We start from the raw sequence: 111,286 nt of genomic DNA, 5'->3' as shown, positions 1-111,286 counted from the left end.
AAAATTAGGTCATGGTTTTTACACCTATTAAATACAATTGCATTATTCAAAAGGATACTTCACTTTCCACTGCACTCCTCTCTGTATTTCGGAGTTGTCTTATCCGGCTATTGAATTCCATCAGGCTAAACATCCCCATATGCACACGTCCTGAGGCTGTGGCACATTCCTATGTCCAAGCCATTCTCGTCCTTTCTTTATATATATATTAGCACTTACTCACTTTCTCTATCTCCTTTATGATTTTAATGGCAAAATTAGAAACTGAAGTTTTCTTCCCTCTCCTACAGCATCAATATTGCTCATGTGTACACACGCGTGCACGCGCGCACACACACACACACACACACACACTCTTCTCCGTTTCACACAGAGACATTCTCCAGGCACTATTTTTGCAACTATCACAAAATGATTAAATCTAAGTTTGAACAGCAGTCCAACTGATTATTTTATCATCAAAATTTCTACTTGCTCATGGGCATTCATATAATCTATATAGACATTTTAGATAAAAGATTCCTAATATAATTGGTATTAAATTCCCTAATGGTATTCTTTCCATTGTTCAAAAATTTATACTTTCTGCTGTGGCAATTTGATAGCAAAAAAAGGGGGGCATCCTTAAGAACAGAATCACAATTCAGAACTCATTCACAAGTGATATAACAATACTATGTGTCATTCTAGGAAAAGGCTGTCAACAGAAATTGTCACAACATTCTTTTCTGTCCATGAAATCTGCATAATGCATGACCCAGAAACCTATCGGGCTAAGGGCTAATGTTTGGCAGTGTGCTAAGGCAGAAATTTAGTATCTAAAATATTTAAAGATGAACTAAAAGGAAAGTTTTTTTTAACTTTAATGAACATACATTGTGTGCTCACTCTGTGACAGGCATCGTGGTCGATTTGGGGTATTTAATCCTCAGAAATTGTCACAACAATCTCCTGTGGTGGGGGCTATTAATTAAGAGGAGCCAACTGAGGCTTAGAAAGAGCAAGTGTAGTAGTTTGCTCAGTGTTAGGCATTTAATAAAATGGCTAAATAATGAAATAAGAGAGAAGAAAAGACCTCTCCTGAAACAGAAAGAGAAATACAAAGTCCAACAAATAATATATTCAAATCAATTTTATATTATGTCTATTAATAGGCCATTTAAAATCAAGGTAACAAAAAGTTGGCCCAGCTAAATCCAAAGTGGTGGCTTATTTTATGAAGTACTCTAAACTGCAGAACTAATCTATTTTAAAGTAATAAAATTTCATACTAGGATATTGAACTAGAATTGCTGAAAATCTTGTTTAATTAAATATGAATCTAGTGTATTTTGTAAAGTTATATTTGAGATCTTAAAAATAAATGTAAACACCAAAAAGCTTTTGTAATGATCTATTGATATCTTTTTTTTTCCCCCTTTGCTTTTCTAGGCTTAGCTTGATTGAATGTTGAGCTGTCTGAAATAGTAAAAGGGTAGGATTTCTGTACTACCACCACTGCTGGGACAGTAAGGAACCCGAGCAAAGGGACTGTCAGCTGCGCTTCCCTAAAAGATACCAGGAGATGTTCCTGTCAATGCATTTGGCCACCTGCCCTCACTTCCACAGAGTCTAAGAGTTCCCCTAGCCCTTGGCACTTATTATTATAGACCAAATGGCTTTCTGGATTACAATTTCCCCTCAGTATAAGGTCATCTTCTTTTCTTGGAAATTTGCATGTGATGTGTGAAAATCACAGGAGTTTGGAGTCCCTGAGCCCTCTCAAGATTAAGACCAGGTTCCAGTGAGTAAGAGAACATCAGAGAGGCCTAAGTGGTACCAGCATGTTGCGGGCCCCCCTCAGTCAGCTCCTGCAGAAGCTGGCAAGGAAAAATCTGCTTGACTGGTGAGAGAGGGGCCTACCTGATAAGTTGGCAAAGCCAACAGAGAATCCATTTGACTGTGGCACCGCCCGGCCGTATTGCAAAGAAAAATTAATTCAAAGTCTATTTGCAGCTGGACTAGAAGTTTCCTTTCTTACCTAGAGAGCTGAAAGCAAGCAGTCAGTCTCATGCAACAACCATATATGGATACAGCAGGGCAAAATACACGAGTAAGAAGAATCAACAGAGAGAGCAGCCGGAAGGATGAAAAGGCCACAAAAGATTCATTTGGACAAAATTGTCTTTCATCATCTATATGGTGAAATATTTTCAGACATTAGCAAGACTGTGGTTATCTGAAATTTTATCCTAAAAGTTGTTAACTTTCACACATGCATGCATCAATAAGAAAAGTCCCTCATTATAAACCTGCCATTCCTGGACAATACTCTTCTTCTCTGCCACCTGTAGTTATGACATAGACTTCACTCCATTAACAAAATGAAATGAGTCATGGTTCCAAGCAATCATTCCAAGGCAAAAGGAGGGAAGGGAAAATTGTAAGCTTGAAATACAAACTATGTTCAGTTTGAGGAAAGTGCATTTTCACTGAAGATGGAAGTTCAGAAAATAAGTCCTACGTCCACATGTAGGGACATGGCTATTAAGGGATACTTGTGAAAAAAGGTTTGTTTACAGTAGATATTGCTTCCATGCAGATAGACTGCCTGTGACTCTGTCATTTTTATTCCTAAGAGTAGCTTATCAGTGAATGATGCAAGTAGTCCAGAAGACTTTTATGATGCCTGTGGTTGGTCTGACTCTCAGCTGAAACAAGATCACCCGGGGCTAGAGACTGACTGTTTTCAGTGTGGGCTGAAGCTGATGTCACAGTAGTTAGTACACACCCTGATATTAAGCTTCCCAAAGCACAGCCATCATCTTGATTCATTTTTCCTTTTTTAGCTACACCAGTTCATTAGTGGAAAAGAAGCAACACATCTGTCGACAGAACAAAATCATAAAAAATCTTAACTATAAAAATATGTATATATTTTTCTAAGTCCAGGTTTTTCTCCTAATACAGATCAATAAATATCTTTCTACTTCATGCCTATATATCTCAGACTGCAGTATAATACTGACTCTGCCAATCAGGCCACAGTGTTTTACATACCTTCCTACTGCTTCTTCCTTAAGAAGCTTAAGAAGATCTCAGATGACTATCATAAGAACAGAGATCACTATGTATGAAGACTAGAAGCAGTGGAGTTTGGAGGAGAGGCAAGGGGATTCCCTTTAGAAAAACTGAATCCAAATTCACATGCCTCTGCTCCACCTCTAATCAAGCTTGCGTTATTACTTAGCCTTCTTGGGCCTCGATTTTCTCATCTGCAAACGGGGAGCTACCCACAAGGTTGTTATGAAGCTGAAGTGAGATTGTGTTTTTGAAGGAACTTTGAAATTAGACTTTTTACATAAACAGAAGTGATAACAGCTGTGCAGGATATTCATTTCAGGTACCCAGGCAGAGCTATAGAGGTTTTCCTGTTAAATTGATCACACAAAATTGGCTTTGTGCATTCTAATGTCAAAGTAAACAATGTATTAGTTCACTTTTATTTTAAATCTGATGGTGTCAAGAGTATATTGAAATAGAGTGTGATTTTCTTCTTCTTCATAAATGGTGTGAGCTCCCAGAAGGTAAGACATCTTCTCAAAAAACCTTATCCATGTGTTCTGATTTTAATGTATGATTCCCATAGGCACACTTACTTAAACGTTCACAGGTAGGGAAATATTTTAGAAACTCTTTGGACAATTCGAACAGCTCAGTTTTCAGCATCCTAGAATGTACTGGCAACCAGTTTCCACTTAATTTGCAAGGGTGCTTTTCATTGTCATGGCACCACAGTTCACGTCATAAAACGAAGTATAAGAAAAATGGTCAAACAAATACAGACAGAGTGCAAAAGGCCTGTGGCATTATGTTAAACAAAAGGCCATCATCTTGGTTTCTGAGAAAAAAAATCTAAAGAAAACATCATCGATGCAGACAATAACAATTTTTTAGCTTTTTTCTTTAATATTGACACACCATTTCTTACCTGAGGATTAGTGAGTGGCCATGCTTTCATTGATGAAAAAAGGACCATTTGGAAAATAGTCCATATCCCCCCAAAAAATATTGGACTGAAAACTATAAAATGGAAATGAAGAGAGCAGATGCTATCATGTGACCAAAGCTGGGTATAGATGTCTTTTTATGTGTCCTGAAAACTATGATTAGAAGAGAAATATACTGTCATATTTCTTTCATACAGATAACATGTAAGAGATATCAGAGGCACAAGACAAAAATAGTCTCCTTGGTGAAATATTTCTATCGACTCTAAACATCTAATTTAAAAAGTGAACAAATAGGGTTTGATTTCCTCTCAGCTCTCACGATTTTAACACTGAAATCCCTGCGAAGATGAATGGGGTTCTAAAGTCAACTGTGATGGACTTTCACAGGCATGGCTGAGTTGGGCTTAGTCTTAAGGTCAAGAAGAACAGAAGAAACAGGTACATTTCAAATTCTAATACATTATGTGAAAGTACTTTCATAAACATGGTCTCCTTGGGCTACAAAGATGGATAATTTGGGGCTCAGTAAGGATTAGTGCCTTCCCAAGCTCACAGGACAGGTAAATGCCAGGTGTGGAACTCACGCCTCTAGGCTTCCAGCCAGTGCTCCAGGCCCTGTCTAATGGTCTTTAAAAACTGCTCCAGGGAGCCCTACGTTGTGAGAAGGGGCTCGGGCTTCTTGGCAGGAGGTAGGTGCTCATTTCAAAGGATGAAACAACGGGACCTGGCTGAGCCTCTCCCCACTTCCCCACCCTCCAGCAGAATTTCCAGGGACACACTCATGGACATTTTACACTAGTCCTCTCAAAATATTTATCCTTTAACTTACTCTCATTCTTTGAAATAATTCACCTGTTTCAATTCTCTCTTCCTTGTAAGCCTGTTGAGTTGGTTTCACCAAATCGCACATTTAAAAGAATGGTTATCTGCACTCTTTCACATTCCTACTCACTGTCACTCAAGTATCACCATGAAGATCCTTCTCATTTCAGCTGGTAAAACCGAGGTCTATAAAGACTCCTGGTTGCTAAACTATAAAAAATTTGAGTTGCTAATCTGTCAGGAAATAAGTATTAGAGACTTATTTCCATCGCTAGTAGCATGCATGTTCTATAGCACCAGCTCAGGTTAATGAAAGCAGACTAGAGTCCCCACAGGATTCTAACTAAACTAAGAAAATAAGTGAAATTATACTGCCATCTTATACCCTGTACAAGAATAAACTCTAAATGGATTAAAGACTTAAATGTGACACTTCTAGGAGAAAACATAGGCAGTGAAATCCCTGACATTTCTCTCAATATTTTTTTCTGATGTATCTTCTCAGGCAGGGGGAAAAAAAGAAAAAAATAAACAAATGGGATTACATCACACTAAAATGTTTTGCACAGCAAAGGAAATGATCAACAAAATGAAAAGACAACCTCACAAAATGGGATAAGACATTCGACAATTATACATTCAACAAGGAGTTAATATCCAAAACTTATAAAGAACTCATACAACTCAACACCAAAAAATCCCCACTAACAATTCAATCTAAAAATGGGCAGAGGACCTGAACAGACATATGAAAAGATGCTCAATGCCACTAATCAACAGAGAAATGCAAATTAAAACCACAATGAGATGTCACCTCATACCTGTCAGAACAGTTATCATCAATCCATCAACAAACAAGTGCTGGCAAGGTTGTAGAGGAAAGGGAACCCTAGTGCACTGTTGGTGGGAATGCAGACTGGTGCAGCCACTGTGGAAAACAGTATAGAGTTTCCTCAAAAAGTTAAAAATGGAACTACCTTATGACCTAGTGATTCCACTTCTGGGTATATACCTGAAGAATCCAAAACTCTAATTCAAAAGAACATATGTACCCCTATGTTCATTGCAGTGTTGTCAACAATCGCCCAGATATGGAAGCAACCCAAGTGCCCATCAACAGACAAGTGAATAAAAAAGACAAATGTGTACATACGCTCAGCCATAAAAAAGAATGAAATGTTATCATTAGCGACAGCATGGATAGACCTAGAAGGTATTATGCTAAGTGAAATAAGTCAGCAGAGAAAGGCAAATACTATATGTTTCACTTTTATGTGGATGCTAAAGAACGAAATTAATGTGTAAACAAAACAGAAGAGATTCAGAGATACAGAGAACAGACTGATGGTTGTCCGAGGCCAAAGGACATGGAAGAATGGGTGAAAACGGTGAAGGGATTGAGAAGTACAGATTGGTGGTTACAGCACTGTCACGGGCATGTAACGTACAGCATAGGAAACACAATCCATAATATTGTAATAACTGCATATGGTGCCAAGTTGGTGCTGGAAGTACTGGGGGGGAAAGGACTTTGTAAACTATATGATGGGCTAGCCACCATGCTGTACACCTGAAACCAATACAAAATAATATTGAATGCAAAATGTAATTGAAAAATAAAATTAGAAAATAAGTGAGACAAGTAGTGGACTGAAGGGCATAACATATCTTTTTAAAATCCTTTCCTTTTTCACTCCTCTAACCCTCTACTCCAACTACAAGTAAGTAAATAAAACACAGACCACATGAAACAACCTCGGCTACCTTCTAACAAATACCTTTGCATCAGAAAATACCCTAAGAAAGCCAGAGAACTAATTATTAAGGAGGAAAAAGCACACGAAGGAACTGAATGTAATTTAGACAGCAAACATCCGTGCTTAGCTCCCACCTCTGAACTCCCAGTGGGTACGCCCGCTCCTTAACCTTCGTCTTAAGCAAACATAAGGCGATGTAAACCAAGCCAGGGACCCTGAAGTCTTTAGGGTAATATTTATTGGAATTTGCAAAAAGCCCTCTGGCACATTCACTTACATGACTGAATTTGAGGCATGCTAGGGACATCAGAAGCCCACTCCCAAGCCTCAGCCACAACACATCACTCACTGTCCAGATGCCCTTATATGGCCAGACTTCCTATAAATCTGACAGTTCGGTGTATGCATTGCGTATGTCTTGGCTCTGAGTCACATTCCTCCGGTATGTTTCCCTGGGAGCTTTGATTTCCGCTTTGAGGGCTGGCACGGACTCCTACTTGCTCTTATAAGAAAATGTCCAGGATTCAAAGCTGAAAATGTGCAAAATTCCTTCTTTAAGTACACAAACACTCCAAGTCTGGCCACTTTCCTGTAGTCCTGCCAGGTTTTCTCTCTGTCTGATACCTGATCAAGTAACCTTTTTTTTAGGGGGAAAAACAACCAGAAACATAGGAGAAGGAATGTAGTACATCCACAGCTAGAACATCTTACAAGACTTAACCAAACGACCTGCACAAATGATGCCCACATAGACACACAGACACCTTATATAGCTCTGTAAACAGGGCTCAGTGGCCAGCTTAGTGAATTCCTTATTTTACTAAGGGAGAAAAAAAATGTTCTCTAAAAAGCTTTTGGTAGATAAACACTTGCTTACAAGACAAAATTAGTGCATCTTAACCATTTTGCACACAAATTCAAAGACCTTTTTCTCCCAATGCTGGACCTGTTGTCAATCAAAAGGGTTGGGATAAGTCAGAGTTGGATGTAGTTATAAGAAGCCACTATTTCCACTTTACCGCCCAGGCTCACACAAACATTTGCTGAGTCATTTATAATAGTGCAAGAATTCAGATCCCCATGGCATGAGTTAGGGACAGAGTGTCAGCCTTTCCCTCCCCTTTGAATTTCCTGGCACTGGAAGATCCGTATCACAGTATAAACATACTTTTGAGTCTGTGAATGTCTTGGGTGTCATTTCTCTCTCTTTCTCAATAATAAACTTTTACTTTAAACCCTTCAAAAGAGTTTTGATCATACACCTTATAAGGCACAGGTTATTTTTCTATTCTGACACTCCATATTCTGTATATTTCAGTATGCTTATTGTCTTTTAGCCAATATTCAAACCACCCATTTGGAGCTGCTATGGACTTTTAACATTTCCAGGGACCATGTGAAATTTACAGTAAAATCATATACAATGTCATGGTATTTTTACCACCAAGGTAGAATGGTAATATTTTTTATTATGTTCGTGGAAAAAGAACAAATTGAGAAAGTCTAAAAAATAAAGTACCAATTCCCTGAGAATTTTAATTTAATTAACCATCCTCATTTTATTTTTATTTCTTAGCATAAATGCTAAGAAATAAAAAATACTCATTATTATCATCATTTAAGTGGAAACTTGGGAAGATGGCTCCTACTGTGACTTCCCTGAGATTTGTGAATGGCAGGTCTAAGAACACAACCCAGCTCACCCAACTGTAACCCAGTCCAGCAATGTATCCTCTCCATGAATGGAAGTCTTCACTCTCTTTCACACAAAACTGTTGATGGTGGCTCTCAGACTCTCCAGAAGACTCAAAAATCCCCAGCCTTTCTCCCATCTACCTCACCCTACAAGCTGAGACAGCTCACCGCTGAGCCCACATCCCACCTTAGGTGAGGTTAGGACTTCACATCCCTCCCCTTCCCCATTTACCACACCTTTCCAACTATTAGTGGTAGATGTAATTGGAGGTTTAGGTCTTGAAAGATTTCACTGTGGCTTCCCACATATTTTGGACTTTTAAAATCATCCACAAGGGAAGAAACGGCTGGGGGCCAAGTTGCCTTTAATACACATGTGGCTATTAACATAACTTGGAATGTTCCTTCTTTAAATAGGAACTTGTAGGCCTCTTCTCTTTGAGGAATGTTTGGAAAGAACATTAACTAACAATGATGAAAATTCTTCCTGAGCTTCAGAGGCCCCCTTTGCTGGCCATCCACACTGTTGACACACAACTGCACTGGACAACATGTGGACTGCTGAACACGGTAATTGTGTACAGATGATGTGGCCTATGCTGGAGATGGAGTGGCTGGGTTTTTTCTTGGCTATTTTTCAACAGAATGAATTGAAACTTTAAAAACATATGCCCAGCTTAAACAGGCTGTTTGCAACTTGTACGTCTACAGTGCTGTTTCTGAAAGCTTGTCTTCACATCAGAAACAGATATGGTTATCTTAAACCAGTAAAAGGAAGCATCAACAACTCACTCATGATACCACTGTCAAACAGTGTGGCATTACAACAGAAAAAAACCGGCATGGTCCTGGAGTCACTCTCTTTACATGGAATGGTAATGGGAAATATTAACAAAAACACAACTAAACTATAGATTCTAAGTGAAAGCACAGCTCATTAACTAAGTCCTTAGTGAAGCTAACGAACAATATAAAGAAATGGAGACAGGCTTAGAAGTAATTGGCCATATTTGACACCTGTACACATGCAGAGGGAATAACACCTGTTCTCTCCTTGCCCTGACCTCATCCCATTAGGCTGCACACCCCCGGGGTAATAAGAAGTCGTAGTCACTATTCATAGACATGTGGAGTGTCACTAAAATATATTACTCACTGACACTCTTAATTCATAACCAGATATAATGGATAACACTGCTCTTGTCATATAAGCAGATTTTTTACTGCAAGACAAACCAAGTACAATCTAACTTCCAGTACAAAACCTGGAAGTTAACAGGTTTGAGTGTAAGAAAAATCACTCATTTTTCAAAGACCCACAGTGGTGTTTTCAAGAACCCCAAGAACCCCAATCTTCTTGCTGACCCGCTCTTGACTGATTCTCCTCTCTTCCCGTTCCTGTGCTCTCACCCCAACATTCAGAACCTCTACCTCCCCGACACATAACCATCGGCTCTGCCATAACAGTAAGACCATTTTTCTGGAAAGACTGATGCCCACTCATCCTTTCCTCCCTGCACCCCAACAATAAAACTGCCGCATGTGTTAAGAGGAAACAAAGCAAGAGTGCTGGAAATCTCCCCGGGAAAACTGCACACACACTCAGGCAGAGGCTTTGTTCTCTTCCCGTTCTGGCAATGGGCATCCGAACCGTTATCCCAAGACACTGAAGATCAGATTCCCACATCTCCATGATGGGATTCAGGGTTTTGCAGGTAGGCAGGCTGCTTGTGGATTTCAGCTTAGAAGCAACTAGCTCCTCTTCTGCTCTCTGAAGAGTTTCCAAGTCAGACAACCTCTAAAATTAAAATTATTACAAAAGTAATAAATAGGAAAACCGTTAGAATTGTTCTAGGAATCCCTGCTGTTGGCTTCTTTGGCTACCTACATTCTCAGAAGAATTTGCCAGTGGGTAGAACAGGCGCAGCTATTAGAAACAGAAGTGAGTGGTATAAAAAGTAATAGTTGCCAATGTGTTTTTAAATGATATAAGTCAGGAGTGGTGCGAAGAGGCAAGGGGGAAAAATCCTATTTGGTGCTGGAAATACTGAGCCTTTTTTTTTCTTTCTTTCTTTCTTTCTTCCTTTTTAAGTGAGCTGGAGTGTGCCAGCTTTTTCAGACGGGAGGAATGCTGAGTGTCAAGGGGTCAGGATCAATCCGGTGTGAGTTGATGAGGCAGGAAGGTGGGGAGGAATGCGAGGAATGTCCCTGTTTGTGTGGGACTCCATTCAGCTCATTGGCGAGCCGGGGCCGCCCTGAGCGTATAAAAGGCTCGGCCGCCCGCCCCAACCTCACACAACAACTCTTCCCCGCCGAGAGGAGGCAGCCAGTGCAAGTCCAACCACCGGCGACCGACCGCTTCCAGCCCGACGGCAGCCGCCCCGGCCGACAGCTCCAGAAACGACAGTGCAGCACGTCCGGCACCCACCTCCAACCCGAGCCCACGATCCACCCTCCCGCCAACCGCGCCGCGCCCATCCTGCTGCAAACTCCGACCCTCGGTCCGCAGTGATCCGACCATGTTCGCCGACCTGAGTCGCGTCTTTGCCGTCTGCGGGATCCTGCTAGCCCTCTGCAAACAGGTAAACGCACGGAGACCCCCACGGCAGCCAGCGCCGGCGGGGAAGGACGCGGCGGGGAAAGGGAGGGCCCCGCGGCGCGAGGGGTGTGCGCCCCGCTGACGCGTCTCCTCCCTGCAGCCCGCCTCCGGCCTGGACTGCAGCGGCCAGTGCCAGTGCGCAGACCCGGCGCCGCGCTGCCCCGCCGGCGTCAGCCTGGTGCTGGACGGCTGTGGCTGCTGCCGAGTGTGCGCCAAGCAGCTGGGCGAGCTGTGCACCGAGCGCGACCCCTGCGACCCGCACCGAGATCTTTTCTGCGACTTTGGCTCCCCGGCTAACCGCAAGATCGGCGTGTGCACCGGTAAGACCTGCAGCCCCTGCCAGGGCCCCTTGCCCCTCGCTACCGCTACCGCCAGCCGAGGTGCCGAGGACACTTAGTGACCGGCCACCTCCTCCCTCACGCCCACCTTCCCCCAAGAAAATAAGCCAATAAGCCTCACTAGTTGAGTCCCTTCCTCCGGCTGCTTCCAGCCCGCCCCCTGGAGCTCTGAACCCAACTCTCATCCCCAGTGCGCTTACTGTCAGAGTACCAGAGACCGATGCCTGACCCCCGCACCACTCTTTTCCCCATCCACTCCTTCAGCCAAAGATGGTGCCCCCTGCATCTTCGGAGGGACGGTGTACCGGAGTGGAGAGTCTTTCCAGAGCAGCTGCAAATACCAGTGCACTTGCCTGGATGGGGCTGTAGGCTGCGTGCCCCTGTGCAGCATGGATGTTCGCCTGCCCAGCCCTGACTGCCCCTTCCCGCGGAGGGTCAAGCTGCCCGGCAAATGCTGTGAGGAGTGGGTGTGCGATGAGCCCAAGGACCAAACCATGGTTGGCCCTGCCCTCGCCGGTGAGTTGAATCTTTCTCTAGCTAAGTCAGTGTAGCAGTTCTCCCCCAGGGACTGAGTGCTAACTTTGCCGAGGGAAGGGGGAAATGTCTTATCCTGGCCTCTTACCTTGTGTTTGTGTGCTCTGCTCTCCCAGCTTACCGACTGGAAGACACGTTGGGCCCAGACCCAACTATGATTCGAGCCAACTGCCTGGTCCAGACCACAGAGTGGAGTGCCTGTTCCAAGACCTGTGGGATGGGCATCTCCACCCGGGTTACCAACGACAACGCCTTCTGCAGGCTGGAGAAGCAGAGCCGGCTCTGCATGGTCAGGCCTTGTGAAGCTGACCTGGAAGAGAGCATTAAGGTACATGTTCTGCTCCTATTCATTGATTTTCATGGAATGATGGTAGATAGGACCAAAGTTAGGTCTCCAACCACCTTTGTCATTATAGGCTTATTATCTCCAAAAATATCTAACCATTGTGCTGTTTTGCTGGAATGAGATGTTATGCAATAAAAACCGCCAGCTTTCCACTACGAAATCCACCACAGTGTTAGTTAATTCAAGACATCCCAAAAGAGGCTATGCCTATTTTTGGAAAACTGGCAAAGGAGACTCAAACTTCCTCTCCTCAAAATATAAACAGAAGTCAGACAATATAAGCCTAGAACACACAGAGACTGGAGAAAGCTACTTCCCTTGTAGAGTCATTGATTTTTCTCTCCTCTCTTGTCTTCCTTAGAAGGGCAAAAAGTGCATCCGTACCCCCAAAATTTCCAAGCCTGTCAAGTTTGAGCTTTCTGGCTGCACAAGCGTGAAGGCATACAGGCCTAAGTTCTGCGGAGTATGCACGGATGGCCGGTGCTGCACCCCTCACAGAACCACCACCCTTCCCGTGGAGTTCAAGTGTTCTGATGGTGAGGTCATGAAGAGGAGCATGATGTTCATCAAGACCTGTGCCTGCCATTACAACTGTCCTGGAGACAATGACATCTTCGAGTCACCCTACTACAGGAAGATGCATGGAGACATGCATAAAGCCAGAGACAGTGAGAGACATTAACTCATTGGGCTGTAACTTGAACTGATCCACATCTCATTTTTCTGTAAACATGATTTCAGTAGCACAGGTTATTTAAATCAGTTTTTCTAACTGGGGAAAAGAAAAATTCCCTCCAAATCCAAAATATTGTGCCGTGTGACATTCAAATAGTCTATCAACCCCAGACACTGGTTTGAAGAAAGTAAGACTTGACAGTGGGACTACATTAGCACATAGCACCAGAATGTATGCTAAGGTGTGGCTTTAGGAGCAGCGGGAGGGCCCGAAATCTTACAGTAGTGTTGTGCCTGCTATTTGCAGGGTCATTGAGAGGGGAAACGTTAGCACGCTCACTGACCTGCCTGTAGCTGACAGCTAGGATGTGTTCTGCCATCGTGAGGCTGAGTCGAGTTCTTCTTTAAGTCAGAACAGCAGACTCAGCCCTGACATTCTGATTCGAATGACAATGTTCAGGAATCAGAACTCCTGTCTATTAGACTGGACAGCTTGTGGCAAGCGAATTTGCCTGTAACAAGCCAGATTTTTTTTTATTGGTATTGTAAATACTGTGTGTGTATATATATATATATTTGTACAGGTATCTAAGTTAATTTAAAGTTGTTTGTACCTTTTTGTTTATGTTTTTAATGCTTTGATATTTCAAATGTTAGCCTCGATTCCAAACACCATAGGTAAGACATAAAGCTTGTCTGATCATTCAAAGCATGACATGGATATTTAAATGGACATTCTGCTCAGTCAGAGTGACAGTCCATCCAAACAGATCATTTTGTTTGAAGGTGAGCCAGCAATGCCCTTGGAAATCTGATTTGTAGGTTGGAAATGGGATAACCTCACTTTTGATGAACAAATGGCTTTTATTGAAAAGCCATTGAGTGGCTCTATACAGTTGATCAGTTTTTCCACATGGGAGCATTTGTTTCTACTTTGACTATGACTGTTTTGGGACAGTTTATTTGTTGAGAGTGTGACCAAAAGTTACATGTTTGCACCTTTCTAGTCAAAAATAAAGTATATATTTTTTCTATAAAGAGCTTGGTTATTCATTTATTCTGTAAACATTTCTGAGTTTACTTGCATATAAATGGGAAGCTTTTGTTTATCTTAAAATTATTCACTTATAAATTTCTAAATATATAATAATAAATTGGTTAATCATGTCAATATAATTCTTACAATAATATATTTCACAGTGAATCAGGTATTATAAAGTTGCAAGAATATATACTATACTAAGCACACAGGCATTTTTTTTTAGCTTCACAGTACTTTATAAACACATTCACCTGTGTCTAGATTCTTCATTCTCCACCAGCCCCTATTGTATTAGTCCTGGCCCTGTTCACATTTAATGCTGCTGGCCATTATAGGCATTTAATTTCCAACCCTTCACATGATAAACCATCTATGCCTTGCATATAGAAAATGTTTACTCATGTTTTGAATTTGTATAGTCTACTGTAGATCTATTTCTGAACTTTAATATCTTACTGTTAAATCCAAAAAGTATAAAGTGAAAGCTGCATTAAAATGGAGCAGTTTAATAAATCTCATTCTGTACAATTCTGTTTCCAGTTGCCATGATAACCAATCACGAATAGATGGTGGCATAAATAGAAAAGGGAGGATAAGCAAATCTTTGATTCAATTTAAGAGAAATTTTTCTTAAAAGCAACTCTTCCATTTCCCTAAGTTTTTGGCTTTTTCAGATCTCAAGATCCATAGCTTACCAAGAGTGGTTTGCAAGTGATGAAATGAAATTGTTCTGGAAGCATGGTTTGTAGATAATGTTGGGCCTGTCCAGCCCCTAATGAAAAGTGAACTAAAGTAAATGGCAAAAAGGAATACTCCAGGCACAACTAGAAGCCCATTTCTTTCCAGATCAGAATAACTGTAGATTCTAAGGGGAAAAAATAGTTGCCGACAAAATAACCCATCACGGGGTAATTGGCAATGCTGTAGTCCTAGTGTCATGTCGAAAGACAAAAACACTTCTGAAAATAAAGGCTAGTTCAACAAACAGTGCTCATGCCACAAACCAAAAGAAAAACTTCCCATGTTCAAAATGTGAAAAATATTTCTGGTCAAAACACAGGACTTTTAGGACACACCCGTGTACATATATAGCAATGCTGTCAGCTGCTACGTCTCTTCCCCAAGTCCACACATGCATGTGCGCACATGCAAACACACACATGGTACGTCGTGTTTAGTTTGCCTTTTCCTTCTGTCAGTTGACTCCTAGCTGCAAAGATGAAGGGCCATGGTAAATGAGCCTGACTGTTTTCAAAGGAGTTTGAGAATTCTGGCAAGATAGGAGTAAAACAGAGGCATAGATTTTAGAATTTTCAAATTTCCACATTAAAAGACAGCAACTAGATTGCAAAATCAAAACTTCATGAGCAACATTTATTTAAAAATTAGGTAACAAGGCATCCCTTAAACCCTGAAATGTAAGTGGGAGAAAATCAACACCCCCCAAGACCTGCACTATGTCAGCACATATGTAGGAAAAATGCAAAGGATTGCTGGAGGGTATCTGATGCTCCTGAGAACAGGAACCCTCAAAAACAGCCTGCAGTGAAATAGAGGACACCAATTTCACATCAGCTACGGAAACTGGTAGGAGTTTTGCCTTCTCCAACAAAACAGACAAAGATTCTTTCACAAAAAAGGACTCCATCCGTACTCTTGGGAGCAGAGTCAAAATTAAGCAGGTCAGAGATAAGAAAGATACTGAGTGAGAAGAGCCAGACAAAACTGAGGAGAGAAACAGAGGATTAAAATCTCAGGAAGAAAACTGTCATTTTTTAAAATTATCTTTTATTGATTTTGCTATTACAGTTGTCCCAATTTTCCCCCTTTTTCCCCTCCATCCAGCAACCCCTACTCCCTCAGGCAATCCCCCACCATTGTTTATGTCCATGGGTCACAGGTATAAGTTCTTTGGCTCCTCCATTTCCTATACTGTACTTTATATCTCCATGGCTATTCTGTAACTACCTATTTGTAATTCTTAATCTCCTCACCTCTTCACCCATTCTCCCACACCCCTCTCCCATCTGGCAACCACTGAAGTGTTCTCCGTATCCATGATTCTGTTTCTGTTCTTGTTTGCTTAGTTTATTTTTTAGATTCCATTGTTGATAGATAGGTATTTGTTGCCATTTTATTGTTCATAGGTTTGATCTTTTTCTTAAGTAAGTCCTTTTTAACATTTCATATAATAATGGTTTGGTGATGATGAACTCCTTTGGTTTTTTCTAGTCTGGGAAGCTCTATCTGCCCTTCAATTCTAATGATAGATTTGCTGGGTAGAGCAATCTTGGTTGTAGGTCCCTGTTTTTTATGACTTTTCATATTTTTAATACTGCATAAAAATGACAAAAGAGGGAGTTCTCTGAAGTTAGAAAAGTTATCTAAACCAAACCTCCTTTCTGAACACAATTTGAGAAAACTAATTTTACATAAAAAATAGGAAGACAAAATCATCATAGTCAAATCCAATACAAAGTTGTTACATGAAAAAAAATAAAGAACAGAATAACACCCCTACAGACAATAAAAGCATGTCAGAAATATAGGCCCAGAAAACATGTCAAAACTACAACCTGCAATTTCAAAAGAATATTAAGAAAATGACATTAGACATGAATGATAAAAGGAAATAATAACATAAAACAGCAACATAAATCAAAATTAATAAAATAGAAATATGGTAGTAAAACTCAAGAAGGAATTAGAAGTAAAAGAATTATATCAAACTAGGAAAAACACAAGATTGAATAAATACAATGGATAATTCCCTAAGAAGAATAGATGGTGAGAAGGACAAAATTTATACATAAAAAAGGATAAAAATGTTTCAAATTGTAACAGACAAATTGTAAATAAACATACAAGAACTGGGAGCATGTTGCTCTTTCCAGCCCTTCCTAAGGAACCTGCTAGAAAAAGAAGCTCAGACAACAAAATGTCTGAGACATATTAAAATAAGGACTGGTGGTAAACCTTTAAAGTAATTTATCTTTAGCATTACAGCTAAGTAAAGATTAATGAGGAGAAAATATAGTAAATAGTGGTTATGTGCTGTGACAGTACAGACTGCAACCATAAAACATTGGGGAAAGAATGGAGGTAGCATATGACTCCCCCTCCAAATATTTAACTGTTTTTCTTGGCGGTTATAGCATTATTCACACTGCTATTCTGAGACTGTCAGGTATGGGATGTGCAATAACATGAATGAGCCATTTTGGATATTCTAATTCTATCCCTAGGGTTAGTGAATACTGGGATTAATGAGAAAGGCAGAAAATGGAGATGTGATATGAAATTGGTTAAGCAAAATTCTGTAGTCTTGAATATGAATTAAATATTAGCATAAATTTATGATGCATTTTATCTTTAAAACAAACACAAACAGATACATCTATTTTTTTTCCTGCACCCACTCACTGAAAAGGCTTAAGTACAATGTCAACTCAAGAGCAGTGAGCATCCTTAAGCCCAGATTGGGCTCTTGAAACATTACTCTCCCTTAAAAGAAACTTGAGCTTCTTGGAGAATGGTTGATTCCAGGTTTGCAAAAAAAAAAAATGTGTAAGATAATACATTTATGCTTAGAATATCTTTTCATATTGTATAATAATGAAGTTAATGAAGACCATTAAGATCATATCAAAAGGACTCAGGAGACAATTTGAAGATACTTCCTATTAAAGATGGGGCAATTTGAGCTTCAATAAGGATAAGAATAAAAATGGTGTGCATTGTGTATCATCTATCTTTAAATTCATTAGTTCATAATGACTGTTAAAGAGAAAACTTAATTGGCCATATGAGATTATTAAGAAACCTATTCATTATATGCAAAATATAATCTTTCTATGAAGACTTCAGTATCATATCTCTGGTACCCTGCACACCTCACAGCCCCTCAGAACAGATCGGCCCAATCTCTACCAACTCTTGCCATAAGTTAGAGATGACATTGGAAAGAAATAGATCTCTTAACCAATAGTGTTCATCTCATGATGGTTAGTTTAAAGTAATTTTATATTCCTTTTTATAATTTTCTGTATTTTTCTAAATGTTCCATGTACTATTTTATAATTAGAAAAAAAAGATATTTGAAATAAATATTTTATCTCCTCATTTAAAACACAGTGAAGAATATGCCTAAAAATGTTCATTTTTCATAATTTCAGATTTAGATAAACAGTTCACAATACATAAATCAATAAAAGGCTTAGCTATTTAAGCCTTATTTTTGATTTAGCCATGTACCTGGATGTGTGTGAAACACACATGTAACTTCTGGAGAATTTTCATATTCATGTATATTCAGTATATTCTCTTACCTCATGTTCCTATGCTGTAAAGAAAATCATGGGAGATTTTCCTACATAAGTTTATAATAACTATTCTTTACCTCATGAATCATACTGATTATATATAGACTGTTGCTAGGACTACAAATAAAGTAAACAATATTAAATACATCCTTAAAATACTAAGTCAGACTCCAGTTCTAAATATAGGATCCAAAGCAACAAACATGGAGACCATCTCTTATGTTAGATGTTAAAAAGTTAGTCGAAGATGAGTTAGTAAGAAATGTAGAGTATCATTGATTAATTAATTTACACCTCAAGAATACAAAACATATTCAGAATTGCTTAGATAAACAAATGCTAACACTATTTTTGTCAACACAGTTAACATGTAATTTAGAGAAATATAAAACTTTAGAAAACTGTATGACAGTATTTACTAAAGCTACATCTATAGCTATCTGTGATATAACAAAGGTACAGATACAAGAAAAATGAACAAAATCCATCTACAAAATTCTCAAAATAGTTTTATCCACCCCGACATTGAAAACAACTCAAAGCAGTAGAATGCAAAATATCAGTGCAATGGAAAAATACACATCAATAAAAAGAACTACCGACATTTCACTGAATGAAAGAAGCCCAGGTAATTACCTGTACTTCTGACTAACTGTAAATCACAGATTCCCACAACCATGTGATGGGAACCAGGTTTTGGAGCTCTAAGCTAGAAACAGAGATGAAGGCCAAATACATATTTTGTATTATAAATCCCAAATTCAAAGCTAGAGGTACCTATAAAAAGAAAGTCTCCCAAAATGTATAGGTATCTTAGAGGGGCATTGGCCTTCCCTTTTAATCATCAGATGGACTCACGCCAATTTTTATGTAAATCTCAGAAGACAGGTTGACCTCTCCCAACATTCATGTTTTATTAGCTTATCAGAAGGCACATTCATTAAAACATACTTGCAAAGTGAAAGTAATGAAGAGAAGCCATAAACTATGTATTTGATGTACATTTAACGGGACTCCATAAACATCATGTAATTATAGGTCCCAACAAGATTTGAAGGTGTCTGGAGTCCCGTGTGGAAAATCACGGCTTACTGTGTAAAGTTCCACTTCTGCAATCAGTGTTATCAACACATTACATTATGTTTATGTGCGTTTCAACAGGACATAGGCAGGCAAGCTGTTAGGAAACAACTGCTTTTATGAAAAGCAGAACCTGCTCTGATCCATTCTGCCTTTACCTAATTAAAATAAACCAACAAAACCCAAAAAACTGAAGACCCCAGTTCATGAAGCATCCTGGGGCAGGGCAGAAGGAGCCAAGAGAAGGGCGGAGGAGGTGATACTTTCAATAAATTTTACTCACATGTGAATAAATAAAAATTTTAAACCAACCCTAGCTGTCTGATTTTTAAAAATAATAATAACTACTCTGCATACACTCACTTTCATACAAGAAGCCATGATTCATGAATGTCACTTAAGGCATCTGGGTCCTTTCCCTAAGAAGACTGGGCTATCAACACTATAGTGATTACATTTTTAGTCCAAGATGTCATACTAACAAAGGCAGTAATAATAAGGTCCATGAATCTAAATAGATGAGGAACATCTTGTACTTATTATCTTGTAGTTTCAAGTGACCTTTAGTCTAGCATCATTTTTATAAAAATAATGTACAAAACACATAAAGCACCCAAATCTAACTGCTGATGTGATGGGTGTTATACAAAGAAGTTAGATTTTAGGCAATATAGGTAGATTTATCACAAACCACAGGTAATGCAAGATTCAGTAGAGCAATTTGAACTGGGAAATTGTGATAAAAATTTTTGACTTTATACATCTTCATTCACTGCTAAAAATGTTGACTATTCTCCATTTTTCAATCCAATTCATACTGATTTATTCTATGTTTGGGACTGAAGTCTTTTGAAATTGAAACCCTTAACATTAAAAAAAGATAAACTATTATTCTTTTCATCTTTTTTCAGATGTTCTTTTATATCATTCCAGAGGAATTTTTAAAAAATGAGAATGAACCTAACTCCTTATTTTTCTCCCCAGACTGAATTCCTCTCTAGCTATTTTTTTCTGATCTGTGTTCAGTATTTGTTATATCTTCTCTAGTGTGCTGTTATGAAGTATTGAAAATGGCATTAAATCTAAGGAAATATTTTCTACATGGCAGCTTTTAAAAAATTCTACTTATTTGTTTTACCCATAATCTGAGCTGATAAATTGCAGTGCAAAGACGATTTCCTGTCATTCATAGATTTAAACCCAGGGTTATTAGGCAAGTTTGCATATTTATGCAAAGAGCTCTGAGAGGTCTGGAGCAATTCCCAGGACTCTGTTTGCATAGATGACCAGATATAGGGACACAATAAGAGAAGGGGCACGTGTGGGGTATGAGCCAAACACTGTTGTTCCCTAGATTTGGGGAAGGAGTTAAGGACCTTATAGTGTGACCTTTGGGAGATCACTTCTGAGAAAGGCAGCAGCTGTGTGGGGGTTCTGGAAAAGTCAGTTTGTGTGTTCAGCCTTGGTAAACAGCATAAGGAAAAAAGTGGGAAAGGCACCAGGAATGGAGTCCTGAGTAACATGACATACATTCTTAGTTCAGCCATACAGTATTTGGTGGCTTTCCATCTTTTTAGTATGAGTCTTTGTGAATCTGCTGCTTCCATTATGGTAGTCTTTCTGTCACACTGGTTCAAACATGGTTGTTTAGTGACCTCCCCCACACACAGATTGCTCAGCTAACTGGAGTACAGAGAGGATGCCTCAATAAGAAAACACCCATCAGTCTTTCAACCCAGAAGCTCAGCATCTCTGTCTATGGGAGTTTTCTTGCAGAGATACGTAGCATAGCCAATAGAGATCATAAAGGACTTTGAAAGACAGCGTGGCATTGTAATCCCCCAAGGGCTTCATAGGGAGGCTATTGAGAGCTGGCCTAGAGGAGTAATGCCAAATGTCTGATGCTCTCTTTGGCCACTGAAGGAAACCTGAAGCTTTTTTGAGGAGATTTTGGGACTGAGGTCCTTTAAAATTAAACCTTTTAGAATTTAAAGGAATTTCACAGAAATAGAAATCAGGAGCTGCTGGCAATCACCTGGGGCATGATCTGCTGGGAAGTGTCACGCTGGTTAGGGTCTGTGTGATAGTGTGAGTGGCCGCTGGAAGCCGCTGCTACGGAGACTCATGCTGACACCGTTGGAAGCAGTGGCCCGTGGAAGCTGTCGTTGCCAACAGCTTTATGGGAGCCAAAATACTCTACTGGGAGATGTCAACTGGAAGCATCACTGGGTGTATCTAACATAGAGCCAGATCTGGGTCATCTGCTGAAGAATTCTGGGGAGGAGGAGGTTGTTTGCTTTGTGTTAACATGCTTTGGTGAATGATAGAGGAAAAGAGGAATGCTGTTGGTCTTATTATGCTCCACACTGAAGGGACGCAATTTCCCTCAAAACCAGCTTCTCCTTATGATCCTGAATTTCTAGTAATGACACTCTACTGGGTACTGGGGTGGAAACACTCCAATTCTCTCTCATCAACATTCAAATATTGCAACTTCAATTTAGAAATGCACTTACAGAAAAAGTAGTCCCTGGCCCAGTTTAGGGTGTGCAGGGCATGTTTTTGTGAATTTTGCCTCTAGGAGCTCCATGAATAATGGAGGAAAATCCCCTCTTGCTTCATGCAGGAGGGACAGAAAAGTAATCATTTTATTTATTTATCATTTTTCCATTTGTAGCTCTTTTATTTATTTATTATTTTAATTTTCATTTACAGTTGACATTCAATATTATATTAGTTTCAGGTATACAGCATAGTGATTAGCCATTTATAAAACTTACAAAATGACCTTCCCCAATTATTCCAGTACTCATCTGAAAAGGAACCATTTTAAAATATACTCTGTTCTTCTTAACAAGGCCAGCCCTCAGCAAAAATTATTTTACCAGAATCTAACTTATGGGGATTTTGTCAGAGCTTACCCTCCATGGGGCAAAAGAAACACTGAAGTCTAGCTCCCGTGAACTGTGTGGTCCCACCCAAAGTGGGGCAACACCTCCCCTTCTTAACTTCATTTCATCAGCATTGCCTCCCATCCTCTCTTTACAAGGTTTTAACTTGGCCCTGCCTCATGGCTTTTGGACTTTCCATTCCCTCTATCCAAGCAGATCTTTTCCTAAGGATTTTTAAGAGGGTTAAGACTAAGAAAACCAAGTCTTGTCCTTCTTCTTCTCCACTTTAACTAGGGGGTATACAACAATACTTGACATGAAGTCAATAAATGTTTGTTGAATGAATGAGGTGAATGTGGAAAGACAAATGAGGACAAGTTTGCAGACAATGGGAGAATGCAGAAATGTTCAGACTAGTGCAATAATTTCAAGGTTCTGCAGGAAAGACAATCTCTCTGTTAAATTTTCACTGCCTCACCAGATGGCTTCACTAAGAAAATGTTAAAGTAGCTTTCACTCATTCAATAAAAATGAACCAGAAACAACAACAACAACAACAACAACAAAAATCTTGGTGGTTGCTATTTTCTGTAACTCATGAAAGGTTAGGTTCTTCTGGGTCAAGGAACTTCATTTTTCTAGAGCTCAGAGAAGAAGAAAACAAAAAACAGATTCACGCCATGGAGAAATAAGTGGTGTGCTAAATTAAGCCATAGGGGAAATGAGCTGATTTAATTAATGTTGATTTTCTATGAAGTGCAGAAAGAACCTTGCAAAGAATTCCTAATGCTAGCAAAATTGGCAACAAAGAATATTTTCACACTTGTAATTGCAAAATGCAAACTGCCTACATCAGTAAATCCCAGAAGATGTCACTAGGGACAAATAAGTAACTTTATTGGCCATTCAAATATCTCCATGACTTCACTCGTAGCATTCTGACATGGAGCCTCATGGTGTGCAGAATGGGTGGCACAGGGATTACTTCAATGTTAGCTTTCTAATTCTGTTACAGTGCTGATTACTGTAAAGTATGCACAACACTATTCTGAGGACAGTGTAACATGATGACCGTTGCAAAAATCCTCTTTTTTAAATTAGATCACTAAAAGAACAATGAGAAAAACCTTTTCACTTGGAGGAATATTTCCTCCTGAAAACCTGTATTAATCAACCTTCCTGTGGTGATAAACCAGTCCCAAATCTCAGTATAACAACAAACGTTTATTTCTTGCACAATTCCATGTTGGCAGCTGTACCTCACTGCTGTGGCTTGGTTCCATGTCCCTTCTCATGCCAGAAACCAGACTAAAAGAGCAGCCGCATTTGGGACACAACATCATTACTGAGGTGGAGGGAAAAGGGTAAGAGGTAGAGCCAAATCACACAACTGCCCTTAAATCTGGTGCTTGGGTGTGGCATCAGCACTTCCCAATGGCTGAAGCAAGTCATGTGGCCAAACTGACGTGGTGGCAAGAAGTATATTTTGCCCAGAGGGTGGCTCTGCAAGTCACATGGCAAAGGGTGGGAATGCATAATTATTCTACAAGGAAGGGAATGAGTCAGTGGGAACAATAATGCAATCTACCACGAGACCCAATTAGCACAATCATCTTAAGCTTATCCTTTTCTCGCAATAGACTATAATGAATTTTATAAGATTTGAGGTTCTGAAGCCTCCTGCAGTTTTGAACTTTTTAATTAAGTTCTTGATCTTTGAGTTCAATTCTGTTCCTTTGTTCAAGTCTGTTCTCTCCTAGGGCACAAGGATTTAACCCATCTTCTCTTTTATCTAGACCATATGACCAACCAACTAGGTATCACGTCCTTTTGTCATCATATGTAATCCTCCCAAGAATCTCTGCATATTCAAATGGAAGGTTTGAGAGGCTAATGAAGTTGCTAGCTTCTTATGCTAGAAATTAATATGTCCAGGATGTGAATTCCACTGACTTTCCAACACACCGTGCTACCTACTATGTGGACATGCCTCATCCAGGAATGGGAAAGGCCAGGTATGCACTGGGTGGAGAAGGGTCTTCCCGGTCATTTTAAGATGTTGGTAGGCACTGAGTTCTTTTATTATGGAGGCTCCACTCTTCATCATATAAAACATATTAAAACAAACCCTCATCTCACACCAATTATAATTTCAGGCTATACATTTTTGAAAGGATGCATGTAACTTTACTTTTGAAATTATTTGATTCTAGGTAGCATGTGATTTATGATTGGCTATGATTTATGATTTATGATCGGCTATTACTTGTCAGCTATTACCATGTGTACTCAGGATGCATTTCAAAGTAAGAAATTCTAACTTCCCATATTACATTCAAATGCAATGAAGTTTGTATAAACACTAAATTTGACAATGAATATAGTTGACAACTGTGTTATATTTGCAGATTTTAATTAAACATTTATTGCTTTCAATTTTCCAGTTTCCTTACATTATTTAGAGCCCATACACATTATTTTCAGGACTCAAACATTTCTGTGGGCCTGTGAAAAGCTCATAAGCTCCAGATTTGTGCCTACACTGCCCAATGAATTAAATAGCCCTGAATATGCTTTATCCCAGAATTATCTATTCTGGGTGAGGAAAAATACATCCTCAAAGCATGGAGCCCAGAGACAGAGACTTGAGAAGAAACTAAAGTCAAGTCAGGTACTGTTCAAAAGTTAAAGAGTAGGATCTCTTTGTGAGACCCCAAGACCAGTGAGGCATTTGGGATCAAATCTGGAAATAAGAGAGAATAGGGAGGATGGGTGGGAAGGGGAGCTTCAGCAGTAATATCCCCACAGGTGTTGGTGCCTCTGTGGCCGCTGTGGATGTCGGAGCTACTGGAAAGGTAGCCTTTGAGTAGAGCACATTCTTTTATGGTTGATCTTGCAGGGTGCAGTGGGAGTGCCTTTCACTTTCTGGCTCCAAATGACTCATCCACTAGACTCCAGAACTCCTGAATGACACCATTCTTGCCCCCTCCAGTTTCCAGAGAGTTCCCTGTAGATCCCTCTCCAGACTCTTTGCAGGGCAGGCATTTTTCCCAGAATGCCCCCAGAGTTCTTCCCTTGGACATTTGGCTGTCCTGAGCTTTCGATGAAGTGTCACTGACTCTGATGCCAGGAAAGCCATATCCTTCCTAATGCATTTCTGTCTTGATTTGATTTGTCTAGTGGAAATTGTTCAGTTGTTGAGGTATATTCTGTTTGCAGATGAACTGTACTTCTGCCCCCAAGGTTCAAGGTGATTTCCATGTCCTGCTCTCACTTTCTTATACTTACTCCACTTTGTTACTCTTAGAGTCCTGTGACCTCAATAACTGAAAGGATTTGTTTGACTGTGATGGAGCATCTCGTCCCTCTAACTTTTTCCCATTTCCCATGGAATTCGTATTTCCATTCTGAAGAAGACCACTAGGTTTCCATTTGATTTTGAAGCAGAGACCATTGATATACCATCGTAAAATTATTTCCGTAGCTTTTCTTTATGATAAAATTAGTTGTCTCTTCACCTAATTTCAGCAAAAAAAACCCCTTTTAGACTCTAATTACTGTTTTCATTTTTTAATAAAAGTATTTTAGTAATGATGCCCTGATGAGGAGCAAGATTATGAGTCTGGCCCCAGGCCTGATCTCATCCCTCGTTTATCATGAAGTGTGAGGGTATATCCTCAAGTGATCTCTAACCATGGAGCTATCATGGAGATGTCTGTTTCTGTTAAAGAATTCTTTGGGAGAGAAGTACTATCGGAGGAGACAAAGCTGCCTGCCCTGATCCCAGGCAGATTTGGAGGGAGATGCATGAGATGCAGGAGAGCACATCATCATGGTGGGAAGGCCTGGAGCTGAGGGTGTTCTGAGTGACCTGACCGTCAGAACAGGCTAGGCGTTAGGTAAGGGGCCGTCTGACCTGACAGTATCACTGAAGGCCTCTGGTGGCCATGTGAATGATGTCCCCTGGAATTGCACAGTTTGCCATCTGTGTGATTGTCCACTGCGGGCCTGACAAGCGGGACTGAGCCAGATAACAGAGAAATGGAGTTCAGATCAGGACAAGTGAGCAGAGGGCAGAGCCCAGCTGTCCTGGGCTTCAGAACTGGAAGAGCCATCCTCTGAGGCCTAGATGACGGGCAATTTGAGCCTTCACAGAAATAACATGACCATTACAAGGTCCAGGCTGCAGACACGAGCCATGTGTCATTACTGAGCACTTGCAATGTGTCTACTAGTGTAACTGAGAAACTAATTTTGAAACTTTATTTAATTGTAATTAATTTAACTTTTAAATTAATACTCAATTCAGTTATTAGAAAATTTCATGTGTGATTGGAATAACTTAGGTATATAAATGTATTTTTCAGCTATAAATTTTATGAAATCTAAACATATCAAATATTTCTCACAAAAATTAGTGTCCAAATTGAGATGGACTGTAAGTATAAAATACACACTGATTTCAAACACTAAGTATGAAAAAATGTAAAATATACCAATAATTTTATACTGATGCATGTTGATATAGGCAATTTGTATTGGGTTAAATAAAATGTATCAATATATTTTATTATGTACATTAATTACTATAAAATATACTAACAAATTGATTTAATATATATTTAACTATAAATATTCAACATTCATATATTTATATAAATACATTATATAAATGTAAAATAAATATATTAATATATCATTGCAATTAATTTTACCCATTTCTTTTTATCTTAAATGTGACTTCTAGAAAATTTAAAATTACATATGTGACTTATATTTTTATTAAACAGTGCTGCTCTATTACATATTTATATATATCCTCTATATTGTTTAATACTATAATTTTTAATGGTCAAATATTGTACAAATTATTTAACAACTTTTTTTTACTTCTCAACACATCAAGAGTATTACATGAATACTCATACAGTTTCATAAAGATTAAAATGAATGAGAGATCCCTGTTTGCTGGGATCAGCTTCTTACTGAGCCAGTTATGTAAGTTGAATCTCCATTCCTTAATTAAACTTTCTCCCGAAATATGATAGCAGAAAGCTGGCAGGTGGGGAGGCCTGGACCACTTAATGTGTTTCCAGGAACCTGAATGGAGAGTTAGGGTTAGCCTGAATGGCTAAAAGGCGTGTTTACGAGCTAAACCTTTCATATCGTATTTGCCCTAGTTGCAGTAACAACAACAGACTGTATTGCCTGTCAGCAGTACCCATGGGCTATTCCGTTATATAGGTTTATGATCAAGCAATAATACTATTTTTAGGGGGTGACTCTGTATTGCTGACGAATCAGGGAGTAGCCGCAGAGTGCCTCTAAGCAACCAATACAAAACAGATTGATGGACTTGCTGCACTTAAAGTCTTATAAGAGAACAGGGAGTAATGAAGACTCAAAAAAGATTTTTTATAAGAAATTTTTTCCTTAAATGTCAACTTTTGAAGTTCAACTCAAGTATAACAAATCTGGACTTCTCATACATAAGAGATAATCATTTTGTACATATGCCTACATATACTGGCATATAAAGGCTAAATTACTTCACAAATTTCCAGATCCCAAAGCAGTAGTTAATGGCATCAATATTCTTTGCACAATTAAAATTGTCCAAAGCCGATATTCACTATTAATTCTACTTCTCAGAGAGGTATTATCATACTGTAGAAAAATCATAAGCCCTTGCTGGCGTAGCTCAGTGGGTTGAGCGCGAGCTGCGAACCAAAGCATCGCAGGTTCAATTCCCAGTCAGGTCACATGCCTGGGTTGCAGGCCACAGACCCCAGCAACCGCACATTGATGTTTCTCTCTCTCTCTCTCTTTCTCCCTCCCTTCCCTCTCTAAAAATAAATAAATAAAATCTTTAAAAACAAAGAAAAATCATGAATTTCTGGTGCTTCAAAGACTGACATTTAAATCCTGGATTCACTTTACTTGTATGATCTTAGAATATAATTTAATCTTCCTAAACCTCAGTTTTCCCACCTGTGAAATGAAGCAATAGTAAGTGTCTTGTGCGTCCATGCGAATATCTAATTAAGTGTCGCACTCAGTGGATCCTTTAAGCATTTATTATGTGCTAGCCCATAATAGCTAATATATGATAAGCCATCAGTAAATATTCTTTTTCTTCCTTTCCACATTATGTTATTAAACATCTAACCTGGGTCCACTAGAGAATACGAAGGTGAACAAGCAAAGATAAGGAGAAAATAGAAATGAAGCACAACACCCTCCCAAACAGGCTAATAAAACTATATATAGTTTGGCTTTTTTTTTCTCATTTCTCTTGCCTGTAATAATTTATTTTTTAAAGACATGTCAGAGAGAGTTCACTGTAATGTATCATTTACTCCTTTCTTTATTTATACCGACATTGGTGGTCATCTGAACATAACTGGAAATTGATGATTATTATTCCCACATTTTTAACCTTCATCCACAGAGTTGCTATATGAGGAACTGAGTCCCTACATTCAAGAATTAAATAATAAAATACAACAGAAGTATATATACTCATTTTGGAGGCTCTAATACACATTATATGAAACATTCTAATGCATCTGCATTCCCAATTAAACATATTAGATGGATAATTGTAAGAACTGAGATTAGTTGATGAAGTGACATTGTTTTTTGTTGTAGATAGTTAACAAACCCTCCATTTTGATTCCCAGTTTGGCCCTCTCTTTTTATGACTTGGAGATAAAACTTTGTTTTTCAAATTACACACCTTTTTTGTAGGTTTTGAAAATCATATCCCTGGGCAAGCATGCTATCTAGATGACTCAGCAGATCAAAAGATTCTCAAATGTTAGGAGGGATCCTCCGAATACTGCAAGGCTTGTGAAAACGAAAACTGCTGCCCACCCCCCCACCCCCCCACCCTGTTCCCCCCCTACCCTGAAGTCTGACTCAGCAGGTCAGGGGTGAGATCCGAGGACTTGCCTTTCTAACAAGCTCTCTGGTGACTCCCATCCCCTGGGTCCAGGGACCACACTTAGAGAACCACAGATGTGCTTGCAACTTTAAGAATCCAGAGGATCAAAAACACACCATTAGTGAGAGGAACTGCATTTAAATGAGTCAGGGTGCGTGTAAATGCACAGTAGATATTTGTTTTTTACCTCAAACTGCTTACTGTGTGGCGAGAGTTCCTGTCTGAAAGACATGGTGTGGGTGCAGAGAACAGCAGCATTCCAGTTTTCCATTAATTTGTAGAATTCTCTTGGGGAAGTTGCTTTCCCTCTCTGGGCTTCGGTGCTGCCAGTGTGGAATAAGTTTTGAGTATCAATGAATTATGAGACGGTAAGGCGCTGTGTCAATGAAAGTTAGTGTTTTGATTGAGTGAGAAGTGAAAGAAATGGGGAGCTTAACATCCTTGGAAGAAATATATGCAGTCTATAAACACCATCGCAAAGTAAGAGGGGCCGGGCGATCTGGGGGAGACGCAGGTTTGGCACCTTCATTGGCTGAGGCAGAAGGCCCTCAGGAGCATCTACTCTGTCCTAGCTTCAGAAAACAGCTGCTGATAATCCGGGAGCGAACTGAAAGAGCTGCTACGTGGCTATCCAAATCAGGGTTCCTGCAAACTGTAGCCATAAACAACTGACCCCTAGACTCTGCAGGACACATGCTCAACTGTGATACCGTGCGGCAATGACTGACAGCAGCTGTGCTGAGGGACAGACGGGTTCTCTCTGTCTGGGGCTTGGAAAAGGTCACATTCCCTTTGTATTAATGTCCTTAGGGGTTATTGAATAATTTGTTGGAGAGAGTGAGGCCTCCAAAGAGAAACCTAGACTCTTAATAAAAGCAGTTAGATCTAAAGGGATTACACAGAAAAATAAAGAAAAGGGACCCATATTTGTACACTGAAATGGGTGATCTGGGTCACGTTCGTAGCACAGTGTTTCTGCAGTGGGGAGAATGACCCCAGCCTCAGTCTCCCGCACCTACATGTGCAGAGATACAGATCATCAGGTCAGGAGCAGCTGTCACAGGGCCACCCTGCTGCATGGGTCTGTGGATGCTCGGGACTGGCTGAATGATGTTAGGCATTAAGGACATTCTGGGTGGATTTCTGTTTCTGGGCAGTAGATAACATTCTCCCAGCAAAAACATGGAAACTCTGGACAAATATAGCCTGCATTCTTTAAACTGCATTGTTGAACTCAAGGGGAAAAAGCAGTTCCATGGGGCCTTCAAGTATGAATGCAAATAACACTGAGGCTACGTGGGAGGAGAGAGGGTTTCCAGTCCCACTAACCAGCAGCCTGGGGTCTCAACGCCCACATGAGCGGAGACTATGAAGCCCTGACACCGGGAGGTAGAGACCAATGGTGAGACCAGCACCCCACGGCCTTGCCCCAGTAAAGCCAGAACACGTGTGTACCAAACCCCCAGAGAAAACAGTCTGGACACTTCCTCTGTCTGGACAGTGGAAAAAAAATCCCTCTGATATATAGAGCCATGGGCTCTTCCATAAGCAGTTTGAGTTTTGAAATAGTACTGCTTATGTAGTCTGGGAATCCCCCAAACTAGGAGATGAATGTAAAAAGTTAGTCCTGCGCTGCTAATCTCTCCAGGGTGCCAGGCTAAAGCAAGCTAGAAACATTGTTGGAAGGCATATTCCCAAGCCAGGCTTTGGAGGATTTTCATAGATAAAGAAGAGTTCATAATTCCAAACTATAAAACAAATATTAAAATAATCTTTCAGAAGGGAGCACTGGGGCACAAAACAGTAAGAATCTTAGACTCTCCCAAATGAACAGAAAGGAGAAGCAGACGTCAGTGAGGGATGGAGGTGGGGGTGGCACACAGTTCTCTGCTCCAGGCACGTAGTCACACACGTCAGGTTGTGGATGGCGGGCACCGCCCCCTGCCCCGCCCCCGGTCCCCACCCAGATCCCTACCCTGATCCCTGCAGACAGGACCTGAGGCAATGTCCAGGCTTGGTGGAAAAGAGTTAAGTGTCACATATAGTGTGCATTTAGTTTGTTTATTTTCTCTCTCTGGATCAGGCATACCAGGAGCTATCAGATAGTTGGTGATGAAAAGTCTGTGAATAAAAGAAGGAAGTAGCAGTGAAATGTGATGTCCTCTGTAATGTCTTCCCAACCTACTCATTTTATACATTCCCGTTGTACTTTGTACAGCCATTTATTACTATAACTTCTCAGGGGCTAAGATTAGAGGTTTAGAAATCTGCCTCCAGCACTAGGCACTGAGCTCTTCGGAGGAAAGGAGAGTGATGTTTTGTTCAAGTGTGTGAACAGGCCCTAGGGCTCATCAAAGCACTTAGCACATAGCATAGGTTTAGTAAAAATGTGCACAACCTAAGGAGTAAGTGAGGGAAGTTAAGTCAGAAGACAGTATCATTTTTAACATAAGCAAGCACTTCATCCTTTATGTTGTTTTCTCAGACAAAAGGAAACCATTTGCTCTATCGAAAGCACAAAAAAAAAAAAAAAAAGAAAAGAAAATATGACATCCACCAGAATCTGTCACTGTTCTTGGCACATGGCAGGTGCTCAAGAAATTCTTGATAAGTGATTGACAGGTCAGCTTTTCTGAAACAACACTTCTTGAACTCTTTGCTAAGTTGCGTATCTTCCTGGAATCCTAGAACTAATGGCCTGCGGAGTGACCCCAGCTGGTCAGAAGCATCACAGACAGCGATCAGCCCCCAGGAGACAGTCCCAGTGGGGCACAGGGAGTGAAGTAAGGAAAGGGTTGGCGGCAGAACTGCCTCCTACGCCACCTAAAAACCACTATTTTTACTCTTTGCAAGATGTTTTCCACTTCAAAATCGTTGCCCTTTTCCTCTTGATATATCTTTTACTTCTCAATTAAGTTTCAGGCTTCCTTTCTTCCAGCTTCAAACCAAAATTCCCTCCCCAGAGATAGCTCTCCAAACACGGTGTTATGGGGAAGGCCAGCAGCCCTGGACTGCGTTCCGGGCGGGCCCTTTGATATGGACAAGAGCATAAACAGCCCTCTCACCTCCAGGGAGTGCTGCCAAACAGACAACCACTTTAAATAGACAGAACTCAAGCCCTCCTTCCCTTCGTTACGCCCCACATCCGAAATCTCTATCCATCATTCACGCTCCTGTTTGGTCTGGACAAGGGAGTGACTTTGGCAAGGTTCTCAGAATATTCTTCATGAACTCCAGCATTCCGCTTTGCGGTCTAGTCAACCACAGTGGATTATTTCAGTTTCCCCCTTTAACGGAATTTTAGGAGTTAGTGGACAAATTTAAAGACTCCTGCTGTTGAGGGATCAGATTACTTGGAGTACAGCAGAATCGGAAGGATAGAGAGAAAAAGCTCCACCGAAGAAATGGCATTTGAACAAGACCTTGAGGGAAATGGGGAAGGACACTCCCTGGGGACAGGAAAGAACACACACAAAGATGAAGAAGGAGATGGGAGGGGTTTACGGGGCTCGCCAAGAGTCGTGGCTTGAGTAAAATGTAATAAATATAACAGGATGAGTGAAGATGAGAAGTAAAAAATGATGTTAATAAGTTGGTTGGGGTCAGATGGTGAATGTAAAGGAACTCCAGGTCCTTCTGTGGCAATAACCAAAACCACAACCATTTGAGTGTCTGCTGGGTGCCAGGTTCTACCATAGCCACTGAGGTTACCACGTCGTCTCAGACACAGGCCTCAGAGTCCCCTCTAGGAACTCACAGTCTAGTACCTAGCCACGAGGCTCCTGAGAAACACACATTACAAAATAAGGGTGTCTTACCCCGTGACTTAACAAAGTGCCTCAGCAGCGAGAACCACAGGAGAAGAGGTGGCAGGGAGCAGGAGAGCAAGTAGAATGTCACTGCAGAAGGAAGTGAATTTGTTTTGTTTTCACCTTTTGACTTCCTTCACCTATGTCCCCCACCACCTACCTCTGGCAAACACCAATCTTTTCTCTCTTTCTATGAGTTTGCCTTTTTTAGATCCCACATAAAAGTGAGAACACAGAGTATTTGTTTTTCTCTGACTTATTTCACTTAGCGTAATACCCTCAAGGACCATCATCCATATTGTTGCAAATGGAAATTTTCTCTTTTTTAGGCTAAGTTATATTTCATATGTGTACCTGTAGCACATTTTCTCTACCCACGTGTCCGCTGGTGCACAATCTGACTGTTTCCATGCCTTGGCCATGGCAGATAGCACTGTAGTGAGCATGGGGGCGCGGATCACTTTCTGAGACAGTGATTTCATTTCTGTCAGGTATAAACCCAGAAGTGGGGTTGGTGGATCACGGGCAGTCCTTTTTTCAGTTTCTTGAGAAACCTCCGTGCTGTTTTCCGCGGTGGCTGCACCAGTGTCCATGCCCACCAACGGTGCGCACACAGCCCTCTTCTCCAAGTGCCTGTTCCCGCTTCTCTTTGCAGCCAGAGCCGGGGTCCTAGGTGTGAGGCGCTATCTCACTGCGGTTTCGATGGGCACTTTTTCCTTGATGATGCATCATGTAGAGCACCTGTTCGTGTACCTGTTGGTTATCTGGATATCTTCTTCGGAAAAACGTCACATTCAGGTCCTTCGCCTCTTTTTAAACTGGACTATCATTATTATTTTGCTACTGAGTTGTATGCGTTCCTTTATATTTTAGATATCAACCCTCTGTCCGCCATGTGGTTTGCAAGTCGTGTTTCCCATCCTGTGGGTTGCCTTTTCGTGTTGTGGGTCATGTGTCCTGTTGCGCAGAAGCTTTTTAGTTCGATCTCGTTCCAGTTGTTTGTTTTCCCTTTTGTCATTTTGGGCTTTAGCATGTCATAGTCAAAAAAATCATTGCCGAGGCCCATGTTAAGAAGTTTTTTCCCCATGTTTTCTTCTAAGAGTTTTATGACTCCATGTCTTATGCGTAAGTCTTTAATCTATTCTGAGTTAATTTTTTTCAGTGACATAAAATAGGAGTGGGGTTTCATTCTTTTGTGTATGAATACTCAACTTCCCCAGCACCATTTATTGAAGAGACTGCCTTTTCTCTATTGAGTCGTCTTGACTCCCTTGCCAAATAGTGGTTAACCATGGGAGGAGGTGAATTTGAACTAGGCTTTGGAGACTGAGAGGATCTGAAGTGTGAGAATGGATGGGATGTATGAGCAGGAAGAGAGGTGTTGTGGTAGGCCAAGTCAAGTGTGTTTGAATCAGTGGAATATCCGTGAATTTTGTAACAACCAGCAGGAGTTGATAGAACGTCCTGGTTTGTAGCAATAGAAGACTCCTACTGTAAATGCTCCTATGATAGCCAAGTTCAGAGTACCGATGCAAAGTCAACCAGCTTGCAAAATCGCTGGCAAATTATCAATTGGCTCTTAACCAGCACACCACTGCCTGGTCTGAACATGTTGAATTTGAGATGACTGTCAGACATCTGGGTGACTACAAAGAATCACAGGATAGGTTGTTCCCAGGAGAAGCTGAGACAAAGTGGAGGTTTTGGAAGCCCCGAAAGTCTGCTTTATTTGGGCAGAATGGTACTGAGAAGTTAAATTCCATGCCCCTATGCAACTAAGCAGCTCTGCTATAAATCTCTTTGAGGCTTAAACAGTAGGTACCACTTCACCAGCTTAAAAGTACCAAATAAAAAAAGAGTATGTCAGGTGATATTCAAATTAAAAGCTAACTTCAGATTAGCATGATGACCAATATGCTCTTGCAACTACCTTTTCCAAACAGCCCTAAGTAAACTCCAAGGCCTTTTACACTGGTGTCTGCTACTGTGTTTCCCATAATCATTTACTGCCATCTGCCGGTGAAGAGGTGCAGCATTCAAGGACAAACTATCTCCAGAACTAATCCAACTCTAAGCAGCTGGGCTCTTTGTCTTCTGCTGTCACTGCAGTTATTAAAGCAAAGCCATGAAAATACGCCCAACTAATTTTTGCCAAAGGTCTAAAAGTGATACAATAGAGGGAGGCTAGGGAAGGATAGCCTTTTCAACATGTGGTGTTGTAGCAACTGGATATTCATGGACACAAATATGAACCCTGCCCTAAACTTCACATTTTATGCAAAAATTAATTCAAATTTTTGGATCATAAATTTAAGTGGAAAATTTTAAACTACTAAACGTTTAGAAGAAATCATGAAAGAAAATATTCAGGATCTAAGGCTTGGTGAGCAGTTCTTAAACCTGACACCAAAAGTGTAAATCATAAAAGAAAGAAATGAATAAATTAGATTTCATCAAATTAAAACATTTGTTCCATATGAGACCCTGTTGAGAATATTACAGGCTACAGACTACGAGAAATATTTGTAAATGACATATCTGATAAAGAACTCATATCCTACAATGTATAAAGAATTCTCAAAATTTAATAGTTAAAAAAACTGTCCAATTAGAAAATAGGCAAAAGACGCGAAAAGACGTCTCCCCAAAGAGGATATAGATGGTACACAAGTCCATGCAAACACAGTGAACATCACTGTCATACAGGGAAATGCAGTGAGGTCTTTTTGAGGTACCACACACCTATCAAAACAACGAAAATGATGTTCAATGGCAACTCAGAAGGCTGGCAAAAGTGAAGAATAACTGTATCTTTTCTACATTATGAATGATAGTGTAAAATGACATAGTCGCTCTGAAAAATAGTTTGGCAGTCTCTCAAAAAACAAACTAACTAACTAAACATACACTTACTATACAACCCAGCAATCACACTCCTGGGCATTTATCCCAGAGAAATTTAAACTTCTGCCCACACCAAAACCTGCACATGACTGTTTGTAGCAGTTTTATATGTAAGAGGTAAAAACTGGAAATTAACTAAAATTTCCAATAATAGGTGAATGTTTAAACAAAAACCATGCATGCCTACAACAAGAATACTTCTCAGCAATTTTTTTAAAAAAAGACAAGCTGGTGATATAAACAACAGCTAGGCAGGATCTCAAGGGTGCTGTACTGTGAAAAAAAAGCCAATGATCAACAACTCACATACTGTGTGAGTCCATTTATATAACATCCTTAGTATACCTAAGTGTAATTCCTGCAGCTGACTTATAAGATTTTCACATCTATGTCTCTCTATCATGTGTCATCTGCAGGGGCCAATGCCCTCTTTGAGCAGATGAACAGCTGTCAGGGGTGCAGAGAGGAGGTGGGTGTGACTACCCAGCAGTAGCACGGGGAGGTCTTTGTGGTGATGATAAACTTTTAAAAATGCCATTGTTGATTTCCTGATCTGAAGATGCAATCACTAGGAAAATGGGGTGAAGACTACATAGGACCACCTGTCCCATCTCTTCACCTTCCCGTGAATCCATAATTATTTCCAAATAAAAAGCTGTTTTGTAAAAATCCCACAAAAAAGAAAGCTCTTTGACAATACATGTGTGTGCCCTTGTGTGATCAACTCGGCTCTGCTTAGTGAATTCCAAGGGCAGGAAGCCAGCTTACTGATTAGCAGTCACTGAACCTCTTTACTGCCCCCCCACCCCCCACTGTTTGCCTCAGCCCCAGCACGCTATACCTGGGTGACTTCTATCACACTGGTAACTTTTTACTGCATTCGGTTTAATGGTTTACATGTCAAAGTCACTCAATTAGATGTCAAACACAGGTCCACACTAATGTCATTTTTGAAACCCGTATTTTAGCTCAGCGCCTTGCACTTAGGGAACAGGTGGCAAACACAAGGCCCGCTGGCCAAATCCGGCCCTCTGCTTTTCTTTTCCCCTTGAAAAAAATAGGTTTAATTAAACATGTTGCACAGTTTACAACATTAATCTATGGATTTCTTTCAGTAGAAGTTGAAACGTCTGGCATCTCTAGTAATACATACTGTTTTATCACTTCTGCAGTAATGTTGCTCTGAAATGCCACTTTTGCAGTAAGTTTCATAAAGAAATAGTTTTTTTCTTTCTTTTTTTAAATTTTAATCATTGTTCAAGTACATTTTTCTCCCTTTTACTCCCAATCCAGCCCACCCACCCAACCCTCCCCACTTCCCTCCCATTACCACACTCCCCCTAGTTTTTGTCCATGTGTCCTTTAAATTTGTCCCTGTAAACCCTTTCCATTCTCCCCTGAAATTCCCTCTGCTTTGTTTTATCCAGCCCAGCACCTTGTTTCTACCCGGCAGCCGCACCGAGCTCCTTGCCCTAGTTAAGGAGTAGTTACATTTATATAGTCCTAAAATTACATTTGGCTCTTTAAAGGCAACCTCAAGGCTGATGTGGCCCCCGGTGAAGATGAGTTTGACACCCCTGTTTTAGGGGTTAAATAAAGGTTAGTGAATGGGTGAGCTATAAACAAATTACCTGTATGTCCATTTTAAGAAATGGCTGTAGGAGTTTAGTGTCTCTACAGGAAATAGTTCAGAGAATGAAAGCATCTAATCTTACAGGGACACGTGGCCCTCGTTTCCTAAAGCCGAACAATTCCAAGATGACCAGCAGGGGGAGAACTACTCCTTAGTTTATAGTTGGAATCTATCATACTATCTGTGACTACAGGAGTTTCCTATGTTTAATTTTATCCAGCACTTACATTTATAGAACTAACAATGTCTCCAGAGTGACAATTGTTTTTGTTATTTTTACTGCTGTTATATTTATTGTTGCTGTGAACCATAGTTATAAACTTGCAAATTCCCCACCTACTACAATCAGGACTTACTACCTACCCTGTCAACCTGTCCTCCCCCTTCCTCAGTTATGTTTTAAATTGAGCTCACACACACACACACACACACACACACACACACACACACCCCACATAATAAAATTACCATCTTAGCCATTTTCAAGTGTGGAGATTAGTAGTGGTGAGTATATTTATATTGTTATGCAACAGATCTCAGAACTTTTCCATCTAAAAAACATAAACTCCATGCCCGTTAGACAACAGCCCCCCATTGTGCTCCCCCAGCCCCTGGCAACCAGCATTCTACTTTCTGTTTCTATTCATTTGGCACCTTATAGATACCTCATGTTAGTGGAATAGTACAGTGTTGTCCTTTCATGTCTGACTTATTTCACTTAACATGGTGTCCTTGAGACTCATCCATATTATAGTGTGTGGCAGATTTTTCTTACTTTTTAAGGCTGAATAATATTTTGCTGTATGTGTATGCCACATTTTGTTTGCCCATACATCCATCAATGGACATTTGAGTCGCTGTCCCCTTTTGGCTCTTGTGCATGATGCTGCAGTGAATACAGGTGTGCATCAAACACGTCCTTTTAAATATGAAATTGGTATGCACACACAAATGACTCATGTCTTAATTTTAAACTCAGCCTCTTCACTGTCAGGGTGCTTCACAAACAACTGAAAATAGATTCTGAGAAATTGTAACTTTACATAACACATAACAAGAAGTGCTTTCTCCTGCCTCCAATAGTCTCTTCACCATTTTCCAGTCTCTGCTCACTGTCTGATCCCAAAGCTAATGTCACACATTTTAAGTTGTTCTTATAGTACCACTTCTTTCAGGTGCCAATTATATGTTTTTGCTTAATAAAAACACTCTAAGACATAATAACTTCAAAGAATGATCGAATATTTCTCATGATTGTATGGCTGTGCTCAGCTGGGTGGTTCTTCTGATGGTCCTACCTGGCGCCACTCATCAGCTGCAGCCATCAGGCAGCTCCATTAGGGTTGGCAGGCATAAGGTGGCCTTACCCGCTCTCATGGGACCTTGGCACAGGCTCCAAGTTAAGCCTCTCTCCTCCATAGTCTCCCCGTTTAGTAGTGTAGCCTGGGCTTCCTTACGTGGTGGCAGGAGCATTTACAGAGCTGAAAACATAGGCTGCGAGGTGACCTCATGGATGGAAAAGTCACTTTTGCCGTGTTCTATCTGGTCAAAGCAAGTCACAAGGCGAGCCCACATTAGAGGGGTGGAGCAGCAAAGTCACACTGCACAGAGGCCTGCGGGGTGGAGAGAGCAAACATTCTCCGACAGTGGTGAAAGGGGAGACATGCTGGGAACCACTCTGATGGGGGACCGTGAAACAGGGAAAGAGAAAGTAGGGTTGACAGGGATGTGTAATCTCCTGCGTATGCGCTACATTGAGGAGCTGAGCCAAAGGCCAGGAGTATCCAACACAGGAATTGTTTACACTTCAGATGAAGTGAACTTTTCATGAGCCATAATCTCTGAAGAGGGAGAGCCCAAACAGCATAGAAGCTCTAGCACAAACTGAATCCATCTTTTCTCCCCTCCCTGTCTACCTTTGGGTTTCAAAAGAGTGGATAGAACACAAAATATTCCTCTCTGACACTGCAGTTTAAAGGGGAAAAACAAAAGACTCTCAGACAACATTGGAAGATGGCCATCCACTCCATCTGAGAGTCAAACTGAATGTTAATCATGAGTAAGAGTTTTTAAAATGTCCTTAAACTCAGCAATTATACTGCGGGATGAAAGAGAAGCAAGGGAGGGAGGAAAGAAGAGAGGAGGGATGGGTTGGTTTCTTCCACCTGAAAGGAAACCTAAAAAAAATAAGAAGAAATACCAAAGAAAAGTTTCCTGTTATAGAACAGAACACTAGGAGCATGAACCCAATAAGTGAAGATAAACACAATGAAGAGATGATAAAATATAAACTGAGCTTTAAAGGGGGTACCAGGCCCAAAGAGATAATATAGAAATAAATTACAAATAACAAAGAAGGAAAACCTTGCTGAGCAGTGGAACTGGGCATACAGGGATGCCTGAGATAATTGCAGTGATGGAAAGTGTAAAAGAAAAAGATGATGACATAATTAAGGAGCTAGTACAGTAAATGGGATTTTAACAGTAAGAAGGTGCCTGGGATGGTTGTTATTTTCCTCCTTTTACTTTACAGTATTTTGTTAAAGATTTTACTTATTTATTTTCAGAGAGGGAAGGGAGGGAGAAAGAGAGAGAGAGAGAGAAACATCAATGTGCAGTTGCTGGGAATCATGGCCTGCAACCCAGGCATGTACCCTGACTGGGAATCGAACCTGCGACACTTTGGTTCGCAGCCCATGCTCAATCCACTGAGCTACACCAGCCAGGGCTCACTTTACAGTATTTTTTTAATTGTCAAAATAAAATAATATCTGTCAATTAGGAAAACATTGTTAGTTTTTAAAAGAGAGTTTATGGTAGGTAAGGAGGATTGGGAAGGTGGTCAGAAACCATCTCACTGGAGTTCCAGAAAGGGGGACAGGTTGACGAGGAAATAAAGTCAGAAAATGAAAGCCAGGCCCCGATCTGTCATGTCCCCCAGTGAAAGGGGACTGTGGGTGGGGACTGTAGGAAAGCGGAAGGACAAATACAGAGGTGGGACTCACAGATGCGTGTGAGAGAGAGGGGTGTGAGAGAGGGAGGGAAGGGTTAATAATTAAGGAAACACAGCCCTGGAGGGAGGAGTCAGGTCTGGGGGGAAAAAGAATCACACTTGCTCTGAGAAGGATGGGAAGGAAGGAAGGTGGGCTGATGCAAACACAGAAACACTTGAAAGTGGAAAGGAAGGTGATACAAGACAAATGGTGTGTGCAGTAGGGCAGAATGCAACACAGCATGGGCCTTTTGGAATTGTTAACATTACTGTAGTGAGCGGCAAGGCGGCTGAGGGAGTAGCTTTTATTCGCTCCTTTCTGCTGTCTGGACACTGATTGCCACATATACAGATACAGTAGGTGTGGTAATCAGTGCCCAAACTGATACTTTATGACTTTTTAAAAAAATTACCTAAAGGAATTTTCTGAATTCATTTTTCCCAGACTATAAAATTAATCCATTATAAAGAAACGCAAAAGTGAGGATCACCCTCCCACCACGCAGATAAAATCATTGTTAATATTTTAGTGAATTAACTTCTGGAAAGAAGAAAGAGTCTGGAGAACTGAGAAGTACAGAAGAAAAGGAGGGAAGAGAGGAGGAAAAAGGGATTCGATTTTTATTTTCACCAAATGATCATAAACTATTTTAGAAACCATCATTTTCAATTCCTATATTGTGAAATTTTCCACTCCAGCAAATTTAGAGAAATATCACATTTTAAGGGAGTATTCTATTACATGCACATGCTAGCATTACCATTTCTCCAATAAGCATCAACCACTTAGATCGAATCTCCCTACTTTGTGAAATGGCTTATTCAGAACAAATCTGGAGAACTGAAACATGAGTCATGGTTTATGAACAACATTTAGACTCACAGAACACAGTTATCAAATTGGCTTCAGATACATTGTAGCATCTTGCACCCCCCAGCCTCAAGGCATGACTGCCTATTAACTTCAAGACACTGGAGATCTGCGATCTGCATCTTTTAATGATTTCCCATATGATTAAAAAACAAAATGTCATTGGTATGTCTGTGATTTAGTTAATGAACTAAAACATTTTTATATATTTGTTTGCTCCTTGCATTTCTTTCCTATGAATGTCTTAATCCAAACTTTTGTCCATTTTTCAACTGAGTTAACATTTTTTAGTTTTGTGTTTTGTGCTCTTTTTATTTTTTTTAATCCTCATTCGAGGATATATTAATTGATTCTGAAGAGAAAGAAAGGGGGAGAGAAAAAGAGACAGAGACAGAGACAGAGAAAAACACTGATGTGAGAAACATCGATCGGTTGCTTCCTCGAAGCGCCCCTACTGGGGTTTGAACTTGCAATCCAGGCACGTGCCCTGACCCAGAATTGAACCCCTGACTTTTTGGTTTATGGATGATGATTCTCCAATCAACAGAGCCACACTGGTCAGGGCATGGTTTATGCTTTTATTAATGATAATTCATGCTTTTAATACACTATTAATACATTTATGTCAAGTGCTGGTTTAGAATTCAACTACTGATGGAGTAGAGCTAGATGAACTTGAACATTTTTAGTGTGTTTTTTAAGGAGGCAATGTGATATACTGTTTTGAGCTTTGCCAAGACCTGGGTTCAAATCCCTATCAGGTATAACCCATTAACTAGGGTTAAGGATTAGTATGTTCACAGTACAGAATTATTGAGAAAATATATACTGTACACAAATCATTTAACATAGAGTCTGGAACAAAATAAAGTGCCAGTAAAGATTAGCTATTATTATAATTATCAGCATATCTGATTTAGTTTCAGAGATCTTTGTTACCACAATAACATTACTGACTCATTATGTACATGAAAATTTGAGTTTATTTATCAGACACCTAATGCATGGGATGACGTCCCTCACCTCAAACACTTCTGTGTTCAGTGCATCTCCACCAGTGCTAGACTCCATTGCTTTGAATTTCAAAGAGAGGAGAAAAGGGTAGGAAAAATCTTTCTCCTCTTTGGTGAAGCAAAGTTGCCTGAAATCTGTTTGTTTCAGATGCTCCAGTATGGTTGTTATACCACCTGCTTATTTCCCTTCCAGGCTGATTGCTCTTCCTCACCGCGGAAGGTGTCACCTGGGGTTGGTAAACGTGAGAACTGAGATAGACGCTCCTGTGTGCCTCTACCGCTGCCAGCGAATGTTTACAGCAGCGGCAGCAGCTTGTTGCTGGAAAACACTATGTGCTTTGTAGAGAGGTTTCATCTGAGATGTCGGCGCTCTGAATAGCTCATTCTTTCCTGTTCGGTTCATTAGGCATCATACTTTCCACAGGATGCAGTCAATGTAACAACTGTGAACAGCCCTTGATTGGCATTACTTGATCTCTATTTACTATTTTCTAAAATTCGGCCTGTGCACGAGGAAAATATCTATAAATGAACTCCTTTTAAAAGATATTCCATTGAAAATACTACCTTGCACTTAAAAACTAAGAATGCAAGAAATAATTCATTTCCATGTGATTGCTTTAGTTGCGTGTCTGTGACCTGTGAGCCCTTAGTTATTTTAAATGAATGTTTTGGTAGGATCATCTCATTGATTTTTATTCATCAGAACTTTTTTTTTTAATTGAGCAAGTACTATGTACCCGACACTGTGTTTCTGTTATCGATGGCAGATGACTTAGGAGACAAGACAATACGTGAAAAGGAATGTATTGATTTAAGAAACATATGCTAAATGCCAAATGAGAGTTACAACCACTAGGGGGAAATCCCACAGTATTGAATTGTAATCCTTGTCAAACAGCTGTCTTGACATCCCATCAGTTACAGTTTTGGGAAATAGAGTCAAAGGGTATAAACTTAGCAAGTTTAACAGAACACAGGCTGATGAATGTTTAAGATAGTGCAGCTTCTTGGAATTTCTCAATTTCCTTGTGAGGTTTGTGGTAATGTGTTCTCTTTAGGATACAATCTTGCCAGGTCCCTGGAAGTCCCATGTGGAACCAATAACCACAACATCCTGAAATTATTTTCTTTCCTTTTACGGTGTCAGACGGCCATTAGCAAGCGCTGTATTTGGATCTTGCATCAGGGGTCTGGGCCTTGTTGACGTAAGGCATGTCCAACCCTGGAGAGAATTTTATGACGTTGTGTGAGCCAAACTGATGCCATAGGCTGCGGAGCCTATGGCAAGATGTCAAATGCTCTGGAGAATAACAGGTTTGCAGCTTCTTTTATGCATTTAAAATTAAGGAGGGAGCAGATTACGTGAAGGTGGGAGGAAGCCATGTGGGGATCAGATTACAGGATACTTAAGATTATGTGCTCTCTTGAAGGTCAATACTCCCTTTGAGGGGTATTACTTCTGGTATTTCAAAGATGTGTTAATTTAGGTGCGTAAGAACAATGGACAGGCTGGTTTAAAATCTTTCACTAAAGAAGTAAACAAGGTTAGGTGCTCCTAGTGAGGGTGGTTACACCTTCAAGGGATCTGGAAAGGAGGATTTCCGGCATTTAAAAGGAGTAAACCCTTATGCACAAGGACAATGGACAGGGCTGGTTTACAAACCTTTTATTAAACAAATTATAGGCCCAGAGTGTGACTGCCCACCAGGACCTGCCCAATTGGGAATATATGATCAGATCATCCTGTGATGTTGCTTTCAGTCACTGAATTTAAACATACACGTTTTCATCCCCAATGGGCTAGTATGAAGTTAAATTTAAATCAACAGCCTCTGGTGGGATGAAAGGGGCTTTTTTTTAAAATGTTGTTTTTCCCCTTTGGCATCTCATAGATATATGACCTGTTCCAGCAACTCTTTCATTTCTAGTAGGCTAATACATATTTTATACATCTATGGTTTCTGGTGTGGATATAATTTCTAGTAAACATTATCTTTTCTTCAATCACTATTTACGTGCAGTGGAGAGAATAGATGCAAAAATTTCATGTTGAAAAAAAAATCTATGGAAGTTACACGTTGGAGACTTTTCCTCTGGTTTCAGACCATTCTAAATACTGGAAGGCTATTTATATATGTCTGTTGCTTGTTTTTACCTGGAAGTATGATTCAATGTAATTAAAATATCCAGCAAGAATATAGGTCACAGATCAGAAATGGATGTTTACTCTGTGAACCTGAAATGAACTTGGGCTCTTTTTTCTCCTTCCAACAATATAGCTGCAGTTTATTGCCCACAACAGTCTCACTCGGGATCAGTCCCTGGAGAACCAGGACCACCTCCCCCGCCCTCCCCCTTACACACACACACACACACACACACACACACACACACACACACAGGAAAGCAGCCAAGCTTCTGTATGTGTAACTCATATTTGTGCATCTCCTTTTTCTTAGCTTAGAGGCTCTTATATTCCGTAGGTTTTGTTTTTCTACCTTACAATACTCAGGACAAAATCCAGGGAGAATGTCCTTGGACTGTAGCCATGCTAAAATTTTACTTAATGCTCACGAAAGCACCCACACCCCAAAGCCCAGTGATAGGCTTCAGCAGAAAGTGTAATCTTCTTATTTGGTTTCAAAGTTCACATGCCATTTGCTGTTATAGATAAGCATGTATTCGCAGAGCAGGGCAGGACAGTTATTGCAGCTAATGACAGAAAAACGCCAAGGGGTCACAGCCTCTCCTGCAGGAAGAGGTGGCTCAGCTGTCCCCTCTCCTTAAACAGGACCAGGCCAACTGGCCTAACAGTCCTCTATGTACCTCCTTACCCCACTGAAACCTGCATCTTTGCCCTCTCCCCCCAAAGGTCTTCCCTCTTCTCCATGATATTTGAAAGCATCTTTAAGTTCTACCTGGGTGTTCGCCTGCCATGTGTACACTGACTAGCTGTGCGATTTTATATGGGGGTTACTTACGTCATTTAAGACTTACTGACCAGAGGCATGGCAGTAAAACTAGGGCTAAATAAAGGTTTTCTCAGCATTTGAGAAGTAAAGAATAGCCTTTATTTTAGAAGGTATGAGAAAGAGTTTCCATATATTGATGTGTGAATTCATCATCCACACTGAGGAAGTGGTGACTGCTCACATGCTTTAAATTGATGAAATAGTGAAAGAAGGGATCTCTTTCCAGACAGGAAAAGAAAAACAGAAATACTGTGTAAGAGCAACTGGGAAAAAAAGCTAAGTAGAAACAGATAGGGGTGCCGTTTCCTTTAAAGAGTCAGCACAGAATTTATAGTCTGACATTTCCTTTAAGAATGGGGCATTATTGTAACAAAGCAAGAAAAATAAAATAGTTGTATATTATAAACTGGTCATAGGGAAAATTGCAGAAAATACCCGAAGTAGCAGTAAATGGCAAAATGTCAAAAATACATCCATCCATCCAAGGAAGGCTACAATGCCCTTTCCTCACCCATTCACCCGAAGAGCTCCAGCTCATCCTCCGAGTCCCGGCCCCCATGTCTCCACCTCCAGAAAGCCACCACCAAGACTGCCCAGCAGCACCCAGTGCCTCCTCTGGGCTCCCTGGCCCTCACCTGTGGCTGCATTGTACATTTATCACCTTTAAAGGACTGTTTACCCTTCTGCTGCCTCTTTTCTCTCCCCAAGACTGTAAGAATGCTAACTCATTTTGCTTTGTATTCCTGGTGCCTGGAAAAGGTGAGAGGCATCTATCCACGTAATTAAGATCTGCTAAGAAGCTTCATGTAGAAACAATCGTGTTTGTCCCCCAATTCCCCTGCATGTGTTTTAAGGAATAGATAAAAATCAGTGAGACACTCCTATAAAGAAATAGGTATCTTTCTTCCATTACAGCTAAAGAGTTTGGTTATTATATATAAAACAAATAGGAAAATTCCGAAAGATGGAGGGAAGACAGACAGGCTAGATTACTTGGGGCCCAAGTCCAAAGCTACTTTGATGAGTTCCCAAGTTTTCCTGTCAGGTTATACATCCTGGACTTGGAAGTGACAGAGTCAGCAACCTGGAAACGCTGAGTACAGACAAAGAGAAGCCCCATAAAAAGGCCCTCTCCCCCGCCCTAGCCCCCGCCTCTCTCTCCCTCTCTCCCTCTCTCTCCCTCACCAAAGGAACAGAAGAGTAGCCTAGCAAGGGAAAAAAAACAGTAACTACTCCACTTCAGCCAAAGACTGCAGAACAGGCCATGACCCCACCCATGCCAGCAAAGACAGTGTGGGAGGCCTAGACTTCCACCCTTGTCAGGCTGTGAGCAGGTTCCCGGAGTCTCCTGCCAGGGCAGAGTTAGAGAAGGCTGAGCAGGAAACTGGTCATTTCATTCCCACCTGCTGACAATAAAGCTTCCCCTGTTCACAATGTCAGAGGAGACCATGTGGGGCAGTGCAGGGCGCCCCGCACTTCCCAGCCAGGGAGGCATCAATGGAGGTAAAGTTGGGAGCTGAATTCCTGCCACTTCCAATAGCAACAAGGGCCCCCTCTCACCCCAAGCATCAGTGGAAGCTGAGTAGGAAACACATCTACCAATAATGAGGCAGTGCCCCCAATTTCCCTGCTAGGGTATTAGAGAAACTCCGCTAAAATGGAAGGGCTAAGTAAGACCCACAGTCATAGAACATAATACCTAAAATACCCAGGTTTCAGTTGAAGATCATTCATTGCACTGAAAAACAGAACAATCTTTTTGAATGAAGAAAGACAACAGATGCCAACATAAAGATGACACAGATGTCAGGATTATCTGACAAGGATTTCATAGCAGCCATGATAAAAATGCTTCAATGAGCAATTACACACATTCTTAAAACAAATGAAAAAATACAAAGTCTCAGCAAAGAGATAAAAATTTTCAGCAAAGAAAAAGATAGAAAGAAAAACCAAGTGGAAATTTTAGAAATAAAAAGCCGTAACTGATATACTACAAAGAAACAATGGATGAGCTTAAGAGTAAATGGACTACACAGACAAAAGAACCAGTGAACTTGAAGATAGAACAATAGAAATTACCCAGTTTGAACAATAGAGAAAAAGTAAACATTAAAGCAATAATAATATACAGAGCTTTAGAGATCTGTGGTATTAAAACAAGAACCAATGAAACTTTCTAAATTATTAAATAATTTTAGAAGCAAATTATATTATCTAAAGGTCTCTGTGGCCCCAATGCTCTTGAAGAATAAGTACCGCCTGAAGGACAAATACAAATCTTGGTGCACTAACAGAACACCTAAGTTAGACCCAGGTGGCCTAACAGTGAATGTAGCCTTTGAAGGTTCACAGGTTGGCACTAAAGGATAGACACTATGCCATGAAGAAATCAAGTTCATTTATCATGACCACCCAGTAGATATGAAGTGGTAGGAACATGTTCTCTTCAAATCTATGGAACTTCAAAGTGCGCAGCTCAGCGCAATATAGCTCTGCTGCTGGTGGCGTCATTTCCGTGCATGGAGAAGAACACCCCTACCATCTCGGTGAAAAATGCCAACTTGTAGGTGTTGACAAGTTCTCTGAAGTTTCATCAAAATAAGACATTTTTAACAGTGTAAAAGAACCACTTTTAGAGCTGTTTTCAACCTTTGTTAATTATCAGTGAACAGAATGGGGGTATTTTTCTTTTTTGGTACAAATGTGGAGTAAAACTTTATAACAGAACAATATATTCAATACACAGACCTCCCCTCAAATTTTAACTTGTTAAAGCCATTAAATCTGAAGAAACCTAATCATAATTTTTTTAAACCCACAAGATAACATATTTTGGTTTTTGAGAACCTCAGAAATATTTTTCCATTAATTTCTTAAAAATTAAAACTACAATAAATGAAATTTCAAAATCGCTTTTAAAAGAATCAAAGATCACCTTGAAACTCTTGTGAAGATATTAACGTAACCTGGATTATTCCAATCCCATTCGTCAGTCTGGCATTGCCAGCCCCACAGAAGTTTATTAATGGTAATAAGGTTCAAATATCTGGAGTCCAATGTTCACAGGCTACTTCTGCCTTTAAGAGAAGTAGAAGAGCACTCTCAGGCTCGGTCTATCTTTATTCCCAAATGTGAACAGCCCTTACACGTCCAAACGTGTGCGAGACTCGGTGGGAGCACTTCCCAACCGCTGAGCTGAGGCCGCCGCTCCCAGGAGACGGTCGTATCCCAATTCTAGCTCCGGTCGGTGGTTCCAAACAGTGTAAGAACGCAGAGGAGGACTGTATGAAATACAAGGTTCTTTTAGCAAGATTTATGGTGAGTTTTTGGAATTTTAAAAAAAATCAGTCTTCTTGGTTAAACGTTGGCAAATGTGTTTTCAACTTTAAAATGTCTGAAATTGGCTCTTTTCTTTCTTGATAGAAGCTGAGTCCGGTGATGTGCTCCACATCTGTGATCCGAGCTGTGTGGAACATCACCAGCTCTTCAACCCACGATGACTCCGGCTTCATGTGCTGTGAGGGTGGGTGGAAAATGAAGCAGAAAAGTCACTGAAAAATAGTTCACTTTTCTGACAAACTCTCCATGCCCCCCATTTTAATCACCCTTGACCCTCAGGCTCCCAAAGGGTAGATGCCACAAGATTTATTAGGCATGATCTCTGTTCTTGACTAACAGAGTGTAATATATTCTATGCATGTTTGTTTAATTAGAGGCATCAAATTTGGGAAAAGCAAAGTATACCTGGGTCACATGATCATTTATTGTATGGGTACAAGAAACTGCAATGGCATGGGGTTAAAAAATGTTTGAAAACAGAAGCAACGTGAGATGATAGAAAGAATATGGGAACTGGCATAAAGAAACCTGGATTTAAATCACAGTTCTACCATTACCCTACCAGGTAAATATCGGAATCCTGATTCTCTTACTGTACCCTCCACACAGGGTTGTTCTGAGGATCCAATGTAATGATGTGTGGAAATACAGAATAGAAATGCTAGTACTTACCAGAATCAATTAAATACATAGTTGCAGTGAAGAAAGGGTTGAGGGAAGTGGTAAAACACAATTTGACTTCCAGTGAGCTAGTGATGTCTTAGCTATAGGGGATCGGTGGAGAATTAAAGGCATGTGCTCTGTCACATGGAAGGAGAGGTGGCAGCTGAAGCAGGTAACAGAGGTGGACGAAAATCACACACCCACAGTTTAGTGTAAATTTTTCTGAAAATAGCTACTGGGGAAGGTCAGATGAAGACAGTATCCACTGGTAGGTGGGCTATAATCGTAATTTAAAGACACCCTTCAATAAAGGTTCATGTCCCCTTGGGACATTGCTATCGAAAATGACAATTACAGACTTTTCACATGAAAGGGAGCGAGCCATTAAGTTGCACTTTCCCACCAGCCTCCCCTCATTCTCTGCTCGCCACCGCTGCCCCACTGGGCAGGCTTCTCTGCAACGGTCTGGGTTCCGGCTCTCCAGGCCAGTAGATATCTGCCATCTGCCCCAACGTTTACAGCAACAGATAAAAACTACACAGAAGGCATCTGTTCTCTCAGGCCATTACTAGCCGGATATTGGCTAATATCCAGCTAACCCTTACTCACTACTTCAGAGACAATAACAGAAGGAATCAGTAAATATGAGTGTTACACCTTCAGATAATTCTCTCCCCGGTCCAATATTTAGTGTCCTCTAGGTACACTGTCATCATAAAATTTGATTAAAGTGTTTGTATTTCAGATATCTGTATAATAGCTTTTGGAGTGGTAGAGATGGAAAAGGAACTTAACGCCTAACTCGTGGCATTTAATGTCACTTCAGTCCATGAGATGTAAGAATAAATCTGTTGCTGACTTCTTTTGGGTAGGGCCCAGAATTCCGACACAATATGTAGACAAGCCATGTTAAGCCCACATGGGCCACGTGCTAGGAACAGTGGTGCAGAAAGGCAGGAAAGTTCTGCGTCCCTAATGGTGCTGCGACCCAGTGCACTGTCCTAAGATGGTCTACTCTGGACTTTCTGCTACAGAAGGCACCTCCAATTTGCTCCTGTCACTGTAACTGGCTTCCCTGTGATGTGCTGCGGAACACAGCACTAACTGGCACCCTTTATGATGACTTCATCTCTCAAGGAAGAGGCAGCCACGAAGGAGGACATATCTGGTGTGTGTCCAACGGTGGCCACAATGTTGGCAGGTTGGCAGAGTAAGGGGCCCAACAGGCCTCCAAACAGTTAAAATCCTGCTATTCTGCACTTAATTCTGAAGAATAAGTGCAAATAACTTCATGAGAAATGTGTTCTCTGAGGACTGGTCAACTAATTCTAAAAGTTTATTGGAGAAACAATTAAAGGGAGATACAACCTCATTAATGTTAATGACCAATATACAGAAAGACTACTAGATCAAGGGTGGCAAATGGGTCACTGCACTCCACTCCTGGGCCTACCGCCAACACCACTGTCCATTTCGCTCACTGCTATGTCCTTAGTACCTGGAGTATCTGGCAACAAACATTTATAAAAGGACGGAATCACTGGATCACAGGAGGCACGGAAGAATAAGTGAAGGGACAGATGAATGAGATGAATGTACGATCACAGCGCTCTCTCCGGCCAAGCTCACATTGGGCCTCAGGACTCCTCACCCACAGGCGGGACTCCAGGTGTCTCCCACTAGCCACCCTGACACTGACACTGGTCAGAAAGCCAAATATATTTGCCAGCTTAGGTCAAGATGAGCTTACATAACTTTAGTGTATAAAAAAAAGAAAAGAAAAGAAAAGAAAAGAAAAAGGAAAGGAAAACACCAACTAGGATCTCTGGAAAGTACTCTGAGAAAAACATTTTGACTCACTATAAGGAAAAGCATAAAAACTGCTAAAATTTTAATGCAGTCTTGATCCTCAGAGTCCAGAGCTTAGATTTTTTTTAAATTCCGAGCAAATAAGATAGCATAAAACCATTATTTCCAAACATTCGAATGCCAATAAAATTAAAAAATAATTTGGGACAAACATGATTGTTATAATAAAATGATATATAGAAAATTAATTTGAAATGTTGTCTAACCACAAGTTTAAGACTAATTTATAAGAGTGCTGACACTGGGAATTATAAACCCACTTTTGAAACAAAAATAAGTTCACACTTCAAATAAACTTAGAATTTTGTGGCTAAGCCATACAAAGTCACTAAGGTTTTAGGTTTTGGTCTGTTGTCTAGTGTTTTTAATAGACAAGGGAGGTCTCACTGAAGATGTGCCAGCTTAGAGAATCAAATTTAAAAACCATCCTGTAATTTCAAAGTATATGTACGCGTATACTCAAGTTACGTGTTCTCCCACAGGACTGTTAAAGGTAAGACACACACACATACACTTATGTTTCCGATGTGTAAGGTGCATTAGCAAAGCGACTCACCACACAGCTCTCGCTGTAGTCAGTCCTGTGAGGCAGAATGAAGGCTAAGGCATCTAAACTGTCACACTGCGCTGGGGTCTGGGATGTGTTTTTACAGCTGGTTAGCACAATGAAGAAGTGGGTCGGGATCAGAAGTTCTTGATTGCGGATGAGCCTGCTGTTTCTGCAAAATTTGACAATATTCACTTTAAGAAAGAAATAACTATCTTCCTTTAAATGAATTTTCAGTAAAACATTTTTTAAAATGCTGCATCTAAAAATAAAATCCAGTCAAATAATTAAGTGTATTATAAAAACTCAGTCATTATAACAACTCAATTTATTCTGCCAGGTTGAGAAAATAAGGATTAAAAGACAGACAAACTCAACCTAAATAACTTATATTAGAAATGTACTGAACTTGGAATTTTTAAAACTCTACCTGAACACACTGGAACTGAGACACACTATTTTTGAACACCTATGGATAAATAACTTAAATCCTATGCAGTACGGACCAACAGTGGACAGAGAGAGAGAACTGGCTTGAATTTTTCTATTCCAGCTACTTCAGAAGCCACCTGCTATGAAGCAGGTTTAACCAGATTTTCTTTCCTATACGAATAACTTCGTTTTTTAATTAAAGCATATTCTCAAAGATATCCCAATAACACCTTTGCCTCATCTTAATTCTATTTATTTCATCTCAAAGCCATTTTTTTTATTTCCCAGCATCTTTCAAAAAGTAAAGTAGTGGGATCCTTGTTTTCAAATACAATCTTATGTAGAACCAAAATATGTAAAACCGATTAAAACAGCGCTGGTAGAAGCAGTGAATGGGAAGGGTACAAAGTTGTTTTCTTTACCCATTTTACTACTATGATTTACGAGGCAGTTATAGGGGACCCTTATACCTCAAGGGATATTAGTAAAAATTTTTAATTTTATAAACTAATATGATTAGAGACATATGTGTGTAAATAGTAATCCCTAAGTCAGTCTGTGAGAGGCGTTCTCAGAAAAGGCTTAAATCTCAGCAGAGATTTCAGTCCCTTTTTCTCATAGCCTTACTAGAAAAACTGCTCCCCAAATCTACCAAGTATCATTTTAATAAAGATTAACTTGTTTCCAAAATGTTCTCACCTCCCCTTTATAAAAACAGGTTTTCTTAAAACGGTCACTGGATTATTATCTTCTACACAGAGTTGGTGAAAAGCTGGGACATTAGCCCAAGGCCTACAGCTCTATAACCCTGTTGATTCCTTGACTCAAGATGCTCCTAGCTACACCATGTGGTTCTTCATCTTCTAATCAGTAGTATGTTAATTAAGATAGAACCTTAGCCCCACACATAGAGATTTTAAACACTGATGTTACCTTCTTAACAATGACAGTGTTCAGTATTTAATCTGAGCTCGAGTTACTCATCTGAGCTAAGTGGTGGAGGAACACTACTTCTTTCATCTAAAAATATCTTACCACACACTGAGCAAAACATTAAAATTAATCAGATACTTCAAGGGGCTTCCAGGCTAATCAGAAATGTCACACACATAAATCTGAAGAGTATGGGATAGAAAAGGCTCTGCTGACACATCTGAATGGTGATCCCACTTGAGAGCTGTTGTTAAGAGTAAATGAAGTATGTTCTTACTGCTTCAGAGTCTCCGAGGCATCATAATGTCCATCATAGTCAGAGTCAAACACGGGACCGCTGACAACATTGATGCCGTTTCTTTCCTTGGCATACCTCGGCAGTAGGGTGGCATGAAAGTAGCTCCATATCGCTGAAACAAGAAGGAAGATGGTGCAGTTTCAAAACAAAAAGAAGCCATGCTGTCACGTGAAATAAACCCACACCACGATTCGAAATGAAGTATTTGGCAAATGTTGAATTCAACTCTATTTCAGTCATTCCCAGAACCTGTGCATCATCATGAACTTTGGTCACATATTATTGTTAATTTTTTTTTAAATCATGAACAGAAACAAGTCAGGTTATACACATATATTGTTTATGTCTGAATATTCCTTTTGAAATAGTCGCAAGGATTCTAGATGTAAGTTAGAATAAAAATTTCCTTGCATGCTCTGTATCTTAGAATTCCCTATGTCATTGAAGTATAAAGAGTACATTTATTCTTGTAAGAGCCAAATACTGCAATAATTAATAATAATAAATAATCTATTCATTGAAAGATTAAAAACATTATCAGGAACTTCCAAAGAGCTGAAGAGGGAAACAGACTGAATGTTAATGGTAGTAGACTATGTTAGCTTGGTGACTTAAACACAACATTACATACTTATTTCACCCAAAATGTTTATAAACATTTAAGGAGAAGGCAGAATAACAGGTATTGGTATATACCATCATTTTAATACTTGTGGAATTTTTTGTGTACTGGAATTTCTAAAGTCAAACAAAACAGTAAGAATGTATTTGATATTTAGCCATTTCATTTAGAACAGGTCTTATTACATATAAATTATAGCTATAAAATATACATATATATATATATAGAAATTCATTAAAATTATGAGATATAGGGTTAAATTTTTTTACCTTGAAAACTCAGGTACATTGGCACTATATTAGTTGTAAGTAATGCTTCAGAATACATTTTACTTGAGCCTTTAGTTAGTTCTACAAAGAAATAAAAAGGACAACTATTTCATTCTTCACAAATAACATTAGAAATTATACTTTCTCCCATCCAAGTACTAACCAGGCCCAACCCTGGTTAGCTTCCAAGATCAGGCTAGATCAGGCATGTTCAGGGTGGTATGGCCATAGATAGGAATAATACATTCTCATGCCGTGTGTTTTAAAAAATAAGCTGAGTATTACCCTAAAACTGTAAAACTTTCCCAGTTACTGGTTCAAGAGAGAAATGCAATGTGTTTGTTCAAGTCCTTTAACAAAGTAAAAATATTTAGATATTTTTTCTTCAAAATGAATTTACCAAAAGCCAAAAACTGTAATAAGAAAGGCCCCAAATTAAACCTTTTCAAATTTTACCTTATTTGTCTTATTTCAACTAAAGCATATTATGTTGACAAACTTCTGTCCTTAAGCTCTTTCCCAGTGAAAAGAAAAAAACAGTATCTGGCTTCAGAGCAACACCTCCTACCCAGAAAAAACATCACAGGATGTCTGCCTGGAAATGCTGTACAAGGCTTCTTTGTACGGGTTTTCAGCTTGGACCTGGTCTATTTTTATAATGCAATAGCCAGGTTCTGACTTCAGACACTTTTTCCAGGGACTGGACTGGGTATTGAGGGTATTTGAGCACTGGGAACCTTCTGATTTTTGCCTTTTTAGGGCAACCTCAAAAAGTGTTCTCATTAGCATACAAACTTGCCACTTAAAAAAAAAGAACCTTTAACTTAGAAGCCATTCCCTACTGGCCATGAATTGGTGAGAGCAAGCATATTAGGCTCTACCTTTGCTTAGCTCTTTGACAAATTACATTTTTGTTTTAAATAACAAAATAGTATCTCCTTCTGAAGAACCCAGATGCACTTTTCTGACCTCTCTGGTGGTTTTCTTAAATTCTGGTTAAAAGAGATGCAGAAAAGTGAAGCGTGTCCTGTCTACAGCATCTGCACTGAATCAACTACCCTTCAAACAAAAGGGAAAGTTTTCTAAATCTCGAGTTTTAGACCTCACATTTAAGTTTCCCCTAATAGTGACTTATTTAAGAAAAAGAAGAAAATCGAAGAATGAATATTAAAATGACAATAAACTCACAGCTATCAACAACTGAATCTAAAAAATGAAAACAAAAACCAAAAACAAACTAAGCAAACAACCAGGCAATCAAACAATCATAGGTATGGGGATCACGTGGAGGGTTATCAGCAGGGAGGGGGAGGGGGAAGTGGGGGGAAAGGTGTGGGGATCAAGAAGCATAATTGGTAGGAACCAAATAGACAGGGGAGGTTAAGAATAGTATAGGAGAGAAGACGAAGAACTTATACACATGACCCATGGACATGAACTAAGGGAATGGCGGGGATTGCTGGAGGGTAGTGGGGGGTACCAGGCAGTAGGGGGCAAAAGGGAAAAAACTGGGACAACTGTAACAGCATAATCAATAAAAGATACTTAAAAAAATAAATTAAAAAAACTAAAAAACAATAAAATTTCCCCTAAGAGTGTATTTCTCACTCATAATTTTCATCACTAAGATGATGGACATTGCCCCACAAGAAAGAAAAGGAAGAAAAAGAGAACAAGGGAAAGGAAATAAGGGAAGGGGAAGATCAGGGTGGAAGAAAACTTACGTGGTGGGGAGAGGAACCCATAACTTATTTTCGCATTATTTTTATAAAACGAACACTTATGGACAGGACTAAGGGAAATTCGTGGATCCTCATAAAGACAGTTGAAAAAGTCTTCTCTGAAGAAATTATCCTGAAAAACAAAATGAAAAGCTCCATCAGGTACAGGCATGCAGAAGAAAAGGAGACCAGTCTGTACATGGCTAAAGGAGAACTACATCTTAACATGAAGGAGCTCTGGCGGTCTGCTCACGTCCTTCGTCATTTTTCCATTTTCTACTACTGTATTCATCTTTTTTGTCTCTGAAATGCACAACTCTTTACAATGTTACGGATATTAATCATTTGTCATATGTATGCAAATATTTTCCTACTATACTGTGCTAATTTTGTTTATAATTTTTTTACTTGATTTTGAACTTTTATATAGGGAATTGTTGATTTTTAGACATCTGAGACTTATTCAACTACGCAACCAAATGTTTGGGATGGAGGCGCAGATGTAAAAAAGCTACTGAATAGCAATGTAACGTGAAAACCTTCGGAGTAGCAATGACTCTGAATTTTTGCAGCTTTGGGTACATAGGAAAACTGAAAATTCAAACAATGAAAACACCATATTTGAGGTATTAAACAGCAATAACTCAGATGGGACTTACAAAACTGTGTAGAATGCTACAGAGTATGAACTCAAGTAAAAATTTTGAATATACACAATTTTTTTTAAATTCAAGCCTAAGGTAGAAATTTTATGGAAATATCTGAATGTATATTATATATATGTTTTTTACACAGAGAAATTACACACACACACACACACACACACACACATCCTTACCTTTTTATTTAGCAATCTCAATGATGTTAACATTTTATTTTTAAATCCTACTCATCTAAGCTCTCTCAAATCCCCTTTCTATCTTTTAAGGTCACATGGAGCTTGCCAGGCTGTTTCAGTTTCTGCAAATCTGGTCAGTCTAGTTTAAAAGTTCCATTTCAAGTAAGATCTAAATCTCGTCGAATCCCTTTATTCTCTCTTTCAAGGCCAATCTTGTATCGTTGCCCTTTATACCATAGCACCCAGGAATGAGGAGAAATGGTGGTCTTCTGCTGGGATATTTTTCCTCATTCCTCTCAAGGCCGAAATCCCCTGGTGTGGAGGGTGAACAGAACCCCCAGCCTCTCCCTGGTTAGGTCTGGGGGTCTTCCCATGGACGGACGGCTTATGCAGTGAGACTACATTTAAAGATGAAGAACTGTGACTGACTGTAAAAATTATTTCATGAAATTATATGTTAAAATCTTACAATGCTTACATCAAAGGCAAGGGAGAAGTCTTTCCTACACATCCTTCCTTTCGCAAGACAAGTAGTACGCTCTGAGTCTCGCAGCCACAAGCTTGTGAGTGGCAGAACTGGACCCTATTTTCTCTGACTCCCAGTTCAGTAACCTGATTTGGGATTAGCCATGAGAAACAATGCTCTCGATGACTTTGCCTAATGATAATTTGACAAAGGGGTGACAAATACTTGCATTTCTGTCCACAGTGTAGGAGGTCCAGAGGGGCATGTGGATGTCGGGGCGGTAACCACTCACAAACTGGTGCTGGTAGAGGAGGCAGACAGTGCTGTTCTTCTGGAGAACTCTGGGCCTTCCATAGGGTAAAGTGCTGCGCTTAATAGCCTTCTCTTGGGTCACAGGAGGAAAACAAAACCACCGTTTAAATGTGCTTAGACCCTATTGAAAAATCATTTTTAACTCTAACAAAAAACCAACTACAACGAGCAGAGCCATAAACAATTAAGGAAACAAAAGGGATTCACTGCACCTTTTGCCTGTGCAGATTATGAAACAGCAATGTAATATGAAGATACCACAATATACGTGAAAATGCTAGAAATCCCAGCAATTAGGACTTAAATTACATTACTAAAATTCTTTGACATTATTTCAATTACTTAGTCTTCAGGATGTCTTTCCAGAAAGAAAATTTTCTGGATGATATATGTACTTGGAAAGCAAAAGTACAGAACTGAAATGATGGGATTAAACTGAGTAAATCAATATTATATAGTGTTTATCACCCTTTTCCAAGTGTCAGGTGCTTGGTAGAATTCTTTTGTAGACATCGTCTAGTTTAATTTTTAAATAGCCCTATGAATTAAGGTTATATGTCCATTTTACAGATGAGAAAACAGTAGTTTATGGGAAATAAATAGTTTTTCCATGAACACATAATTCCTAAACTCCTCTTCAAACTTAGATTTACCCAATTCCACAAGTGTCATTCTTTACCACAAGATTTTAACACCTTCGATCATCAGAGATTTCTCCAACCTGAACATTTACAGAATTTCATACAGACAAGTTCATGTAAACAATAGTGCAGAATTCACCGTTTTATTCTGGCAAGAAAAAACTGTGAGACAAGTAATTTACTCTACCGGAGACTCTGTCAAAGTCGATCAGAGACTGTATGGAAGAGTCACTGAACTTCCCAAGTCACAACTGACCAATTTCGTCAGGTGTCTACATGTTGTTATTTCTCTCATCAGCAACAGATTTTCTCTCTGCAAACATTGCTATATTTAAAAGGTTTAATTTTGCACAGAATTCTAGACTTGATATTTCCTGATCACTTCATTCTCCTACATTTTATGCCACAAGTTTTATAAACAGGTATTTTCTCAAAGTCTGTTATTTACTGAGTTGTATGTTACAGTGCATATTCTTAATTTTCATTCAAAAGTTATGAAGAAATAATTTTTGATAAGTAGATCAACTTATACTCTTTTGTAATTAACTAAGAACCCAGTGAGCTAGATATTTAACAGATATCTTAAATGTAAATCAGCCCTGGCTGGTGTGGCTCACTGGATTGAGCGTCGGCCTGCAAACCAAAACATCACAGGTTCAATTCTCAGTCAGGGCACATGTGTGAGTTGTGGGTCAGGCCCCCAATTGGGGGTGTGCCACAGACAACCAGTCAATGTATCTCTCCCTCACTTTCTCCTTCCCTTCCAGTCTGTCTAAAATAAATAAATAAAATCTTTTTTTAAAAAACGGAAATCAGAAGATTTATTACAAACCTTATAAACCTAACAAAAATCTTCAAAATTAAAACAGCCTCCACTAAATACATTGCATGCTATTTCCGCTGTAAATATCCCCTCTTTTCTTATGAACAACAGTATAGACCGCCAAGCAAAGAGATCTCCAGGCTTCATCAGGTGGAGCTCCCCTAATCCCTTTATTTTACTGACTATTCTCAAAAATGCCTCCAAACCAATTCTCTGTGATTCACACTGTTGAGAAAAAGCCTACTTCCACATTCCAAGTTCAAGAACAAACATGCCTTACCTTCTGTCACAGTCAGATTCAATTGTGTCTTAAAATCCATGACTTGAAAAATCTAAACAATTAATAATATTATTTTTAAGGAATCACAGACACGTTTTATTTTTGTAACAAACAACTTTTATAGCTAATTTATTCCATGGTAGACAAAGATAAAATTTGAAACCATTCTGTACCAAGTCAAATTATTGTTTCGATAAGAAAGAATAAAAGGATAGGGATGGCAGTTGCAAAAATACAGAATTTTTAGCATAAACACACCATTAATGAAAAATAAGAATAGGATCGCCTCTTTAAAGTTCTGATCTCTAGTCTTCAGCCTTTCTAAAAGTCTACAGCAAAGCAAAGAGCATAAACTCAACTGCTCCCTCCGCAAGCTTCTATCTTTAGGGTCCCACCAGTTTTGTTCATGACCTGTCACATATTCCCCTCCTTTCACGACAACTGCTGTATATATTAAGGTTGGAGAAAAATGAAACAGTGCCATATATCCATTTTGTACCAAAAAGTGGTATTTCCCCCCTAACTTGAAGCGGGTGGGGTTGTACTTTGGAGAAGGGATATTGTTCCTAGTTTGTTGTAATCAAGACCTCACTGCTGGGACAGTAGGACTCGGCTCAACTTCCCCCGACCTGCAAGTCAGGTTGCAGGACCGAGGGACAAAAAGAGAGGCAAAAATGCATAAAGAAGGTAGAGGAAAAAGAAAAAATGAAAGGCCTGTGTGTGTCACTAGAATTAAAAATAAATAGGATTGTTATTCTCCCTCATAAACTTGAATCTGATCCTCACGTATTCCCACAGTGCATGCTATGCAGCAAGTGCTGTGAAAACACACCCCCCAGGCTCAACTTCTCAGCGACACTTACCGAGGGATCACAGGAGCAGCCGAGGTTCTCTCTGGGAGTCCTTGTGAAGGGGCACTGGACCAGGGGCCCGGCTTCTTTGGGGTGCTTTGGAGTGTAAATGGGATTCTTTAGAAGGTGGTTAAGACTTCCATGAGTTCCATTATTAGGAGCAGGTGTCAAATTCAATAAATCTGCATAATTCCAAAGAATAGTCAAGATTTACTTAAAAGTTTCAAAACCAACTAAATGGTAGACTTGTACTATGATTCTTATTTTTCAAAACCAAATCTATACGAGTCCTTAACTCTTTTAGGTTTTACAGTATTTATAACTGCTATTCTTAATGAAAATACTGACATATATGCTTTACTTCTCCATAAAAATTTCTGGATTTTAATATATATAATAACTATAGTTAGCATATGTTGAATGCTAACTAGATTACTATCACTGTGCTCATATATTTTTCTTACTTAATTCTTCAAACATTTAAATATGTTATTGCCAATATTTGATGGATGAGTAATCACAGCACTTTGCTCAAGGTCTGAAAGCTACTAACATAAAGCTACTAACAAAAGCTACCTAGGATTCAAAACTAGCTTTGTCCACATCGAAGAGTCATGCTTTAAATGATGATAATAATAATAATAACAACAACAATAACAATAATAGCAAACACATATAGTAAAACATTTACTCTAAGCCAGGCCCTGAGTTTAAGTGTTTTAGGATCTATGAACTCATTTATGTATATCAGCTCCCATTAAAAGAATTATCCTTAGGACACATTAAAGGTTTGCAAATGCCCAGTATCATTATCAGAAAAAGGAAGTGATATTCAAGATGTAATACCCTACACCCATAAAGTACTAATTAAGAAGGTACAGAGTAAACCAAGAATGGGTCGCCTTCATTTTTACAAACTTGACATTGCCATCTATTAAGGCTACCAGAAGTTCCACTTGTTTTGTCTACCTTTCCAAATCCCCAAACTCTTTTCTCTGGCTTCCACCACTGATCTGATTCAATGGTCATATGATTAAGCCCTGGAGCCTGTCAAAGTACTAGGCATCGGGGATGTACACACCTCTTCACTCTGGGTGTTGTACTTTACCAGTGTGCAGCCTAGTGGAAGAATCAGATAAGTAATCAGATGGAATGTTCGGCACATTTTTTTCAATGACTCTGGTTCAGGAAGAAAAAAAGTAAAAATGTAAGCGTCTGTCTTGCCTCATCATCATCTCCACAAGGTACCCATCAAGTGACCTATTTTTGATCATCCTATTCAGCTCTGTTTTCAGAAGGGATAAAAGCTCCCTACTCACACTTACCACACATTAAGTTATAGACTTCGATATTTTCAAAGGAATCAACTTTAATGCCGTGCTTGAATCCAGGTCCATAGCCAATAAAGAGGGCCTAGATTGACCAGAAAAGAACAGTTTATAAATTCCTGTTACATATGTAGTTGGCCAAATATAAAGCATAGCATGGGGAATATAATCAATAATATTGTAATAACTATGTATGGTGCCAGGTGCCAATAACTAGACTTATTGGGGAATCACTTCATAAGTTATATAAATGTCTAACTGCCATGCTGTACACCTGAAATTAACTAATATTGAATGTCAACTGTAATTGAAAAAAAAAATAAAAGTTGTAAAAGTTTTATCTTCTACATTCTACATGTATAAAATGGTTATGTTAAGAGAAAAAAGACTATGCCCAGCAAACTTTGTGGAATTTTTTTTTAACCCCTATTGCACAAATAATCTAAGGACATCTGGGATAGTTCTCTTAGCTTTACTGTAATTCCTGACTTGACATTCAGAACAGAATTACAATGAAATCTATATTCATCTATGAACAGGAATATGAACTGCACCATGCTCACCTCACACAGTGTTGCAGGGATCAAATTAGATAATTATTGTGAGTATATTTAATTTTTTTTTAGCCCTGGCTGGTGTGGCTCAGTGGATTAAGCACTGGCCTGAGAACTAAAAGATCACTGGTTCAATTCCCAGTCAGGGCACATGCCTGGGTTATGGGCCAGGTCCCCAGTTGGGGGCATGTGAGAAACAACCATTTGATGTTTATCTCCCTTTCTCCTTCCCTGTCCCTCTCTCCGAAAATAAATAAATAATTTTTTAAAAAAAGTTTTGAAAGCAAGGTAAATTTAAAGTAGTATCTTCATTTAGAACTAAGTATATCTTTTTAAATATTAACAAATTGTCTTGCATTTACTGTGGAGTAATATATATTCTTAATGGAACATAGTATATACAAAATAATTATTGGAAATTTAGTAGGAGGTACATGTCACATATTCATGAAATATGAATATAAATTTTAACACAATTGTATTATTTTAATCAATGCCCAAAAGAAAATGGCTATATGAAAGTATATGTTTCATTACTTGTTATTCAAGACATATAATGGCCTTTTTTCAGTGTAAAAGTTTACATATCAGTATTTCTTCAGATATAGCTGTTATTTTTAAAAACTATAATAGGTTTACTCACTTGCATACTTGAAAATATGTTGTCAGAGCCATGAAATCCACCTCCACAATGTTTCCTTTCTGAAGGATTCCTAATTTTTACATAATATAAATTAATGAAAAGTCCATTCATAAAGCAACACGGGTAATCATGCATTATTTTCATTAATAAAGAACAGGTGACCGTTGTTAAACAAACCAAGAAAAAGGTGAATAAAATTGCCTAGCTTTGAAAACTATGAAGAAGCCACCTTTCTTTTTTATTTTGTAGATGAATCAACTATAAGCAACATGGTATAGAGGGAAGAAAAACGAAAACACTATCATTGAGACAGAACTGGTTTTGAACCCTGATTATGATGGTGATTAGCTTTGGTGTTAGAAATTTAATTCTCTTTTCCTGGTTTCAATTTTTTCGTGTTGGGTTGTTTGCAAAATTTAAATGGTTGAACCTCAACAAATGCTTGAAACATAGTAGATGTTCACTAAATATTAGTTTTCCCATGCAAGTAAGAACAATCCTCTCGATATTTCCCAGCACCAAAAACACAGCTCTCTAATAAAGTAGAGGCAGTGCGAATCTGTTGACTAAATTCTGGTTCACTGCTTAGGGGTGTTATAACCATAGAAAGGGTACTTTTTCATCTAGTGAGTGGAAGCCAGGAATGCTGTCAAACATCCCACAACACACAAGACAGCCCCCCACAATGGAGAATTATCTAACACAAAACCTGGAGAGGCCAAGGTTGAGAAGACCCAGGACAGAGTATAGGGAATCATATTTGTGCAATTTTCATATAACACCATTGTTGCAAAGGACTCAAAGGTTACCTTGAAATTACTAATAGGTCAGGCTACATTTACCTGGGAGGCTGTCAGAACTTACAGTGCAAGTTGCCATTGAGGGTCCAAATAGAATGTCAAGGGCTCAATCCTATCACTTTTAGCGAAGTGCAATCGTTTGGGTAAGAACTGTTTTAGGTAAGGTTTGAAGTGCTGGTTTGGCTCCCGGCACTGAAATTGTAGGAGGCAAAGGAAAAACATTACTTGCATGGTCTTAAGTACAAACTTCTTCTGAAAGTACATTGTAACTCCATACACATTTCTTTTCTCACAAATACTTTACCAGCATACCCAATAAATCACACATGGAAAATCACCTGAGATCTTAGTACTACCATAATACACAGGGTGGATACTCCCAGCCATTGAATATTCTTATTTTTACATGAAGTCGTAATCACTGCATAGCTATCCCAAGATGCTTAGAGTGTGTTGAGATTATATTTGAGATACTACTGATGATGTTATTTTCAAACACTTGTGCAACTACGATTGTAAAAATTTTCTCCAAAAGTGAAAATTCTCTATCAAGTAAAAAAAAAAATAGTACAGATAGCTCAGCACTAGGACAAAAGCTTATTTAAAAACAGGCATTAAAAAAGACTGGTAAAAAAAGATACTGTGGTGTTGACAGTGTTTAGGGTGGAATAGTTATAGGGTGTTTTCCTTCTGCTTTCAATAATTTCTTGTACTGCCACATACATTTAACAGCGTCAATCAACAAATTCTTAAAAGCTTTCAAACCCAGATCATTGGGGCATGTCCTTAAAGTTCTTTAAAAACTATAGAATATTTAAATGTTGGCCCAGATACCCAAAAATTCTAATCCTATAATGCCAAGAACAAACACTGAAACTTTCCTAAATATACAAGTATATTATACAAAACAGGCAGTAATTAGATAATAGAAAAACAAAGATACTCACAGAAAGATTTCTGGCAATGCCTTCATAATTAACTGAAGGGGATAAAGATAAAAAATAATAGTTGATGGTATGCTAGAATTAGATATAAAAATAAGACAAAAATATAAACTGTCAGACTCAAACCATATATTTAAATACCAAAGCAGGTTTCAAACAGCTCATTTAAATCTTTATATATTAGCCTCTGACAAGAATAAGACAGATGTTTAGGAACCCTCACCCAAAGTCTGTGAAATAATGCCCTATTGTTAAATGAAAAGGCAAGTTACAGAGCATCCACCTATCCATCTGTCTGTCCATCCATTTGTCTCCATCTGACCATATATCCAACTCCCTGTATATCCATTTATCCATCCTTTCATTCGTCCATCCATCTGCTCATGCACCCAGATCCTCATACATCCATGTATCTAGACCTAGTACAATTTCACTGTGTAAAAATAAAAATGAATGTGTTTTCTTTACACATAGAAAAGATCTGAGGAGACATATCTTAAACTTAACAGTGCTCATCTCTAAAGAGAGAAACTGAGCTGTGAATTAGGGGAGTTTAGGGTGGGAACCAGCTACTTTGTACTTTATATACTTTCACACTCACTGATAATTCCAGCATTTCAAAATAAGAGGGCTACAGGGGAACTGAGAAGAAAGGACAAGGAGGGTGGTTTTGGAGCTGCATTTGCACAGCAAGCCCACAGCTACCTTCTTAGTGCACCTTGTGTCAGGCTTCACAGACGCTGGAGAAAATTATCCGGATAAAAGAATATGTACTGTATACATATTTTTGATGTATATATGTAGATAAGTAAATACAAATATAGATTTTGCTTTAATCTGGGAAACCTGGGGGCCTAACTGAGCTAAGGGTATGGCGGAGCCCAGCCATCCCCTCCTAAGTATTTCTGGGCCCTGCCATTGCCTCTATAGTTGTTATAAGAGGTTTAGTAAGTATTGTGTATGAACTTTCATGTATTTAAAAAAATACCATATTTTGCCTTGTATAATGCACACTTTTTTGCCCAAAATTTTTAAGGGAAAATAAGGATGAGCTTTACACATGGGTAGTACTAATTCCATATCTATATAAATGATTTTAATTCTTTTATTTATGCTTATGCGTTAAAAGTGTAACTCTAGAAAGAAATAACAATATCTGTGTGCAAAATACAATAATACAAAAAACAAGTATCTAAATATAAATAAATAAATAACTGAATTAAAAAATTAAAACAATATATTCTTTTCCAGAAAGTTTGGGCCAAAAATGTGGGTATGTATTATACACAGGAGTGTATTATACACAGAAAAATATGGTACTAATTAAAAGTTGTCATGCAGATAAAGTTTATGCTTTGGGTTACTATGTTAATACATTTGCATAACCATTTTCCTGCAGCAAAATCTATTTTTTTCTTCAAGAATATTCAACAGTATCTTCTATTCAACAGAAACACATAGCACTGTGGTGCCCAAACCTAACCCGATTTTGGTAACTGTCAGAAAAGCTTTGTCTCCTTTTATTTTAAAAGTTAATTTGTAACAAAAAGATAAACAAAATTCCCGAAGGATCTGGAAGTTACCAAGAATGATAATAAAAAAGAGGGGTGTATATATACATTCTTAAAGATTATCTTCTAATTTTAGAGAAATTGATAACCTTACTATTGTGAAGTTTCCTATCTATGATAGTAAGATTTGATGACTTGCACAAACAAACAAAAAAGAGGGGCACAACAGAGGTGCAAACAATTATGAAACAGGCTTGACTTGCAAATAAAGAAGTTAAAATATTTCTTGGCTGTCCTGGTGGTTAAGAGAGAATATAAAATTACTTCTTCTCTGTTTACAAAATACATTCTTATTGCTTTTTGAAATGGTTTAAGAAACCCATTTTTGAGGACAGAAATCAGTTGCTTATAGAATTAATCATCTCTGCCAGCACTCCTCCTCCTAATAAAATATTATTCTATAACCTTGGTAAGTTATTTTAACAGAATATTATTAACTAAAGTTGAATAAATGTAGCTGAACTTTTAAGGTTTTTTTTTGAACACGTAAAACCGAATATAAGAAAAACACACAATACAACAAAAAGTTGTACTAGCTCATTGAATGATATTCTTAGCCATGAATATCACATAGATACAGGGTTAGACATGTCCTCACATCCAGTCCCTTTGGGTGCAGAAGATCTGCACTGGAGATATTTAACCATGAAAAGGAAATGAACTTTAATTGCTTCCCTTTAGTTTAGCTATACAATGTTTTAGAGGAATATATTCTAAATAGAATCATATGCAAAGTTAGCACAGAGCTATACTTACATGAGTAGTATTTATCTGGGACATCAGTGGGTCTCAGTCGAGCTGCAGGTCCATATATAACTTTTATGTTTTTAACATCCCCCAGGTATTTATTCAGGTATATGTATTTCTTACAGCTGCCTTGTTCCATGCCTAGGTTAAAAAAAAAATCCCAAACATGATGCGACTTTAATAAAAAATTTAACATGTAGAACAAAATTTCTTTCATTTCCAGAATTTAATTCAATAAACATGCTCAGTGCTTATGCTAGTTAAATATCTAACAGGTAAGACACAGAATTTCAGCTGTACCTACCATTTCACTTTAAAAAAAATTTTCTTTTCCTCTTATCCCAAATTAGTTTACTGTTTCTTCTTATTTATGTATTATAATATCTTTATGCAAGTGAGGAAGAATATCACATTTCTAGGCTAAATATGAAAGCCTAGTGATTTTCCCAAAATCATCTAGGATATTAACTGGGAGTATAAAATTCTTATTCTCATTCCAGGACTAGAGTTTCTGTAGGATATGACTTTTAGAACTGTTTCTAGAAATAATTTTCAGTAATTACTTCTGAAGCTATGAACAATAACAAGAAAAAAAACAAACAATAAAAGGAACTTGTTTTCTATTTTCTTGTATACACACCACATCTATAGTCCCAAGGCTATAAAGAAGCATGTGTTATAAAGACCACAGCAAAAGTGAAATTAAAATATTGCCAAAATTAATATATACTACCTAAGTCAGACTTACGCTAAAAAAAATACAGAAAAGGTACATAATATTTTGTTCAAATTGAATCTAAAATTGTTAGAGATTTACCAAAATTTAATAATGAAAAAAAGTTTCCGACTATTCAAATTCCTGGTGTAAGCCTTCCCCAAATCAAGAGATGGATGCATTTTGATTGACAGGTTCTTAGATTTCTATGAATTGTTTCATTTGTACTTTATATTTAATATATTTTCCTAATGACTTTCCACAAGAAACTATGTTTTTTAAAAAAATCAACTATAACAATCAGAGGAAATAAAGAAGCAATAATTAATTGATCAAGTAAATTTGGGTAGGGTAGGGCACCATTTAACTTGACAGGTAAAAGATGCAAATTCAGATTACCATGATCTGAAATGAGGATGAGGTTCAGACATTGATGCAAATTCAGCTCTTTTAAACCATCCATCAGCATGCCAACCATGTTGTCAACCCTCTGCAATGCTCTGATGACCTAAGAAAGAGAACCCACCTTATGTGATGTATTCCACAGAAATGGCTATTCCTATATAAAGCTATCTCTGTGGAAGGAAGGAAGGAAGAGAGGAAGAGAAAGAAAGAAAGAAAGAGAGAGAAGGAAGGAAGGGAGGGAGGGAGGGAGGGAGGGAGGGAAGGAGGGAAAGAGGGAGGGAGAAGGGGGAAGGAAAGAGAAGAAAAAGAAGAGAAGGGAAGTAAAGGGGAAAGGAGGGGAGGGGAGAGGAGGGGTGGGGAGGGGAGGGGAGGGGAGCGGAGTTCAGTGGATGCAAATACTATGATGAACTGATTCACATTAGCCTAAGACACTCAGGTAGCACAGAAAAGGCATGAAATAACTGCTGACCATTAACAAACAGTGGAAGGATCCAAATTGCACATGTGCTTAATCATAAGTCTTGGAGATGGCATTACCTGAACTGATTAGCTCTCCCTCTGAGTTCAGAACGTTACTCCTTAGACCAGACTCAATGTAGGTCAAAGTGATACTAACCCAAATTCATAGTTTTGGCCAAAAACAAATGTATCTTAATTATTACTTGATTTTCTGCAATCAATTTCTCATTTTTCTTTCTAATTATTTAAATATTTACTGCAAAAATGCAAGGTTTCCTCATTTTCAAAAATGTTAAAATTATTCATGAAATGCTTCTATGTACTTCCCTTTTAAAATAAGAACTCCAAGGAACACAACCCGTTATTTCCTTAAAAACTACATGTATTTTGCATATGAATATCACAAGAACAGGCAAATGTTTTTGGCAAACTGCTCTCAGCATTTCTCTTTTCCTCTTTTTTTACAAAACCAGCTGAGGAGAACTTTTATGCAGTGTTGTGTGTATGTTCTATAATGTTTGAAATCAGTCTAATCATTATTTATAGTTGGTGTATTTTACTGTTTTTTGGAACAAGCTCTTTCAATACACTATTTCATTCACTCAAAGTTACCTAAGCAATGTGAATTGGAATTTCCAAGTATTAAGATAAAATGTGTTTTGATGTGGTAATAATAGTTGAGTTAAAGAGAGTTTACAAGTTGATAAAGATAATTCAAAAACAGTGGGCTCAACCTTGAATAAAGATGAATTAGAAAAGCAGGGAACTTGCAAAATCTTCAGTGAATGGGAAAAGGCAGCACTGATTTAAAAACTTGTATGATCTGCAATTACAAAATAATCCTTCGACTTCCTCATAGCCAAACTAACCTAGGCGCGGGTCTCAGGTGTCTAGTGAAAATTACACTAGCATCTGGCCAAGTGTTCAAACCAGAACAACAGCTACAAGAAACTGTTCCTTTTGACCAACCACGATATGGCCACTTTGTTGCCCACACATCTTCCTTATCCCTCCTTGAAGGAACATTTCTGCTTAGTTCAAGAACAGGATCGCAGCAAGAGCACATGGGGTTGCTAACTACACAGGAGCTACTATAGATGAATTTCGCTGGAAAGAATACAAAGGGTAAGCACGACCTAATGAGGGTCACCTTCCCTCTCTCCTAGCTTTCTTTTGTCTGATGAGAAGGCACCCAACAGGAAGCTGGTCTCTAACAGGGCAAATCCAGGGGATTTCCCAGAGGAAGGGAAACCAGGGGAAGATGGTTAGGCAGTTGCTTTACATTCAAGTGAGAAAGATGAGCATGCTTTTCTCTCTTCCTTCTGCTGTTGCTGAAGGAAGCATTTAGAACACACAACACCCTCAAACTCAGGGCCCGCAATAGACAAGACAGGCCCGGCCTTAAGAACCCTATGCTAAAGAGTCCTTGGGGCATAAAAATTCTCCAGTCTGGGATACCTGGGCAGAACTGATGAGAATTTGGTAGTGAAACTCTAGTTATTAAGAAAGTGTGTGTTTATTTCTTAGAGTCACGGAGGGGAAAGATAATTAGACAAACATTCTGAGATTAGGGATCCTGGGAATATATTTCTCTTTCAACATGACCAGCAATATTTACAAGTCCTTACTTATTGTTTCTTTTCATACTGTAAGTCACAGATAAAATGTAAATCATAAGAAAAGTCGGCTTAGAGGCATAAGGAAAGGAGTTTGTATTATTTGCTGTTCAAATGTTTCCTGTGGGGAAACATGGTACAGCAATGGTACAAAGTGACATGGCCACTCGGAAGCAGCATTTGAGGTTTTAGAGCACTGTAATGCTTACGAACACAGCCAGGACTGGGCCCAGTTTCTGAAAGGGTGGCAGGTCAAATAGGCCATTACACGGTGAGTCTTAGACCACGAGCAGTTTCCCTACCCCTCATTTCCTAGTAACCACTCAGTAAAACAATGATTATTTGAAGTTCTCTGTACTTTTGATAAAATCACTGATCCTTTGATGCCTGAGCTCAGTTGTAAGCATGGGCTCAGATGGTCAGAGATCCATTTCCTAAGGTGGAGAGTTCATAGGGGGCTTCTTCTGCTACTTGACATACCATCCTCCATCTTCCTAGAAAACTGGAGTCTTATCCAATTACAAAATTTTCAAAGAACAGTTAGTGTTTAGGGCAATGCAGGGGGATATGGGGTGGATAAAGGTTTTGGAACTGAAAATATTGGATTTAAGTCATCATCAGTTCAATTCAGCACTGTAAAAATTTAACAAAACTAATTCTCCCAGCTCTTACTTTGATTAAAGTGCATTCTTTGGTTTAGTAAAATTGTACGTAATACTCACTCTTTCCAGAAAACATAAAATCTTACAGAACTATCTAGAAATCTGCTTCAAATCAAGGTTCAGTAGTAGCTGTTACCAGGTTTAATGAGGTACCCACTGATAAAATGTACTTACTTCGCTGCTGACTGGTCCATAGGCATGACCTGAAGAATCTGGTTCTTCTAAATACAGAGTGTAAAAGTGTGGTCTAAATCAAACAGTATCAAAATGTAATATTTTATGAACACATTATAAAACAGAATGGAAAGAATAATTCAACAAACCATAGTGAACAAGAATTATACAACACTGGGGTAACATTTTTAAACTTGCTGAGGAAATAACTTACAGGTTTCAAATTCTTCAAAATGTGACTGTAATAGCTCACTAAAGAGTTTGTTTGGACATAAAACCTCAGAGCCAATACCAAAGTTTTCTTGTAGGCTATTTTAAAATATTGTGTAACTTCTACAAAACAAAGGAGAATTCACAATACATACCTTTCATCCTTGGGAAGCTGCAGCCATTTAAGAACAGCTAAAATTCTTTCTTCAAATGGTATTGAACTAAAGTTAAGAATAAACAAAATGAAACAAATCTGTGACAGTTGTTTAGGTTTAAAATATAACATTTTTCCTTTAAAAATTACATTAAGAAACACTAAAATAATCTAATGCACCCATTGTGTGTCTGAAGCCACATAAGAGTTTTACTTGGAAACTTAAATTTGTTTTCCCAACAAAGGAACAAAAGTTAGGTTTTACACATGTGAAAGTTGTCCTTGGGCTTCAAAGTTTGCTTCCTGTACTCCACCTGAGCATGTTTTTCCTGTACCTGAGAAGGGCAATTGCTACCATGAGAAAAACCCATGTGTCAACACACTCTTCAAAGGGCACCTCATGGAGAACCCACTTATTGCAGACTCAGTAAAAGTGGGAAGTGGGCAACATTTCCTCAGCCGAATTCATTACACCTTCCTCTGGGCACAGAATTTTGTTTACAAAACTCCACCAGAGTGTGTGTTTGCCCAACCCCAAGTACAATTAGTTGTGTTCTCTGTTAGACTGTGAGAAGCCAGAGAATATGTATCCCTAATCTTCGGATCTTCCATCATGCCTACTGTAAAGCATGGCAATTAAATCTCAATTATGATCCATGGAATGGAAATAAAGGTAATTAACAGGGTGGGGAGAGGCACTGCACTGTGCTCAAGTGAACCGTAAAGAATTAGCAGTAGCATAAGATCACCAAAAAAATCACTATGCATTTCTTGTCTAGAATTTATTCTCTGTTGTATATTGATTTTATGACAGAAATTTCCTAAGTGTAAAATAAATAAAATTATTTTTGTAGTCTCACTAAAATTACCCAAAGGGAGTCTTCCCCCCAAAAGAGTTTATTCTGTTTTTTTCTCAGTACATCATGGATTTTGAATATCACAGGGAGGTTATTCTAATCAGTTTCTCACATTAGATGGCATATTTATTGAAGTAATTTGGAAATGCAAATCCAGAGATGCTATCAATATCTTCTTTTAGATAATATTTCCAGACACCACAGTCATTCCTGCCTGTGTCCTCTTTAATACTTTCATCTCCCGCTCCTAGTTCTTCTTTCCCCTGGAGTTAAAACAGGCTGTGCCTCCACTCTGATACCGCTCCTGTCATCCTGACTTCAGTTTCCATTCCTGCCCAAAGATCTGGCTGCAAGCCCAACGGGATACCAATGCTTTCTAGAAAAGCTCTAGGAAAATAACTTGTTTTACTATGACACCATTCACCTAAAACTCTTTGAAATAGAGTCCTTATTTTGATAGTTCTCACCTTCCAGTCAACATATATTCAATATAGTTTGGACTGGAAAAAAAAGAGGTGCTGAGATGAAAATAATCTGTTCTATGGGTGCTGGAAAAAGTATATCTACACATACCCATTATATGTTTTATAGAAGTCTGGGAGAATTCCTTTTATCTCCACATCTGAGCCTGGCCAAAAATATGTGCCAGTCTTCAAGCCTTGATATCTAGCTGTGAGCCAAATCTGAAAAAGATAACAAAGGAAAGTTAGAAAACTATGCAAATGTTCATCTTTTAGGAAAGTATATGTTCATGCAACACCAATGCATTCTTCTCAAGTGCTAGGAAGTTTTTAAGGTTAATAAGATCTAGCAGCAATATTAAATAATAATCATATAGTATGACTGAACAGCAGCAAAAATAAAGAAAATGATTAGAGATTATTTTAACCTAAAAAATATGGACATAAGTCAGTTGGCAACTACTGCATTTTTTAGAGCTATCCACCTACTTAATAGGTTCTCCATGAAAAAAGAAAAATTCACAAACATACATGTCCAATTTATTGCTATTTGAACTTAAATGACTAACATTAAGCATTTTTATTGAAATTACAACTCTAAATAGTAGTCCTATAAGCATCCTACAGTATTAATTTAAGTAATCCTCAAATAAGCCTATGAGGTGCTAACAGTATTACCCACAGCAGAGATATGACAAAACTAAGGCACAGAAAAAGTTTACACAAAGTCACAGAGATTTAAATATCAGAGCTAAAATTTTAATTTATAACCTATAAATTAAACATCATGCTCTTTTTTCTTCTAAAAGGATTAAGACTATCCAAACAGATCCTATAGAATTATGGTTAGAATTTTAAAAATAAAAAGGATACATCTAAATCACCAGATCTTCTAAATTAGCATATGCAAAAGAAGTCAAAGTTTGCCTCCTTCAGAAATAATTAATTACCTTTGTGTAGATGAAAATAGTACCTTCCATTCACCTACTGCCATACGCTACTAGTGCAAGAAGGTAGAATCCAGCAAAGAAAAATGGTTCAAAATAACCCAAGGCCAGTTCTGAAATAAACGACTACTCCTGTTATTCAATGACACAAACTGACTTTAGGATTATCAGCATTCATCTCCATTTACAAAAGGATGGCCATAAACATAGCAAATGAAGTAGGTTAGTAAGAGTGCCAGGGAATCTGGTGTTTTACTGTGATAGAAATAGATGAGAATAATGAAAGAAACTCTTTTAGTAGCTAAAACAGACAACTTACTGGTTCTCCTTTGTACCACTCAGGATTAAATTTCTCTGTACTTTTAAGTGCAAAGGAAGCATTCATTTTTGGATCGTACATTTTATTGTCAACTATGCCATGGGATTCTGGATAAAGACCCTAAAAATATAAAATACAGGTTTTATGCAAGTTTTAAGTGTTTTAATGTTAAAATCACAACAATTTCATCAAAGAGAAACAGGTTACTGAAGCTACAAGAAACTTAACACAGTTTAGGGAGGGAAAAACAAAACAATGGGTATTGTCAAGAAACACAATGAACCACTCAAAATTTTATGTAGTATTTGTATTTTAAATTATGTAGGAGATAATAAGATAGATTGCTATCTTATTATCTGCTGTGGATGAAGGTCTATGTAAGGAGGCAGCCTCCCAAATTTCAAGAAAAGGACTCTTTTTACATTGCTGAGGGAAGCATTTCTGTAGAACAAACTTTTTTTGGTTGGGTCTAAGAATGGCTTTTCTCAATCAATACAAGCTAAATTATTAATTTTCTGTCTTTAAGGCCAAATGAATGCCCTTTTTATTTTTCTGGATTCAAATTAAATCTGGAAACTTTGCAGCAAAAACAGGGCTGTAATCCTATCCGGAGTGAGGCAGAGTGACTTGCTCCAGCTCACACATCCACATGACTGGACAGACAAGTTGAGAACACAGGAGTGTGATCACTTGGGGCTCAAATAACGTAGCCTACAAAACTAGTAAGAAAAAACAGAATATAAAAATCATAGATCTGAAAGCTAAAAGGAATCCTAGAAAACATTTATTCAGGTCATTAGTCACCTCCTTGCCCAGATGAGAAATTGAGACTCAAGGTCAAGTGACCTTCCAAGGCCACAGCTAGTTAGAAGCATAGCAAACCCCAGAATCTAGGTTTCTTGCCTTAACTATACATTGGGAAAGAGGTTACTTTTTTTCTGATCTGATATCTGATTAATCTCTCAAACAATTCTACATTTACATCTCACTTCTGTGAATGTGTAAAAGTTGAAATACGGAGCTTACTGTGACAATGCTGTAGTGATTGGGGAAGGTTTTTGATGGGTAGACTGGTCTCATGTTTTTAGCGTACGCGCCACAGTTTTCTACAAAGGAAAAATATTAAAGATTGTTATTAAATACAACTGACTATCTGTTTACCTCATGTAGCTTTGCTGACACAACAGTCTAAATCATATGAAAAATAACCGAGGAGGAGTTTGTAATCACATATAAATTCAGGGGGATTATAAAACAAAATTTTGCATTCAAATTCAATGTTAATATTAGTATTACTTTTTCTCTTTGTCAAAAATATCAAACAAAATAATTAAACCAATGAAGTAATTATCCCATACTAAACAGTAATATTTAGTTCCAGACAAACCAGTTGTAATAATGATGCTTGCTAGATCTTTGTTACTATTTAGTGGTCACATACTTAAATTGCAAGACAGTACAAAGCACAAAACAAAGCAACAGCCACAACAAAAAACTGAACTAACAGCTAAATCTGTAAAATTAAAAGTAGGGTGAGCAGCGGCTGGGGTGAGGGTCCCGACCCACAGATTCAGAACTAGCTGACCGGACAGGCTCAACGCTGCAGAAAGAGGCATGGCCTGGCTTTGGGTCGGAGATAGCGCAGAAGTCAGACTGCTCCCAATTCAGCCCTGGTGGTACACTCCTGGTCTCCTATGCCTGCTACTGAGGAAGGAGCATGGAACTAATGATTTCAGGATTTGAATATTCCATTGCCTGATAATGTTCCTTAGGTTGGGCATGTGTCCCGCTCACTGCCTTCCAAACAAAGAGTTCATAACCACAGATCACATTCCCCAATCATCCAAAGCTAGGACTTAGTCTAATTGTGTATTGGCTTCCTTTAAACTTCACATATGGACACCTACAGCTACTTAATGCTGAACTCAGGATGCCACATCAGGTGCCACTGAGACACGAACTTCCCTCCTAATGGTGACAGTGGGCCTGAGTCAAGCTTCAAAGCCCACGGGCCTGGCTAATGAGGACAGAGCCTTCCCTTCTTTACTAAAGAGTTTTTGTGTCAAATGATCATTTATAAAAACCATTTTATTCCAGGGAGATATTAAAAACTCAAATTTTTAGCAGTTTTCCAGAATTATTTTGGCTTGTCACAAGGTAAGTACAATAAATGTACATATGAATTTACTGGGAGTAATATTAATATTTAAACCAATTTCAGATACTCTAGTCCAGCAAATAATATTTTAGAATTCCAGAACACTAAATTAGTTGTAGTTACTTACTTCTAGTTCAATCCAGTATTATAGTACAGCTATTTAAATACTGATCACTGATAATTAGCAGAGTTCTACAGTGCATATCCCCATATACAAACTTCATTTCTTTTTCAATAACAACAATAATACAAGTGATACCCATACTGCTAGTGGGTAAAGTGATTTAAAACCTTTGCATTAATACTGAGAAAAGACCATTCTATTGCATTAGTAACTTACAGAATAATCATTCAATTAAGGCCTTGATTGAGACAAAGAAATTGGAAGGATACTGCAAGATATTACAAGATAACTAGCTGGCAAATATTCTATGGCTACACTACTAGTATCATATCAGAAGTACCTTCTGTTTTGAAATTCTATGTTAAGATGTAATACTTATTAAATAAAGAAATGGTTTTCCCATGAAAAATGGAAAATTCTAAGAAAAAATTTATATATATATATATGTAAATATGTATACATATATTAGCCAAAATATACGGGATAAAAAATCCTAAGATAACTCTATTATTTTAGAAGTATTTAAAAGGCAGCTTTAGAGTAATTACAATATTAAAGACTAGTTCCTTATCATCAGGTTCAACCACTTTGTATTTGAGTTTAGTAAAAGTCAAGTTCAGCCAGTACTTTTCCAAAACAGATTATTGCATCCCTAGTCTATCACACTGAAATTGTGATTCTCCAATAGTAAACTCTGAAGTTACTCACTTAGTTTGCTAATAACAGGAAGAAGTCCACCCCAAGTGTGTAAATATTCTGCCCTGAAACCATCCAAAGAAAATAAGAGGGTAGGAGGTGTTTCAAACCTGGGCAATAAGGGAAAGAAAAAAAAATATGTTTAAAGAAAGAAGACACACATCCAATGAAGAGTTTCTCCCTCCTTGGCAAAGACCCAGTGAAGATTTTCCACTGAGGTTGGTATGTAATCTAGACTAAACTAACAAGCTCAGCAAGCACCCTCATAAAGGATATTTTATAAGCATTTATTTTCATATACAAGGTGCTTTCATTATTTTATTATATATCATCAAATAGTATTTATTAAGCCCTCATACCATTGAGTTACCATACCGAGAATATCATTCATGGTTTCTTCTATTGCACAAGCTGACCAAATGGTACTAAAAAATAATATTTTCCCAATATGAAGGAGGAGAAATGCTAACACACAGTCTTTTCTAAATTATATTTTTGTTTCTATTAATTTTTTTCCTGAACAATCACTTTTTGATACTATCTCTACTTGAATCTACTAGATGTCACATAAATTATATACAATATTAAGTTTTGAAATTTAATATATTTAACAGAGAAGTTTAAGAGGTATTTACTGCATTTAAATGTGTAAACGATAAAGAAATGATCCAATGCTACAAATGAACAATAACAACGCACACCCATGTGTGAACACACAGTTAATGTGTATGGTGTGGAAATCTAAACAGGGAGACAAAAAAGAAAAAAATACACATGCAATGATATACTCAGCCAAAGAGAATAACTATAGGCAACTGTTCATGGCCTCACCAAAACAGGCCGGGTAATACTGTGCCTTCTGATGGTATCGTACATGGCGGGAGAGCCGTATACCGCCGAATAACCATGAGAACCTTCCGCTGAAAATTCGCTCAGTTATTCAAAACCTGAGAGCCAATGCTTACCTCGCCTTGCTTGTTTCAACTTGATCTCCTCCCCAGCTTACTCTCATATACAAACACAAATAGAAAAAGGAGAAAACGTCTATAAAATTTATGTAATTTATACTAACTAGTGTTTGCAGCAGAGCTCTGTTGTGTGACTTTGCAGAACCAGCTGCATATGGTCTCAGTGGTCCACATCTGTGTTGCCATTAACATTCAAGCAACAGAAAACAGAAAAACAGTTTCCTAGACCACCAAGTAAATACACTGGCATAACAAGTTCCAGTATAATAAAATTTATTTTAAACTATGATCTTCTTGTAAAGAAAGAGGTTACATTTTCCACTAAAAAGTCAACATTAAAACTGAAAAATAATAATCATTGTTTGGAAGGAAAATAAGAATTCAAATTCATTAAGTTTAAAATGTCCAATATACCTCGCACTTCAAAGCAGCTTAGGATGCATGAGAAGTGACCTTTGAAAAAAAAAGCCTCTTTCTTTGGAATGTTTTCACTTGAGTTTAGTTTTTTTCTATTGCTATTACTATAATTTTAAACAACAGAAATATATTCTCTGATCCAAAAGAAAAAAATTTTTATTTTATACAGCAAAAATAAATTATATACATAAATAAAATAAGCTAAAATACAGATATAAAATGTTTCCTAGTTTGGAAGAATCATCATTTTAAAGAAGTAAAAATATATTTCTTAAGATGAGTAATTCAAATGACATGAGGTGGATTTCAAGTGGAGTAAAGCTAAATGTACCTAACACCTTTTATAAAATTTCTGCAATTTGAATCCCACAAAACCTTTTTTGATGGACTTGTATACATAAAGTACTGTGCAAAATAAGGGCAAAAGAACAAATATGAACTGTAAAAATTATGTAACATCCTCTCACAGATGTGTTGCTTATCCTCAATATGTTTAAGTGTACCAAAATGCAAAAAATAAAGAGAAGCCGTAATTTGCGACAAGTTCAACTCTCAAAATTCCAAAGGAAAGAAGAGGGAAGATACAAATATTTCCACCCAACACTCATGAATACTAAAGACTATATACTCATCACCTTTTTTTCTACTACCTTCCAGATTGGGGGATCACACATTGCCAGTTCGAAATATGAGGCTTAACTACAAATCATGTTTAATGAACCAATGAATAATTATTATTTTCATCTTTTCAATTAGGAAAAAAAACATTGGTATTTCTAAAAAGAAAAAATTCTTATCTCAGAATATCATCTTACCCTGCTGGGCACTGTGGCTCATTAATGCTCTCACAGGATTCTTCTACCCAACCTTTCTCACCTAAGTATTTTAAAGAAATAAAACACATGAACACACTTGATAATAACAACAATTGTGATGCTTGTGAGACATATTAGGACAGATTCCCAAAACAGAATGTGTTAACATTTATATAAATAATATGGAGTACGATTTTAGGGAAATATAAGAAAAAGAGGGAGGTAATCTGTTTCAAAATAAAAATCTGTTTCCAAAGAGTTAGTTGATACCAGGAAGAGAAAAGCAAATGTGTGATCGCACGACTAAACGTAACGTTATCTTTGTGAGACCTTGAAGGCATCTTTTCCATTTTCATTTTTTACTAAATTTATCAAGGTGACAGTGGTTCATAGGGTTCAGGTGCACATTTCTATGACACATGATATATATTGCACTGTGTGTCCACCACCCACGGTCCAATCATATTCATTCCATTAGCATGTAATGGACCCCCTTTTCCCTTTCCAAATTATTCATATTTTCAATGAAAATTTACAACTCTCCTTCTATCCGCCCAACAAAAACTTCTAGGCAAGGCATCCTAATAACACAAAGGTACGTACTACCTATAATCTTTTGCAGTAATTTCATATCCACTCTCTCAATGCATGGCAGATATTTTTTTTTCTAATATAAAAGTGTGAGATGGTGTCCATTTGCTAAGAACTCAAAACCTAACTACGGAGAGAAAGTAAACACATGAGACTACAATAACTGACAAGAGAGAATATGCAATTAAGTTTGAAATGAGTGACACAGGCAATACGTGAGAGAATAGGTCAGAAACAAAGAGACAGGATGGATGCTCCTCCCCGTGTTTTAACATAAGCTTCCTTTTAACGATCTAAAATACTACCTACTCAAATCTAAGAACTTAATTTTTTTGAAAAAGAAAATGTAATCTTAACAATATGCCTTAGGAAGTTGAGTTTTCAATATTCTCCCACTGCACATTTCACAAAATAAACAGGTTATCCTAAATGCCTAAATGATTTCTGATAAGAATCTAGGGAATGGGCCTGGCCTGGGGCTTGGTTGGTTGGAGCGTTGTCTCATGTACTTGGTTTGTGGGTTTGGTATCCGGTCAGGGCCCATCCCCAGGTTGCGTGTTTGATCCCTGGTTGGGGCACCTATGAAAGGCAACCAATCAAAGTTTCTCCTTTCACATTGATGTTTCTCTCTCTCTCTTTCTCTCTCTCCCTTCTTCTCTCTCGAAAATCAATGAACATAACCTCAGGTGAGGATTTTTGAAAAAAGACTTTAGGCAATGTGGAATCACCTTTTCCCCAGCCATGATGACCCATCTGATGCAATGCTATATTCTTGCTGAACTTTTTTTTTTTTTTAATTTGAGTAAGTGGTCAGTTCCCTTCCTGAGACCCTCTGACCCAGCTCTGTGCCGGGATCCCCAACAATCTGCAATAGCTACTGACTACACTTTTAGGAAATAGGGAGACAGTATCCTGTGGAAAAGTTTCCTGTTCATTTGAAAAATGAGCCTCCTGAGTCCTAAGAGAGGCAGAGGCCATCATAAAGGACAAGTTTACTTTTATTCAGTAAGGCATAGAGATATTGCTCATTCTTGGAGCACGGCCCCTGAAATCCACAAGCCAGCACTCTCACTGATGTCTTGGAATCTTGTGACCACGCTCATATTTACTGAGCTATGTCAGGCTATAGTGTGCCCAACAGTAAACCTATCATTTAAGCTCCTCCTATTACTCATGTCATAAATTCAGCATCTAAGTTGTTGCTATTTTTTAATTGAATTCATGGGAGTATCATGGCAGACTTCATCCTCATTTTTTAGGGGGGAAGCTGGAACATAAGAGTCAGTCAGGATGACCTTTCCACAACACAGCAGTAAATATATAGCTAACACCAAAATAACACGAGGGGGTGGCAGCAGGTGAATGACTGACTATAGACAAAGGAAGACTGGCTGTGTGCAGATAATAATTGTTGCTAAGAATGGGTACACTGTTCATTACATACTCTCTGTTTACTCACATATATGCTCGAAATGTTCTTAGCAAAATGTTTCAAAATATTTTTTCAGCTAACGTAGTTGGTCAATAAATATGATTCCTAATGTAAAAAAATAAAACCTATGCAAAACCCAGCTAAGACCAAGGAGAGGTCAGGCTGCTGTTGAGCCCGGTGAGCATGCGGAAGGAAACCCGACCTTGACACACAGGTCTGTAGTTGATGCAGCAGTCACCACGGTCCCTGCAGTCGTCCGAACAGGAGCAGAGGCTTCTGGGCAACCTTTTCTCACCACACCTGAATTTGCTGCAAGTCCATATGCGCTCTAGAAATAAGTATCAACAAAGGTGTTATGGTCCGAGTGTAACACATCCAGAGCAAACTCAGAACCGTGGTCTTCTGGAGCAAAACCCATCAAAGACAACAAGCTAGTCCCTGCCTCATAGTCACTCATAGACTTTGCCATCACAACAGTCAACGACAACCAACAGACAGAGAACAGGCAGGCCGCAACTGTGATTATTTCACTAAAACCCCAGAATCTCATCATTTTAAAATGGGTCAAACAATTCTTGTTACACAATTCATATGAAGATCTTGGCTTTTCCTGCCAGCCATTTTCGGGGTTCTCAAACTTTAATCTAAATCTGGCTCACCCCCATTGAAATATCATTCCATGTTCCACATCAGACTGAGAAAAATTTCCATGTTCAGAAGGTTTTATTTTAAAGTTTAAGTGGACATCTAAGAACTCTTGCTTTAATAAGCCATAATGAAAATATTCACATATTTTCACATGAACTTGGTTTAAACACACATTAGACTGTGCAGGTTTTCAGCAAACATTAAATATAGGCACAGTTTTGCTGTCCATACAATGTTTCATAGCAAAATATGTGAATTTTTTTCTATAAGGGAATATGAAAACCAAATTTTTAAAATCTCAGATAAGTTAGGTAAATCACAAAACTAAAGATGCAGAACCATCCTGTGATCTTGCACAAATGCCCATAATGACATTTTTTCCCTGCACGTTTTTACCTGGTTCTATACATGTCTCCTGGTAATCTAGACAGCAGTTTCCAAGTTCGACGCAAGCAACATCACAGCGACAGTTCCCAAATGTTCTTTCAAAACAGCGACCTTTGCAACTCTTAACTGAAAATATTGAACAATCAGTTAAATGTTTCTAATCATTACAGAATCACAGAGCAAACATTAACTAATACACCTAGGTTGGGGGTACAGATCAAATTCAAATACTACTTCAGAAAACACACATAGGAAAATAAAGCTATCTAAGAATCTTTCACAAACACACAAGGAAACTGATACAAAGAGAAGGCAACATTATGTACACAGTTTATGATTCTCTCTCTTGCCATAGAAAAAAGAGAACTTTTTTCTTTCTTTTATTTTTTTTTATTGTTGATCAAGTACAGTTGGGAAGAGAACTTTTTTTCTTTCATGTATCACGAACACTACTGGGTCTGATAAGGCTTAAAACCTTTTATGGTACGGTAAAGAAGGGTCAGGATGGGGACTTGTTCTAAAGGTTGGCTTAAACAGCCATAGAGTTTCCCTAAACTTTCAACATGTGTGAAAAGATTTTTAGTGATTATCTTTGAACCTTTGAGAAAGAGAAAGAATACCTGACATGCCTTACGCCCAGTCTCAGGGTGCAGAAGTGATGCGATTGTGCAGGACACATTCTGCGGGACCGCCCCTTCCACCATCACTGGAAACACCCTTTTCACCAGCAGACCCAGCCCGGCTCCTTCCAGGGACCTTTCCCAAACTCCCCAGTCTATGTCCACTTTCCTTTTTGAAGCTTTTAAAAAATCTTATCCTTCCTCTCAGCCCCTGAATTGCATTTGTAACTACAGTATTTGATTAGGATCCCAGCCTCAGACAGGAATCCAACTTCCAGAGAACAAAGGTCACAACTAAATTCTGCCCTATACAAATGTATCCCTTATACCCACAAGACGCTTGACTAGAAATTGTACTAATAAGTTTCCATCAGATGGATAAATGACAGATGTGGAAGAGAAGACTTTTCATTAAAAACAATAATTTTACATTAATTCTTTACTAAATATTTACAAAAACCTATGACTTTATTAGATTTCTAACAAATTGGGTTGATAAAGAAAAAAATGGAAATCTAACAAGAAAAAGGAATAATCCTAGATCTTGACTTTAATAGTCTTCCGAACCAACAAAGCACTGCCACAAAATTTAACTCCCATGACACTGGAAAGCTGGGCAATTTTAAGGACCTGAAATGGCAATGATAATTTTTAGAATCAAAAGTACTTATTTTCCTGACTCAGGATGGGGAGGGGGGTTATTAGAATAGTAGCTATTATTTTAAGCCCATTAATATGCACCAAGCAGTTTTTAAAAATACCTTGCACACTATGTAGGGTTTAGATTAAAATTGCTAATTTTATGTGTCAACCTGAACTCAAGGTAAATTACTCTATATCAAAAAACTATACAGGTAAACACTAAAGTCTGTAGCTTCTTAATTTTTGCTCTGAATATAGGCATACCTCATTTTACTGTGCTTCACAGATGCTGCAGTGTTTTACAAACTGAAGGCAAGACCCTCAACCAACAAAAAGATTACAACTTGCTTTGCTGCCATACCAGCTCTAGTGCAGCAGTCTGGAACCAACCCTGCAATATCTCTGAGGTGTGTGCCTGCAGAGTGTTGACTCAATACATAAAATTACTACATTTCATTCATTTCAATAATAAATGACAGCTTAGCGATCACTGAAAAAATTTTAAATGACTAATATTACAATTACAGAGTAGTTGAGTATGAAAAGAATTTGCAAAGAATTTTCAAAACTGAATTCTCTAAGGAGACCATCAATAATCTTTACAAGGGGGAAGAGAACCTACCTCAAAGGCAAAATGACTACTAGAATGTCCCGTGATTTGGTTTTATTATTTACAGTAATCTTAACAATGCTGGATAATTTCTGCACTCACTATAAAAGAGAAACACATGTAGAAGCTTCAAAATACTATGATTGCTTTGAAACCACCACTGTCCACAATTTTAAAAGCCTGAAGAGCAGGTGAAGATCAATTTTTGCTTGCCTAGGGATGCTGACTGGTCACCTAGTAACCTCTAGAGCTGCTTTACAACTAGCTGCTTGGGGAGAAAGTATCCTGGGAGTGCCTGGAGGAAGTCAGAGAACTCCGGGAGTGTGACACCACAACCTGCTGGCTATGTCTGGTGGGGATTTTTGTTCTCGGTTTATTTTCTGTTTTTCAGTTTCTTTGGTTGGTTTATTGATCATAGCCCCTCTTTGTTGTTTTGGGATAGGTTTTGCAAGTAAATAAAATATTACATGGCTAAAATAAAAAATAGAGTTTTAAAATGGCTCAAATAAGCATCAAATATGCAATATTTATGGAGTAGCCATAGGATTAACTCATCACACTCTGAAGGTCGAATGTCAACACACACACACACACTGTACTAATTACCTTCTTTGGCACAGCTTGGTTTCAACCCAAATATACAACCAAGGATTGTTGTTAATACACAGACTGACAATACCTGTAGGGAGAAAAAGAGGAAATTATATAGCCTCAAGACCATTTTGTTTCTTCACATGTTTTTTTTCTTCAAATGTTTCTAAATTTGCTGCTGTTACCCTATTTCCTGATTGGGGTGCTGGTCACACAATTGTGTTCACTTTGCAAAAATTCAAACTGCACTCATATTTTACGGGCTTTTCTGTATGTACGTTAAACTTCAACCACAGTTCTACTTAAATGTTTGCAACAAATCTATGCATCCAAGCTTAATACTGTCAGAAATTTTCCACTTGGTATAAATTAATCCAATTAGAGAATTTGTAATTATTAAGAGAGAAAAAGAGGGAAGTCCAGTTAGAGACTCAATTTCCTATTTGTTAATCTATAAAAGGTGATGCGAGTATCGGATGTTTCCCTTAACAGTTTGACACAAACTGGTACACAAACTGGTACACAAACCTACACAGTATCCTCACATGCACTGCGGCAGCTTGTGGCAACGAGCACTGGACAGGGTTAGGTGAGTACATCTCCGGTCCAAATGTCACCACAAGTTGGTTGTACAATTTGGGACAAGTCACTTAAGAATTCTAGACAGCAGTTTATTCACCTGTAAATTAAAGGGTTGGTCTACATGGATCCCTAAAAATATTTCTAGTTCTAACATCTTGGTTCTTTCACATTCGCTACTCTTCTTCTGGCCTTTGACATTTTAAAATAAGTGGATATACCATTCAACTCTGAAGAACAATGACAGAACTTTTATTTGTGAGTCAGAAGAAAAAGAAGAATCCATACAACAAACCGTAATATTTCTATGGGATGGTGTTTCTTTGACAGCTCTCTGGAATGTCACTTTATAGGACAATTCAACAAAATATTAATTGAATACCAACGATGTGTGAGAACTATGCTATGCACGGAAGGAAAGAGTATGGGGTACCTCAGGGAGCTTGTTTTTGTGGAAGGAGGGAAATATAACAGCATAAATGGCTCATATTTGGTAGCCTCTACAAAGCAGTTGCAGGGTTCTATTGTCATTTAAAGGAGAAAGTTTAGGGTGCTTGGGGATAGGAAGCGCAGAAAGTGCATCCTAGGTAAAGCCTCTACGGACCAATGAGGGACTGATACTGCTGGCACACTGCCTGCCGTGGGAGCGAAGACAGTACACAGCAGAGCAAATCTTTGGATCTCGGAGGAAGACCAGCATAAGGAAAAGCTGGAAGAAAGGCAGGCCCGTGGAAGGTGGCATGTGAACAATCAGTAGTTTCTTTTGGCTGGGACGAAGAAACTGCAGAGGAGAATGGACAGGGACTAGGGTGGAGGCATGGAAAGGTAGAGTCATATTTCCCAAAGGCCAAGATGAAAAGATAGTAGAGACAGGAGGAACAGGTGAACTGGGCAGGGTGAATGCTGGGTGGTGGCTTTTATGAAGAACACATTTCTTCAAATGAAACATTGAGTAGTGATGCCAGACTCTAGGCTAAATAGTGGCTACTTGGTAACAAAACAGGCATGACCTCTGTCCTCGAGGTGCCTAGCCTTAGACTACAAGAACTAAAGGGGAGGTGAGTGATAAGTAAACTGAAGCAGCAGGTCTCACTTATTTCCAAAAAATGGGGGTAAAGGAAAGGAGAGCAAGAGTGTCATGGGTCTACAACACTACAGTGTCTAGGCAAGGCCCCCTCCCTTTTTTTCAGGAAATCAAAAATGTAAGTGTATTTATGTCCATTAAAATAGGGAACCATCAGAAGAACAGCTTGAACAAATAGCTAAAACCAGCAGAGGCATGTTGGGAACTGCCCTGCCTGGTATCAGAAGCTGTAACCCCGGCCAAGGCTAAGGCTGAGGGAGTGGCCTTGGACCGTAAGCCAGCAAGGAGACAAAAGCTTATCTCCCTGGCAGGAGCACTGCTTCTGCTGCTTCATTCATAACTGAACCCCAAAGCTTGGTCAGTTAGCCAAAGATGGGTAAGATTCCCCAAGGGGGGAACGATCTAAGACAGGCATGATCACATGGGAGGCCCCCAAGAAAGAACTTTAGGGGCTACAGCAAAAGGGGGTGATGGACGCTCACTCCTTGGCTTTGACATAGCCTGAGTCCTCATCATCTGGGAGAAAATCTCCTTATCTCTTGGTTGCCTTAGTTCCCTTGCTCCACCTAAGCCTGAAACAATGACAGGGTGGTGCAGCCCTGTGCTGAAAAGGGCGGGTTCCCCGGGTGATCAGGCCTAAGAAAGAACATGTAAATTCCTGTGAAACCTGCTTCGTTTAGAATGCTCTCAGTTGAATGATAAGGGTCCAAGGAGGAAGTTAGTTTGTTCCTTAAAGTTTTACAGCTCTTTAGCTATCTGACCCTGACTCAAAATAGGCCCTCAGACTTTCTTGTTATCTATTGTTTGATCCTTACTTCCTAGCAATGAGTAATGAGCTTTTACCTGAATTCTTATTCAAACGAAACCAATAAAAAGCCTCTCCGGAGGGGGAACGAGGTGCTCCCCACATGAGGAGTGGCCCTGCTGTTCCTATTCCCCCACAGGACCTGGTTGTCTGTGTATGTTTTTAGCATGTTTTGATGAGCATCCGCAGCCGAGATGGATACTGCTGGCCGGTATCATCCATTACAGAGGCAGAACAAGGTATCAGAAGAGATTACTAATGGATTCTCCTAAACCTTTGATGATAGTGTAAATTGTCACAACCATACAGATGCATAACTTAAAGGTATCCATCAAAAATATTAAAAACTCTCTTACTGTCAAATCTATAGGGAAATGAAGAAAATAGTAAAACTAACCTGTATTTAATATACTATAATTTAAAACAGAAAATTAAAGTTTAAGTTCATCATAATAAACTTTTCAAGAATAGTTAAAACTATTCTTTAAGTTTAAACAATGCTTATCTTCTCATCACATAACTTACAATACAGAGTGAGAATCTTTTCTATGCCTTTGTGAATTGTCACATTCTTAGTTTAGATTAGTTTCCAGTGCTTTAATCTTTGCCCTTTCAATAGTAAGAAATATCTTCAAGAGTTCCTTTAACATGAATTTTGCGGTCAGTGTCACTTCCTCTGAGACATCTTCACCCTTTTCATCACAACCACACTCCTTTATGTCAGTACATCTGTCATCAATAAGTTCCTCTGGCTACATATGCAGAGCCTAGGAAACAGTGACAGTGTTAACATTCCATGGTTAGCTATTTCCTCCTCATTTACATTCAATTTGTAATTCACCTCCAGTATTATCACTTTTATTTTTTAACCACTGGCTTAAAACATATATGGTATATATAGACCTTTACCCACTTGTTACGCTACAGAAGAGATACAGTGGTTTTTTAAGTCACCTCTTCTTTGCTAAATATTACTTCAATTTACCTTTTATAAGACAATGTATAGTGTGTAATTGAAACAGAAGTACAACAGGAGCAATCATTTCTCACCTATAATCCCACCCATAAAAGATGAAATTTAGATTACCTACTACTACATTACACAACACCCAATCTGAATAATTTCCAGTAGGAAATTTCTCATCAACAATTTTGAGAGCTGCGAAATCTAATTCCATTTGAATTTTCTTCTCAAATTAGTTTAATTCTATACAACATAATAGCATAATTTCTTTATAGAATAAAATTATAACTTCAACTCTATCTCCATTTCTAACTTACGATAACCTTCAAAATATATACTTCATGTCTCTGTATTTCCAACCCATGCTCAACCTCATCAAATTAAATGAAGAAATATTAATGCCTGGACTTCTAGTCAAGATGGCAGTAGAGGCAGACATGGTCGCCTCTTCGTACAACCACATCAAAATTGCAACTAAAATATAAAACAACCATCATTCATAACCATCACAAATCAAGTTGAATGGAATTCTGACAACTACAGAATTAAAGAAACTATATCCATCCAGACTGGTAGGAGGGGTCAGACACAAAACAGGCTAGTTCCTCACCCATGTGGATAAAAATTTGGGAGGGATATCTCAGAAGCAAGGAGTCCCAGCCCCATACCAGGCCCCCTCAGTTCAGGATTCCAGTACCAAGAAGGTAAGTCCCCACAACTTCTGGCTGCAAAAACCAGCAAGGATTGAGTTGGTAGAAAAAAACTGCTGGAGAAGCAGTTCCTCTTAAAGAACCCACAAGTAGACTCACCTACTCAGACTCACTCCCTCTGAGGTCCAGCACTGGGTTAGTAGCTTGAAAGGCACCAGCGGCATAAAGGAAGGACTCAAGGTGAGCAGAGGTCATTGTACCTTTTCTAAACCCTCCCTCCACAGAACCATACACCAGCAAGCTGGAGGCCAGCAGGAGGAGGAGGCAAGCTGGTGCCATATCTGAGACTCTGGCTAACACCATTTGACCCATTGTGGACATCCCCTGAGACTCTGACCCACACAACTCATGGGTCCACCCAAGCTGCTTTTTCATATGAATGGCTAGAGTGGGCTCATGCTTCACAAATTCTTAAATCCTATCAAAAAAGCAATAGCTGGCCTCAGTGAGCCATAGGACTGGCACTAGCAGCAGCCAGCCTAGATTCACAGCTTGACTTCGCCTGGGAGCCTCTAAGCCCAGGACAATTAGCAGCCATCTCAGATCACTTTACAGCCCATACAGGGTGGCCTAGGGCAAAACACAGGTGGGGGCTGACCTTGTCTGCTCCACCCCGGAAACCCCTGGACAAGCTCACCCAGTGGACAGCTACGACCATGTCGGAGTCCCACCACCCTGCCCCTGCACAGCTAATCCTCCATGGAGGGTGGATGTTGGTGGTCAGTGGTCACAGCCAGTTCTTGCAGATGAGTGGCCTGGGTAAATCCTCCCATTGATTTGCCAACAGCAACCAAAGCTCAACTACAAGAGGAGGGTGTATTCAACACACATGAAGGGCACACCTCAAGTACCCAGCTTGGGTGACAGAGGAGGCTGTACCACTGGACCCTACAGGACACCTACTACATTAGGCCACACTACCCAGAGAGGGAGTCAAAGCAGCCCTACCTAATACATAGAATCAAACACAGGGTGGCTGCCTAAACAAGGGGACAAAGAAACATGGCGCAAACTCCAGAAAAAGAGCTAAACAAAATGGAGATAAGCACTCTATCGGGTGCAGAGTGCAAAACACTGGTTATAAGGATGCTCAAGGAACTTAGGGAGGACCTCAGCAGCATAAAAAAGATCCAGTCAGAAACGAAGGATACACTAATTGAAACCAAGAACAATTTACAAGGAAACATAGCAGACTGGATGAAACCAAGAATCAAATCAACAATATGGAATATAAGGAAGCAAAACAAAACAAAACAAAAAACAATCAGAACAACAAGAAGAAAAAAGAATCCAAAAAAAATGAAAGTAGTGTAAGCAACCTCTGGGACAACTTCAAGAGGCCCAATGTTCACATTATAGGGGTGCCAGAGAGAGAAGAAATTGGAAATCTATTTGAGAAAAATAATGAAAGAAAATTTCCCTAATTTGGTGAAGGAAGTAGACATGCAAGTCCAAGAAGTGCAGAGTCCCAATTATGATGGATGCAAAAGAGGCTCACTCCAAGACACATCATAATTAAAATGCCAAAGGTAGCCCTGGCTGGTATAGCTCAGTGGATTGAGCACCAGCATGCAAACCAAAGGGTCACTGGTTCAATTCCAGTCAGGGCACATGCCTGGGTTTTGGGCCAGTCCCCAGTAGGAGGTACGAGAGAGGCAACCACACATTGATGTTTCTCTCCCTCTCTTTCTCCTTCCCTGTCCCTCTCTATACAAAAAATAAATAAAATCTTTTTTTTAAAAATGCCAAAGGTAAAGATAAAAAGAGAATCTGAAAAAGCAGCAAGAAAAAAGAAGTTAGTTACCTACAGGGGAGTTCCTATAAGACTGTCAGTTGATTTCTCAAAAGAAATTTTTCAGGCTAGAAGAGACTAGCAAGAAATATTCAAAGCCATGAAAAGTAGGGACCTACAGTGAAAATTGCTCTATCCAGCAAAGCTATCATTTAGAATTGAAAGGCAGATAAAGAACTTCCCAGACAAGAAAAACTAAAGGAGCTCATCATCACAAAAACATTATCATATGAAATGTAAATAAGCCCCCTTAAAGGGACTTACTTAAGAAAAAGAAAAATCTAAACTATGAAAAATAAAATGGCAAAAAATACAAATCTATCAACAATTGAATCTAAAAAAAACAAAACAAGCTAAGCAAACAAGAAGAACAGAGATAAAAATCTGAATACAGAAAACACTTTGATGGTTGAGAGGGGGACAAGGGGGAATGGGTGACAAAGGGGGAAAAGTCGGGACAACTGTAATAGCACAGTCAATAAAATATAATTTAAAAAAAATAAATATTAATGCCTACTTGTACTATGCCAGGGGAAACATCTAATATGATAACTTTCTTAAGCAGAATGTCCTTTATCCTCACAATTATGTCAGCTCTGGCAAATGGGGCAATAGTGATATTGTTTATTATCTCATTACAAGTCTCAATTAAGAATCAATAGAAATCATTATAGCAGTATCTATCAACCTATGGATAGCATAGGCTGAAGACTACAATGACAGAAGGAAGAAAAGGTGCTAAAATAAAAGTAATATGTGTCATTTTAAAAATTATAAGCAATAAGTAGCAATTTATTAAACTGCACACACCACACATACACACACACACAATGACAACAAACCCCCCAAATATCAGGGTCTTGGTAGACAAGGCCATTTATTACCAAACCACTGCTTGTAAGAGTAACTGAAGGGCCAACCAGAAGGCTAAGGACAACATAACAGAGGGCAACTCTGTGGTGGTTACTTTGGCTTTGCACAAATTCAGACATGTGGGTAGAAACTGTCACTACATGATGAAACCCAGTTGCCAAAGCACTTCCAGAACTTTGTATTACAAAAATGCTAAGACCGCAAGCCATGCAACCTTCCCTCAGAGAGTCTCCTATTTATGTGGATAAAAAGAAGTACTACAGAGTATCTGCTCTGTAGATACCAGCACAACAACTTCCACAAACATAAAAGCGGAAGAGTGAGAGATAGTAAATGCACAAAAACAAGCTTCAAAGACCTATCACAGAAATTGTTTGACTTTCCAAGAATCTACCATCAACACATTTTTTTACAGGAAAGTTTAACAGAATTGCTGGATGTGTGCCATCATTTCAAACAGTGCTTGCTTCTGATTTATGTCAGAAATAGTGCCATGGATCTGGTGCCTTTTTTAAAATGGCAAATACTTCTCATATTTAGTAAGTGGGAAAATCAGCAGCAGGCTGAGTTTAAAAGACTTTACCAAATGGATTCTAGTTATGAGTCAAGAGAACTATATTCACATGAAAAAAACACATGCTCTCCCTGGCCAGGGTAGCTCAGCCGGTTGGGCGTAGTCCTGAAAACCAGAAGGTTGCTTGTTCCACCCCCAGTCAGGGCACATGCCTCGGTTGTGGGTTTGGCCCCCAGTTGGGGAATGTGCAAGAAGCAAACCATCAACATTTCTTTCTCACATGGATGTTTCTCTCCCTCTGTCTCCCTCCCTTTCTCTCTCTCTAAATCAATAAAAGAAAAAAAAAATTTTAACACACACTTTTCTTTGGGATCTTCATGTTCTTTGTCTCATACCTTAAACATAAGGGAAGGAAAGTTGGAAGGAGGTAGAGCAGTTTTGTAAGGCACAAAACAAATCTTTAAATTACTATTATTTGAAATACTGATCCTCTTAAATGCTCCCATGTGTCATTCAGGGGCTCTGGGCCTTGAACCCTTTCCTAAGTGAGAAGGAAAGATAATAGCTGGTACATACTTTTTAAAATTCAGGTATGACACTATGTACATGAAAGACAGAGAAGACAATGTCCCCAATCTAATATAAATCTGTTAAGAGCTGCTGATAAAAGAAAGTACAGTTTAAAACAATTATTTTGAATAATCACAGACAGTACACATTTGGTTGAACTAGTTTCTTGGGAAGATAAAACTATGAGGTTCTCCTCTAAACTAAAATTAATAGTCGAGGTATTTTGGCATCTTTGATATTTAAGCAAATAGTCATTTCATCATTCCCCTGATTTTCAATGAATTATCCTGGTAAATAAGCATTTGAAGAGAAGTGTCAAAGAAAGCTTTTATCTGTAGCTTATGGAAGCTGGTAATGATCATTGAAAAACATTTTTTTAGGAGAACAGGTTAAAATTAAGTATCAAATTAAAAGGCTGGCTTAAGAAAATTAACAATGCTAGTACTTTACCATAAACTATAAGGAAATTGTTAAAATTCTAGCAATTTTTTAAAAGATTTTATTTATTTATTTTTTAGACAGAGGGGAAAGGAGGGAGGATGAGAAGGAAAGAAAGATCAATTGTTTGCCTCTTGCAGGTCCCCAACCAGGGACCTGGCCAGCTACATAGTCAAGTGTTCTGACCAGAAACCAAACCAGCAACATTTCTGTCCACAGGCCAGCGTTCAATCCACTGAGCCATATCAGCCAGGGTTAAAATTCTAGTGATTCTTTAAATTTAATATATAAGTATAGCAAAATAGTGGCTCTAATCACAAAGAGACCAACAATTCTCATGCCCTTATGTGCAAATTAAGTTGTGCATTACATTTGGAGCTCTGCAATACGGAGAGAGCCACGTCATCCGCAGCCCCTTCAGTGGACTGTCCTGGACAGTCTCCCAAGTCCCCAGTAAATCTAAGGTGTCTATGCATCTACTTCTCCCTGACAGTTGACCCTACCTTTATGTAGATCACTCCTGGCCCGACATCCTACATAATCCGTCATATTAGAACTTCTTCCTGAGGCCTTGCTAAGCTCGAGAGAATTGATTTATCTAGAGCAGTGATTCTCCCTTCCCATCATGTTGATATGTTTTTGTTTCAAAGAGTACCAAGCATTTTCAAAGGGAAGAATACCAGCACTTAGAACTTCTGCCTGCGTGAGCAAATCCCTTCTCTCAGATCTCAGCGAGTACTTGCAAAGATCATTCCTCTATGAAGTTAAAGGTCAAAGAATAAAACTTCCATTGATAGTAAGTAATGGTTTCAGTAGAGACTTATTCAGCCCATTACTTGTGGACCCTCACTAAATCCTGAAGTGCAAGCACCTAGTCAACAAGGTCAGTAACAGAAAACACCCCAAGACAAGGCAAATCACACAGGAAGGCTGGGAAATCTCCTCACACACAGCCTTGTGCCATGAGCTTCTCCTCACTTCCACAAATGGGTAACACCACAAGTGATCGCAGAATGATTAAATATCAACGCTCTGGTTTTGGTCTGCTTGTTTACATAACTGTTTTCTGTCTTCCGTGGGACTGTTAGTATAGCAAAATACATTTTTGTGGACTTTATATAATCTTCTGATTTACTTAAGCTTCTTAAGGAAAACTGTTGAGAAAGTAAAGATCATGTATAGTAAAATGCATTTCTATCTCTTACCTTAAAACAAAATAAAATGACAGATGGAGTTCATACTTAAAGGTTTAGCAGGGAATCATGAAGAGAAAAAAAAAGGGCAATTATTTTTATAATTTTAGGATGGTAAGTACCTTTACAAACATTGTGCAGAATTCAGAAACTATAATGTAAAATTTGATAGATTTGAATCCATAAAAATCCATAGAAATTTCTGTAAAGCTTAAAAAAAAAAAAGAACATCTGCAGGCAAAATTGGAGTGGAGGCAACTAGGATAAAACATTTCCAACATGTGACAAAGGTTAGATCCATGATAGATAAAAAGTGTACAAAAATCAAGAAGGAAAAGATAGCCTACAGTTTTGTAATACCAAAAATAGTAAACCAGATGTTTAAAGAAACAAGAGATTAAAAATATATAAGGCATTTACCTTCATTAAAATTCGAAGAACTATAAATCAAAGAGTTCCCTTTTTATCCAATGGAATTGAAAAATGTTTTTAAAACAACTATTGCAATGATGACAAGAATGTGAGGTGAAACAGACATTTTCACACTGTCTTCATGGAAGCGTAAGTTCCTTTCTAAAAGGTCACTCAGATGATGCTACCTAAATTTAACATGTGCATATCCTCCATTCCCAGCTCTGTTCAACTATCTGGTACAAATTTTCACATGAGCACGTAAAAATATGCAGAGATATTTATTTATTGTAGTGTATTTAGGATAGCAATAATGTACAAATAACCTAAATTTCTGTTAATAAAAAATTGAGTAAATCTAATACATTTGGTAACCCAAACAATAGAAAATTGATTAGTTCCAATTAGGTAGATCACTGGAATACTTAGGAATACTTGCTCTTAAATCCTTCAGCCACCCCACCTTAAAGTCTACCCTGAAGCTATCGTGCTGTAAATAAGCCCAACCTATCCCAGAACTAGAGACTACTGGGCAAGTCCAAAAACTGCAGAAAGTGGGAGAGGGACAATTGGCCAGCTCCTACATGCTCCATCCCCCGCTGCTGCAGCCCCATCTATCTGGCTACAACTGCAGGAGTCCAGACCACGTGGGCCCAGCCACGCCCTTCCTGAACTCCTGACCCATCAAAAACTGTGAGAGGTTCTGGAGTTACAGAGCTGGTGGCCAGATGCTGAACAGAGATGAACTGATCAACTTGGTAGACCTAACCAATGTGGCTCCCCGAGCACAGGAGAGCGTGTGCTTGCTTTTCTCCTTCTCCCAGTTCTGTGCCTAAATCATTCCCAAGTAAAGTGATCAGTGAAGGAATCGAAGGGTGGACTCTGCTGGGAGTGCACAGCGGGCCAGCCTCACTCAGAGGTCACGACCTGGTTCTTTATCATTTCCTTGGAGGAAGGGAAATGATTAGGGCTGCCTCGTTGCCACACCACCCCTTTTTCGGCTTCAGCTCTTCCAGCACCTTTGTAACGCATCTCCTTCTTACATTAAGTTCTCCTGAGCAAGTTGTCAAGTACAGACACACACACACCCCCCAGGGCATACTCTAAGGTAAATTTAACATGGGCACAAAAAAACTTTCCATTTTGAGAGTTCACTTGTTTTTAATTCTCAAGCTCTTAGATGCAAAAATTATTTTAATTATATCTTGCTTCAGTAGAATTTCAAGGAAGAAGAAAGAAAAACAGCGTGACCAAGATAATCCTGAAAACAGTTTATTTCTTTAAAGCAACGACCTAGAAAGATGACTCATTAAATAAAACTAGTATTAACTGATTTAGAAAAAAATGATTTAAGTCTAGTTAAGCTTATAAAATAAGAAAGGAGGAAAATTAGTTTATTTATGACAAAGGACAGCCCTTCCTACCCTCAGGCAGAGGATAAAAGAGACTTAAAGTTTAAGCACCCTGGGTTCCATCTAAAAGACCTTGTTTTTCTCGCTTAGGCAGGTTTCTTGTAGAAGCAGAAACTCTTGATAGCAGGTCAGAGATGAAACACAGAGAGTGGAAGAAAAGACACTACACTCAGTTTCTGTGCTTTTTTTCTTTTTATTATGAAATAATTTTGGAGCATAATGAATGACAAGAGCTGAAAATGCAAACAAACAAAAAAACACTTTAGTAATTTCTAATTGGCCTTAAAACAAAAACCAAAATCCCTAAACTGGTCTGCAAGGCCTGCCTGGACCTGGCCCCTGACCACTTTTCCAGTCCCGTCGCCCACTACACACTTCTCTGTACACCGGCCACCCCGGCCTCCTCCCTTCCTGGGAAGGCCCATGCTCCCTGCTACCCCAGGGCCTTTGCACGTGCTGCTGCCTCCTCCCAGCATCCTCTTCAGCTCACCTGTCACTTCCTCAGATGTCAATGACTAAGCCCTCTGTCCAGCTTCTAGGCAGCACTTACCATAGCTACAGCATGAGAAACCTTTCGGGATTCTTTGATAAATATCTGATCCTGCAAATACATCCAATAATATTGTAGTAACTTTGTACATGACATGTTACTAGACTTATTGTACTGATCAAATCCTAAAGGTTCTATATATTGAATCACTATGTTGTATACCTAAAACTGATATGATATTGTATGTCAATATCATATCAGTAAAGTATATTAATATACTTTAATATAAATAAATAAACAAACAAACAAATAAATGTCTAGTCCTGTGGGGATGGACCACAAGACCAGAGGATAAGTCTTTCCCATCCCGTCACCATTTCGCCCCGACCTCTTCCACAGAGCTGCTCACACAGCAGCAACCATAACTATTTGTTGAATTACTCACTAACCTTAACAATAAACCCTAGTCTAGCATCTACTGTCTTTCAGGCACTTTTATCAATTACTTTACATGCAATTATTCATTTAACGCTCAACATAAAGTTATGAGATAGCTCCTATTATTATGGCCATTTTACAGGTGAGGAGACTAGGTACAGAGAAGCTAAGGGACTTGCCCACAGACAGACAGCAGTTTCTGGCAGAGACAGGAGTCACAGTCCAGCAGTCTGGGTCCAGTGTCTGGCCCTTAACCACTCAGCTCTGTGGCCTCGATACGCCTAAATGACAACTGATTAGTTCAGGGACAGGGAGAGCTGACCAAAGAGGAGCGAAGGAACACTTTCTGTGGGAGGATAAGTTGAGTTGGATCCCAGTGTGTTGCATAATAAAAGGGATGTGAAAAGGTCACTCCTGGGGCAGAGACAGAAATAACCTACACAAGCGTGTTTAGGGAAGAGTACAAGTCTGAGCTGATGGGAACAAAAGGTGTGTTAGCAGAGCTGGACATCTGTGAGATGCACACTGCGAGCCCCTGCCGGTCTAAACTGAGAAAGTGCAGTAAGAATAAGTTGACTGAAAAACAGCCCTTTGAACTCCTAATTCTAAGTTATGCACATAATACACACGTCCCATTTACGACGAAGGATACAGTCCTTCGCACACATTTCATTCATGTGTGCGTCCCAAACCAGACTCACTCACCGGCTAACAAGTTTGCTCCCTCCCACCTCACACATTTGTGCCACTTAAAGGAAATCGAGTGCTTAACATAGTCTGACAAAGAGTGAACTCCACGAAGGCACGTATAAATTCAACAGACAGCTACGAAACAATGTGTACAAGGGCCTGCTCTAAGAGCTTGGCAAATATTGACTAATAAATGACTACAAACGTGTCCCAGCCCTTTAGGACTGCTGTGAACATACGAAACTGCTCATGCTGAGCCCCTGAGTGCTGCTCAAGTGATGAGAGATGAGGTGAAAAGGAACATTGAGTTTAAGAGTACATGTTCCCCCACATATGTCATGGCAGTCTCCAGGAAACTCTGAGCAGAAACCATTAGGAAAACTAATAATCAAACCCAAAAAAGAGACACAGCAATGGCAATAAAGTTGAGAAATGAATAAAACAAAAAATGTGTACTCAAAAATAAATTCTTGGGGACCAATTATGTCTGAGGTACTAGTAGGGATAATTTCAAAATTTACACTATGAACTAAGGTTAATAACATGGAAGTCTCAAATCCTGTTCCTGAAAGGTGCATTGAAAAGCTTTGTAGCAATGGTAAATTCACAACTGAACATACGGGGAAAGAGGAAATGGTGCAGCATCTGTAGCATGATCCCATTTTTGTAAAGATAAAAGTGATCCATACACATAAAAAAGACCCTCTGGGAATAAATCAAAATATAAATAGCATATAATAAGAGCGATTTTAATATTCTTCTGTATACTTTTTTTTTGCATTTTCTACACTTTCTGCAAAGTGTAATGTTTTTATAACAAAGGGAAAATATTGTAAGCTCTCCATACAAAGATTCTAGACGTAGAAGGAACCCACATAATCTAAACCCTCTTACCATAGTTATGGAAACTGAGTCAGAGAAGAAAGCAATTGTTCAAAGGTGACATGGCAAATAATTCTTGTGACCTCAAGTTTAGGACTCTTTATCCGACCCATCTCTCAAAGCCTTTGTCTGAATCGTCCCAGAAATATCAATGTTCTTTTTTTCTTTGAAGCTTCCAAGAGATGACAAATGTAAACCATTTTTACATGCCAGCATGCTTCACATTTACTTCCTTTGAGCTATCAGTAAGACACTTAAATTAATAGTGTACACCTATAGAGTTGTTTCGTACTTACTTCCCTGGTTAATCCCAAAACAGAAAAGACCAACACAGTCTATTCATAATGCTCCTGACCCACACCCTTTCCACTTGAATCTACTTCATTCACCTGTTTCCTATTCTCCAGAAGGTTCTAATCTAAATGATTCTGGGTGGCACTTTATAGAAAGCCAGTGCATTTGGCTAAGTATTATGGAACAATGTTTGTGCCAAGGACATTTAACCTGATTAAACTCCACCTGAAAAAGCCCTGGTAAAATATTCCTGTGTTTTGATTCTGAGATAAGTATACTGTTGATTGTGGAGAAGGTACTGCTGTGGAAACTTCGAAGAACACTATTGGTGGTAAGATGCAAAGTGAAATCTACCCGATATTCTGATAGGTGGATGCTTGAATTGGAAAAAACCTCTGAATGTTATCAGATCACAACACAAGCAGAAGACTGGCAGAGATGAAAGCAATAAAGAGCAATTAAAGGACAAGCCAGGACAGAGTAAGGAAGAGTCAGTTACACTACAAGAAAACTAACGAGAGCATGGGTAGGCCCCGAGAAAGGAAGACTGCACAGTGAAGGAGGTAGGAGACTGTGCATCCAGTGCACCCAATTGCCAGCTTTCATCAGTGCATCTCTGAGGTCCACAGAGAAAAAGGGGGACAAAATGCAATCAACAAGCAGCAGAGGCATTTTAACCCACAATGCCAACATGGCTGAGGTCATGTAGGAACATTTAATAATGTTTTGATTTTTTTTATTGTAGCATCATGTATGAAGTCAATGGCTGAACAAGGGTTGATGAGAAGCCGCAGCTAAAGGAATTCTAGTTGCTGTGCCTTGTGTACCCCTCGCAGCCTCTAGAGTGCTGCTCCTCAAACTTGAATGTGCAAGCAAATCCCTAGGAATCTGTGGAAATGCAGATTCTGGTTCAGTAGGTCTGGGATAAGGCCTAAGACTCTGCATTTCTTACAAGTTCCAAGGAACTGATGCTGACATGCTAGGCTGCAGACCACACTTTGGACAGCAAGGATATAAAGTAGCTTCTGAGTAAGGAAAAAATGAAAAATCCAGTCACATTGAAGTTTAGCAATAAAAACAAGAAAAACAACCATTTATTCAGGCCACACTACACACCACTTTATAGATGATATGTATTTAATTCTCCTAACAAGACCTGACATGGTTTTATCACCTCTCTTTCATAGTTGTGGAAGCTGAAAGTTAAGAACAGTACCAGGACTTAAACCCAGTCCTGTCTGACTTCAAGACCATTTGTCATTAAGCTATAGCAGTGAGATTAAGTTTATTAGTTTTGTGACTTTGGAAAGTCCCCCAAATTTCTCTGAGCCATCATTTGTTCATCTCTAGCATGGGAATAATGGTGGAGCTGTAATTGGGACCAAAGGAGGTACTGCATGTAGGATTATTTTGAAATTGATAAAGACACTTACTTAAATAAAGATACAATTGTTGTAACTTGCTGATTCTTTTTCCGTCTTAACCTCCTTTCCCCCTTCCCTAGTTCTTAAATAGTGATGAATGTACACCTTTTCTTAAAGCAGAGATTCTCTAAACTTTTGCTCTCAGAATTTCTTTATATTCTTAAAAGTTACTGAGGATCCTAAAGAGCCTTTTGGGATAATTGTGGACATTCTTCTTTAAAAGTACACCAAATTCTACAAGTGGTAATTTCTTAAAGGCAAAATGCAACATGAAAGTTGAAACAATGAACTTTTCATACCGTAACATTAAAATCCATTGGTCTATTTTGCACTGTGAATGGCACTTAAACCCGTGCATAGTTTTGTAAATCATCCATTGGTCCTTTGGAAAACATTGGTCCACTGAGTCATGTAGTTCTTTCAAATGCTGACACATGTTATTATCCCATTTTTAAAAATCACAAAACCTTTAAGAGCTGGGAAGCTGTTAAGCTTACAATGGCAGATACAGGTTTTTCAGAATTCTAAATTTGGCTTGAAAGCTCAAATTTTATCAGAGGCAACACCTACTTTGATATGTTTTCCTTGATGTGACACACTAACACCACTCATTTTTAAGAATATATGTGCCAAATATCCAAATCTGAATAACTGCAGTTTCTCAGTTCTTCTTTTTACCAAAAATGATGACCCATGAAAACTAACAGCTAGTTCAGCTTAAACTCAAACAATCACACAGCTGCTTTTCCTCCAGAAAACAACGGGATTGCACCTCAGTACACAGCGGGTCTGCTATATGCATACTTCCAATTTTGTCCCACATAATAGTAAAGACAGATACTTTAGGGTTGAAATTTAATAAAATCTGCTTCATCGGGGACATTTTTACTGATTTGCCTAGTACATTCTTTTAAGCAAAACATTAAACAAATTTTATCTTTACTTGAGGACTTTTTTTTCATTACTTTTAGAAAGAAAGGAAGAGAGAGAGAAACACTGGTGCGAGACAGAAGCATCGATTGGTAAAACACTGTATCTGCAAGTGTGTGACTGCTTGTTTGAGTGGTGCCACTGCCTTGATTTCCACTGAGGGGCCAGCAGGCGCACTGGCACCAATGTGTGTGATACCATAAGTGCAAACGTCAACGTGGGAAGAGGGCGAAGAACATCTACTGTCATGTAAAATACTGTGGACTTCACTGTCCCCCTGAGAGACCATGCCCCTGCCCACTGGGATCCAAAGACCGTGCTCTGAGAACTGCCACCTGAAGGACAGGGTCCGGCACAAATAACGCCCCAGTTTTATTACAAAATCATAAGCACGTAATTCTGTAACAATGATCATATTCAGGCACACCATATGACATTTTAGGAGAAATGTTCAAATTAAAACGATAAAGTATTACACCCGTATTATTACCCTACCGACCACACTCAAGCAGGTGTTACTTCTGCCAGACCCTGTATTTTGGCTAAAGTTCTCTATCTGTGTTATCTTATTTATAAACATATTTATATGAAATCACATAAAGGTATCCTGGAGAATACAAGGCTCTGTTTGAGAAAAGTCTCACAGTAGTTGTATTTATTTTGCTTCATAATAGCACCACTTGAGCCCTCACTGCTGTGGCTCAGTGGATAGAGCGCTGGCCTGAAAACCGAAGGGTCGCTGGTTTGAGTCCCAGTCAGGGCACATGCTTGGGTTGCGGCCAAGTCCCCAGTAGGGGGTGCAGGAGAGGCAACCACACATTGACATTCCCTTCCCTTTCCTTCTCCCTCCTTTCCCTCTCTAAAAATAAATAAATAAAATCTTAAAAGAAAAAGAACCACTTGCGTTTCTTTTCAGTTCTCTCTCTCCACGAGAGAATACAAGTTCCAGATGTTTGCTAATGTCAAAAAGCTCTTCAAGGGAAACAACCAACTTTAGAACAAGCTGTACTCTCAGTACTATGCTCCTGAAAACCAAGATAAAATGACCTCTGAGGGTCCCAAATCACACCTGTGATAACATGTTTGCCATCTAAACGTGTGTAAAGTCAAAAGATGTGATGAGAAAATGATCAGTCCACAAATGAGATAGATGTGCTTGGAAAACTCCCTCCAAAATGACTTTCTATCATAACTACTTTCGTGTTCTGGTCCATTTTCAATGTATTAAGAAGGAAATTCAAAATAAAAAGAAAGCCACTTTCCCAAAAGTGTGTACACACTGGGAACTCATAGTAACAGGGCTATTGACTTCACACAATGCAAACGGCAAATGGACAAGACGGCGATAGCCTTTAATCCAGAATAAAAATCTGAGTTAGAAGTCCTTTCACTTATCATAGTCTACTACTTACTAATGGTGTGACTTCTGCCTATAAACTTAACTCTGTTTCTAAAGTAGAGTAAGGAAACCACCTACCTCTAAATTACTTGAGGCACTAGTTTAAAAATGCAGATTCCTTGGGTCCATGCCTGCCTTAGTCTCCTTGGCTGCTATAACAAAACACCACAGACTGGGTGGTTTAAACAATAGGATTTATTTTCTCCCAGTCCTGGAGATTGGGAAGTCCAAGATGAGGACGCTGACCAGTCTGCTTCCTGGTGAGAGCTCTCTTTCCTGGCTTGCAGATGGCCACCTTCTCGTGTCTTCACATGGCCTTCCTCAGTGAGTACATGGAGAGAAGTATAAGATCTTTCTCTCCTCTTCCTCTTCTTATAAGGCCACTAGTCCCACCATGAGAGTCCTACTCTCATGACCCCCTGTAGACCTAATCATACCTCCCAAAGGCCCTACCACCAAATACTGTGGCATTGGGAGCAGGGCTTCAACACATGGATTGGTGGAGGTGGGGGGTGGGTCGACACAAACATGCAGTCCATTACAATTCCAGATATCCCGATTCACAGTCTCTGGGATTGGAGCCCAGGAATCCACCTCTTTAAGTTCCCAAGTAGTTTCTATGCACACTAATATTTAAGAATCTCCACTGTTATCATCTTGAGCCAGATAAGTTTCCTTATTGGTAAGGTAGGATTGTCGCCATCCTTTCCTATTTCAAGGGTGTTGACGTGTTGAGGATCAATTAAGAATATATGGACCCTGACTTGTATGGCTCAGTGGGTTGAACGTCATCCCACAAATCAAAATGTCTTCGGTTCAATTCCCGGTCAGGGCACATGCCTTGGTTGCTGCCCAGATCCCCAGCTGGGGTCGCGAGAAGCAACTGATCAGTATTTGTCTCAAACACCAATGTTTCTTTCTCTCCCCCTCTTCCCCTCTCTCTAAAAATAAATAAAATCTTTTTTAAAAAAGAATGTATGGAAATGCTTTCTAAAACTGCAGAGAGCTATGTGAATAATCACAATCATTTAAGTTTTCACTACTATATTGCCAAATCTCATTCTAAAACTAAAAGTGAGTGAAAAAGAAAATTAAAAATACTACAGATGTTATCCTAATTCTTTTTTTTTCTTTTTTTTTTTAATTTTCTATGGAAAGCAGTATGGAACTTCCTCAGAAAACTAAAAATGAATCTGCCTTTTGACCCTGCAATTCCACTGCTGGGACTCTATCCTAAGAATACTAATTCTTGTAATTCAATCTCAGATAACTAAAATACTCAGGAAATTGAGTGCTCTATCCAGTTAATATTTAGCTAAACTTTCAGGACATTTTTTAAAAATTCTCTCTTAAATGTATTATTATATTTTCTTTTATTGATAAATACATAACTTAGCTTTTATCTGATGCCAAAGACTTTTCATGTTGGGTCAGCAGTCTGATTATCAGTTGTGGTTGCACAGGATTTAGGCTTATCAGAGTAATCCCTGTTCTGCCAGACACATTTTTGTTGATTACTTGTTGTTTGAAGGATATCTCATAGTTGATAGAGGCATGTTTATGTTAACCAAAGGCAGGCAGATCTCTAATTACAAGTTGTATCCCAAAAGCTTATTTTTTCCTAAATTGTTTGGAACTTGAAAAGCCCTTCCCCAGGCCAAAAAAGAAAAAAAAAATATGAATCACTATTAAGTTCTCTGGCTTATTGTCCAACAAGCCATGCTATCAATAAAAATACATTTGCTATATCTTAAAAGTCACAAATATTTAGCAATGGAATCATCAAGAACAAAATTAAGATATGATAAGGCAGGAGAGAGCAAAACTGAGTGTCCAGAGTTACCTGAAAAAGTGCTGTAGAAAAGAAGAAAAAAGATACTGAAAGGGTGGCTGTGTATCCATGAGAGGCTGCATGAAGTAGAAACAGCTGAGATACAAATGCTGAGACAGATAAAGACCAGAATATAACTCAAAGCAAAAGAAAGGAAGAGAAAACAAGTGTTGTAACTCCTGTTTATAGTTCATTCATTGACTTTTCCATCTCCATTCTACAGCAATAATTATATACAATTATATATTATAGTGTTAATTACCATTATATACTAATGAAATGTTTGATCTCCCTAAATTTATACCCAAGTTTCATCTCTCTTAGTGTACCTATATTTGGGTTCCTGACCTTCAACTGGCCATATGAGTTAAGTGGTTGCATGTTTTGTCTTTCCACCTAGCCCTTTTCCAGGTCAAAGTGTCACTAGGTGTAAGTGAAAATGCAGTGCACTCATTCATTCATTCAACCAGAACCTGACACGGAGTGTGAGACACTGTGTTAGTCCCGGTAGCAATCACAGCATTCTTGCTGGATTCCAAGAAACATTTGGCGCATTTTATTAGAACCTGTGAAACAAATACAATACGGGGCAAACAGAAGACCTCTGGTCTTTAAGATGTGCTGGTCATTTGAAATAAAACGTGAAACTAGGGCTGGACAGATGTTAAATTTTATAAACCAAAGAGCAATGTCAACTCCAATTCAAATTAGGAGCAGAGCACTATCTCAAATATTCTACATGCTGAATTCTAGAAATAACATAACGTATTGCAAGAGGAAGAAGAGAGAAGTTAACAGAATGCATAACATTCATGTCTGACTTTCTGATAAACAAGGCTACTTCTGCCACTTAGAAAGAACTCTTTCATTAAAAGGTGAAAGTAGTCTTCACTCACCGCCACCGACACACAGGCTCTTTATACATACAGAGATCTATGTATTTGTAAGTACAGCAGAAGGTCACAAAAAAAAAAATAATAATGCTGTAGACCAGCTCACTGGAGAATGGAGGAAATGTACTGCCAAGGGGTTGAAAGTTACCTAATCCTTTGAAAATTATACCAGGGGACAAGGACATTTCAGATCAATCTGCAAGTCCAACTGCAGTGGAAGTTGACATTTCAGTTCAAAAGTTAATTTGGAACCAAGGAAAGGTGTCTAGTATTGAACAAGCCTATGAAGCCTAAAGAGAACACTACTTTCTATGCAAGTAGAAAAACTCCTGAGAGTTTTCTGCAGTTTGGCTTGGTGCCTAGAGGAGAGCCAGATGGTCTTCCCTTGAGATCAAAAACCACACTGGGGAGAAGCAAGGGTAGGGCAGAATCTTCCCCCTCCGCAGCCACTCACATACCTACATCATTTAAGTTTATCTGAAATATCTTCTTAAAAATGCAACAGTCAGGTTGCCACTGATTTTCTCCTGCAGAGCACCTCTTGCATTTATCCTGCTAGATATGAACTGTGTGCATATGGACCTCCTGGGTGGCTGGCCTCTCATAACCTCAACCCCAGATGCACTGAGTCAATCCATTTCTTTAGCTTTATGAAAAGTATGCTCATGTTTAAACTGAAAAAGGAATCCCATAATTGCAGCTCATTTGTAGAAGACATGACCCAGAGCTCTTTGATGACAACTGTCACATTTCTTTGGGAGACTCTTCCCTTCAGATGTGCATCATTTGGAAGAGGTCTGGGGGCAGAAGGGTACTGACATAGGGAACCAAAAGAAGACTGGACAAATTAAACAGTTTTAAAAATACAGCAACAAGTTTTGGTGTATAGTGATGTTCCACAGAATTTCATCAAAAGACATGAGGCAAAGGTTCTTTCCAATTCAATTTGTGTTAGAGCAAAAGATCCCATCCAATGAGATAAAAAAAAATATATTCAGCATTGTCCTACTTGTGGAAGTAAGTCCTAGGACCTGCCGTGTCAAATGCCCAGGGTTGTGTCATCAGAGCAGAACAGAATGCTGTCCCACCAGCCGATTGCCAAGGTCAAAGATTGGAATGCATGTTCCACAGGCAGACTTTTACGGACACTGACTGTGGATCTCTAAGTAAACGAGTAGGAAAGATTAAACAACTAAATTTAGCAGTTAGAAATTTCAAAACCTTTCGAGACTATGGGCATTTATGGATTTTTTCGGACTGTAAGATGCACCGGACCATAAGATGCACCTAGGTTTTAGAGGAAAATAGGAAAAAGATTTTTGAACCCCCCAAAATGTGCTAAAATGTCTAATAACATAAATAACATAGGCCACTGCTTTCCTCCCTCCCCCACAGCAAGCCAGGTAAGCTACATTCTGACTATAAGACACACACCCCTTTTCTTCCCAAATTTGGGGGGAAAAGGTGCATCTTACAGTCCAAAAAATACGGTAGATTTGATTTCACATTGGAGTTCACATACAGATTCAATGCATACTTACTGAATACCTTGTAATGTGCTAAACGCCTGAAAGTACTGATACTAAATAATTTAGGTGACCAGGATATAAAAACCTAAGATCTCCCATTATAACAAAAATGGAAAACGTGACTCTAGACAAAAACTAAGTTCTCATCAGTGGTGACATATAATGCAACAAATATCTTCAGATAAAAACATGTGATTGGTTCCTCTAAGTACTCTAACATCTCCATGATACCCAAAATATGGTGAAAATGGAAATTCCAATGAAAGGAAAAAAGATTTCAAAATCAGAAAAGATATTCTCTACACAGCATTGTTCAATCATAATATGTAAATGAGGATATATTTTAGGGTGCCCAACACATGGAAATCTGTTCTTTCCAAATAACACAATAAGAATTATTGCATCTCCTCATAGATTTCAATTGACTTCCCCACATACATTGTTCCATGTGATCCTCACAGTAATCCTACACAACGTGCAAGGGGGTTGATGTCCTCATTTTAACACAGAACAAACTGGGGTTCAAAGACAGGTTATCCGAGGCTTCAACAATCTCCGGCATGAAACCAAGAACACCTGCTTCTGACCCTCAGCCCAGCACTCCTCACCACAGACCCTCACCACAGACTGAAAAACAACCCCTCCCCCCATTTCATAAACTTGACTGTGGATCCTGCAACTGTCATAACAAAAGAGCAGAGGAATAATGGGGACTTTTGTTAGCAACAAAAAACCACGTAGCTTACGGTGAAAAGAGTGGATGGAGAATCATAAACATTTTACACACACATTTTGAACAGATGCAAGGAAATTCTTAAACAGAACCAAAGGGAAATGTGTTTTCTAAAGTTCTGATAAAACTTGAGCTCCGCTAAATCTTTCCAAGTGTAATCAGCTAATGGGATCAGGGAAGTCACCGACACTGCCCGCAGAGCCACCCAAACGCCACCCAGCAGGGGTGACACATTATTGGCGGTTCCCAAGACCAACAGCTTTCTGGTTGGTCGTTCTTTCCTCTAAGAACCTTGTACTCTCTGAGGGTTACAAGTGGCATTTCCAAAGATCACGATTTTTTTTTAAGCCTGCTTCTATAAACAGGCCCTTTTATAAGCATCAGGTACTGCCAGTGAGAGTGAACTGTTATTCCCCCGGGGTAAAGTACAGGCACTGGAATGATGAGCAAGTATCCCCATCCGCAGAGTGGAAAGGGCAAGTGACGAGCGGCGCGTGCCTCTCTCCGGGCACCGGGTGCTGACCGCGATCGCCGCGCAGGAGCTGCGCGCCGCCCTCCCCGCCCGGGACCCCGGGCCGCGCACCTACCAGCGAGAGCACTTTGTAGGTGTTGGGGTCCTTGGCGGGACGGGCGCGCGCTGCTTTTTCCAGCGGCTCCTCCCCCAGGTCCATGGGGGCCAGCAAAGACGCGGCCGTCTGCGGGTCCCCGGGTGCCTCGGCTCCCGGGCCGCGGCTCGCGTCGCGGCCGTTCCCCGCCGGGCCCTCCCGGCGGCCGTGGCCTCCCTCGCCGCGGCTCCCGCCCCCCGCGTAGCCGTCGCGCTCCATCGTGGCCCCGGCGCTCCCGCCCCGCCACCCGGCCGCGCCTTTAATAGGCTCCGCGGCGGCCCCGCCCCGCCCTGCCCGCGGGGTGACCGCCCCTCGCCGCCAGAGCCCTGGCTGCGCGCCCTTCGCCCAGCTCTAGGAGTGAGGGGAAAGCAACTCAACGCCCTTGATTATTTGGCTTCCTGTCTGATTTCGGGCACACAGCGTGTCGGTTATTTTGGGTCCTTTACGTGGGCGGGTCTTCAACTTCCTCCAAAGCCTTCCCCTCCCTGCGCCCCGGCCACCTTTCGAACACTTGCAGGAATCGCCCTGCGTAGCCTCGCGGCTCGGGCTGGACTGGACTGGAATTGCAGTGTGGTCTGCAGAGGGCATGAGCTCATGAGGCCCCGAAATAGAGCGGGAGCAGAAGGGTGCAGCGGCGGGGCTGCAAGGTGGAAGAGTGGAGCAGGGACAGGCGCGTGTTTCTGGATGCACGCGCAAATACAGTGTAGGGCCGAGCATGCGGGACTGCGACCTTCTATTCCTCCCGCGTAGAAACGAACAAGAATTCCTTCAAATCCCTACTATGCACTATTTATGCTATTATGAGAGCGGAACATCCAGCCTTAACGATCCAGTTTTACAAAACACATACCGAAGGAATACTTCGTTTTCCACGGGATGGGTGTGTGTGTGGGGTGGGGGGGGAGTTGCTGGGATTTTGTCGTTGCTTTGGGTTTAAAATGTTTACGTTTGGGTTCTTTTACACTTTCTATACTGAAGACTTCATAGTATCATGCCGCCCTCTCCTGAGGTTGATTCTCCGTTACCTAACATCGAACATCTAACGCAAACTGAACTACTTTGATCGTTTATTTTTGAACCAGGGCACGAACAGTAGGCCGTAATTCTTGGTGGGTGTTGATTCACCTTTGATTCTACAACTTTTACATGTCCTTGCTCATCAGTTAGAAAAACCACAAATGTGTGGTGAAGGGAGTCTTGCCTGTCAAGGGGAAACCAGTGACTTCCAAGGGCATTGCAAATACCTGGGGCTGCCTTCACGGATCAGGGAGGACGATACAATCCAAAACAAGTCGTGTTCAATTCATTTTGATTACACAAGTATATTCAAATGGCTTTTAAAATGAGAACAGGTGTTTCACCAATAAAGTGTGTGTTGTCCCCTTTAATGTGGTCGACTTGGGAGGCTTTCCATTTCCATTGACTCATTCATTCACTCATTCATTCATTCATTCACTCACTCAATAATGAGTCCTTCAATACAAGCCGTTAGCCTCCAATTATGCATACCACATCAAAGATGAATAAAAGTAAATCTTTCCAAAGTGGCTTACAGTCTGGTCCAAGGGGACAAAGGCAATAAACAAAACATTAAAACCCAAGTCATATATGCATTATAGTCACCAATAGGATATTTCAAAGCCTTTAGTGGGAAGGGTAACTGACATTTGGAAAAAGGGAAGGCGATCTATCAAAGCATTATTGAGCTTTTTTTTAATTACCTTTGAGTCAGCTTCCAAACCACCCAAGAGAAACAAGTTTTCAACATTTCATAGTCACATATTTTTTACCCCAGACTTGGCTCCAAATTTTCCCCTAACTGTTCCCAAAAATCAAATTCAAGGACAAAGATTTACTCAAAGGAGACCAGTCAAATGAGTGTCAAAACTTCTAAAAGCTACTCAACAGAGACATTCCAAAGTGGCTTTGAACCTGACAAAACAAATGGAGTAAGTGTATTGTCCGCATCCTAAGGCAAAAAAGAAAAAAAAAGACAACACACACTTTAAAGACTTCAGCCATCGGAAAAGTCCGTGTACAGTCTTCAGGGTCACAAACTCGAACATCTAGGCATCCTCAGGAACCAAAAGTAAGTGAGGCAACCTCTTTTAGGCCAGCGATGCACCACGCCAAAGGGGGCAGCACTTACTCATCAGTAACTAGATCGGGTGCCCATTGTGGCCAGATAGATTTCTCAAGAGAAACAGGAAATTTAGATGTTTGTTTGAATACTCCAGATTGCAAAATTTTTGTCTACAAAATTCATAAAAACAATTTCTTTAAACACTTTAAAGGCCAAACCAAATGTAACACATCTGCGGGGTGGGCCTGGCACACACACCACCAGGATGTGGGCTCTGCCTTAGGCTCAAGCCTTGCCTGTGCCAGTTGGGACTTTTATGGGTCACTATAAAAATCCAGTTGCAACTCTAAAATCAGAGGAATAAAAATGAATCAAGTGTGCCACTCATATTGTTGAGCTGCAGACATCACAATGCCTGTCATTGCGCCTTGCCTTGGTCTTATTTAGATTCTAAATGATCTGAGAGACAGCTTTACTCCCCAAAGCACCATGAGGTCAGGAGACAGGAAACCGCAACACGACACGGTTCTCTGGTTAGTGCAAAGGTGAGCAAGGAATGTTTCACTTTCAGTCCTAAGACACTTTGTTTCAGTGATTGAGGGCTCTAACCTAGTGCATCATGAAGATATTAGTTTAAAATTTTATAAGATTTCTTAAGTTTTACTATACAGAAGTATTTAAACATTTCTCCCTTGGTGCTTTAGAGTAGAACAGGCCAAAACACCAAACAAAGCCTATTATTCTATGTTTGAACTATGACGTCTTAAGGAGGCTGAGAAGCGACTCTTCTCAGTTTTTAGAAAATGAAATATGCTGCAGACTAATTATTTTTGCAGCTGCTCTGAAGCTTCCCCAGCTTTCTTCAATTCTCTGGTGAAACACCCAAAACATCTAGTCCAGTCTTAAAAGGAAAAACACCACGAGACTCTTTAATCCTTAAGAAACCTAGAAAAAAGTTTTTCTATGACACTAAATTATTTTTAAGGTTTTTGTATGACATCTTCATTCCTCTTTCTTTTTTGTAAGCACAAAAGCATGCTCTCTGGAACAAGCAGGGAGAGCTATGTGGCCTGGTAGAGGCTACAAGAACTCTCTGAGACTTGGTTTCCTCATTTATAAAACGCTGTTACAAATAATACCATAAAATTGCACTGCTCTCTCTAAATGCCAACAAAATGTTTAACATTCCTCAGATTTACATAAAAATTTAAATGTATTCTCTTTTGGATTTAAATCATCCAGTTTTTACCCATAAGAGAGAGAATATCCCCACTTTATTTTTACATAAATTAGGCATGATTTACATATACGT

At 39.1% G+C, this 111,286-nt stretch overlaps 2 protein-coding genes across 2 annotated transcripts; one reads left to right on the top strand and one right to left on the bottom strand.

Annotated features, from left to right (window-relative positions):
- The first annotated feature begins 10,549 nt into the window (after positions 1–10,549).
- Positions 10,550–13,796, top strand: CCN2 (cellular communication network factor 2). The gene is made up of 5 exons (XM_045844181.1): positions 10,550–10,848; positions 10,966–11,185; positions 11,468–11,719; positions 11,854–12,065; positions 12,445–13,796. Exons 1-5 carry the CDS (start codon positions 10,786–10,788, stop codon positions 12,763–12,765), a joined length of 1,068 nt encoding a protein of 355 aa, XP_045700137.1. The 5' UTR covers positions 10,550–10,785; the 3' UTR covers positions 12,766–13,796.
- Positions 13,797–47,878: 34,082 nt separating this feature from the next.
- Positions 47,879–108,129, bottom strand: ENPP1 (ectonucleotide pyrophosphatase/phosphodiesterase 1). The gene is made up of 25 exons (XM_045842850.1): positions 107,874–108,129; positions 84,424–84,496; positions 81,955–82,071; positions 81,113–81,238; positions 78,888–78,948; positions 76,700–76,797; positions 74,736–74,815; positions 73,710–73,829; positions 72,556–72,665; positions 71,127–71,192; positions 70,762–70,834; positions 67,845–67,953; positions 66,740–66,871; positions 64,416–64,447; positions 63,533–63,660; positions 62,669–62,738; positions 61,469–61,556; positions 60,156–60,325; positions 59,293–59,344; positions 57,466–57,620; positions 55,936–56,065; positions 54,212–54,292; positions 53,300–53,432; positions 51,667–51,829; positions 47,879–48,754 (listed from the first exon to the last, which is right to left on the bottom strand). The coding sequence occupies exons 1-25, from the start codon at positions 108,108–108,110 to the stop codon at positions 48,584–48,586; spliced, it is 2,775 nt and encodes a 924-aa protein (XP_045698806.1). The 5' UTR covers positions 108,111–108,129; the 3' UTR covers positions 47,879–48,583.
- Positions 108,130–111,286: the final 3,157 nt, after the last annotated feature.

This window comes from Phyllostomus hastatus, unplaced genomic scaffold (assembly GCF_019186645.2).
Source record: "Phyllostomus hastatus isolate PE091 unplaced genomic scaffold, TTU_PhHast_1.1 phas_contig_40, whole genome shotgun sequence".
NCBI classification, from domain to species: Eukaryota; Metazoa; Chordata; class Mammalia; order Chiroptera; family Phyllostomidae; genus Phyllostomus; species Phyllostomus hastatus.
This window is presented reverse-complemented; position numbering and strand designations above follow the sequence as displayed.

Bases quoted from the DNA above. Each gene is read 5' to 3' on its own strand.
- ENPP1 (XM_045842850.1), bottom strand. From the start codon at position 108,110: ATGGAGCGCGACGGCTACGCGGGGGGCGGGAGCCGCGGCGAGGGAGGC. The intron at 70,835-71,126 runs GTATGTATTGTG...TGTTTGATTTAG, and splicing joins CAGCTTCCCAAGGATGAAAG to ACCACACTTTTACACTCTGT. The intron at 56,066-57,465 runs GCAAGTATTTGT...TTTGTTTTTCAG, and splicing joins CCTACACTGTGGACAGAAAT to GATAATTTCTTCAGAGAAGA.
- CCN2 (XM_045844181.1), top strand. From the start codon at position 10,786: ATGTTCGCCGACCTGAGTCGCGTCTTTGCCGTCTGCGGGATCCTGCTA. The intron at 11,186-11,467 runs GTAAGACCTGCA...CCACTCCTTCAG, and splicing joins CAAGATCGGCGTGTGCACCG to CCAAAGATGGTGCCCCCTGC. The intron at 12,066-12,444 runs GTACATGTTCTG...TGTCTTCCTTAG, and splicing joins ACCTGGAAGAGAGCATTAAG to AAGGGCAAAAAGTGCATCCG.